Source organism: Sus scrofa, chromosome 5 (genome assembly GCF_000003025.6).
Source record: "Sus scrofa isolate TJ Tabasco breed Duroc chromosome 5, Sscrofa11.1, whole genome shotgun sequence".
Lineage (NCBI taxonomy): Eukaryota > Metazoa > Chordata > Mammalia > Artiodactyla > Suidae > Sus > Sus scrofa.
In genome coordinates this window covers 8,733,959-8,865,400 of record NC_010447.5, presented here as the reverse complement: position 1 = coordinate 8,865,400, position 131,442 = coordinate 8,733,959, and the positions used below count along the sequence as shown (strand labels likewise).

Below are 131,442 nucleotides of genomic sequence, written 5' to 3'. Positions count from 1 at the left end.
AACTTTCAGCCCTGCCCTCTGACTTCTGCAGAGGGGAGGGCCTGGAGATTGAGTTTGGTCACCAATGGCCAATGTAATGAAGCGCCCATTAAAAAATCCTAACCAAAGGGGTTCTGAGAGCGTCTATATTGGTGCTGGGAGGATGGCACGCCCAGAGAGGGCATGAAAGCACTGTACCCCTGTCCACACAGCTTCCTATTCATCTCTTCCATCTGGCTGTTCCTGAGATGTGTCCTTTTATTTATTGCTTATTTATTTATTTATTTTTGTCTTTTTGCCATTTCTTGGGCCACTCCCATGGCATATGGAAGTTCCCAGGCTAGGGGTCTAATCGGAGCTGTAGCCACCAGCCTACACCAGAGCCACAGCAACGCGGGATCTGAACTGCGTCTGTGACCTTTACCACAGCTCACAGCAACGCCAGATCCTTAGCCCACTGAGCAAGGCCAGGGATTGAACCTGCAACCTCATGGTTCCAAGTCAGATTCGTTAACCCCTGAGCCACGATGGGAACTCCGAGATGTGTCCTTTTATAATAAATAGGTCATAATAAGTAAAGCACTTTCTGGAGTTCTGTAAGACATTCTAGTAAATTATTAAACTTGAGAAGGAGGTCACGGGATCCTCTGAGTTATACCGAGTAGGTCAGAAATAGTATGTGAAGGGAGGGCAGTCTGTGGAACTGATCCCCTAACTCATGGGATCCGATGCTAACTCCAAGGACTACTGTCAGAACAGAATAGGGTTTGGCTGAGACACCAGCTGGTGTCAGAGAATTGGTTGCTGTGGGAAAACCCCATACACTTTTGGTGTCAGAAGTGGGAGTGGGAGTAGACGAATAGAAGAAAACAGTGTTTTTTCTTCTGGGGCCTGTGCTTTGCCAGGCACTTCGTATTATCTATTTCACTTCTTCAGCGCCTGTGGATGGAGGAGCTAAGCTGACCCCATTCTGTAGAGGAGGAGCTGAGCACCGTTAGGGGCATTGTGGGGCACAGCCTGAAGCACCACAGTACATCCACCTTCAAAACCCATGCCCTCAGCCACTTGGCTGCCTTTTGTTGAAATATTTTTATATACTTTTTGGGAATTCACATATCCTTCAAGACTGTTCTGTGCAACAAAAAATAAAATAAAATAAAATAAGGAGTCCCCGTCGTGGCGCAGTGGTTAACGAATCCGACTAGGAACCATGAGGTTGCGGGTTCGATCCCTGGCCTTGCTCAGTGGGTTAGCAATCCAGCGTTACCGTGAGCTGTGGTGTAGGTTGCAGAGGCGGCTCGGATCCAGCATTGCTGTGGCTCTGGCGTAGGCCTGTGGCTGCAGCTCCGATTAGACCCCTAGCCTGGGAACCTCCATATGCCGTGGGAGCAGCCCAAGAAATAGCAAAAAAAGACTGTTCTGTGCAAAAATTCCCCCAGCCCTGAATGTTTCTGGATCCACAAAGGCTTCAGCTTTGGTCACCCATTCATCCTGCTCTGAGCTCAGCCATCTCTGTTGTCTTCCCAAGCCCATCCCAATTACATGTCCTAGAAATGCTACTTCAAGCATTTGAGAGAGCTCTGACAAAACCAAAAGCCTGTTCCTCAAACTGTTTCCAAAGTCTGCAGGCTTTTCAAAAGTCACATCAGTTGGGTGGTGGCATCGGTTGAGCCCTAGCTGTCAACCTGGCAGACTCCCAGGGCCATCCTTGGCCCTCTTCCCCAATCACAATGGCTTCCCCCGTGAGCCCATCTGGTTTTGTGGCTTTATGGGTCCACTGTATGGTGACCACACCCAAGTGTACAATTTGTATCTCCAAGTGCCTTTACAGCAAGATACCTCAGCAGCATCTCCCGTTAACATACGCAAAGGCCAGCTCCTGATCTCCTCCCCAAAACAACACTGGATCCTTAACCCACTGAGCAAGGCCAGGGATTGAAACCGCATCCTCATGGATACTAGTCTGATTCATTTCCACTACATCACAATAGGAACTCCCAACTAAGCTTTTAAAACACAGGTCAGCTCATGGTCCTCTTCTGGTCAAAACTGTCCAGAAAGTTTTCCTGTCGTTCTCAGCGTAAAAGCCAGGTCTTTACAATGGCCCTCATGGCCCCATGGGATCTCATCCCATGTTCGGCCACTCTCCAGCCACACCAGTCCCCTCGCTGTTCCTAGGACACAGCTAGCACATTCCTGCCTAAGGGCCTTTGCACTTGCAGTTTCCTCTTCTCCCCTCCAAGTCTCTGCTCCATGGCGTCTTCTCAATGGGATCTTCCGTAGCCGAGCCTTAAAAAGCCACAACCCCCATCCTCTCTCTTTATTTTCCTCCACTGCACTGTTTTATCACTTAACATACAGTTGCTTATTTCTTTACTGTCTGGCTGTCCTCACTGAACGCACATCTCAGAAGGGCAGCGATTTTGTCCTTGCTCCCTCCCAAATACAAAAGCACCTGGCACAGAGTGGGCAGGTGCTTGAGAACTGTAGAGTTCCCGAATCCATCTTCCCACCAACCCTCCACTTTTCTCTGTTCACGTCTCAGAAAAAGGCACCACCAGTCTCCAGTCCTCCCCCAGGAGCATTATCCGAGATTTAGCCCTCTCTGCAGAAATTAAAGCCTCCGCTGGATCTTATTGACTCAATTTCCTAAATGTTTTTCAAACCTCCACTTCCCACCATCCCTTCTGCCGCTTCCTTGGTTCTGCCCTCCTACAACAGATGCCTGGAACGCACACAAGAATACACTGAGTTACTTTCAAAATACTTTGAATTTTGCAGTCTTATCCATCCTCAAGCTCTCCCAACCCGGGCCCCAGCCTGCCCCTCCTCTAGTGCTCCTGCCTCAGGAAACCCTCCACCCTCAGGAGTCATTCTCAACCGCTCTCTGTCAATATGCTGCCAGTCTATTTTACCTATTTGGATATTTCTGAAAACTGCCTGTGTCCTTTCTTCTTCATGGCCACCACTCAGTCCAGGCCACTACTCCATCCTTTTTTTTTTTTTTTTTTTTTTCTTTTTTGGCCACTTTGTGGCATATGGAGTTCCTGGGCCAAGGATTGGATCTAAGCCACAGCTGTAGCACACTGGATCTTTAACACGCTTTGCAGGCCAGGAATTGAATCTGTGTCCCAGCGCTCCCAAGATGCCACCGATCCTACTGGGCCAGAGCAGGAACTCCAGCCACTAGCCCATCTTATCTAGGTTTTCTTGACAGCCTCCTAGTCCTGGTGGCCCTGCCTGATGCCTGGCCTGGGGCGACCGTCTAAAAACACAAGCGTGATCGTGTGACTTGCTCATTCGAATGAAGCTCTAATCTTTAACATGCACCCTCCCTGACTTGCCAACTGCAGCTTCCTGCCACATTCGACTTCAGCCACTGCCCAACACCCTCCAACCCATCCCTTGGTCATGCGGTTCCCTAGGCCAGGACTGGCCTTCCTCCCTTCTCTGTCTGCGCAATTCCTTTCCCATCCTAGACCCAGCTTCAAGGTCAGCTCCCCTGTGACGTCTTCCCTGACCACCCCCTCCCACCACCCCCAGCCCTGTGTAACAACCATCTTCCCCAGGAGGGCTCACCCAGCCAGTCCCCAGGAGCAAGGTCACCTTGGCTATGACGCTAACAGGCCAAAAATCAATTTGGAGGCCCAAATGGCAAAGGCCTCGGTAAGCCCCTTCTGTAGACCTGGAATTATTCCCAGAATCCCAAGGTCAAATGGTAGATGCATATGGCATGAGACTCGGGGATGGGTCTGGGGAAGAGAAGGAGAAGACCCGAGAACCATCCTGTTCGGAGCAGAGTCTATGTTCTCGTGCTAACGGCTCTGAAGAGGCTACCTCATTTAATCGTCATGACATCCTGGGAGGTAGGGATTTCAAAAACAACCGGACTGGTGTGTAGGAGTTACGAAACGAAAGGTAGCATTTCCAAGCGGTGGGGGAAGGAAGAGACTATTTAATAAAAGGCTTTCCTATGAAATCGGCTACATAGATGGAAACAGTCAAGCTGGATCCCTTGCACGGCATGACAATTCCAAAAGGCGAAAACACAATCATGAAAGTGACTATTTATGTGAACTTGAGGTAGGGGAGGTCTTTCTCAACATAACACAGAAGGCAGAGACTAGAAAAAGTACTGAGACCTGACTAAGCAAAAATGTAAATGTTTACTACGTCAACAAAGTTAAAATGAAAATGGGAAACAGGAAAATACATCCAGCAGACAGAAATACAGGTTCATCGTCTTAACAGACAAGGCACGTGGGAAGGAAGAACAATGGGCCAGAGGTCAATGCTTCTAGTAATCATGGAAATATAAATTAGATCAAATTGAGATACCATGTTAGATCTGCCAAATGATCAAGTATTCATTTTAATCTAATGATAGTTTCATGAGGTGCCACGGGAGCATGCATCTTAAAACGGCTGATATCGAAAAAACACATGATATTAGAAACTGTCGTTCTAGGAATTCCCGTTGTGAACGAGACTAGGATCCATGAGGATGCATGTTTGATCCCTGACCTCGCTCAGGGGGTTAAGAATCCAGTGTTGCCGTGAGCCGTGGTGTAGGTGGTAGATACGCTTGGACCTGGCGTCTCTGTGGCTGTGGTGTAGGGCAGCAGCTGTAGCTCGGATTGGACCCCTAGCCTGGGAACTTCCATATGCCAAGGATGTGGCCCTAAAAAGCCAAAACTTTTTAAAAAAGAAAGCAAGAAAAAGAAAGTGTCCTTGTAAAGGTTGTCAACAGCTCTTGCATTCTAGGGCCGAAGAAGAAATCTGTTTACAGAGAAGACCCTCCCTTTGTTCTGGAGTCTTTGGGAAAGACCATTTCTTTGAGAATTCAAGCAGCTGTGAAGTGAGAGCCTCCTGCCGCTCTTGGGAAAGCCCAAAGCCAGCTGCTTTAGACTCGGGTGCTCAGTATTCTATTCAGTTATATAAGCTGGGTCTGCCTGTTAGAGAACATTTTTTCCCCTAACCTTGATTGTGGACTGTTCTAGGCAGGGCAGCGCAGGAGCAGGAGCTGTAGCAGGCTCTAGATGGGAGGCCAGGATTTCTTCTCCGCTGGGGAGGGTCTGGGGAAGTCTGCCCACTAGACAACAGGGGCCCAGTCAAGGGCACTCAGCGCCTGCACAGAGGCCGGTGGGGGCTAAGAAAAAGCAGCCAGGAGGCCCCCATGAAGAATCCCAGACTGTAGACTTCAGCAGCAGTGACCTCCAGTTTTTGTTTTTTGGTTTTTCTTTCTTTGGCTGCACCTGAGGCATATGGAAGTTCCCAGACTGGGGGTCACGTTGGAGCTGCAGCTGACAACCTACGCCACAGCCACAGCCATGGCAACGCGGGATCTGAGCCACATCTGTGACCTACATGCAGCTCGCAGCAACACCTTAACCCACTGAGCAAGGCCAGGGATCGAACCTGTGTCCTCGGAGAGACAGGGTTGGATTCTTACACCATTGAGCCACACCGGGAATTCTGCGACCTCCAGTTTAAATCTGCCTTTTGTTCTTCCCAAACCTGCAGTCGGCTTTTGTCAGGTTGGTGGTAGCTGTGTTTTAGGAATTCAGGGGAGGGTGGTAAACCCAGAGAAGCCATCCTGGGAGCTGAAGCCTGGAGATGCTACCAGATGGCAGGAGTTGACTCATTTCTGGGAAAAAAGGGCAGTTGTCCAGAAGGAGGAGGTGGCTGAGGTGACGAGTGGCAGCCAGGTCAGAGCAGGAAACAGGAAGCAGTTCTTGGAAGTCACCTCGTATAGCGGACCTTGGAAGGCTTGGTCACATGAGCTGACACTTAGGTGATTTTGATTCCAGTATTAAACAGCAGAGTGGCCCAGAAGATGCAGAATTCCAGGACTCCTGGCTGCAAGTTGGAGGCAGGGGAAGATACCCTTTTATAAGGGTATATAAGAGATTTCCCTTTATATGGAAACTCCAACAGAAAGCTGGAAGGCAACTTTGCAATTGCAGCAAAAATGTTAAAAATGTGCATACTCTGACCCAACAAAACCATTTCCTGGAGTTATCCTAAGATCAAGAAAGGTTACTGCACAACAGGGACCTGTGAACCTGAATGGGGAAGAAAACATGACACCTTTCTCTCCAGGGACCTCTCAATGAAAACTAGCACTTCCTTCACGTGCATAGGCAGCAAACCACAGTAGAAACAGCCACGCCTGCCGCTTTGCTGTCAACAGAAGAGCACAGGTCACAGAGCTCTTGAACCCTCCTCACCATTTCAAAGTTCCATCACTATTAGATCTTCCTACTTTTTGTTTTTCTTTTCTTTTCTTTTTTTCTTTTTACGGCCTCACCTGTGGCATATGGAAGTTCACAGGCTAGGGTTCGAATTGGAGTGCAGCTGCCAGTCTACACCACAACCACAGCAACACGAGATCTCTCTCTCTCTTTTTTTTTTTTTAGGGCTGCACCAGGGGCATATGGAGGTTCCCAGGGTGGGGTAGAATCGGAGCTATAGCTGCCAGTCTACACCACAGCCACAGCAACACAGGATCCGAACCACGTCTTTGACCTACATCACAGCTCACAGCACCGTCGGATCCTTAACCCATTGAGCGAGGCCAGGAATCAAACCCACAACTTCATGGTTCCTAGTCGGATTCATTTCCACCACGTCATGACAGGAACTCTTGTTTATTTCCTTTAATGAGTAATTAATTCTTAGGCAAAACCATAGTGACCAAAACACATAAAATTTTGATCTCAGAGTTCCCGTGGTGGCACTGTGGAAACGAACCCAACTAGGAAACATGAGGTTGTGGGTTCGATCCCTGGCCTTGCTCAGTGGCTTAAGGATCCGGCGTTGCCGTGAGCTGTGGTGTAGGTTGCAGACGTGGCTCGGATCTGGCGTTGCTGTGGCTCTGGTGTAGACCGGCAGCTGCAGCTCCCATTCGGGACCCTTAGTCTGGGAACCTCCATATGCTGCGAGTGCGGCCCTAAAAAGCAGAAAAAGAAAAAGAAAGAAAGAAAAGAAAAGAAACAATTGAGTCAGTGCTTTCACCGCTGTGGCCCGGGTTCAATCTCTGGTCTAGACGCTAAGGACACACGTTAAGCCACTGCACGCTGCAGACAAAAAAAAAAAAAAAAAAAAAAAAAGCAGTTGACACAATGCATAGAAAATTTAGCTCAGTTATCCCAGGTTGGGCACCTGCTCTGGGGAGCCTTTCGGATTTCCGCCTCTCCATCTTCCTTCCTCCCCGCTCCCACCCCGTCCAGCGTGACGGCGGTCCTTCTATGCCAAACCTGTGGTGTGTTTACTAATCACTGATTCATATTCACCTTTCTCTTCGTTTGCTTCTCAAGGATGGGGACTCCACACTCCTCACCTTTCAACCTCCAGCACCTGCCATAGCAGCGTTAAGGCCATATACAGAGTACTCGCTGAGTGCCCGACGCATGTGAAACTCTACTGTCTATACCCACTCTATCTCCCCAGCAGTCCTGAAAAAAGGCTACTAAAATCACTTCCTTTTAACCAATGAGGCAAAAGAAGCTCAGAGAGGTTAAGCAACTCCTCTAAAGTCACACAGTAAAGGGCTGAGCTGGTCCCTCTGGGGCAGAGTTGTGCATATTCTGTCGTTTCTAAGGGTGTGATGCACTGTAGGTGCCAGGTAAGTGTTTGTTCAATGACTGGCTGAATGGAGGGCCACAAGCTAGTAGAGCTCCAGCTAAAACTCTCTTTTTTTTTCTTTTTCTATAGCCTCCTGGATGCTCAGGAAAGATATCTTTTTTTTTTTTTCTTTCCTTTTTTGGCCTCCCACAGCATATGGAGTTCCTGGGCCAGGGATCAGATCTGAGTTGCAGTTGCAACCCACGCCACAGCTGGGTTCATTCTTTAACCCATGGTGCCAGGCAGACATCAAACCTGTGTGCTGGTGCCACAGAGACACCACCCATCCTATTGTGTCAAAGCAGGAACCCCAAGATATCTCTTCTTTGTCCATCTCTTGCCCATCTTCCAGCAAACTCCCTTTCCTTTGGGCTCTGGAGTGGGCAGCGGGGGCCTGGGGAGCTCAGGGAGGGGCCTGGGGAGCTGGAAAGGAAAGGCCTGGTCCCCAGGAGCCGCCAGGTGGGAAAACAGCCTGCCTGGCACAGGGGCAGCCTGGTGGCACCAGGCTGGATTCAGGAACGACCTGCTTCCCTTGGACCCCTCGGAAGCCGGGAGCCTCCGCAGACAGGGCAGGGGCAGGAGGGGAGGTCACGCCTGGGCCCCGGCAGTGCGTGGCCAGAGGAGAACCCCACACGGATCTCCTCCAGAGGGTTGAGCCACAGGAGAAATGGATTTTCACAAGACGGGATGTTGCCCGGGAGCTGGAACGGAGCCTAGAGAGGATCCCTTCCTGGTCGCCCTGCTGGGGGAGAGTGGGGGGGACACAGGGCACCGTCCTGCTGGAGGGGGTTTCCTCGTGTCGCGCTGGGCCATTTCCGGGGGGTTGGCAGGGACGCAAGGAAGTCAGAGGGGCCTGGGTTCACATCATGGCTGTGCCACATTCTCGCTGCCACTTGAAGCCCCTGGGCCTCAGTCGCCCTCTGTACTAACGGCACCCCCTTGCCTTTAAGGTTGGGACAGCTCTGCATATATCTCCCTGGTTGTGTGAGCCCACGACAGCCCTGTGAAGTGTTACAGCGTCACTTTAGAGAGGAATTCACACAGCGAGGAGACTAGGAAAGGGGTACAACGGGATGCGAGAAAGGCTGGTCATGGAGTTCCCGTCATGGCTCAGCAGTAACACACCTGACTAGGATCCGGGTTCGATCCTAGGCCTGGCTCAATGGGTTAAGGATCCGGCACTGCCATGAGCTGTGGTGTACACTGAAGATGTGGCTTGGATCCCACGTTGCTATGACTGTGATGTAGGCCAGCAGCTGTAGCTCCGATTGGACCCCTAGCTTGGGAACCTACATATGCCGTGGGTGCGGTGTAGCCAAAAAAAGAAAAAAAAAAAGAAAGGCTGGTCAGCACTTTTCCTGCTGAGCCTGTAGCTGCTTCTCCACCTACGACCTCAAACGTCTTTGCATGTTTAGCTGCTGCTAAGGATGAGCGCGCTTGCATCCGTTTCCTAGGGCTGCTCTAACAAAGTCCCACAAGCCGGGTGGCTCCAATAATAGAAGTGTGTCGTCTCACAGTTCCGGAGGCCAGAAGTTGAAGATCAACCCACTGCGCTACAGTGAGAACTCCCTGTTTTTAATTTTTTATTGTGAAAAATTGCAAAGCATGTACGAAAAAGGGAGAGAACAGCACCATGAAACCCCATATACCCATCACCTCAGATTACGCTCATTTTTGTCCCATTGGTTCTTTCTCCCCTCTTCTTTTTTTCTGTTTTCCCTTTTGCTAAGGTTGTGTAAAGCAAATTATTTCTCCCCTCTGTATTTCATGTGCTTCTCTAAGAAATTTAATGACTTGTCTTTTTTGTTTCTTGGGTGGTTTTTTTTTTAATTTTTAATTTAAAAAAATTTTTTTTTTTTAGAGCTGCACCGTTGGCATATGGAAGTTCCCCGGCTAGGGGTTGATCTGGAGCTGCAGCTGCTGGTCTACACCACAGCCACAGCGACGCCAGATCCAAACCACATCTGTGACCTACAGCACAGCTCACAGCATTACCGCTGAGCCACAACAGGAACTCCCTCAGTGAATAGTTTTTAATCACATGAACACTGTTGCAGAGCTGTATATAACAGCCCCCAACTGGAAACAAGCTTATTAGCTAACATTTGAAAATGAGGGGGTACCCAGTCAAAGGACTCTAAGGCATCCATTAAGATGATCAGTATAAGAGTTCCCTGGTGGCTCAGCAGGTTAAGGACCCAGCATTGTCACTGCTGTGATCAGATTCGATCCCTGGCCCGGGAACTTCTGCATGCTGCAGGTGTGGCCAAAACTTTTTTTAAAAAGATGATCAGTGTGAAGACCACACAGCCCTATGGCAAAACGCCTGTGACCAAGAAAAGCCCAGAAAGACAAAGCACACCCCCCAAGGTGGTCTCTCTGCACTCTCCTTTGATCAAGATTTTTGTCCGGGTTCCTGGCCAGAATGGAGAAGACAAAAAGGAAGGTGAGGATGAGGATAGTGGGATGTGGGCGAATATGCTTTTCTCCCTTCCAAACATTCCTCAGTGTCCTTACCGTCATCTTCCCAAGCTGTTATCTGCAAACAAGATGCTGCGGGGCTGCGTGAGGCTGAACAAAGGACTGATGGCATCTGTGGGCTCCGTGGGCAGCTGGCTAGAGGCACAGAGAGACTGGCTGCAGACCTTACGACAAAGGCTGGATCCAAGCTCCCGGCACAGCCTGTCTCAGTTCCCAGAAGGTGGCTGGCTCTATCTGTTCTTCTGCAGTCGGGGCTTTGGAAAGGCCACAGTGTGGTGGCATGGAGTTATCTGACATCCCAGGCCATGTGTGTGCTTTTTAGAGCATCAGATAGCCTGGCCCTTGTCTCCGCCAGGTGGCCTGCCCACCTTGGTGCCTGGAGCTTGATGCCTGGCTGTTTAAACAGACATCAAGGTCAGTGGTTGTGGTGTCTTTGTTCCACTGGCAGAAGCATGGCATGGACTGATTGCAAACCCTGACCCAGAGGGTTGTCCCGAGGAAAACAGGATCCACTTTACAGCTTGGTTCCCAGGCACCGCGTCCCCAGAAAAGAAGGGGGTGTGTCCACAGCAGAGGTCCTTGTATCCGCCCCACCCTTCGGAGCTCAGTGCCAGGCAGGCATTGTCTTCATTCTTCTCCCAAGTGCCACGCTGAGTCTTCCTACTCCCTAGAAAATCAGACCCACGGAATTGGGCAACGAGGACCCATCACAGTGCGTGGGTCAGGGGGCCAGGGACGGAAAGAGGCATGGGCTGGGGTGTCTGGAAGTCCCAGGTCCCAGTTCCAGCTGCCCTGTAAGTCACTTGGGGACCTTGGGACTGCCTGTCCTCTGGGTGCCTCATCTATCAATGTACCCATTCATCTCCCACTCTTCCCCCAGTTTGATGCCACACACATTCACTGAGCAGCTTCTCTGGGGCCTGTGAGGAGACCTAGGGCTGAACTGCCGCAGTTCCTGCCCTTGGAAAGGTCACTCCAAACAGTAACTATGGTTTTAAATGACCAAAAATGACTGAAGGGGAGTTCTCTTGTGGCTCAGCAGGTCAAGGATCTGGCATTGCCACTGCTGTGGCTTGATCCCTGGCCCAGGAAACTTCCGCGTGCTGTGGGTGCAGCGAGAAAAAAAATGACTGAGGGAGTGATTTTTTGTTTGTTTGTTTTTGTCTTTTTGCCTTTTTCTAGGGCCCCTCCCGTGGCACATGGAGGTTCCCAGGCTAGGGGTCTAATCGGAGCTATAGCCACCAGCCTACACCACAGCCACAGCAACGCGGGATCCGAGCCGCATCTGCAACCAACACCACAGCTCACGGCAACGCCAGATCCTTAACCCACTGAGCAAGGCCAGGGATTGAACCCGCAACCTCATGGTTCCCAGTCGGATTCGTTAACCACAGAGCCATGACGGGAACTCCCGGACTTTTTTTCTTACACATCTCAGAAGCACCTCAAACTCAACATGTCCAAATGGAAATTTCTCCCTATCCTCAAACCTAGCTGGTCTTGCTAGAAATCCAGAAGAATCTTTGGAGTTCCCTGGTGTCTCGGCAGGTTAAGGATCTAGTGTTGTCACAGATGTGGTGTGGGTTTGATCCCTGGTCTGGAAATTCCACATGTCGTGGCCAAAAAAAAAAAAAAAAAAGGAAATCTGGAAGAAACTTTGACACATCTCTTCCCGGCACCCTCCACAAGCAATCCATGATCACACCCTGACAATTTCATCTCCTAAATAAAACTCACCCACTGCCTAGATCTAGAACAAGAATCTCCTAATTGGTCTTCCTGTCCCTCCTCCAAGCCTCTTCTGAACACCAATTTTGTACACAGTAGTCAAAGGGATCTTTCTACCAACAGAATGATGTCAATAGCTTGCTCAGAAGTCAACTCTCCTTTGTCCTCCAGATGAATAGCCCAACTCCTGCCTGGGGCGGCAAGATCAGAGCCTGCCCTCTACCCCCTTCACCTCACTCTTTCCTCCATCTCTGTTCCAGCAGCAGGGCCTTCTGTGACACGCGGGCTTCCTGAACCCACCCTGCTCCCTTTCCTCGTGCCCTGTGCGCTAGCTGTCCCCTCCCGCTCTCCTTGAGGCCCGCTACCTGCCTACCACATCCATAAACTCTCTTCCTAGCAAGCAGCACCACTCGAGACGCCTTACCCATGTAAATGCTGTCCTCCCCAATTAAAATGTTAGCTTTTTGAGGGCCTGTCTGGTTTTGCTGCTTCACCCTAAAGGGCCAGACACAGTTACCCAATTAACATTTATTGAGTGAATACTAATTCGCCCTCCCTCGCTCCCATAGGGCTCACAAAGCACCCTAATCCAGGGCCTTAGGAGTCCCACCGGAAAGGAACCCTGGAGGAGGCGCTGAAAGATGGACGAGAGACAACACAGAAAACCTTTACCTACTGCAAAATAAAGGCTGGAAAAGCGCGCCTGCGCACTCGCCTTGCGACGGCCGCATCCCGCTTCGGCCTTGGGGTGGCGCTGGGCGCATGCTCCGTGGCAGCGCGGTCCTCCCGGCCGGCTCCGGGCCGCTCTAGCCGCCCTTCTCGCCTGCTCTGCGGGAGGCGGGCGCGCCAGCGGGGGTCCCTCCAAGATGGCGGCGCAGAGGAGGAGTCTGCTGCAGAGTGTGAGGAACCGACCCGCTCTTCGGGCTGGGGGTCGGGAGCCCGGGGCAGGGAGGGGGGAGCCTGTCGGGTGCAGGCGCAGCTCCCTCTCCGCCTTTGGGCCGCCTCTGCGTCTTTGGCGGGGTCTGGCCGCCATCCTTTCCTTTCCCGGGCCGGCCCCCTTCATTCCCAACCTGGGGCGCGTGTGGCCCCGCAAGGCCTGCGCGTGCGCGCTGCCTGCCGGTCCGTGGGGAGCTCGGATTCGCGGTGCGGCGGCCGGGAACGTCAAGGGCCCGACGAGGGTGGGAGCGCTTTGAGCCCGCAGGGACAGTGGCGCGCGACAGCCGAGGAAGCTGGGGGTAGCGAGGCAGCCCGGCTCGCTGAGCCGGTCGTGCGAGGATAATAATCAGCAGCAGCCACTTGGGTATCCCTTATTGAATCCCACGCTTTGTGCCAATACATTTTCATTTGTAAGTTTAATTTTCCCATCATCCCTTGAGATAGGTACGGTAATTCTTCCTGTTTTACACATGAGGAAACTGAGGCACAGAGAGGTGGTCATTTGCCCAAGGTCACGCAGCTGGTAAGTGGCAGAGCTAGGAAATCAGTGATTCTGATTCCAGAAACCTTCTTAACCTCTAGGCTTTAGAAAGGAGTGACTGGCAGCCTGGGTTCTGGTCCCGGCTCTAATTAGCTGTGCCTCCATTGGCCTCAGTTTCCTTATCCTTTAGGTAAGCAGGCAGTGGGAAGATTGTCCTGAAATTCATCCCTCTCCCTGGCCTGAATCCTCCTGGGTTTGTCACTGATGTCTTCCAGCCCCTGCATCCTTTTGACACATCTGCTCATAGATGCACACACACATGTTGGCACCATGGAAGTATTCTGACCAGCCAGGGCAGGTTGCAGGACCCTCCGGGCCCTTCTTAGATGTGGCGATCTGATGTTCTTTCCTGTGGACTTGTCTGCCTCTTTTACTGGAAAGTGAACTTGAAGAGAGGGACGTGTGATCTACAATGAATAGTGTCGCCAAGCATGTACCACACTGGTAGGTGCCAGGCATTCAGTAACTTCTTTGTAAAGGAATGAGTTAAGCATTTGAAGCAGATCCAGTGCTCAGCCTTGGCCTTACAGAGATGCAGCAGGCCTTGGCCTTCCTGCCCTTGGGGGTCTTAAAGCATCAGAACTGGAGGGAAAGGGGTGACCTTCGTGGCTGTATACTAATGAGAGGCTTTATGTGGGTTCCCGATGAAATTGCTCTTCCAGGACAGCAATTCCCAGCTTTCCCTGGTGGGGTTAGCTCTCTTCCCCTCCACTTCTCTGACTGCCCCTTTATTTTACTACTGCCTGGCAAGTCGGCCTTAAACTTGAGTGGGTTAGGTAGGTCTGGCCCTCTCTTCTGTAGAAGGGCAGGGGCCCTAACTAAGTGTCCATGGTGTAATAAATACTGGCCAGATGGTGGCAGATGCTGGATGTGGTAACTCTTGTGGGCTGACTCAGCGTACTGAGGAGAGTGGCTACCAGCTTCCCTCCCTTCTAGGTGTGATGGAGCCCAAGGGACTCAGGTTAGACAGAGGCAAGCTTTGCTAGCTCCTGACTGTGTTCCTGAGTGGTGTGGAATCTTTCAAAATTGGATAGTTAGCTTTAAGCACATAGCTCTGTGTGTGTGTGTGTGTGTGTGTGTGTGTGTGTGTGTGTCTGTCTGTCTGTCTGTCTTTTTAGGACCACACTTGCAGCATATGGAAGTTCCCAGGCTAGGGGTCAAATTGGAGCTGTAGCTGCCAGCCTCCGCCACAACCACAGCAACCCGGGATCCAAGCTGCATCTGCGACCTACACCACCGCTCACAGCAACGACAGATCCTTAACCCACTTGAGCAAGTCCAGGGATTGAACCTGAGTCCTCATGGATACTAGTTGGGTTTGTTACTGCTGAGCCACAACAGGAACTCCGAGCACATGGCATTTTGATGAAAGACGAAGGGATGGCAGGGGTGTCCACACCAGGCCCTTCCCACCCTAATGATGATCAAGACGTCCCTGCTCCCAGGATGTCCAAGTGTTCATGCGATGTGCTGGGCCTTGCTGACCTTCTCTCCACTGTCCTGAGTCAGGTGAGGGTATCTCAGACACCATCCTTCAGCCGGTAGCCGTGAGGGCTGCTGGTCCCTAGTTACTGGGCATGGGGATGCCAAGATACATAAGGCAGGTGACCACGCTCACTGCATTTGCGGTCCTGCTTGGGAGGAGGAGCTGTATATCACAGTACGATGTGTAAGACACTCTAGTGTCTCTGTGGAGGGGGGCTGCAGATGGCCTAACGGGACCATCAGTGGTCAGGGGAGGCTTGCAGGAAGGGCTGGGAATTTGCTGATGTGGTGCTGGGGGGAAATGCTGGGGCCAAGATGGCAGAGCACGTCATGGGATGCCATCCTGAGGCGTTTCAGCTCCTTCCCCAGACAGTGTGGTACCTTAAGAGGTCTTTTGAAGAAAAGGTGAGCTTTTGAAGCAGCTTCAAAAGAACATAGGCCCTTCAGAGCCTGAAAAAACAGCTCCCAGATGGCCTTGAGCAAGTCACTTAACATCCTTGAACCTTGGCCTATCTCTTCGCATTCCTAAACCTTGGTTTTCCCAACCAAGAGGACTCCCAGGAGTCGTGTTAGTATTCAGTGAACACGGGCTCCGCTCCAGCCATGCGTCCACCTTCAGTTCTGCTGGGAATGAACACCTGTGCTTCATTCCTCGGATGTCAGCCAGTGCTCTGGGTGGCAGGCACTGTGTAGGCACAGAGGACCCAGCCCTCGTGACGCTTACGTTCTAGTAAGGGACACAGGAAGCAGTGAGTGAGTACAGGTTGTAAATGGTATAATAATTCCTGGAACATACCATAGGTGGTGCTGCAAGGAGGAGTAGGCGGGAGTCACAGACAGGCTGGGGGGCAGCTGTTGTAGATGGAGTGGTGGGGGGTGACTGTTGAACCTTTTTTTTCCTCTTCAGGGCCAGGAAGTTCCCAGGCTAGGGGTTGAATCGGAACCCCTACACCACAGCCACAGTCACAGCAACGCGGGATCTGAGCCTCGTCTGCAACCTACACCACAGCTCTCGGCAACGCCGGATCCTTAACCCACTAAGTGAGGCCAGGGATCGAACCTGCGTCCTCATGGATCCTCGTCGGGTTTGTTACCACTGAGCCATGACAGGAACTCCCCGTTTAACATTTGGTGAGGTGAAGTGGGGTTATGAGCGGGAGGATTCTCCCTCTCAGAAAGGCTCACCTGTTCTGGGACCGTCACGGAGGCCAGTGCGGCTGGAGGGGAGTGCGCTGGGCAGTGTGGTAGCCGAGGTCCCAGGGAGCCTTGTGGATCCAGATGTACACTGTGGATTCTGGGCTAAGTGTGGTGTGGATTCTTGGGTGGATTTGAATAGGGCACCAAGTGACTGAGTTGTGACGGGAGAAAGGGCCTTCCGTCAGGAGGCCTTTGAGCGACGAGCTGCTTGGGACCTGCTGAGTGGCGCTCCCCGTTGTCCAGGCGTGGGACAGCAGCGGCTTGGCCAGAGTGCCGACAGCGGACTGGTGAGAAGTACGGGGTTCCGGCTGTGCCGAGGGAAGAGCTGATCTGATTCGCTGACGGATCAGGTGTGGGGCTTGTGACGGACGAAGGGTCCAGGAGAATGAGCTTTTGGTTGGAACCCCAGTGGTGCGGTTTCCTGAGGCAGGGAACGTCGGAGCACCCTGGGAGGCAGGGAGAATCAAGCGTTTGATTTTGCCCCACCTGTTACTGAATTATTTAAAAAGTCAACTTGCAATCACCGTTTTCCTCCCGAGCACTTGTATCTGGGAAGTCACAGGTTCTAGCCATATGTATTTTTTCTAATGTATATTCAAATAAACAGAGCCTTAAGTAAAACCCTCCTTAGATCGTCCTCTCCAGCCAGCTCATCTCACACGTCATCCGAGCGCGGTCCAGCTGCTCTCACACACAGCACGCGCCACAGTGACTCGTGGCCCCGTTAGGAATGCACCAGGGCATTTTGCGATGAAAACATAGAGCCGCTTTGATGGAAAGCCTGGGGAAAGAGGTGGGGGCCAGGAGTGGAGCGGGTCCCCGAGAAGTGAGGAAGGCAAAGGGGGGCATTCAGAAAGACGGAGACGGCAGGAGGCATTGGGGTGTTTGAAGCTTTTCGGAGAGAAAGAACTGCCACCCCCACCCCGAGCCGTCTTCCCGAGGGCATTATTCTCCCTTTCTGAGCTTCCTTTTTTCCTCTAAGGAATCCGGGTGCTTTTTGCCACAAAAACACTCAGCCTTTTCATACTATAATTTGATATTCAAGCTGTGGCCTGAACTTGGAATCATGCTTTTGTCCATTTCTGTGGCCCAGGAGTTTGCGATGAGTCTCTGCGGGGACTTTTATGGACTCTTTTTATGCAACGTGATCACACATGTACATGAGGTGCTCCTGCTTAAATACGTGTGCACAAGGCGTAACGCCCTTAATGGGTTAAGTTCAATTGAAGCGCTAGGGAAGTTTATACCCAAATATGAATTCGGAAAGCTCCCTCAGGCATTCAAGTCAAAATTAGGCTTTTTGAAACCGATTCCTTCTTGTGAGAGGTTAGCTTGTAACCCATCAAAGGGAAATCGGCCACGCTCACTATTGTAGGTGTTTACGTGGCTCTGTGACAAGGCTGTGCTGAGCCTGAGACACCCCCTCCTCGGCTTCTGGGGACTCCCATTCTGGGCGCTCAAGCCCCGCCTGTCCTGGTGCCTGGGGCCTGGCATCTGTGGGCGCGGGAGAAGGAACGTGTCACTGCGTGCAGAGCGGAGGGTGGGTGGTGCGTGTGACTAGAAAATACACGACCTTTCCCGAAAATGTTCAGCAGTGTGGAGGAGGGAAGCAAGCAGGTGGGCGGTCTAGTGGGTTTTAATAGCATCGGCAGTGCATGCTCGGGATGAATAATCCCTTGTGGAGGTGGAGAGCCGGCGGGGGGGGGGGAATACAACTGAATCTCACCCGGCCGCGGCGGCGGCGTGAGAATGATTTGGGGGCCGCTGCTGCAAGCAGGGCAGGCTGCATCCTCTCCCACGCGGGGAGCACCTCCTGGAATTCTCAGGCCACTTGCTCTTGAATGTTCGCGCTGCCATGGGGGCGGCAGGGCCGGCTGCTGAAGCAGCGCTCGTGAGTATCCGAGAAATGGCCCATGTCATTGGATCGAAAACACGACTGAGTATAAGGACGCATTATTTTATATACTGTAAAGAAAAAAGCGCACTGCTAATTAACCTGTCACACACCAACTTTGGAGATGTTGAGAAATGTTGAAAACACGCGTCTTCGAATCAGTTGAAGTAAGTAGCCAGTCAATACCAGGCGACAACCTGAGAGCTGCCACGAGGGCAAGTGGTTCATGGCCAGTAAGCAGGTGCCCAGTAGGTACGGTGAGGCTCAGGCATGGATTTCTCAGGCAGGGGCCCCGTGGCCTTGGGCGGTGTCTCCCGAGAGTCCGGGACCTGGACGTGAGGTGGTTGGTGTGTGATGCTATCAAACTCATCGTTCCATATGGAGATGATTTGCTTTATGGTTTTCTTTGAGACTTTCTGAAGATGTCAAGAGAGAGACTTGGTTTGACCTCTTATGCACCTAACACCTCTCTGATTCTTGCTCATCTCCCTTTTTTCAACGGAGAGAGCAGGGCTTCCGTGCAGAGGGCGGCAAGCAGACCGCCTTCAGCTAGAATTCAACAACCTCGTTTTGTTTTCCTTTTTATTACCTTTAAGATTTGGCAGGTAGTAATGGTTTTCCTGCTATAACACAGAAAAGTTTACATTCAGAATGAAATCATTCGGAGTTTCCTGGTGGCTCAGCCCGTTAAGGATTTGGCATCGTCAAGGCTGTGGCTCATTTTCATTCCTGTGGTTCAGGTTTGATCTCTGGCCCAAAAACTTCCACGTGCCGTGGGCACAGCCAAGAGGAAAAAAAAATTAAAGGAAAAGTGGAAGTTCCTTCTGTGGTGCAACAAGATCAGCAGTGTCCCTGGAGCTCTGGGACACAGGTTCAGAAGCCCAGCACTGTGCGTTAAGGATCCAGCATTGCAGTGTAGGTCACTGCTACGGCTTGGATCTGATCCCTGGCCTGGGAACTGTGTATGCTGTGGGGCAGCCAAAAAAGAAAAAGAAAAACTAAAGAAAGAAGAGGTGAGAGAATAAAGCAAAAACATGAAGTGGATAATGAGTTGGTGAGCGGGTGGTTGGAGTTTGGGAAACAAGGCCTCTGGCACCAGTTGGATTTGAGCAGCGGGCCTTTTGGGGGTGGACAGGACTCGGAAAGACGGACACAGGGAGGTCCTTAACCCACTATGGCAGGCTGGCGATCAAACCCGTGCCTCCACAGCAACCCAAGCTGCTACAGTTGGATTCTTTTTTTTTTTTTTTTTGTCTTTTTGCCATTTCCTTGGCCGCTCCTGTGGCATATGGAAGTTCCCAGGCTAGGGGTCTAATCGGAGCTATAGCTGCCAGCCTATACCACAGCCACAGCAGTGTGGGATCCAAGCCACATCTTCGACCTGCACCACAGCTCTTGGCAATGCCAGATCCTTAACCCGCTGAGCAAGGCCAGGGATCGAACATGTGTCCTCATGGATGCTAGTCAGATTCGTTTCCACTGAGCCATAGTGGAAACTCCCATAGATAGTTTCTTAATATGCTCTTTGGGTAATTTTTTTCCTTATTTCTTATCTGTTTAAATAGCAGGCCAGGTCAGGTTGGCTAGAAACTCAGTGTTTAAATAGCGCCAGTACGAAATAAGGAGAACTTTGATCATCAAGGTTCTTGTATTAACTGGTTGATTTGTTTTAAAACGTGTGCTTGTTTTTGTGACTGTACCTTTAGGGTCAGTAGTCTCGTCACTGGAGGCCCCAAAAATATGGCTTTTCAAATATCATAAATCTTGGGTGAAAGTATGACTTTCCTCCTGTGTTTGGTGTGGACACTTCCTGTCAGAAGTGGGTCAGCTTCCCGTGCTTTTTGTTCTGTTCACGGTTTTTTAGAAATCATTTGGAACGCTCTCTAGCAGGCTTTGTCTGTACAAGATAGACAGCTGAGTGAGCTCGTTAATCTGTCAAAGGGTGAGATTTGAAACCACGTCAACAGGCTGGAAGACTGAGATAAAAGCATCAAGGTATAATCCAGCAGATATAAATTTAGATTTTAAAAGATCCTCTACCAGAGTGTGGTTGTTGGGGATCAACTCAGGAGGACTTTAGAGGAAAAAGACTTCGTTATTTTAGTTGACAGGAAGGAGGACTTTTCACATGGAGGCTAGATGCCCATCTTTTCTTTAAGTATATGAAGGCTACAGAATTTTTTTTGTTTTTGGCTGGGCCCACGGCAGCATGTAGGAGTTCCCAGGCCAGGGTTCGACCCTGGGCTGCTGCAGTGACAGCGCTGGATCCTGTGCTGCTGCAAGGGAACGCCTAAAGGCTGTAGATTCTTCGGGTTGATTTTCCATCTTGCCCCCCTCCTGTCTTACCTGCGTTAGTTTATCATGCATTCTCTAGGGTTTCCAGGTACTGTCATGTCAACTGCAGATAGAGATGACGGTACTGCTTTCCCAGTCCTGTTGCTCTGCTTCTTTTCTCGTGTCTAATTGCATGTGCTGACAGCTCCAGTATCCTCGCCGTGTTCCTGATGCTAATGCCAGCGCCTCTCGTGCTTCCCCACTAGGGAAGATGCTGGGGTGAGGGCTGACTGAAGCATACTTAAAATGGCACGTAAGAAAATACCCATCTGCATTCCCGTCGTGGCTCAGTGATTAACAAATCCAACTAGGAACCATGAGGTTTCAGGTTCGATCCCTGGCCTTGCTCAGTGGGTTAAGGATCCGGCGTTGCCATGAGCTGTGTTGTAGGTTACAGATGTGGCTTGGATCCCACATTGCTGTGACTCTGGCATAGGTTGGTGACTATAGCTCCCATTCGACCCCTAGCCTGGGAACCTCCATATTCCACCGGAAGCGGCCCTAGAAAAGACCAAAAAAAAAAAGAGAGAGAGAAGATATCCATCAATTAACTGCTTTCTTAAGCGTTTTTATCAGGAGTGGACAGGCTGCCCTTAAAATAAAAGTAGTACTAGAGGCTTCACCCCTTGACCTAAACTGATTGCCAATGAATAAAACAGGGTATTTCCAAATTACTAGCTCAACATTGTGCAAATAAAATTTCAGGAAAAGCACTTAACATTGTAGAAGGATCCAGACACTAGGCATGAATACTCCTTGGAGAACAAGGTACTCGTTAAGTAGGTTGACCACTGGCAGGCAGACAGTTCTGGTTTGCGGGAGCTTGCCCTGCTCACGTCTGCCATCAGTCAGTGCGGCGTCAGCCCACTCCTGCCAGCAGCGTCGTGAGCGCCCATCGTGAATGCTTTTAATGAGTTGTTCCTCTGCCGTGACGCAGTGACTCGGCAAGTTCCTCGGTCATCCACTCGAGTTTGTTTCCTTCCTTGTGAAAGACTAACTTACCAGTCTTTTTCAGAGTCTGTGTCTCGGTGTTGAGGGGGCCCTTAAGTTGCTTGGGTGATATTTATTTTTTGCTGGAAAGTATGAATTTGTTGGGAAGATTTGAGTCCCTGGAAGCCTGCCTCTGTCCCTTGTGGGAGTTAGATAATGGCAGAGGAAGCACTGTGATTGCAGCATCGATGACACGTTTTGTGTTGTGGGCGACACATTTGTACTGTTCCTCTCATATTAGAGGATGAGTTCAGTCCACCTTAATCTCAGTTTTAATCACAGACAGGATTCTAGAAAGTATCAATGTCTTTTCCTCCCATGCTTTAACGCAGCTGTGGCATTTTGGGTTGCTTAATATTGGCTTTTTGGCCATCTTTTCAGGAGGACAGTGGACACTTCTCATTGGGGAGATGCTTTTGTGCTTCTGCTTAATCTTGTGCTTAATTTCACCCCAGTTGGAGGCAGGAGACGGATCCTAGAAAAAGGAGCTTCTTCGGGAAATTTGCTTGCCAGGTCGCCCAGACCTTTGTGAAGTCCTTGGTGCTGGAGGTATATTGATCAGATCTCAAACATAGGGATGGAGTTCCCGTCGTGGCTCAGCAGGGTAAAAATCCAACTAGTGTCCATGAAGCTGCGGATTCAATCCCTGGCCTTGCTCAGTAAGTTAAGGATCCAGCATTTCTGCCAGCTGTGGTGTAGGCTACAGACGAGGCTCAGATTCCGAGTTGCTGTGGCTATGGTGTAGGCTGGCAGCTGCAGCTCCTATTTGACCCCTAGCCCGGAAACTTCCATATACCACAGGTGTGGCCCTCAAAAGACAAAAAAAAAAAAAAAAAAAGAAAAAAGAAAATCGTGAACCATGGAAAATTTTAAAAATTATTAAATAGATTCCATCGAAACTAAAAGTTTTTCCTCTGCAAAAGACACGAGTAAGTGAATGAAATAGCAAGCTACAGGCTGGGGAAAATATTTGCAAGTCACATATGCAACAAAAGACTTTTATCCAAAATATGTAAAGAACTCTTCAAACTCAACAGTTAAGAAAGCAAACAGCCCAATTAAAACATGGGCATGAAACCGACACTTCACCAAAACGCCATCTGGGGATGGCAAATAAGCACATGAAGAGACGCTCAGCATCATTCTTAGCCCTGAGGGAAATGCGGGTTAAAGCCGTGAGGAGCTGCCACTGCACACTTCTTAGAGGTCTTTTTTTTTTTTTTAATTGCTTTTTTTAGGGCCATACCCACACCCATAGAGGTTCCCAGGCTAGGGTCGAATTGGAGCTGTAGCTGCCGGCCTACACCACAGCCACAGCAACACCAGATCCGCACTGAATCTGTGACTTACACCATAGCTCACGGCAATGTCAGATCCTTATTAACCCACTGAGCAAGGCCAGGGATTGAACCTGCATCTTCATGGATTCTAGTTGGGGTCGTTACTGCTGAGCCACAAAGGGAACTCCAATATAACCGTATTTCATACCAGTAAAATGTACACTTAAAAGTGGTTAGAGTTTTGTCCTGGGTATTAACCACAATAAAAAGAGGGGGAAAAGGGGTTACGTGCCGCATAATCTCATTTTGGGCCTTCTTGAAAAGACTGTAGGTCAGTGGTTGCCTGGAGTTAGCAGAGCCTGTGGCTCAGAGGGGACAGCATGACGGTGTGTTTCGGGATGACGGGCTGTTCTGTATCTTGATTGTGGCAGTAGTTACACAAATCTCTGCAAGTATTAAAATTCATAGACCTGCACATCAGAAAGGCAGTTTTACTGTATGTCAATTTAAAAATAAAAACAACCTCCCACACCCGGCTGAAGTTGCTCTAGGGTGCAAAGCACAAAACCAAAGCGCTAGAATAAATACAGCATAAAAGCAATTAAAATGAAAAAAAAAAAAGCCATAAAAGTCACTCCCTGTCAGTAAGTAAATAAACAAACGATGAAATTTGCCACAAGAGGTAACCACAGGTTTTCACATATCTGATTGCAAAAGCCTGTTGAAGTGGTTTTCACATCCTTTTTTGAAGACTGTCACTGCTAACTTCTAAGGAGTTGTGCACAGTATTCCTGCTTGTTTAATGTTTCAATAAAGCTTTCAGTCCAGGTTTTACCCTCCTTACGGTTGAACCTTGATTTTCCCCGTTGTTGTAGTTCGCTGTAGTTCAGCGTGTGGCACGAGAGAGTCTTTGTGAACCAGGCACAGGTCTCGGGTGAGGCCAGGTGTAGGGGAAGCTTTCAGGGCAAGGCAGTGGATCGAGCCCGGGCCTTGTGTCAGGGCTGTTTCTGGGGCTTAGAAACTGCAGGTGCTCAGAATGCACCCCGAGGAGATTGGGCAGGGGCCGGGACAGCCGTGTGTGTGTGTGTGTGTGTGTGTGTGTGTGTGTGTGTAGCTCCGTTGTGATTGTGTGTGTGAAGCTGCCGTGTGTGTGTGTGTGTGTGTGTGTGTGTGTGTGTGTGTGTAGCTCCGTTGTGATTGTGTGTGTGTGTGTGAAGCTCTGTTGTGATTATACTGAACAGCCTGCTTTGAGATCTTGGGGTAGAATGGGCATCAGAAAGGGGCAGGAAGGAGTCGGGGGCCAGGTGTAGGAGGGGCACACGAGAGGGCTGGCACCCAAGCCTGGAGAGGGGCTTCCCAAAAGAAGACTTCCTGGAGGAGGTGACTCCTGAGCCAGAGTCCCAAAGGACATGGAAAGTTGCTAGACAAGGACAAGGAGGGAAAGAGGGGGTGTGGACAGGGCACTGCAAGCGTGTGGTACTAGTGGAGGAGGAGGGCAGGTGGTAGAGGATTCTAGGGTGGCAAGGGGGCCAGGAAGAGTGACCGAGGCAAGCTTTAGTAAGTTGCTTTCTCAAGGTGGGGTCCTGGGCTGCGTGACTCACCCCCAGCCTGCAAAGCAGATGTCCTGAGCCCCGCAGGATCAGCCTTTCTGGAAATCTGTGGTTGTACCAGTGCCAAGGGATCAGAGTCAGAGCCACTGCACTGTGAGATGGGGAGCCAACGAAGAGTTTATACCAGGAGCGTCTCTCTCACTCGTGCTCCACGGTGGAGTGCTCACCTGGAGACACAACTGAGCCTTGCATTTGGGGACTCTGGTCGTTTTCAGGTTTCCTGGGGAAGAGTTTGCAGAGTAGCCATGGAGCCATGCAAACCTTTCTGCAAGTGTTTGTTCATACCCCCCCCTTGTCATCTTCCAGGAGGCAGTGGAACCCTGCGGGTGGTGCTCGGAGCCTGCCGGGTTTGGGTTGGGGAAGAAGACGCTGAAGTGGGGTCTGCTCTGGGCCAGACGGTAATGCATTGGGGTTTCCTGGTGTCCCTCCAGGAGCAGCAGCCGAGCTGGACGGATGACCTGCCGCTCTGCCACCTCTCTGGGGTTGGCTCAGCCTCCAACCGCAGCTATTCTGCTGATGGCAAGGGCACCGAGAGCCACCCACCGGAGGACAACTGGCTCAAGTTCAGGTGAGAGTGCCAGCAGTGCTCTCCTGGGCATCAGAAAGAGGTTTGCAAGCCAGAAAAAGCAGTTTTGTAGAGTCTTGCATGGGACTTGCTAGCGAGACGTGGCCCATGGGAGGTGTGTCTCCTGTCGCTGCCACGTCTAGACCTCAGACCGGCTGAGGGCCTGCTCTGGGGGGAGGGGGCAGTCCAGGAGGTCACGGCCAGAGTGAAATGATGGCCCAAGTGGGGGACCCACTGGGCCCCTGAAACCACTGCTGCCGCATCTTCTGTTTCCCCAGTTCCTTCCCCTCCCCACCCCCCTCCCCCTGGAACTGGCGTCGCTCTTCTGTGAGCCCCTGGTCTCAGGCTGCCACCCACCCTGTCCTTCTGTCAGGAGTGAGAACAACTGCTTCCTGTACGGGGTCTTCAACGGCTACGATGGCAACCGGGTGACCAACTTCGTGGCCCAGCGGCTGTCCGCGGAGCTCCTGCTGGGCCAGCTCAGCGCCGAGCACACTGAGGCCGACGTGCGGCGGGTGCTGCTGCAGGTACGGGTGCGAGGAGGCTGCCCGTGACCGGTTCCCTGACGGTGCAGTCGGCCCTGCAACCGTGGAGCGCCGGGTTAGCCCGGGCTTGGTCTCAAGGCCCTGCCGGCTCCTCGGCTCTGCAGAGGAAGCAGCTCTGGGAGGGCGCCCACGTCCCAGGGCGCAGGGCTGGGCAGCCAGCAGCGGTCCTGCCCCACGATGGGCTGGCGGGGCCCTGGAGGAGGGGCTCCCGGGGAGGGGGAGGGAGGGCGGTCACCTTGGACGGGGGGTGCCCGGGCTGGGCCTCCTCACTCATGGTTGGCTGGCGCCCGATGCCAGTTCCGCATGTTGCTCTTGTTTTGGACGTTTCCCTCCTGGCATCTCCACTTGGAAGCAGGTCCGGAAGCACTTAGCTGTAGACGAGAAGGGTGGATTCCTGTTCCTCGAAAACAGCGTGTCCGGCCATTTTCTTGCCTTGTCCCCGGTCTCAGGGCCCCGTGCCGGTGATTCCCAGCCAGTGCCCCTGGGGGTCCCTCAGGATGTGGCAGTGACACTAACTCTGAGCCACGCTCTGGGTGCCCAGGGCGGCTTCTCTCAGTCACCTGTGTCTCACAGATGAGGAGGCTGGGACTGCCCAGCCGGCAGGTGCAGAGCTGGCCATCACCCCGGGCGGCCTGACTCCAAGCCTGTGCGCTTACCTCTCTGCCGTCCCTGCCTCTCTGGTCACTCTGCAGTGCCACTGGGAAGGCAGCAGTGCCATGGGGCCACGTCGTTGTCAAACTTTGCAGGAGCAGCAGTGCCCAGCGCTGCCGTGTATGAATCCCTCACCACCTGATGGCCCGCAGTTGATACAGCTGTCGCTATTCATAGCGGGTGTTTCAGCATCAGGTGACAGCAGTGTTTGAACTGGCCTCTGCCCCCCGTCCTGTGCCCCCAGGCCTTCGACGTGGTGGAGAGGAGCTTCCTGGAGTCCATTGATGATGCCTTGGCCGAGAAAGCGAGCCTCCAGTCCCAGCTGCCTGAGGTAGCGTCCCCAGCCTGTGCCCCAGGAGGAGCAGGTCACGGCCTGGCTTTGCTCGGAGCAAGGACTCCCCTGCCGTGTCACTCCCAAGTCATTGACAACTAGGCCAGAACAGCAGGTGTCACGGGGACAGCTCCTGACTGGGGATGCGGATGGTATACCCTCCTTGGCCGGCTGTGAGCAGCCGTACTCTGAGGCTCCGCGTGGGCAGGGGGGTGAAAGATGGCCCTTCTAGGTCAGCCTGTGGCCTGGATCTGTCCACAGCCTCGCCACCTACCTGCTCATCGCACGTGACGGCGCCCTCAGGGCTGACGGGACCAGTTAGGTCCTGTGTGGCTTTCCTGGAAGGAGCCTGCCTGGAGCTGTGGCCAGCCTCCCTCCTGGCTGGGCCCCAGAAGCTCACTCTTCAGGGGAGCGGAGCTTGGGGAGGTGGCCGCCAAGGCCCCAGGCCTGCTCTGACCCCCGACGATGGCTTCTAGGGTGTTCCTCAGCACCAGCTGCCTCCCCAGTATCAGAAGATCCTTGAAAGACTCAAGACGTTGGAGCGGGAGGTTTCGGGAGGAGCCATGGCCGTCGTGGCAGTCCTTCTCAGCAACAGGCTCTACGTGGCCAATGTCGGTGAGCTGCCTCCCGTCCCGGGGCGGGGGCGTAGGGGGGAGGTCGGCAGCAGGCTCCCCGTGTCTTCTGGGCGGTCTGCTTCCCAGACACAAGACCCCAGGGTCCTGAGGCCATGGCGCGTTTCACGTTACACCACAGGACGTCTCCGTCCCGGTCCCGGGCCCAGTTCCAGGCCAGGGCGTTGGAAGTACCTGCTGAGAGGCGGGTCTTGGGGAGCTTCGTCCCCTCTCTGGGCTGCCTCAGCGACTTCCTCTGGTGCTTGAGGTTGCCTGGCTGTGGAAGACCCACGTGGCCTCCTCTAAAGGGCAGCAAGATAGGCTGAGGGGGGCTGGGGGCTGAGGCAGAGAAGAGGCCACATGGGGCCCTGAGAAGAAGGTACCCCCAGGGGGGACAGATTACTATAGGGACCCTGGAGACACCCCACTGTCAGGGTCCCTCTTCTTTCTTTAGGATCTCATTATGGACAAAACATAAAAATGTAAAAAAATAAGGAGTGAATAACATTTAATAGTCTCGCGTGCCCATCCCCCAGCCCCCCCATCATTCCTCCCTGCCAGTCTCATTCTGTCTACAGCCCTCTGTCCCGTGTGGCTGTGAAAAAACCCAGACGTTGCACGTGTTAGTGCGTCTCCTTAGACAACAGGTCTCTTGTTAAAATCATCCTCAGCCATCCTCGGATGACACTGGAAGGTTTCACCGAATCCATCCCTTAACACCATCCGCTCTCCCTGCCTGGTGATCGCTCCCGTGGTCTGAGCCTGTCCTCTGAGTTCATTTCAGGGATTTCCACGTGTGAGATGCCTGTCTTTCCCTCTTCTCGACGTGTCCTGTCTGCCCTGTGCTCTCAGTCTTTGCTCAGCTGCTCACATGCTGCTGCAGGTACGAACCGGGCGCTTTTATGCAAATCCACGGTGGATGGTCTGCAGGTGACGCAGCTGAACATGGACCACACCACCGAGAACGAGGATGAGCTCTTCCGGCTCTCGCAGCTGGGTGAGCGGGGCGAGGACGACGCAGGCCGGGGGGCGAGGGGGGGTGTCGACCCCACTGGCTCGCCCTTTGCCTTCTGCTGGTGGCCGTGGAGAGGGAGGCATGGAGTGGACGGGCTGTGACCTTGGGGCTTGGGACCAGCTTGCCAGGGGTTGAATCCCGGCTCTTGCCACTTCCTAGTTGGCGATTTGGGAACTTACTCGAGTTTTCTGTGCCTCAGTCACCCTTCTGTGTAATGACGATAACAGTAATGCTTACCCCAGGGTATCTCGAGGCTTGAAAGAGTTAAAACGTGTGAAATGCTGCCAAGAGTCCCTGGCACGTGGAGGCAGGCACTCACTGTTACTGGTGGGGACGGAGAGGCCAGAGGAGGCGTGGGGTTCTGGCCGCCGCACCACCCTGTCCCTCCCGGAAGCTTGGGCAGCAGAGGGAGCCGGGCTGAGCCGTGTCGGATCTGCTCTCACGTGGGGTGGGGGGTGGCTCTGAGCGAGGAGTGTTCTGATGGGGGTAGGGGCTTAGGGCCCTGGCGGACTTGGGGTGAGCCGCCCTCCAAGGCGCCCTGCTACACCCGCACTTCCTGTTCAGTGGGTCCTGTTGCCTTGTTTTTACTGATATGTCTGTAGCACCTTCTTTCTGAACAAAGGCTGCAGTTGTGTTGCTCTCCCTCTAGGTTTGGACGCAGGGAAGCTCAAGCAGGTGGGGGTCATCTGTGGGCAGGAGAGCACCAGGCGGATTGGGGATTACAAGGTCAAGTACGGCTACACTGACATCGACCTACTCAGGTAGGGGCTGGTCCAGCTGCCCCACGTGTGTTTGCAAGACCAGAGGGCCTGGGGCGGACACAGACGTTAGGCTCTAGGACAAAAGGTACAGTTGGAAGTTCAGAGCCCAAGGGGATGCTTTTGTCCTTCCAGAGAGGTTGGTGTGGGGCAGGCCCTGGACCCAGTGGGCCAAGGAGTTGGGGTCCTCTAGAGCTAGGCTGGCAAAAGGTCAAGTTGGGGCTCTGGGCCAAAGCCAAGGACAGCACCCAGAGTCACGGACCCAGCAAGAGAGGCCAGAGTTGGCATGAGCTGCCCGGTGTGAGCAGAGACGGACCAAAGGCCTCTTGGTCAGTGTTGTCATGGCTGGGCTGGGGCGGGGGTGCCAGATGAAGTGTCCTTCTGGGTGCCACCCAGTGCCACAGCAAGCGAGCCTTTCATCAAGCCTGCGCGCAGGTCTTTTCATCCATTCTCTTGTTCAGTCTTCCCTCGGGCCTATGAGGTAGGTGCCGCGCTTACCCGGAAGGGGTCTGCACGGGAGGAAGCTGACACATGCAGGCGTTGGGCCGCCTCCTGGTCTCGGGGTAATAGTGGACTGAGGCCAGACCTGAAGCCAGGCAGTCTGCATCGGAGCTTGTATGCTGAGCCCTGGCCACCCTGTGTGAGATCGCTGATTGGGAAAATGGGTGTGTGTGCACATGTGTGCACGTGTGTGTGTATTTGGTGGGGGCGCTCCGAGCCTAGTGTTCTGCACGTCACTTTGTGCTCACAGGGCCCGTTCCCCCATTCCTGCACAGCTACAATGCTGGCACAATACAATTCAGCATTCTTGGTAACAGTGGCCACACCTAACCCGCCCTGCCGATGGATTCTCAGGGTGTTTCCAGACTTGCTCTTTCAATTCCCACTGCTGGGACATCCTCTCTGTCCGGGCCCTGCGTGCGTGTGCGCATGTTGGAGCTTCCTGACATTGACTGGCTCTGACAGGGCGTCAGTAAATGAACCCTTTGCAGCTGGATTGGGGGCGGGGGGTGGGGGGCTGAGTCAGCTTGGAGGAGCCCAAGAGCAGTGTCTTGTGCCTTTTATTTTATTTTTTTTGTTTTGTTTTTTGCCTTTTCTAGGGCCGCATCAACAGCATGTGGAGGTTCCCAGGCTTGGGGTCTAATCAGAGCTGTAGCCTCCAGCCTTCCGCACAGCCACAGCAACATGGGATCCGAGCCGCATCTGTGACCTACACCACAGCTCTTGGCAACGCTGGATCCTTAACCCACTGAGTGAGGCCAGGGATCCAAACCCAAAACCTCATGGTTCCTAGTCGGATTTGTTAACCACTGAGCCACAATGGGAGCTCACGAGCAGTGCCTTTTAAAAGCGAATCCGGGAGTTTCCGTCATGGCTTGGCGGAAACGAATCTGATTAGTATCCATGAGGACACAGGTCCGATCCCTGGCCTTGCTCGGTGAGTTAAGGATCCGGCGAAAGCTGTGGTGTGGGTCACAGACGCGGCTTGGCGTGGCTGTGGCTGTGGTGTAGGCCGGCAGCTAGAGCTTGATTGGACCCGTAGCCTGGGAACCTCCATAAGCTGCGGGTGAGGCCCCTAAAAAGACAAAAAAGATAAAAATTTTAAATAATAAATAAAAGCGAACCCTTCCCTCTTTCCGTCCCACCCTCCCTCTGTCACCCCTGGCTCTGTGAACAAGCTCCATGGAGTGGGGCCAGGATTAGGCATTTGACCTTGGCCATTCTGAGCCCCACTGCCCACTGGCCCTCTCAGCTTTATTTTAGCAGCTGCTCTCAGAGAGGACAGGTCTGTTTTTCTGATTTTTTTTTCCTTCCTCTCTTCCTTTTCCTTTTATCAAGATGTGTTTTATTTTACATTCTGGGTGCATATTCTTCTCACCAGAATAAATGTCCCCAGGGGCTGTTCCAAACATAGCTCTCCCCTCCGCTCTCCTCCCGCAGCGCTGCCAAGTCCAAGCCGATCATCGCAGAGCCGGAAATCCACGGTGCACAGCCCCTGGACGGGGTGACCGGCTTCCTGGTGCTGATGTCCGAGGGGCTATACAAGGCCCTGGAGGCAGCCCACGGGCCTGGGCAGGCCAACCAGGTGAGCCAGGCCTGGGCGGAGCACGGCTGGCCCGTCTACAAGGTGTGGCACCCTCGGGGACTCAGCCAGCCCTCCTGTTCAGCTCCTAAGTGTCAGGGACCCAGAGCACTGCACCAGATATCTAATCTGCGCTCAAAGTTGGGGGAAGATAAAAACCAGAATTCCAAGAACACCCATCCCACCCAAAGCTCTGCTCGTCTGAGCTTGAAGCAGTATCAGTCCCCAGGGCCCTGAGCAAAGCCGACGGGAAGAGGTAAGAGAAGTGAATTTCCGTAGGGATGTGTGGCCTTGGACGCTGTCCCGGAAGGGCCCAGGCCGAGGAGGGAAGCCCAGAAGGGGTGCGGCCGGAGCGCAGCCTGGTACACACGGTCCCGGTGGAGGAGTTGCAAGGCCCGTCCAGGTTGTGCTCCACCGCATCCTTCACTTCCTTTTTGAGCGGCGGATACTTCACCAAAATAAAGATGCCGACAGCGTCCTTTGTGGGGTTGTGATGAGGGCCAGGCGTGGTAGACATAGGTTCTTAGCCAGTGGGAGCTGCTCAGTTTTCCTACACCTCGGATTGTCGTCAGACTGTCGTCACTCAAGCAGGACCTCAAGGCCGTCACTTCAGGGATGACCTTGAAAGGAAGCTGCCTTTACCTGACCTTGGCCGGCTGGGTTGGTCAGACAAGTTCAGGTTGTGTTTCTCCTTCCGTCTCTGATTCTGGCAGGACAGTAATCTTTCTGCTCTTTCCTAATTAAAAATAATAAGGGGGGGGGGAGTTCCTGTCGTGGCGCAGTGGTTAATGAATCCGACTAGGAACCATGAGGTTGCGGGTTCGGTCCCTGCCCTTGCTCAGTGGGTTAACGATCCGGCGTTGCCATGAGCTGTGGTGTAGGTTGCAGACACGGCTCGGATCCAGCGTTGCTGTGGCTCTGGCGTAGGCCGGTGGCTACAGCTCCGATTCAACCCCTAGCCTGGGAACCTCCATATGCCGCGGGAGCGGCCCAAGAAATAGCAACAACGACGACAAAAAATAATAATAATAATAATAATAATAAGGGGGGGAGTTTTCCCACTGTGGCTCAGCGGTAACTGGCTGAGCTGTGGTGTAGGTCGCAGATGAGGCTCAGATGGTGCCTGGCTGTGGCTGTGGCGGAGGCCGGCAGCTGCAGCTCTGTTTTCACCCCTAACCTGGGAACTTCCAGGCTCTAAAAAAACACGTAATAATAATAACGAAGGGAAAATAATGAAAGTAATGAAGGGAAGCCTTTTGTGCCTGACTCTTGTAATAAAAGATTTTTCACCTGTTTCATCTCGTTCCTTCCAGGAGCCATGTAGGAGGGAGGGGCAGGGGCTCGCTGCCTTGTCAGGTCGGGGAGCTTGGGGCACACAGAGCGAGCCTGAGTTGACGTCGCTGGTCAGCGACGGAGCTAAGTCCTTCCTGGGCTGCGCCTAGGTCATTTTCTGTCACCTGGCCCTGCCCTCCTACCTCCAGGAGACTCCGGCCAGTCATCGCGTTGAGGATTTTGTATTCTTTCTGACTGCCATAGCCCTCAACCTGTAGAAGTTCCCAGGCCAGGGATCGAACCTGCATCACAGCAGCGACATCACCCAGTCCTTAACCCACTGAGCCACAAGAGAACTCCCCGAGTTTTATATCTTAACACCAATGTGATTTTTTTCCCCTTTCTTTGGTTTTCATGATAGAACCATCCCAGGTTAGTTGGGTTCTCACATACACTGGGCAGGGGCTTCTCCAGAGCAGGGCCCCCGTCTTCATCCTGTAGCCTGGGTTTCTGACGGAGTCGGTGTATCATCTACCACCGTAAGTTTGTTCTAGGAAAGAAAGCTTAATGGTAACAATTTGTCCTGGGTTTTTCTTTTATTTTTATTTACTTATTTTTATCCCAGGGTTTTTGTTTTTCGTGGTCTCCAGAATGCCCTCACATCCAGTATGTTACTTAATCCTCATTATGATGCAGTAAAGTGGGTATTTCCCCCCCCCCATTTTGGGGGGGGGTTGTTTTTTTGTTTTGTTTTTTGTTTTTTTTTTGGTGTGGAAGCCAGAAATCAGATCACAAAGTCACACCTCTTCTAAAGAGAATGTTCCAGAAGAATTAATCCTGACTACTTTGAGAAGCTCGGATTGCAGGCTTGGCTGGTGGAACGTCCACCTGCTTGGCGGGTGGCCCCTGAGTGTCCTGGTTAGGCTGCGAAGTCGTGACCTACAGTCCCTGGGGCCCCTTGTCCCTCACCGGGTGTGTGTTCCCTGCCCCCAGGAGATCGCAGCCATGATCGACACAGAGTTTGCCAAGCAGACCTCCCTGGATGCCGTGGCCCAGGCCGTGGTGGACCGGGTGAAGCGGATCCACAGTGACACCTTCGCCAGCGGCGGGGAGCGTGCCAAGTTCTGCCCACGGCACGAGGACATGACCCTGCTGGTGCGGAACTTCGGCTACCCTCTGGGCGAGCTGAGCCAGCCCACGCCGGCCCCAGCCCCAGGTATGTGGCCTCGCGCACGGGAAGCTGCCCGAGGATGCCGTCCAGGGCTGGCCTGGGGCGGAGCGGCTGAGGCCGTGGGCCTTGCTGCCTGCGGTGGAGTCGAGTCCGGAGGCTTAGCTCGGAGCAGTTCCAGGCAGGGCCCTGACTCGAAGCTCCCTGAGCTGCACTGATTTTTCCCGTTCTGTCTGTGAAATGAGGACAGCACCACCTGCCCCAGCCTCCTCTGAAAGGCCTGAGTGCGTGAGAAGCATTTTGCAGCGCCACCGGCCACATGGCAGGGACCATGGCAGGTGCTGGCTCAGTGCCTGCTGTGTGCCTGGCCCCTCACCCACGTGTTTCCTCTTGTTGTCAACAGCCCTTTTACCAAGAGGGAAACTGAGGCCCTGGGGGGCAGAGACCTCATGAGCCTGGGCCTGTCGGGCCTGAGGGCGATGCTTTATCCCTGCCTTTTTGATTCTGAAGTCCTGTTGCCCAGGGAGCAAGGTGATTGTTCTTTTCTAATCCCTTCCGGAGCTGCTTCGAGGCAAGACCATCCATTCCTAGGGTACATTTCTTCTTCTTTTTGCAAACGAGCAAGCCTCGCACTCCAGCATCCACAGATGGGTTTGTTTTCCCATGGACACCGGGGTTACTGGAGTTTCTCTCGCTTGTTATTGCGACCATATTTTTGTTGGGCCAACCTCAACTAGGAGCGTACTTATCCGCCTGGATTCAAGCACCGTGGGAAGCCAGGCAGTAACCCTTTCATTGAGGCAGCTCAGCCCTTGTTTCTTTTCCTGCTTTGAGCACCAGCGCTGCATTGCTCTGAGGGGAGGCCCCTGCCTGGCCAAGAAGAGTCCCGGGGCAGGGGGCCAAGCTGGGGGCACCGAGCCGGTCACGCCTACCTTCTCAGGCCCTGGAGCAGCCCTGTCCCTGCCCCCTCCCCTCTGTGCACCCCTCGGCTGCTCCCTGGGACCCACCAGTCTCTTCCTCCCAAAGCCGCAGGAGGACGCGTGTACCCCGTGTCCGTGCCGTACTCGAGCACCCAGAGCACCAGCAAGACCAGCGTGACCCTGTCCCTCGTCATGCCCTCCCAGGGCCAGCTGGTCAACGGGGCCCACAGTGCTTCCACCCTGGACGAAGCCACGCCCACCCTCACCAAGTAAGCGCGCCCACCTCCCCCCCCTTCTCTGCTTGCTTCCTGGGGACAGCCCTTGGTACCTGGACGGCAGTGGCCACGGGCCATGTCCTTCGCTGGAGAAGTCAGGGTGGGATGGCCTGAGGTCGCGTCCCTCCCACCCCCAGCGCCGGCCCTGGGGAGGCCACCCCAGTGCTGGGGCAGGACTGCAGCTTCCGGCGTCTCCCTGAAGCTGGACTCCTGACGGCTGGAGGTGCGGCCGAGCAGGCGAGGGGGAGACCACAGGCGCGCCGACAGCCTGCTGCTTGACCGTTCCCGCAGGTCCCCCGTGGTAGCTCTCATGTGATGGCGAGTTCTCCTCCGCTCTTTTCTCCTCTCCCGTCTTGGAGCGTGTGACTCCGTGGCCTCCCTCGTGGCGTCCATGCTCATGGACGTTGTTGGGCCCGTGCTGGCTTGTGAGAGCCAGTGCTCTCTGACTAAAGTGTCAGGCGGGTTGTCTAGTTTCAGGCAGCAGGGGAGGGGTGGAGGCCGCAGGGGTCTGGGGCCTGGGGGTGGGGTAGGCAGGCCCCTCCTCCCTACAGACCTGCCTGACAGGTCTGGTGTCACCCCCACCCCACCTGCCACCCCAGAGGGCCCGGGATCTGTTTTCCACATTCCAGCCCTGCCAGGAAGAATGGGGTGCCACTCCCAGCCCACTCAGGATGTGGCCAATTGGAAGGGCCACCAGGAAGGGAGTGGCACGGTTTCCCTCTGCCTCGAAGGAGGCCTTTCCTTCTCCCTGCCCCCAGGCTGCTGCTGCCACCGCCGCCACCACCGCGGACTGGAGGGCCCGACTGGCAGCTGGGCGATGGGCATCTTAAGCATAGTAGGGGTGACTCCACCCTTACGGGGCTACCCAAAGGAGCCACCAGCTGTGTCCACAAAGGCAGGCCCTGGTAGCAGCTGTCCCAGGCCAGGAGGACCAGCCATTCTGAGTTTGCAGGATGGCGTGGCTGGAGCAGCGCTGGGAGTTTGCAGGATGGTGGGCTCGCGGGTAGTTTCCCGATGTTGATGTGCTCTGTGACGGAAGCGGGGGCTGCCCAGAGAGCTCTGGGCACACGAAGGGCCCGAGGGAGGGAGGGAGGCGGTTTTCTGGGAGGCGCCCTAGCCTGCTTGTGATCAGAGGGGTGCGGACTGGATGGACTCGGAGAGGCTGGGGTGGCCGACCTCTGGGGGCCGCATGTCCCATGTCCTGCACGGTAGGTACCACGGGCCACTTGAGCGCTGAGGCGAGTGGGCCATTTGATTTAATTCTGGTTGATTTAAACAGCCACGTACAGCTGAGGCTCAGAAGCACACTTTTCACCTGCCCAGGAGCCTTGGCCGGGCTGGCTCTCGCGGTCGCCTTTGTCAGAGCAGCCTGCGCCCTGAGAGGCTGGTGGAGGCAGGCGCCTGTGTGGCCCTTGACTGACTTGTCCCGTTGTGCCCCCAGCCAGAGCCCGACCCTGACCCTGCAGTCCACCAACACCCACACCCAGAGCAGCAGCTCCAGCTCCGACGGGGGCCTCTTTCGCTCCCGGCCCACCCACTCGCTCCCGCCCGGCGAGGATGGCCGCGTGGAGCCCTACGTGGACTTCGCGGAGTTCTACCGCCTGTGGAGCGTGGACCACGGCGAGCAGAGTGTGGCGACGGCGCCGTAGCCCGGCCGGGGCGCGCGGCCCACGCAGGACCTCGCCGGGGGGACGGGCCCACCTCTGGGCTGGACGGGCCCTTTCCGGCCCTTTGCCTGTGCTCGGGGGCTGGCGGCCGCCCGGTCCTCGTAGCTCTCAGCCCCCAGCCTTCCAAGCCGTGGAGAATATTCTCTGAACACGCCAGCGCAGGCCGACCCCTTGCCAGTGCGGCTGTGCGGAGGCTGGAAGCACTCCCCTGGGTGACCTCAGCCTGGACCAGCACCGTTTCTCAGAACGGGCACCGGTGCAGCTGCCCACGAACCCACCGAGTGAGCCGAACGTGAGGAGGTTCTCCTGTGACCCTGCATGCCACAGGCCCAGAGCCACTGCTTCCTCAGGGCCACCCCTGTCCTGCCACCACCTCCCCTGGAAGAGCTTGTGGCCACTGCTAGCGCCCCCCTCACCGCTGGGCAGTGGTTCTCTCCTTTCTTCTCCGGCCTCCAGAGCGGATCCCCAGTTGGTGTGTACACCTTCGGTGCTTGCCTGGACTCACGGGGCCTGGAATGGCTGCAGAGGGGCCAGGTCACATGGAAAGGAACTGGAGGGGACTGGCCCAAGGGGAGCCCTGGTCCTAGAGCCCCAGAGGGGGCAGGCAGGCCGGTGCAGGGCCAGCTTCCAAGGGGAGCCGCGGCCAGGGCAGAGGACAGGCAGATCTCAGCACAGGGCCCTTCCGCCCCCTCCACTACGAAGCCATCTCCATTGTATGGGTGAGAGGCTTTAAAATCAGTCACAAAGGCTTGGGGACAAAGGGGGTTCTTTTCCAAGGAAGTCTGTGATACTGTTTGGTCTCTAGAAATAGAATCACTTTTTTACCACAGCAGTAAAGAAATAATAAATGGCGGTATTATCCGTCATGGCGTTAACAGAGCTACTCGTGTCTCGTAACTCTTGGGGGGGCCCCAGGAGGGGCTGCCTCCCTGTCCTGCTCAGCAGCTGGGCAGTGGCCGCCTCAGCGCCCAAGGGGAGCGCTTCGGGTTGTCCTGCGTCCTCCCAGGTCCCTGCCCATCTGGAGAGGTTGACAGCCCTCCTGCTGCGGGCCAAGTCCTCCCGGCCCTGGGCGGTGGCAGGCGCTTCCTGACCGGGAGCCCGGTTCTTGGTGTGCAAGAAGCGGCGTGGCTCTTGGGCATCAGGTCACCAGGACACAGTCCTGCACCCTCACCGTGAGTGGGAGTTGAGAAGCTTCCTTGGCTTTGCCTTGGTTTGTTTGCGTGGAGGGCCTTCCATGAGTACAGGCTGCAGAGGGCCGCCTCCCGCTTCAGGAGACTACACCCTCACCCCTCTGACACTGTAAAGTCACATAGGCTCTGCCTGGGGCCCCGCATGTAGCAGGTGCTACTTGCCGCTTCCTCTGGGAACCCAGATGCCAGGGCCGTGGGTGCGGTTCTTGCCTCTTCTCAGGGAAGCCCAGAAGGGGCCGTCCGCCAGCTCCCTGACATTTCTCCCAACAAAGGCATCTTTCATGATTCTTCTCCCCGGGCCCCCTGCTTTGAAACCAAACAAGGACACAGATCACTGCCAATCCCGACGGCCCAGCATGAGCACGCGTTTTGTTCCCACGCAGAGGTGGTGTCAGCCCGGAGCAGAGATCGGCGTTTCCAGGAGCCTGGGCGGCCTCCCTGAGGACAAACGCAGCATCCTTTGAAGGAGGATTGATGCCACCAATTTCACGGACTCCATTCCTGCCTCTGAGACAGCCCTGCCTTCAGGCTGTGTGGACCAGCTGTCCCATCCAGCCCCTTCCTGCCCTGTTCTTCAGGTCACACTGGCGGGAGTGGGCCTCAGCCCCTGCCTGTTTCCATACTCTCCTGAAACTCGCTTCAGCAAAGCCTTCGTGTTGTCTGGACAGTGCTGAGCTCAAGAACCTCCATAGCTCCCTCCTCCTGGCACCTGCTGTGTTGGAGTCATTATGTTCTTGCTCGTTCCTCTCCCACCATTCCACCCCTCCACCCTCGACCCTCTCTGAGTGGCCTGGGATGAGGCCCTCAAACCCTGTTTCATCTCCAGATGAAGGTCTGCAGCTCAGCTTTTTGTCAAAACCAAAACCAAAACCCACAACTATCATTGAATGAGTTGTAATCATGAACAAGGCAGGTACCTGTGACATCTCACATAGTGGCTAACGAGGTGTCGTCAACCCCACCATAGAGGTAAGGGATCCAAGGCGCAGAGAAGCTAAGCCTAAGCTGGCTGTCCAAGGTCACACAGGACAGGAATCTGAAACTCCTGACCTTTTCTCTGTGCCCCACAAGGTTTCCTTAGGATTTTTTGTTTTCTTAGGACCACTCCTGCAGCATATGGAAGTTCCCAGGCTAGGGGTCGAATCAGAGCTGCAGCTGCCGGCCTCCACCACAGCCACAGCAACGCAGGATCCGAGCCGTGTCTGTGACTTAGGCTGCAACTTGCAGCAACACCAGATCCTTAACCCACTGAGTGAGGCCACAGATCAAATCCACATCCTCACAGATGCTAGTTTTTAACCTAACAAGCCGCAGCGAGAACTCCTCCTTATGATTTTCAAAGGCCTTTCCAAGAATGTGAGGGGGGATTTGAGAGCAATCCCTCGATGCTACTTTAAGCTGCTGGAACATCCTGCCTCTCCTGGTGCAGGAGGGAGACTTGCCCAAGGGCCCTCTGAGATCGGAGATCACACTGGATTTCTGTCACCTGGTCTGACACGTCCACTGGGATTGGGGGCAACAGAGGTCCCAAGCTTTGCCCACCATGGCGACCTGACCCTCAGCCGCAGACCAGGGAGGACGCAGCCGTGACCCCATCCTAGCAGAGCTCGTGTCTGGGGGGAGTAGCTTAAGATCTGGGGGCTCTGGAAGGCTGCCTGGGGAAAGCCGGGTTGCAGCGTGATGGAGAAGGAACCATCAGCTGGGCAAAGGAGGGAGCGAAGGCAGCAGCAGCAAGCCAGGGGCACAGGCCTGGGGTGTGGCGGCCCCGTGGGGGTGGCAGCGGTGGGCCTGAGGTGGCCGTGAGGGACAGGGCAACTTTTCTCATGAGTCCCGGAGGAGACTGCATATTTCTGCAAGGAGTGGGGTTGTGCTGACAGCAGGTGGCAGGAGGCTGGGATGAGAGTCAGGCAGGGGTGGGAGTGGGGGGCAGGGGGTGCTGGTGCCTGTCTTTCCCAAGAGGCCCCAACCCCTGAGGCTCTGGGTCGCACATAATGAGATCAGCCCTGCCTCTCGGGGACCAGCAGGGCCTCAGTTTCCTTTAGTGGGGTGGCCTGCAGTTGAGGGCCCTGTCCCAGCCTTCCTGAGCTGCCAAGCACGCCTGGGGTCTCAGAGCAGGAAGAAGATCCAAGAAGCGTTCCAAGACCCAGAAATGAAAGCGGAGGAATGTCCCCTCACCCTCTGCACTTGTCATCTCCCAGGCTTTGCCCGTCTGTGTCGTCTTCACTTCGGCTCTGCCCTTTTTTCTCCATGTACAGATGAAGCATGCTGAGCGCCAGCTGTGTGCAGCCCCGAGCAGGGCCTGTGGGTGGGAGGGGGAAGAGAGAGGAGGGAGTCGGTGACCCAGTTAAGGCTTCTGCCCTGGAACCAAGATACACCAGCACCTGGAGCTCCAGCCAGAATGGGCCCGAAGACCCGGGCTGAGTGAGAGACTCTTCTAGGGCTGAATATTTCTTTCCTTTTTTCTTTTTTTTTTTTTTTTGCTTTTTAGGGCTGCACCCACGGCACATGGACGTTCCCAGGCTAGGGGTTGAATTGGAGCTACAGCTGCCAGCCTACACCACAGCCACAGCAATGCGGGATCCAAGCTGCATCTACGAACTACACCACAGCTCATGGCAACGCCAGATCCTGAACCCACTGAGAGAGGCCAGGGATCGAACCCAAATCCTCATGGATGTTAGTTGGATTTGTTTCTGCTGCGCCGCAATGGGAACTCCCTGAGGCTGGAATGTTTCGGAAGGATGTGGGCTTCCTGACGACTTTGCTATAGATGGCAAACGAAACATGTGCCAAATTTCCTTCCCCTCCTAAAACCCCGTGAAGACTACAGAAAGGAATTGCTTTTCTTTTTCTTTTTGTTTTTTTGCAGCTACACTCATGGCTTATGGAAGTTCCCGGGCGGGGATCTAACTGAGCTGTGCTGGAGCTGTGGCAACACCAGATCCTTTAACCCACTGTGGCAGGCCGGGGATTGAACCTGTATGCTGCTATGGATCCCGTTGTGCTGTAGCAGGAACTCCCCATGCATGGTGAAGCTGGAAATTAAATAGAGTGTGGCTGACTTAAGGGACTCCTAAAAAGCCACATGCCAAAGGAGCAGGGTGGCACCTGAGCCACAGTGTAATTAACCCTCCAGAACCACCAAGGCCCCTCCCGAGCTGGCAGCCCCAAGGGGGGATAATGGGAGGGGGCGAAATAAGGAGCAGTCAGACTCCCAAGTCCCCTCCCAGAACTGCTAGGCAGTCACCCTGCCCAACCCGAGCAGGACACCAGTTATTTTCTGGCGACTGTAAACCAGGGGTCCCTGGCCTGTGGATGGAAACATCTTACTGAAAAGAGGGAGCCGAGAGCCTAGGGTCCCAGTGTTGTCCCACATCCTGCTCCAGCAGCAGCTGGGCGCATACCCTCCAGACAGGACACTGAAGGGTCCTCTCTGGAGAACTGGACCCTCCTATGAAAAAGTCCTAAAAAAAATCCTGACACGGGGGACCCAGCAAGTGCACCCGAAGCCTCCCTTAAGGAAGCTCAAGTGTCTGTCCTAACACACTCTAAGGAGGCAGTCAACTCCTCTTTTTTCCTTTCCTTTTACGGCTGCACCTGCTGCATATGGAAGTTCCCAGGCTAGGGGTTGAATTAGAGCTGCACCTTCTGGCCAACGCCACGGCCACAGCCATGGCCACATCAGAGCCGCATCTGCAACCTACGCAGCAGCTCATGGCAACACTGGATCCTTAACCCACTGAGTGAGGCCAGGGATCAAACCTGCATCCTCATGGTTTCTTGCCTTCTGAGCTACAGCAGGAACTCCACGGTTGACTCTTTGAGGATGTGTATCTAGGATTTCGGTAAATAAGTAGGGAAGTTTTTAAAAAGACAAACAGAACCAGCCGTTGACCCTATGACCCAGCAATTCCACTCCCAGAAAATGAAAACATGTCCACAAAGAATTTATACACAAATGTTCCAGCAGCATCACACCTAACAGCCAAGAGACAGGAACAACCCAAACATCCCTCAGTGGATGAGCGGGTAGACAAAGGATGATCTGTGCCTGCGATGGAATATTGTTCAGCCATAAAAGGAACAAAGCAACGATATTCTCTAAAATGGAACCTCGAAAACATGATGCCCAGTGAAAGAAGAGACACAAAAGGCCACATATGGCCTCATTCCTTTTTTTTTTTTTTTTTTTTTTTGTCTTTTTGCCATTTCTTGGGCTGCTCCCGAGGCATATGGAGGTTCCCAGGCTAGGGGTCGAATCGGAGCTGTAGCTGCCAGCCTATGCCAGAGCCACAGCAACATGGGATCCGAGCCACATCTGCGACCTACACCACAGCTCACGGCAACGCCAGATCCTCAAGCCACTGAGCAAGGCCAGGGATTGAACCCGCAACCTCATGGTTCCTAGTCGGATTCATTAACCACTGCGCCACGACGGGAACTCCATCTAATTCCATTTTTATGAAATGTCCAGAATAGGCAAATCCATAGAAATAGAAAGAAGATGAGTGGTTGCCGGAGGCTGGGGAAGGGGAGAATGGGAGTGCTTGCTCAGTAGATATAGGGTGTTTTCGGGGTGACTCCAAAGTCTGAAACTAGCAAGAGGTGGTGGTTGCAAGTGAATACACCCCGTGCCACTTAGAACTGTACCCTTTAACATGGTTAAGTGTGTGTTATGTGGACTTTACCTCAATTAAAAAACTAAAATAGGAGTTCCCGTCGTGGCTCAGCAGTTAAGGAACCTGACTAGCATCCATGAGGACAAGGGTTCGATCCTTGGCCTTGCTCAGTGGGTTAAGGATCTGGCATTGCCATGAGCTGTGGTGTAGGTCGCAGATGTGGCTCGGATCTTGAGTTGCTGTAGCTGTGGTGTAGGCCAGTGATTACAGCTCCGACTTGACTCCCAGCCTGGGAATCTCCATATGCCGCTGGTGTGGCCCTAAAAAGACAAAACAGACAAAAATAAAATAAAAAAATGAAGAGAACCAGCCAAGGCTTCCGAGCTCCAAGCTGGTCCTCTCGACTCTGAAAGCACCTGGATTAACCCCAAGTTTTATGTTCCCAACAGAGAGAGAATTCAAACCACAAACACCGTGCCAGATTCCCTAGTGGTCACACTCAAAAAGTGAAAGAAAGAAGTGACATTAATTTTCACACTCTATGTCTTTTAATTCCACAGAGGCAAAACGTTATCATTTCAACATGTAATCCGTATAAAACTTAGTAATGAGATTGCTCTTTTTAAATTTTATTTTTATTTATGTATTTATTTTTGTCTTTGTAGGGTCACACCGGAGGCACATGGAAGTTCCCAGGCTACGGGGTCAGTTTGGAGCTGCAGCTGCCGACCTACACCACAGCCACAGCAACTCCAGATCCAAGCCACCTCCGTGACCTACACCACAGCTCATGGCAACGCCTACTCATTGCTAGCCTACTGATCAAGGCCAGGAATCAAATCCACATCCTCATGGGTAGTAGTTGGGTTCATTACCGCTGAGCCACAGTGGGAACTCCCTGAGATTGCTCTTTCATGCCAGGCCTTTGAAACATGGGTGTCTTTACCCACACAGAGCACTTGATCCAGGGCTGGCCACGTTCCTGCACTTCAGAGCCACTCGTGGAGCGTTGGCACCCCACGGGACGGTGCAGCTCTGGAGAGTCTCAAACTGGAGTCTCAGGGTAATCTGCAGAGTATGAGAGTTTTATTTTCTTATTTTTATTCTTTTTTTGTTTTTAGGGCTGCACCTGCGGCATATGGAGGTTTCCAGGCAAGGGGCCTAATCGGAGCTACAGCCACCAGCCTACACCGCAGCCACAGCAACGCCAGATCTGAGCCTCATGGTTCCTAGTCGGATTCATTTCCTCTGCACCCCGATGGGAACTCCATGAGAGTTTTAAAATTTAGGGGGTTTTGAGTCTATGAATTAAAAACAAATTGGCCACAGTCTTAATTAGGGTCATCTGAACTGTCACCTAAAAATAAGTCCTGAATTAGACACAGAATCACCGTATGATCCAGCAATTCCATTCCAGGTCTACACACACCCAGGAGAAGAGAAAGCAGGGGCTCGAACAAATATTTGTACACCCGTGTTTGTAGAAGCATCATTCACAGCAACAGAAGGTCAGAATAAACCTTGGTTGGATGAAATGCCTGTCAAGGGGTGTACAGATTCACAAGAGGCATTATCTTCCTACGGTGATCTGAATTCATCACATTATTCAACCGTGAAAAGGAAAGAAATTCTGACACGTGCTACAACACGTGAACCCTGAGGACACTGCACGGAGAGAAATACGCCGTCCCCAAAAGACAAATGCTGTATGACCTACACTCACGTGACCTACTTAGAGGCATCCTGGAGACGGAAAGCGGAGTGGGGTTTGCTGAGGGCTAGGAAGTTCCAGCCCTTGACTCCACCGCCCTGACTCCAAGCCTCCTGGCCCCCCCAGCCTCCTTCCTTCGGAGCCCACGGAGAGGAGTGGAGGAGACGCCTCGAGAGAGTGGTTGGCCCGGGGCCCAGGGACTGAGAGTCAGGGAACACGACTGTGATTCTTTTTTATTACTCACTGGGCATTTCACCCAAGCGCTCTAAGCCCCTAGCACTGTGATCATCAGAAAAGCTCAAAATAGGAGTTCCCTTTGTGGCTCAGTGGTAATGAACCCAACTAGTATCCATGAGGATGTGGGTTCGATCCCTGGCCTTGCTCAGTGGGTGAAGGATCCGGCATTGTGGTGAGCTGTGGTATAGGTCACAGACGAAACTTGGATGTGGCGTGGCTGTGGCTGTGGCGAGGGCCAGCAGCTGCAGCTCCATTTCAAACCCTAGCCTGGGAAATTCCATATGAAAAAAGAAAAAAACAAAAGTCCTGCCACTCAGTGTGTTTGGATTTGTGTTGCCTGGGGCAGTTGAGAGCTTATAGTCACTGGTGGTTAATGAGAAAACATGCGGAGAGACAGTGCCCAGTGAGGACTGGCTGCCCAGACTGGGGGTGAACAGAGGTAGTGCAGGGAGCAGGGACAACCGCCCCCCACACTGCGGCCACCCCCTCTGGCCCCAGAACCGGCTCCTCCTTGAGCCCCTGGACCGTGGACCTTCTGTGCTAAGAGCTGGCAAGCTCCCTTCCTTCCTATTGTCAATTTCTATTTTTATCGGTTCTGCTAATATTCTTTTTATTTGTTTGTAAATTTGCTTTGCTTTTAATGTTGGAGGCAAACGTAAGCACAAGAGGTTTATACCCGGCTGGGTCTGTGCATGGTTAAGAAACACCGTAATAAAAATGTTTGAAGACCCCCCAGGGCCCACAAGAACATACATTTTTCTTTTTTTTTTTTTCAAACATACATTTTTTTTTTAAAGAGAGCTTTCACCGGTTGTCGCCTGGGTTGGGGCAATGCTGTGGTTTGGGTTCTGGATCTGCCTCCCTTGAAACAGTCATCTCTGTGTCCCCACAGCACAGAGCCAGCACCCAGGCCAGTATCAGAATTTTTCTGTGTGGAGTTCTTGTTGCAGCTCCGCAGCAACAAACCTGATTAGTATCCATGAGGATGCAGTTCGATCCCTGGCCTTCCTCGGTGGGTTAAGGATCCAGTGTTGCTGTGAGCTGTGGTGTAGGTCGCAGATGCAGCTCGCTCAGATCCCAAGTTGCTGTGGCTGTGGTGTAGGCCAGCAGCCATAGCTCCAATTCAGCCCCTAGACTGGGAACCTCCATATGCTGTAGGTGCAGCCCTGAGAAAAAGAAGACAAACTTGTTTCTGCGTGAGTGAGTGATAGAGGGAGTGAATAAATAGGGAGTTCCCGAGGTGGCTCAGTGGATTAAGAACCTCTCTAGTGTCCACGGGGATGTGGGTTCCATCCCTGGCCCCACTCAGTGGCTTAAGGGTCCAGTGATGCCGTTGCCACAAGATGCTGTGCAGATGGCAGACAAGGCTTGGATCTGGTGTCGCTGCAGCTCCTATTTGAGCCCTAGCTGGGAACCTTCCATAGGCTGAAGGTGCGGCCTAAAAGGAAAAACAAGGGGGGAGGGAACGAATAAATGGATGCAAGTGCAGAGGGAGGAACTCATTGAGGGAGGAGGCAGGTGGGGGAGCTGGAAGGCCGGGGTGGGGGGCATCCCAGGTCTTGAAGGGGGTGTTGGAGGAGTAGGAGATGAGGGTGGAGAGGGGCCCCTCTCAGAGTAAGGGTGGCAGGGGCACCAGCTGCCAGCCAGATGGTGTCAGGACTTGCAAACAAACCCCCCCGCTATGCCCTGGCATGTCACACCTGGGACCCAGCCTATGACAGGTAGGTGACCAAGGGGCCAGCCTTCCCCATCAGATACCCCACCACTCCCTCCTCCTCCCCATTCCCTGGGTGTTACCTAGTCTTGTGGGTCTCACGTGCTCTCTCAGCTCCAGCTCACCTGGCCCGCCCTCACCCCTTCCCCGCATCATCTTTGACCTGCCCTGCCAGGCAGGGACAGACTCGGCCCAGCAGGCATTAACTCCTTCTCTCGGTAAACAAGCACGGATCAGGAAAGCCCCATTGAGGAACAATGCAAAGGCCCTGCCCAGTGGGTGATAGAAAACAAACAAGGAAATGGTAAGCGTATCATAAGTCAGCCTAAGAGCCAGGAGGAAAACATGAGAATGCAGGGGAGAGGGCCTGTGATACGTCCTCTGGACCCCTAGGTAGGTCTCCTGCTGTGCTGTGGGGACACAGGGACGACGGTGCTTCCAGGGAGACAGACCCAGAAGCCAAACCCACAGCGTGAGCCCAACCCGATCAACGTGGGCAAACACTCTCTTAAAGAAAAAATATGTTCTCGTGGACCCTTGGGTGGTCTTCAGTCGTCTTTGTTATGGCGTTTCTTTTTTTTTTCTTTTTTTGTCTTTTTAGGGCCAGACCCGCGACCTATGGAGGTTCCCAGGCCAGAGGTTGGATTGGAACTGCAGCTGCTGGCCTATGCCACAGCCACAGCAATGCCAGATCTGAGCCTCATCATCAGCCAACACCACAGCTCATGGCAACTCCGGATCTTTAACCCACTGAGCAAGGCCAGGGATCGAACCTGTGTCCTCATGAATGCTAGTCAGATTCATTTCTGCTGAGCCACAACAGAAACTCCTTTTTATGATTTTCTCAATGATGCACAGACCCAGCCAGGTATACACCTCTTGTGCTGGGTCCTCCCGGCCTCCCCGGAGAAGGCTGCCATCATCCAGGTCCTGCTTCTGGTGGGTCTGGTAGAGCCGGTTGTGAGCTGCGAGTCTGCCCCTGGCCCAGCAGCCCCAATGAGTGCTCCAGCCACAGTGGTGGGCAAGCTGACTTGGTGTGGCCTCGGGAAAGGGGGGTTCGGGGAAGCCGACAAGCCCACTGCCACACAGCTTAGGAGGTGTGGCCCTGGGGCTGGGTCCAGGCCTGACCCCACTTAGCCATCACCTAATATGGCTGTGTGACCTTGGGCAGGCGAGATCCAGTCCTGGGCCTTAGCTTCTCCACTGCCAGCTGGTCGCGGGGTTGGTATGTGGGAGCAGCCCAGGACCAACAGAGCCCGGAAGCCTCCTGGGAGGCGGGAGGGGAGCAGCCTGGGCAGGAATGAACGACCCCAGCTCTCTTTATTTATTAATTTATGGAGTTCCCATCGTGGTGCAGTGGAAACAAATCCGACTAGGAACCATGAGGTTGCGGGTTTGATCCCTGGTCTCACCCAGTGGGTTGGGAATTCAGTGTTGCCATGCGCCGTGGTATTGGTCGCAGCTGCGGCTTGGGTCCTGCGTTGCTATGGCTGTGGTGTAGGCCGGCAGCTGTATCTCCGATTCGATCCCTAGCCTGGGAACCTCCATATGCCATGGGTGCGGCCCTAAAAAGACAAAAGACGAAAATAAATAAACAAGCATAAAAACTCCTTGCAGCATAAGGAGGTCCCCAGCCAGGGACCAGATCTAAGGGGCCATTGTGACCTAGGCGGCATCTGCGGCAACACCAGATCCTTTAACCCACTGTGCTGGGTCAGGAATTGAACCTACATCCTGGCGATCCAGAGACGCCGCCGATCCCATTGCACCACAGCGGAAACTCCCCCAACTCGATTTAGAAGCAGCCCATCTCCTGGCTCCAGGGCTGGAGACACTAGAATCTCGGGGTTGTTGGCCAACACAAGGGTAGGAGGCCTGGGAGTTCCCGTCGTGGCGCAGTGGTTAACGAATCCGACTAGGAACCATGAAGTTTCGGGTTCGATCCCTGGCCTCACTCAGTGGGTTAAGGATCTGGCGTTGCTGTGGCTGTGGTGTAGGCCAGGGGCTACAGCTCTGATTGGACCCCTAGCTTGGGAACCTCCATATGCCATGGGTGCAGCCCCACAAAAGACAAAAAAAAAAAAAAAAAAAAAAAAAGGGGTAGGAGGCCTGGCCAGCTCCCGGCTCCCTTCAGGTCCCCAGGTAACAGGTGTCCCCTCCTGCAGCCTCAGGGTCTGCTTTGTGCCCATCAGTGTCTCCTGGGCCCAAGGGCGGGTAGGCCTAGGAGGTGGAGGAAGCGCGCTGGGAAAGCAGGAGCTCTAAAGGTCCCCTGACAGCTCCGGGTTCCAGGCTGGCTCTGCACAGCCAGCTCTGGGCTTCTCCGCCTCTTTTGGCCTCGGTTTCTGCACCTAGAGAGGAAGGAAGGTGGTGGGAGCAGCAGATGACGAGCAAATGGTCCTATGCTGGGAAAGAGTATTTTCCAGCCACACCCAGGGCACGTGGGTTCCCAGGTCTGGGATGGAAAAAAGGCCACAGCTGTCACCAGGGCCACGCAGTGACCATGCTGGCTCCTTAACCCTCTAAGCCATGAGGGAACTCCTGGGAACGAGCGTTTTAAGCTGGCGAACCTCTTCGTGGCAAAGGAGCGAGGCTCACCCGAAATGGGGTCGGGGCGGGGAGCTGTCCTCCCTTCAGCCCCAGAGGAATCATGTCCCGGGTGCTGCAGCGACTGTGGTCAGGACGCTGGGGGCTGGGTGCCATTCCAAGCTCAGCGCCCCCCCACCCCGCTGTGTGACGTGGGCAGGTCACTCCCCTTCCCTGGGCCTCCGCTTCCTCTTTGAAGATAGCTGCAGGGCGGGGTGGGGCGGGATGTAGTCCCCAGGGGGCAGCCCCAGGCCCCAGCTGCTTTGCATCCCCTCCCACCCCTGCCCCGGGCAAGCGACCTGATCTGCTCAGGAGGCTGTGGCACCACCCCCCTTTCCTGTTCAGAGATGACCCATGAGATAAACTGGCAGGAGTGTGGGGACATGGCTTTCAGGAAGCAGCAGGCCTTGAGCAGCGCATGTGTCCAGGCCAAGAGCAAGGGGGGTGGGGGTGGGGAGGGCAGAGTTGGGCAGAGGGGGTCTGGGGGACAGACCCCTGCAGATAGACGGCCCCAGGGTGGTCTCGGCCACCCCAGGCTCCATCAGCCCAAGCAGCTCTGCTGGCTCCGGAGCAGGGAGGACACATCCCTTCCGCCAGACCCCCCACCCCGGCACAAGCCCCTTCTGTGTAGAAAGTGGTCCCACAGCTCCTGCCGGGTGGGCTGAGAGTCCCTGTTTCTGGCAGTTTCTCAGACAGGAGAACCGGAAACGGGCTGGGCTGGGCTGGTGGCCCAGGGGAGGAATGCGGTAGGCAGCCGGAGTGGGTGGGGGAACGCGTGGGCTGGGCCGCCACTCTCACTGTGTGGCCTGTGGACTCAAGGCCATCTCAGGGCCCTGGCAGCTCAGCCCTCCCACAGCCGGCCCCACAAGAGTGACCCCAGTGGGGGACACGGTTAGCAGGGGCTTGGAGGGACTGAGAGGTGTGGCTGTGGACAGCCTGTGCTGTCCCTCAAAAGATAGCCTCGGCTGGGGGCCCCCAGCTCATCTCTGTCTTTCCCCAGAGCAGGAAAGGACAGGGCTGGGGAGAAGGGACAGGAGCAGTGCCACAGGTCTGGGTGGCCGCGGGGAGTCACTTTGTCTTTCGGCCTCAACCTCCTCTTCTGCCACTTGGGGCTGCATGGTCTGCCTCACAGGATGGTTGAGACTCAGAAGCGGTGGCATCCCTGTGCAGACCTGGCACCCTGGAGGGCATCCTGGAGTCTTCAGGTCCCCGGAGGCTCCGGCCAACTCGCCTGACTCATTCCAGTAGAACTTTTTTTTTTAATTTATTTTTTATTTTTTTATTTTTTGCTTTTTAGGGCCACACTCGAAACATACGGAGGTTCCCTGGCTAGGGATCTAATTGGAGCTACAGCTGCCGGCCTACGCCACAGCCACAGCAATGCCAGATCCGAGCCACGTCTGTGACCTACACCACAGCTCACAGCAACACCAAATCCTTAACCCACTGAGCGAGGCCAGGGATCAAACCCGCTACCTCATGGTTCCTAGTCAGATTCGTTAACCACTGAGCCATGACCGGAACTCTACTAGTCAGGTTCTTAACCTGCTGAGCCATGATGGGAGCTCCAGCTGAAGAGTTTTTTTCATTAGAATTTTTGTGAGCACCTGAGCCTCTCCAAGTGCCAAATCCCTGGCCTTCAGGTAGCAGCTGGCAGGAAGGGTACACAGCAGCCAGAAACCTGCCCACAAAAGGAGGCTGCCCATACCCGAGGGATAGGCCCTCCGCCTGGGTCTGCACTAGTCAGGCCATGTCTGGAGAAGGGCAGGGGCAAGAGGGAGAGTGGCTGAGATGGAAAGCTCCAGAAACCCTGTCATAGGAGGAGCAGCTAAAGAATCTGGGAGAAGTGGTACGGGGACTCTGGCCAAATTTCTGAAGGACCGTGGCATCGACGAGGAAGCTGACTCACTCTGACCAGTTCCAGGTGGCAGCATCTAGGATTTCCAACAGCCAAAGCTATTCCACAGAAAAGAGCTGCGATGCACCAGAGAGTGAGGCCTGTGGGGCAGAGGACATGACCTTGAGGTGTGGGGCTCAGATGAGCCCCGTCCAGGCGGCCCCAGCAGCCTCAGGGTGCGCATGGGTCAGAGGTCCCTGCTGAGGCCCCTGCTTGCTGCTCGGCTCCCAGGAGGTGAGCCAGCCCCCGCCCTGTGGGCCTTTCTCTGTGGCCGACCCACAGAACAAGTATCATGGGTGAATTTTTCTCTTTGTCCACTCCCAGCTCTCAGCCTGGCTCCAGCCAGACTGCCAGGGCTCCCCTTGGCACCCCGTTATTTGCACTTCTGGTCATCAAAAGGACCAGAGGCCCTGCTGACCCAAAGGCCCTCTGAGGCCCATGGCTTCCAGGCTCCGATAAATGGAAACAGACTGGATCTTCCGAAGGTCACCTTCCAGGCCTAGGACAGGTGACTGACGGGCCGCAGGCAAGGTCTTGCTTGGCCCAGCAGCTGTGAGAAAGGAACTTCACTGATGGGACCCGGGAGCCAAAGCCGCCCACTGAGTGGGCCAGACTGAGCCAGCATCGTGGGCTTGTGTCCCCACCTCTGTTTATGGCGTTTCAAGGCACCTTTGCCAAATCAGGTGCTGGCGGTGTGGCTAAGAGTGTCAGTTGCAAGCAGGAGGGAGCTCTGGGAGGCCCGGGCCCCGTCCTGCCCTCCCGGTGGTGGTGGGGCCCGCGGGAATGTGGTCGTGCGAGTCTATGGGGAGTGCCCAGCAGGATTTGTGGCTGCACATGGGGTGTGTCTGAGTGTCTCTGTGGACAAAGGATTGATGTGTAAGTGTGAGTGTGTGGGAGCGTGTGAGTGTGACACGCGGGTGGGGGGTCTCTCCGTGGGTGAACCTACTATGTGCACGTGCCAAGTGTAGGCACACAGGTGTAGTTGTGTCCACTCCTCTCTCCTGGCATGACCCGGCCCCCAAGCCTTCCTCCTGGGCTGGCATCTGCTGCAGTGGGTGTGAACTGCTCAGCTGGTGACTCAGCCCAGTTCTGGGCGAGTGTGGGGTCCTGGGAGCATGTGAGGGTTCTCAGGCTGAATCACTCCCTCCGTGTCCCCTTCACACTTTCTGGCTCTAACTAGCCCCTTCCCTGTCCATCCTCAGCCTGGATGCCCTCTTCCCTCCTTTATTTATTTTACTTTATTTTTAATTTCAGGGCCACACCTGCAGCATATGGAAGTTCCCAGGCCAGGGGTCGAATCAGAGCTGCAGCTGCAGCCACAGCAACTAGGGATCCGAGCTGAGTCTGTGACCTACACCACAGCTCACGGCAACACTGGAGCCTTCACCCACTGCGCAAGGCCAGGGATTGAACTCAAGAAAAGAATGCAGGTGAAAGGGCAATTTGGAAGCTCACAGGATCCCCCAAGTGTGGAAGGGGCATGGAAGAACTGGGGGAGGGGACTCCAAAAGGGCAGGGGAGCCCACGAGTCCCCCAGCTGGGCCCCAACCCTTTGAGAATTCTACAACAGACATGGACCCTCTTCCAGAAAAACACGCAAGGGTAATGCACCTGTCCACACATGCCAGGGCGTTTTCACATCCACACCTGCATATACCCGCACCCGTGTTTACACATGGATGTACACACTCACGCAGGCCCACAAACAAGCACACCCAGCCACAGGGGATTTTAGAAGATTCCTGGACCCCCTAGCTTCCCTGGTAATGGACTCCAGTCTAACCCAGCCCCTTCAGCTGACCAGTGTGGAAACGGGCTTTGCAGAAAGGGACTTGTCCAAAGTCACCCAGGCAGAGAGGGCCTGACCAGTAGGATATGGCCCAGACAAGCCTGGAGTATCAGGCGACCCCTGCCTCGGGACTCTCTGTGCCCCAGAACTGAGCAGCGCACCAAAGAAAATCCCCGTCTCCTCCTTGCACCCAAAGAGCTCACAGAGAGGCCAGGATACCAGACAGGAAGTGCTCAGGCTCCTAGGAGGGCCTCAGGCACCTGTAGGGGTCCGTGAAGGTGGAAATTCAGGGGGAGGAAGGCAGAGGAGACACATGGCACTGCACCCTCGATGCTGGGATGGATGGAATAAATCTTTGGAGATGAGGCTGGGAAGGGCTCTGAAGGCAACATCCAGCAGCAGCAAAGGCCTTGAGGTGGGAACTCTCCAAACTGGGCATGAGCAAGGCCTCTGGGAGCCAGAAGTCAGAGTGGCCTTCAGGGGTAGGGGGTTTGTGGGTAGGGTCTTTTTTTTTTTTTTTTTTTTTTAATATAGTTGATTTACAATGTTGGGTTAGTTGGGTTGGGTCTTGAAGGGTGAGTAGGAGTTTTTCCAAAAAAGCTCTCTGAGCATGACTAATCATAAGCAGCCAGAAGTCAGAGTGGCCTTCAGGGGTAGGGGGTTTGTGGGTAGGGTCTTTTTTTTTTTTTTTTTTTTTTTAATATAGTTGATTTACAATGTTGGGTTAGTTGGGTTGGGTCTTGAAGGGTGAGTAGGAGTTTTTCCAAAAAAGCTCTCTGAGCATGACTAATCATAAGCATTTCAGAAGCTGCTTGCTGTGCGCCTTGGGGAGGGGATCAGTAATAAGGGAATGGATGGATGGATGGACGAATGAGTGGAGCACATGTGGGGGAAGGCGGGAGAGGATGCCAGGTCTGGTGACTCCATCTGGCAGGTGATGAGGTAGGAGGGGGATTAACATGCATCGAATACGTCAGCTGCCAGCCCACACGGGGTCAGGCAGCCACCTCATGCCCACTCTATAGATGAAGAAGCCAGAGCTTTGTGCCAGCTCATTCTGCTCGTGGCACCTCCAAGGCCCCTCCCCTCGAGGAGCCTTGGCAGGGATGCTGCTTGGCCCTCATCACGGCTCGGCTCAGGGGACTCACCACCTGGAGACCCAGGCCAAGCATGAGATGACCCAGGGAGGGCGGAATGTAGCTCCCGCGGGCCAGGCAGCAGCTGCCAAAAGGGATTAACAGACCCAGCGATTGTTTCCAGAGGCCAATGGGCCCCAGGTGAAAGGGGACAGCAGCTCGGTAAGGTGACACTCGCCTCGGGCTGGCTAATCTTGTATCTGGGCTTCTCTCAGCTCCAGGCTCCCACTGCTGCCTTGTCAGGTGGCCTGGCCCCAGAGGAGGGCGTGGAAAGGGAGGACCACCTGCAGAGCCTCTGCCTGCCCGGGATCCCCCTTGATGGTGTGGAGACAGGATGGGAAGTGAGCAAGGGGGGCGGAGGGGGTGGAGCCAGGGAGGGGGTGGAGCTGTCCAGGCTCCACTAATATCACTGTGATGACTGGGCAGGATTATCCCCATTTTCCTGGTGGGGAAATGGAGGCCAAGGACACTGAAATGACTAAATATGCAGTGGACCTGGATTAGAGCCCAGGCCTTTTTTTTTTTTTTTTTTTCTCCTCTTCTTTTTGCTTTTTAGGGCCGCACCCACGGCATATGGAGGTTCCCCTGCTAGGGGTCAAGTTGGAGCTACAGCTGCCGGCCTACACCACAGCCATAGCCATGTAGGATCCGAGCTGAGTCTGTGACCTACACCACAACTCACGGCAATGCTGGATCCTTAACCCACGGAGCGAGGCCAGGGATCGAACCCGCGACCTCATGGTTCCTAGTTAAATTCATTTCTGCTGCACCACAACAGGAACCCCTTTTTTCTTTTCTTTTTTTCTTTTTTGGCTGCCCCATGGCATGTGGAGTTCCCAGGCCCACAATCAGATCTGAGTTGAGTTTCAACCTAAGCTGCAGCTGCGGCAACAACCAGATCCTTTAGCCCACGGTGCCGGGTCGGGGATTGAACCTTTGTCCCAGGGCTCCCAAGATGCTGCAGATCCTATTGCCCCACAGCGGGAATTCCTAGACCCGAGGTCTTCATCACACAGCTTCTTGGCCTCCTGGGTGCCAGGTCTCTGTACACACTTGGAGGGGAAGAGACTATGGCCTCGGGAGTTGCCTCGGCAGCTCCCTTAGAGGTGGGCTCCGGCCTGCAGGGCCTATACTGGAAGGGTGGAGAGGGGTGGCCTGGTGTGCCCGGCTCTGCCAGGGGCAGGTACTATGTGACCAGGCAAGTGGGGCGGGTGGAAGGCTCTTGCCACACGCAGCCCCCAACATGCCACCAGAGAACCCTGAGTAGACAGAGGCTGACGCTGGTGTGGCCCCAACCAAGTCTGACGCCCCTGTGGCCTCCCCAGAAGCTTGAGACTCTGGGGGGTTTGGGAGAACAAGGACCCAAGTGGGAAGAGCACGGAGGATGAGAAAGCGGGGGGCCCTGGGGTCTCCCTGACCCCGCCAGCTCTGGGCCAGGCCGGCTAATACTGCTTTTTTTCCTCCACACAACCGCCCGCCCTGGGGGGTGTCTGCCTTTAAGCCCTGCTGCACTGGCTTAAGAGCACCCACGTATGGGTGGAGGAGCCCCAGTGAGGGTTGCAGGGTGACCACCCTGGGGACGCAGCTCTTCCAAGGGGCCATTTTCAGACAGGTCAAAAGGGTCAGTCACTGGTGTTTGTTTGTTTGTTTGTTTTCAGTTTGTTTTTGGATAAGTACTAAGCTTGCACAGCAGGAATTCATTCTTTTTTTTTTTTTTTTTTTTTTACCCCTGCAAATATTTATTGAGTACCTCCTGCACGCCCAGCCCTGTCCTCAGGGCTCAGGAGAAGGTGGTCCTGTAGCGAAGATACACTGCGTGGCAGACCCAGAGGAGAACGTCATGTGCAGGACCCACTTCACCCTCTGAGTGGCCCTAGCAAGGAGGCTCCCTTCTTCCCATTTTACAGACGAGGAAAATGAGGGTTGAGCCACTTACACAAAAACGCAGACGGAAGCCAGATCCCTCTGGTTCCTGAATCTGGTTTCACTGTGAGCAACGTAGCCTCCCCACAAGCCCCACCTCTCACTCCGCCCCACAAGCCTCCCCACAAGCCCCACAAGCCTCCCCACAAGCCCCACCTCTCACTCCACCAGGGTAGGGCCTGGGGGCTCAAGGACAGGCCACCATAAAGTGCAAGGGTTTTGTACCTTATTCAGGAAAAAAAAAAAAAAAAAAAAAAAGGAGTTCCTGTCCTGGTGCAGCGGAAACAAATCCAACTAGGAACCAGGAGGTTGCAGGTTCCATCCCTGGCCTCGCTCAGTGGGTTGGGGATCCGGCGTTGCCCTGAGCTGCAGTGTAGGTCGCAGATGCTGCTCGGATCTGGTGTTGCTGTGGCTGTGGTGTAGGCCAGCGGCTCCAGCTCAGATTCAACCCTTAGGCTGGGAACCTCCTTATGCCGCAGGTACGCCCCTAAAAAGACAAGAAGACAAAAAACAAACCAAAAGGGAGTTAAACTATAAGTGTAATGGATTGGTTTTTAGGTCACCATAAAATGGCTTCACATCAAATGAACTGCATCCAAAAAAAAAAAAAAAAAAAAAATGTCAAGGCAGGTAAAATTCTTACATACAGGGAATCTGTCTGGGTGGCCTAGGCTGGGGCTGGAAATCTTACTCCCCACTGGCCACCCTTCAGTAACTTTCAAATTTGCACTGTGCAGCTATTATCTATTCACCCAAATCAATTTAAAAATTTCAAAGGACAAAAAGGCATATTTGTGGCTCAGGCCTTGATCTGAACCTGCAGGGCTCATAATCTTGGGGGGAGCCAGAGCTTGTCAGGGACAGAAAGAGCACACACTAGAGGTGACAGGTGAATGCTAGGCACCCACCAGGAGCATCCTGGCAATGACAGTGGAGAATGAGAAAGCCCCACAAACCTGGGCTCGAGCCTTGGGCTTGTCACCCTACCTCCTTCCCTTTCCTGGGAGCTGTGAAAACTGAGGGATATGATATTTTGTGCTCCATCCAAGATTCAGACATGCCCAGAACAAATCTGTTGGGGGAAGCCACACCAGAAACAGTGCTTCTCTTATGGGCAGAGGGATGCTCTGATGTAGGAGTGGGAGGATGAGAGAGCAGACTCCCCTGGGGACATCGTGGGGTAGGGGGGCTAGGAAAGTGTCTCTGACAGGGCCCTTTCCAGACGGCAGGAATCTCCAGGCAGAGACACAGAGCTGGGCATGGAGAGGTGCAGGTGAGTGTGTGTGAGCAATAGTGAGGGTTCCATTGGTGTGAAAAAACAAAGGCAGAGAGTCTGCTAGGGAGGCAGGTCGGGAGGAAGAGGAAGCTGACATTTTGAGGGTAAAATAGATGGGATTTGGGAGGAGTGACAGAGTACCAGGAGCAGGTGGGTCATGGGGAGGCTACAAAGGGCAGTGCCCGCTAGGAAGAAGAATGGCCCACTCTCAGGGTCCATCGATAAAGTTTTATTAGAACTTAGCCATGCTCATTCCTCAACATAATACCTATGGTTGATTTTATGCTACAATGGCAGAGCTGAGTCATTGAGACAAGACCCCATGGGCAGCAAAGTCTAAACATTTGACTATCTGGCCCTTACAGACAATAGCTTGCCCACCTCTGGCTTAGAGGAAACTTTTGGGGAGAGAACAGTAGAGGGTGATGCTGGAAAAGGGGACGGATCCAGGTCACTAGGGCCTCCTTCTCTGCCCAAGCATCAAGCTTAAGCTGAGAGCAAGTAGAAGCCACCAAGGGTTCAGGGAGGTGGGGGACCTGCTCTAATGAATCTTGGAGAAGAGTCTCCCTGGCTGCTTAGAAAGAAAGGATTAAGGTGCGCCAAGGACACCTGGAGCGGGAGGCAGCTCCAAAGGCCCGTGTGACCACCCTTAAGAAGGTTCGCTAGCCTTGGGAGTTGCCCTGGTGGCTCAGTGGTTAACGAATCTAACTAGGAACCATGAGGTTGCGGGTTCCATCCCTGGCCCTGCTCAGTGGGTTAAGGATCCGGCGTTGCCGTGAGCTGTGGTGTAGGTCGCAGACGCGGCTCGGATCCCGCGTTGCTGTGGCTCTGGCGTAGGCCGGCGGCTACAGCTCCAACTGGACCCCTGGCCTGGGAACCTCCATGTGCCGCGGGAGCGGCCCTAGAAAAAGGCAAAAAAAGACAAAAAAAGGCAAAAAGCCAAAAAAAAAAAAAAAAAAAGGTTCGCTAGCCTTGAGGCATCTCCTGCCCTCCCACCACGCACCTTTGCGGCCGGTCTGCACCAGTGCCGCTGCATACCCAGGATGCCCTGCGCACGCGGGCGGAAGTGATTACTCGACGGGTTCCCCCCAGAGCGGAAGGAACCCCTGGAAGGGCGCGAAGCACGAGGAGGCCGCCTCGCAGATCCGAGCCAGAGCATGAGGGGCCAAGGTGTGAAGTACAGGGGGCTTGGAGAACCGCTGCTGGCTGAGTGGCAGTTGAGGAAGCTCTAGAGGTGGGTAGTGCCCTGGGCTCTCCAAGGGCACGGGAGCGAGTCAGGGGGCGGAGGGGAGTTGCCTCGTGGAGTCGGGGGGCCAGGCCTAGGAGAAAGGGCGCACGCACAGAATTGCTTTGGTCGTATGCATGATAGAGGGGGTCAGAGGACCACAGGTACATCCGCCATTCACCCAGACACACATAGACCCGTATAGACGCGCTAACAGGCCTGGCTCAAAGCTGGCATCACAATACAAGACCAGGCCTCTGCACACGGTCACAAATGCCATAAACACCGTCACAGCCACCCAGAGCCAGGTACGCACACAAAACAGGGCCTAAATTAGACTCTGTGCACACGGTCACAGATGAGTGCACACACTCACGGTCCAGGTACAGATGCAGGCACAGCCGCTGGGATCCACGCCCATGAACACACAGGAAAAGACCCGGGTACACGCTGCAGGTCACACAGACCCAGGCACACTGCGAAACGCAGGCACACACATCCATGCGCACACGGAACCGGACACGGGGACCCACGCACATGCCAGACAAACACACTCTCTGACCCGACCCGCCTCCCATCGCACACACACAACCGCACAGGACGCACCCGGCCGTGGGCTGGCGCACGCACGGTCACAGGCAGGGGCGCGCGCGCGCGCGCACGCACACACACACACAGACACAATTTGATCACACACGCGGGAGGCGCGGAACAGCGGCGACTGAGACTACGGTCAGAGGCGCCCCCGGCCCGGCGAGACGAGCGGAGCCCGGCTGGAGGCGGAGGGGAGGGGGCGCCGGTGGGGCGGGGCGGGGGCCGGAGCCGCCCGAGCCTGGCGGGAGCTGGCACCTCTGCGCGCGGCTCTCGGGCCTCGCCTCCGCACCCCCCGCGCGCCTCCCGTGGGGCCCTCCCTCGCGCTGGTCCGCTCGCCCGGCCCCCGCCGCGGCCCCGGGGTGCAGGCAGGCGGCCGCGCCTGGCCCGCGGGACGGGGTGGAGGGGGGCGGGGGGCGGGGATCGGGGCCGGGCCGGGGCCGCGCCGCCTGCGATGCCGGGCGCCCGCCGCAGCCGCTGCCGCCGGAGCCCGGGATGGGGCGAGAGGCTGCGGCGGAAGCCAGCATCTCCCCGCCGGGGGCCCCGGGGGCCGCGGAGCCGCCGCCGCCGCTGCTGCCGCCGCTGCTGAGACCTGGCGGGCGATGGGTGAGTTGACCCTGGCGAATTGGGGCCCCGCGCCGCAGCCCCTCCATCACCGCACTCCCGGCCCTCCGCCTCCATCTCCGCGCCTCCTCCCCCGAGCTCACGGCCGCCCCTAGTCACGGCTCCCACAGCCCCCTCCCTGAGCGTGACCTTTGGGGGCGGGGGCAGGAGCACTAGGGTGGGGGGTCGAGGTGGGGGGCCGAAGTGGGGAAGCGGATGCTGGGGCGGCTGCTCAGCGCTGGCGTCCCCTCCCCCAACCCGGCCGCTCTGCGGAGCTTTCCTTGGCCCTGGAGGGCAAAGCCTCATCCCCCGACCCCCAGTCCCCGGCCTGGGCGGGGGGCGACCCGGAGGCGCGAGGCTCGAGCCAGGCTTTGTGCGCTGCGCCCCCTGACAAACCTCCCGCGCGGCGCGGGGCTGGGGGTGGGAGGCCTCATCCGACCCCGGGCTGCGGTGGCGGAGGTGGCTGCGGAGGCCCAGGCGCAGTCAGGGTGCTGGGCGGGCGTGGAGGCCGGGACCAGGCAGAGGGGAGTGGGGAAAGAACCCCAACCCTTTCTGGCGGGGGAGGGCCCACTTTTTCCACTGTATTACCCAGGGTGGGGGAAGGAGCCTGATGGGGGGTGGGGGCGGCATAAATACCTGCAAACAGTGAGTTCTGGAACCAGGAGTGGTGAGGGGAGTGGCACCTGGATTGTGTTGTGGGGGGATGCCTAAGTTGGGGTGCCAAAGAAACAGCTAGTGGGACCTGAGGTGCGGTGACTCTTACAGCTTTGCCAGCCTTCCTAGAAGCCAGAGTGGGCCTTACCCCAGAGACATGGGTCCATGGTTTCCCAGCACTGCTGCTCTCCCCATCCCTAGAGCACTCCTCTTCCCTCCAGGGGCACCAGTCCAGATCTGCCTTGGTGGAGGAGTTGTGGGCACTGTCCCGGGCATTTACTAAAAATCCAGGCAATGGGCCAAGCCTGGGGATGGAAGGACGAGCAAGACGAGGGCCTCCCCAACCCCCCACCTGGAGGAGCTGGCAGTTCGGTGGGGCCATCAATGCTTCTGAGCTCTCAAGAGCTAGGCACAGGGGCCTAGGAAAGTTTGGAAAAGAGGCTGTCAGCCCAAGGGGGAACGAGAAGTTGCTTGAAGACATAAAAGGAAACTGAAAGGGTTTGCTTGGTAGAGAAAAGTGGGAAGGGCATTCTGGGCGAAGGGCGGGCATCAGAGATGTGAGTGCAGGGTGCGTGCTGAGAGCTGGAGGTGGGCTTGGTCAGGCACTGCCAGGGCCAGAATGCGAAGCCAGAGGAAGAGGGGAGCCAAGGCTGGAGGGAAGGGGGCCAGGTGGAGGCGAGATGGTAGGCCACACCAGGGAGCTGGCAGGAAGATAGTGGGCCAAGAGCTGACAGGGCTGGTATGGCGCCCCTGGCTCCACTGTGCGCCTCCTGAGGGTCCGCGTGGTGCCCCGGATGTGGTCAGGGTTGCAGGACCCACGTTGGTGATGCCATTTACTGTGGTGGTTGGAACACCTCAGGCTGGTCAGCTTTCTGAACCTCAGTTTCCACATCTGTTAAATGGGGAGAATCTGTCACAGGGTTGCGACGAGGACGGCAGGAGATGCTGCATTCAGGTACCCGGCACCCGAGAAGCACTTGGGAGGCCGGCTGCTGCGTTGGTGTTTTTACCTGTAAAACAGGGACATGGATTCCAGCTGGCGGGCCATGTCCCCTTCATGGGTGGCATTGAGGTCACGTGAGGGCTGGATGTGGCCAGGAGGTAGCCGAGGCCTGGGGGAACTGTGTGTTGGTGTCGTCCTTCTAGAAGGAGAGGGGAGTAGGGATGAGGAGTGACTGGGGGGGGCGGTCTGCACGGACAGCTTCCTGTTGCCCTCGTGGGCATCTACCGCCATGGCTGTCAGGGGACTCTGCTCCCCTAAGCCAAGGTCCCTTTGTTCCCCATACTGCATGGTGCACCCACTCCCGGTCAGCTCTAGTCTACCACATGGGGACCAGGGCTCCCTTCCAGAAGTTTCTTCAGATGGTCAGGCCAACAAACATGATGTACTCCTGTGAGGGGCACTGTGCCCAGCAGCCAGGTGGAGAGGACACAGGCTTTGCTCTCCGGAGGTTAGAATCTAGTTGGCAACCCTGGGCACCCATGGTCTACCTAACCTGTGCTGGCTGCTTGGGGTAGGGGCAGAGTCACAGTAACTGTGCCGGTGGCCCAGGTTCAGATGCCAATCCTGACACTTCTTACTGTGTGATGGTGGACTAGTGACTCAGCCTCTCTCTGCCTCAGTTTCTTTGTCTCTAAAATGGGGATGATGGGAGTTCCCGTCGTGGCACAGCAGAAACGAATCCGACTAGGAACCATGAGGGTGTGGGTTCGATCCCTGGCCTTGCTCAGTGGGTTAAGGATCTGGCGTTGCCATGAGCTGTGTAGGTCGAAGACCAGCTTGGATCCTGCGTTGCTGTGGCTGTGGCGTAGGCCAGCAGCTATAGCTTCGATTGGACCTCTAGCCTGGGAATCTCCATGTGCCATAGGTGTGTCCTGAGAAAGCAGAATAAATAAATAAATAAAATAAAACAGGGATGATGCAAAGTATTGCTATTTGAACTGCCTGGTTCACTTTCCAGTGAGTCTCCCCCATTTACGCTGCCCCCTCGGAGACTGCCTGGCCTGCCCCATGCTGTGCACTTCCCTGTGGACCTCCTGTCTGTCTGCGAGTCTCTGCTGCACTGAACCAGGACCTGAGCCCTAGGATGAGACACAAAATGAAAGCTTGTCGTTTGCCAGGACACTCTGGGTTTTATATCCATGTGCAACAAGCTGACTTGGCACACTGAAATTTCATTCTATTCCGCTGTATTTTTTTTTTTTTTTTTTTTTTTTTTTTGTAAAAGCAGTTAACTAGTCCCAGGAAAAATCTTTCAGTTATACACAGTTTTGTTTTTTGAAATGTCACAGCTCCATTAGTAATTTTGTCTTATTTTTCCAATTGATATAACAACTTTCAGAGCTCCTGTATTTGGAAACTTGGAAGGGCCCAGACTTTGAAGTAGTGTCCTGTTTTCACTGTTTTGTTGTGTTCTCAACTAAAGCTATATACAGCTTCTGGATTTAGCAAGCTTTATATAGCTTTAGTCCCCATGGGCAGGGGCCTGCCTTTCTGGACCCATGGCTTGGGCAGGGGCCGTGGCGTGCTGGTAGCTGGCTCTCTGATGAGTAGTTGGTGGCCAGTTTCCGTCATGTATATTTTCCTAGCAAGGCTGATATCGAGCTACCGACAGCTTAATCATCTCACAGTGGGAGTTGGTATAGCACCCAGGCATTCAGTAGGTGCTCAATAAATGACAATAGAACAAGGAGGAAAGGCCCCAGGTGCTCTTGGTCAGATAGACGTGGCAAGCTGCCTCATGATGCTCTAGCTGAGGAGGGCTTGCAGGGGGCGGCACTGACCAGGCTGAGGGTGGGGCGAGAGAGCACCCTGAGGAAGCACCCACAGGGAGGGAGGGCAGAGGAACTGCCCTGCCTCACTCCTCTCCAGCCTCTCCTCCCCTGGGCTCCCCACTCCCTTTTTTTTTTTTTTTTTTTTTTTGCTTTTTTTTAGGGCCCCACCTGCGGCCTATGGAGGTTCCCAGGCTAGGAGTCAATAGGAGCTGCAGCTGTCGGCCACAGCCACAGCCACATCCATGCCAGATCCGAGCCACATCTGCAACCTACACCACAGCTCATGGCAACGCCAGATCCTTAACCCACTGAGCGAGGCCAGGGATTGAACCCGCATCCTCATGGATACTAGTCGGGTTCTTTACTGCTGCGCCATGACAGGAACTCCATCCTATGGACTCCCCTTGACCTTGGCCTGGCCTTAGCACAGAATGGCTAAGCTGGACCCCAAGCTTTAGTCTGACAGAGCGCTGAGATGTGATCCAAACAGGCCCCAAACTTCAGACTCTGTTCTTTTGCATACACAGTTCTCTTTGCCTGATTGCCTGTTTATTCCCATCCCCCGAAATTCTGTCACTCATCAAAAGCCTTTTTATGTGCTGCCTCCTCCATGATGCCAGCGAACCCTCCACCCCCAATTACACAGACTTCTCTCCTTCTGCTGTCCTCCTGGCCTTCCAGTCCCTCACGGGTGCATACTGCCTGCCCATAAAAATATTAGTAGCTAGGAGTTCCCGTCGTGGCGCAGTGGTTAATGAATCCAACTAGGAACCATGAGGTTGCGGGTTCGATCCCTGGCCTCGCTCAGTGGGTTAAAGATCTGGCGGTTGCCATGAGCTGTGGTGTAGGTTGAAGACGCGGCTTGGATCCTGAGTTGCTGTGGCTCTGGCGTAGGCCGGCGGCTGCAGCTCCGATTCAGCCCCTAGCCTGGGAACCTCCATATGCCAAGGGAGCGGCCCTAGAAAAGGCAAAAGACAAAATATATATATATATATATATATGTATATATATATATATATATATTAGTAGCTAACATTTGTTGTGTCTCTACAGTACCCTGTGCAGAGGTGCCGTGTAAGCCCCTTTGCAAGCGGGAAAGTCGAGGGCACAGTGTCTTTTCAGTGCCAACCCATCCCCTGCATTTCAGCTCAAGCATGTGCGTCGTGGTCTCCCTGTTGCGGGCCCACAGAGTGCCACACTCGTTTCTTTAGCGTGTTTGTTGTGTGTTCCTGGTAGACGGTGAGCTCCACAGCCCTGCGGGAGCTCGAGGGAGCGAGTGCTTCTCAGCCTAGGGGGACGGCCCTGCTCTTCCACCCTTTCCTCCCCTTCTGCATCCCCGATGGGGGAGACTGGCCCTCCCGAGGGCAGCCTCACCTGCAGCAGGATGGTCACAGGGACCTTTTCCCCGGAAGGGGAAAGTGAGGCTTCAAGAGAGGGTGGGAACTTTCCAAGGGCTGGGAGCAGGTCTGGCAGCAGAAGGGTCGTGGACCACCCTTCTGCGGTCTAGAATGGGCAGACAAGAGGGCCCAGGATCCAGGAAGGTAGCAGGACCCGAAACTGCTTGTCCTTGCACTACCGAAATTCCCCTGTTGGCTCCCTTATTTTCATCTTTTCTGTAAAAGTAAAACTGGAACAATAGGAATCGTTCACATACCTAAATACGCTGTTGTTTTATGAATTTGAAGCTTATTTGGCAAAAGACTTTGGTTCCCACTAAAGTGGGACCCCTGGGAATGGGGTGGGGTACAGGCTGAAGGCCAGGGCAGAAAGCAGGGGTCTGTGCTCTGACACGGGGCCTCCTGAGGGCCTGCCCTGTGGGTGCCCTCTCTAGGCAGGCCAGGAACTTCCCAGAAGGAGCCGGCCAGACAGGGTCAGCGTGAGGAAGAGTGGCCAGGGGCAGCCTCAGATTCTGGTTGACAGAGACCCATGATGGAGGGCTTTCCAGGCTCTTTCCCCCAACCTTGACCTCTGAGTCATAATCTGCAGCTGTTTATGGAGCACTTACTATTGCTGGGCGCCGGGCCAAGCACTTTGTCTGCATTGTCTCAGAGACGCCTCCTACCTTCCCTCGAGGTGGGTACTATTATTATCCCATTGGGTAGTTTGAGGGGGCCTGGGGCCCAGGGCTGGAAGTGGCAGGACTGGGGTTATATCCAGCCAGGAGGACCCCAAAGCTTGATGGGGCTGCCTGTCTAGGGCCCCTCGGTCACCCAGAGGTGATGGATCTTGGAGGCCTGGACGCCCGAGACAGCTACCTCACCCGTGTCCTGACCTCCAGGCTGACCTCCTCAGGGCTCTGGTGCCACTTCCTTCCCACAGGCCTGGGACCCTGACCCAGGAAGGCCTGCTCAGCCTCACCTGGGCCAATAGGCCCCACCCCACTGCGCTGAGAGCAAGGGCTGGAAACCCAGTTTTGAAGATGCTGGAGTTCTTGGTGGCCTCGTGGGTTAAGGATCTGGCGTTGTTGCTGCTGTGGCTCGGGTCACTGATGTGGCATGGAACCCCTGGCCACATGGGTTCTGGCCTGGAACCCATTTCGATCCCTGGCCTGGAAATTGCATGCCAATGATGTGGCCCCCCAAAAAAAGAATAGGAAAAGGAAAGGCTGTCGTGGGGATTCAGAGGCCCGTGGACTCCGAGAACCACTCCCGGCCCCATGAATTCCCTGACCCCTTGCCCTCTGGGACCCAGTTCCCTGTGACTCAGCTCCTTCCCCCTTTTCTTCCCCCACTTTTTTTCGCCACCTTGCATCATATGGAATTCCCGGGCCAGGGATCAGATCCGAGCAGCTGTGGCAACATTGGATCCTTAACCTTAACCCACTGTGCGGGGCTGGGGATCAAACCTGTGTCTCAGCACGGCAGAGATGCTGCCTATCCTGTTGCATCACAGTGAGAACTCCATCAGCCCCCTCCTTTGCTCTCATCCTCTGCTCCCAGCTTCCCTCCCCCCTCCCCCTCCCCCAGTTCTGCACACACCATTGCTTCCCCCCACCCCCAACTGCTTGTATCCGGGCACCTGCTGCTGCTGCCTCCCCTGGGAAACAGGTCCTGGGCTGGCTGTGGACCCCCTGAGCTTGCCTAGTATTCTGGGCAGATCCGTCGTGGCTGTCCTCCCTTGTCACTGAGGGCCCGGCACACGGTCTGGGTGAATGGTGGTGGCCGGGGAAGGGGAGCCTGGGAGAACTGCCCATTAAGTGGGGAAGACTGGCTCTTGGGCTGGGCACACAGGCACTCTCGGGGGGCGGGGGGCACTATGCCTCATGCAGAGAGGCCCTTGAGAAATATTTCTCAAGTATTTGTTGAATGGAAATTTTGAGACGGAAGGTGAGGGTCCCTTCCGGAAACAAGGCAAATGGGCTGATTTAGGAGAAGACTTGAGAAGCTGCCTTTCCGACCATCGCCCAGCACTGCGAATGTTCCTGGTCGCTGCGCCATTTAGGGCCCGGGTGGGAGGGCGGTGCCTGATTTCATTGCATTTCTTTTGGGGGAGAGGGGTGGCTTAAACAACAAACAGTTATTTCTTACAGTTGTGGGATTTCATTTCAAACATCTCAGGGGCGATGCCCCAGCTCCCCGACCCAGACTAGAAATCCAGGTGCCGGCTTTCTCCTCAGGCCGTTTCTGGTGCTGCCCTTCCTTCTGTCCAGCCCTTCCCGCCCCTCCTGACTCATCGTTTAAGCCTCCTCCAGGAAGCCACGCCTCCCCTCTACCCCCCTGTGAGACTGATCCTCTTCCCAGGGATGTCTGTCTGTCCATCCCCCTGGGACGAGAACCTTGCACCAGGCAGGTCTGTGGAGGGCCTGGCGGGATGCCGGGGGAGAGCATAGGGAAGGTGGGATGGGGGGCTGGGGGGAGGTCACCAGGGCCAGCAGTGGGGCTTGCTCTGCCGTCCCCTGTGTCTGGGTGGGACAGGAGGGAATTGTGGGAAAGACCAAGGGGCCTCCCGATGTGGCTTCTGGAAGCCACTGTAGGGTACAACCCAGCCAGGTGGCTGTCACTTCAGCCCAGAGAGGGGGCCCTACTGGGGAGCCCTGAGGCCACGTGGCCTGCTGAACCTGCCCATTTCACGAGGGAACATCGAGTCCCAGGGCACTCAGGACTGACCAGACCTTTGTGGTCTGTGGCAGGAGAGCCCAGGACTATGGGGCTGCACCCTATCTCGACTCCCTGTCCCAAGCTGGAGCACTTCTCAGTGGGGCCCAGGTCAGGTCTGGGAGTGGATGAGAACGAGGCAGGGAGAGCAGAGTCCCCAGGGCTCAGGTCTGCCCTCTGATCTTCCGATGTGGGTAATAAAGCTCCTTAGAAAAAGTGTGAGTTGCCCCACAGCTGGCAGGAAATCCATGTTGATGGTTCATTCCAGCAAAAAAAAAAAAAAAAAAAAAAAAAAAGTGTGCAGGAAAAAAGTCTAAAATGTTAGCCCAGGGGGTGGCGGGATGGTGAGTGCTGTGGTCCTGGTTCCTTGACTGTGATTTCCAGATTTCCTAGAATGTATGAGAAACCTTTACAACCAGAAAGATGAAGTTATACTGAAAAGAGAGAGGTAAGAAAAGGTGCCCTGAGAACAGCCAGCCTAGGAGTGCCCGATGGGGCTCAGTGGAAACGAATCTGACTAATATCCATGAGGACACAGGTTCTATCCCTGGTCTCGATCATGGGTTAAGGATCCGGCATTGCCATGAGCCACGGTGTGGCTTGGATCCCACGTTGCTGAGACTGGGGCGTAGGCCAGTGGCTATAGCTCTGATTCGACCCCTAGCCTGGGAACCTCCATATGCTGCAGGTGCGGCCCTAAAACAAACAAACAAACAAAAAAACAAAAAAGAAAGAAAAGAAAAAGAACAGCCAGCTCTCCATTTGTTTGGTTCTAGGCTCACTGGGCGGCCTCCAGAGGGTCTCAAGGTGGGACTTGCCAGGCCCCCAGGCACATCCCCAGAACAGGTGCCCCTGTGGCAGACCGCTTGTGTTTCTCTCGTTCCTGGAAATTGAGTCAGTGAGAATCTAGGCCTGAGGCTACTGGGATGTAGCGCCCCAAGAATTCCACCCAAACCTCTGACCACCTTCCTATGCACCTGTCTGACTTTTTCCTCTCTTCCCCCACGCACCCCACATCTCAGCCTGGGGACTGTTGCTGTGCTGGGCCCTATACCTGGAGAGCCAGCCCACTCCACCCTGGGTGCCTCCATCCACCCAAGAAGCCATTCCTGCCCCTTCCAGCCAGAGGTGGCCCCAGGGCTACGGGCTCCCCCGAAGCCTGCCCCGAATGCCCTGTGGGTGTGCGCTGCTGTTGACTGCCTTTCCAGCAGTCCTCCTGCCAGCACTGCTCGAGTTCCGCTGTGGTAATAGTATCCCTCGTCACAGCTGAGCCCTCATTCGGGGGACACAATCTCTGTCTCCCCCACGGCCCCTGACTCTGTCCCCGGTACAGAGCACTCATTCATTCATTCAGCACTTAATCACCGAGTGCCTGCTGTGTGCCAGGGCTGGGCTAGGGGCCAGGGCGCAGACCTGCTGGCTGCAGGGGGGATCGTGTCTGTGTTTGGGGACGTACGTTTTGCACACATCCTGGGTGTGCGCGCACAGCACGAGCACCTCTGTCATCTGAGTGTGTGTCCCTTAGGCTGTGCCTGTGTGTAGTCTTGCCAGCCTTGAGCATGCTGATTCATTCAGCAAGTGGCTGTTGAGCACCTTCCAAGGAAGTGCCAGGTCATGACCCTGAAGGTGAGTGTCCCAGGGTCTTTGCCCTTGGGAAGTGTCCATCTTGTGTGGCCTTCGCAGTGCCGATTGGCAGGGATGGGGGCCAGCGGAGGTGGGGTGGTCAGGTTGGCATCCTGGAGAGTTGGGGAGAAGGGTTGGGGAGTCTTCCTGCCCTGCTGTGAGTGCGCTCTCTGATCCCCCCATGGCCCTGGGACCCAAGCTGGCACTCCTTGCTGGTCTCACTGCGCTCAAGTCCCCGGAAGGCTGGTGGGGCTGGAGCTTGGGGTCGCCGCTGTGAGTGCTGCTGCTGCTTCTGGGAGCAGAATACAGTGCTCTGAAGAGGAAGCCTGTTGGCTGGAGAGCCCAGCCTACATTCCTTTCTACAAGAGGAGAGCCTGGGGACCAGATCCCAAAACACAGCACCTAGAAAGTAGAACGCCTCCATTCAGACCAGAGAAGCTGGAATACGGAATTCCGAGTGGGGAAATGGAGCAGCAACCCTAGAGTGCTGCCTCCTGGAACGTGGAAGGTGGATGCTGGCCGGCGCTGGAAGATCAAATTCATACCCCCAGGGCTCAGAGGTCCAGAGTGGGAAGCTGAGGCCCAGAGAGGATGGGGAGGTCCTGTGTCTTGGTGGGCAGCAGTGGGCACGTGTGTGGTCGCTGCCGAGCCGGGCCCTTCCGTGGCCTGCCGGTACCTGACCTTGGGCAAAACCTGGCCCTGCTGTACGTCTTTCCTCGTCTGTGAAGTGGGCTTGTGAAGATGAGATGAAGCACATCCCTAGGAATGCTGCTCTTGGTGCCCAGGGTCTCCGGGGAGGTTAGTGGCTGAGACCAGGACCCCCCACCTGTAACGACTTCCTAATCTGTGCTGGTTCTGTCGCTGCTGTTTCATTCCCTCTCTCCTGCTGCACAGGCTGTGGGAAGTTTGAGCACTTGCGGGCCTGTTCCAGAACGCTCTCTGGATCCAGCAGGCGGGAAGGACTAAGGAATTAAAAGCAGCAATAGATTGGTGGCTCCCATGAAATTAAGGAGCAGGGGCCCGGCGCCTGCAGCACTGGGTGACGGCGAAGACTTTCTGAGAGTCCCTGGTGGGGACATTAGGTCCTGACCCAAGGGAGCTGTGGCCCTTCCTAGACAGGGGTGGACAGGGAGGAATCAGGGAGGGAAGAAAGCAAAGTCCTATTGTTCAGTGTCACGGAGGCTCACCAGGTGCCCAGAGCCACGAGCCAGCCAGCTATGCACCTGCTCCGTCAGGACCGCTCCCAGCAGGAGCTTAAGTGTGGCGCTCAGGTTTCCAGGTCGCAGGAGCTGCAGGCTCTGGGCCCGGGCGCAGCCCCAAACCCCTCGGAGGACCCAGCAGGCGGGTGTTAGCGGCGCCCTTTATGCCTCCACAGACAGGCCTGGGAGACAGTAGGAGTTTTGCTTGGGGTCTCAGAGCTCTGAGTGGCAGAGCCAGGGTTCAAGCCCATTTCCCCCTCAGCAGTGGTTCGTGGAGCACCTACTGTGTGCCAGGCATGGTGCTGGGCACTCAGCACGCAGCATGAACGGCACAGTGGCGAGGATCCTAACCTGCTTGAAGCTGTGGCTTCATTTTCCATCTTCCTTCCCGTGCCTCCCCCGGCCCGGCCGCCAGCCGTCCTGTTGCTCGGGCGCTCTGAAGGCTGGGGCCGTTTCCTGGGTCGCACTTCACCCTGTCGACCTGTGGAAGGGCCGCTTAGGACTCACATAGCTGAGTCACTTCGCTGGGACACGCAGAGCCCGAGGCCCTACTGCTGGCAGTTCCCAGCCACAGACCAGGCCTGAGAGCCCCGCGGCCTTGACCTAGAGGTGCAGGTGTGGGCCTGTGGGGAGGGGCTCTCGGGCACCAGGTCTGATTTACGTCGTCCCCCTCGAAGGACCCCGGAGAGGGTTACTCCAGACAGAAAGAGTGAATGCCTTGCCAGGGGTGGACTTGGACGTGGGGCCAGGCGGTAGAGGCGCTGTTTGGGGGTCTCTCTGAGCCCCCAACTTCTCATCCGTGGCCAGCCTCTGCTCCCGCCCCCAGAGAGCCCCTCAGGCCTGCCTCCTCCCACCTCCTCCCCCCCCAGGGGTGGTGCAGGTGAATGGCTGGGTTCTCTGCCGGCCAGATTCGGATTCAGACCCAGGTCTCCCAGTCCTCCCCCACCCCTGGCCCCCACTTTGGCTGGGACACGGGGTCCTCTCAGTGGAGAGTGGACTTCCGAGGTCCGCATGTCCCCTCTACTTCCCACTGGAATGCCCTGCAGTCCCTTGGGAGGCAGGGCACAGTTCATGGTGACTTCCGCTACCTGGAGAGGGAGCAGGGCGAGGCCCCAAGCGGAGCTGGGCTGGTGGTTTACTGAGCATGGAGCACGGACAGGCCCCTCCCTTGGGAGCCAGAAACCCCGCTGCTCCCACCTCCTCAGCACCTGGCTCTGGGGAGTGGCATCTGCAGGGTGGGGCTGCCTCCCTCTGCGGCTCGGTTTGTACCTGTGTGAGGACGCTGGGGCCCCGTGAAGGGAGGCCACCCAGCTAAGAAGAGGTGGAGCCAGGAAACCAGCCCCAGTGGAGGGCAGAGGTGGGTAAAGGTTAGGAAGCCTGGCGCAGCAGCTCAGACAGGACACTGCCTTACCTGGCAGGCCACCCCAGGACCCAAGGTAGGTACCATGTCAGGAGAGAGGGCTGGGCCTGGTGTGGGGGGCAGGGAGGAGCCAGGCACAGACCAAGGCAGGGTAGGTGGCGGGGAGCGGGAGGCCCCAGGGTCAGGGTCCCTCGGGCTCTGAACCTGTTTCCTCAGCGGTGATAGCGATGGGGGCTGATGTCAGCGTAGAAAGGGGCTAATGACAGAGCGAAAGGCGTTCCGCTGTGGCACAAGGGGATCGAGGACATCTCTGGAGCTCTAGGACACAGGTTCAGTCTCCAGCCTGGCACAGTGGGTTAAAGAATGTGGTGCTAAAGCAGCTGGGGCGTAGCTCACAATTGCAGCTCAGATCTGATCCCTGGTCCGGGAGCCCCAGATGCCGAGGGGCAGCCATAAAAGAAAGAAAAAAAAGAGAGCTCAGGCACGTAGTGCATCTGCCAGAAGGGTTGGGATAGGTCTCAGGTGGGCCAGGGGTTACAGGTTGGTGAGGGGTAGCCGTGGGCGTGGGGATTTGAGTGTCCCCAGGCCATGGGGCCAGGCTCAGCTGGCGAACTGCAAGCAAAGAGAAACCACTGAGTGGTAGGTGCAGTTGGTGTGGGACCCTCCCTCCCTGTCTCTGAGTTCCGGGCCAGCAGGGCTTGGGGCAGAAATCATGGGGAAAGTGGGGGTATAAGTTGAAGAGAGGGGTGGACTTCCTGGTGGCACAGTGGGTGAAGGATCGAGCGTTGTCAGTGCTGTGTTTCGGGTTGCAGCTGTGGCTCAGGTTCGATCCCTGGCTCCGGGGAACTCACATGTGCCACGGACACGGCCCCCCGCCAAAAAGGTAAATTGAGGCCAGCTTAAAGAGATGAGGGACTGCAGTTTGGGACAAGCCACAAGCAAACTGCGGCAAGCTGCAAGCGAGTCTCTTGGGAGTTGGGGCAGGTTGTATTTAGGGACAGGGAATGAATGGAGAGGAGAGAGTTCTGTCAGCCTGTTAAAATCGGAAGCCAACAGAGACCAGCCTTGAAAACCTTGAGCAGACAGAATCCATCTGTCACACAGACAAAGCTCAGTCCCGCCTGCTTTGCGAGATCAGCTCCCCCGCCCCCATCTTCCATGCTGCCGCTGGCAGAACTTTCCAAGGTGGTTGATAGAGAGGCAACCTTTGATCCACCTCCCAATCCGAGAAAATTCCAACACTATTAGTTTTCTGTTCATCAGGCATTTACAGAACATCAAGGGTTTTTGTTTGTTTGTTTGTTTTTGTTTTTGTTTTTTAAGGGCTGCACCTGTGACATATAGATGTTCCCAGGCTAAGGGTCGAATTGGAGCTGCCACTGGCAGCCTACACCACAGCCACAGCAATTCAGAATCTTGGGATCTGAGCCACGTCTGCAGCCTACACCACAGCTCATGGAAATGCCAGCTCCTTAACCCACTGAGCCAGGCCAGGTATCGAACCCGCAAACTCATGCAAACTAGTTAGTTCCTAAATCTGCAGAGTGAGCTGTAAGGGGAACTCCCAGAAAATCAAGTCTTATATTTCCTAAGTTTTGTGTCTCTGAGAATGCATGTATGAGAATCTCCAGTTTACATGCTCTGGTTCTTGCTTAGATTGAAAATCTTTCACAGTTGCCTTGGGAATTGCTGACCCAAGAGGCTGCTGACCAGTATGGGGGGCCCAGGCTTCTGGTCACCCCTGAGAGGCTGCACATGCCCCACACCAGACCCTGGGCCCTGGCTTTGTGGCCATTGCCCTGGGGATTCTCAGCGCACAGGTTTCTGTGCCCTTGGCCCTGCCCCTCAGCTTCACACGGGCCCCTCCCCCAGGCTTGGCTCTGCTCCTGCCCTTCCTCCTCCCAGGACTTTGCCCAGGTCCTGACTTCAGCCCCCTCTCTGCCCCAGGATCCATCCCTCCTCCCATTCCTTCAGTCGCCTAATGTTCAGCAGGTGCTCCCCACCATGGCCCAGGTGCCTGGCTGGGTGCCTCAGGCTGCCTCCTTGCCCCCTCGCCCCCTCGGTCCCTTGTCGAAGCGCCTCGGGTGTCCACTGTGCATGCTCTCCCCTTGGCTCCTCCACTACTCCTGCGGGGCTGGTGCAGTGGGCCTGGCTCCCTGCCTCTTCTCCACAGCCTGTCTAAAGCCCTGTGCAGCCAGGGCAGGAGCCACTAGCTCACCTGGCTATTAAAGCTGATATTTAAATTATTAATTCATTCCTCAGTGGCCCCTGTCCGCTTCGAGTGTTGAGTAGCCGCGTGTGGCCAGTGGCTGGTTCCAAGCTGACAGGTTGCTTCACTCAGAGCCCTCAGTGGCCTGGGGCTGAGGCTAGTGTCTCCTCCTCCCACCCCCCTGGGAGGCTCTGGGTCTCAGCCCTGGAGAGCAGTGGGTTTGCACAGGTGAGCAGAGGAATGCACTGCAAGTTGCTTTACTCTCTAAGCCTCATCTGTAAAACTGGAATAATACGAATTATCTGTGAAGATGGCTGTGACAGTTAAGAAGAGGTGACCCGCACACCCCCAGCTGACAGCTGGCACATATTTTAGTGGATGATAAGCGGTGACCATTGTGTTAATGTAAATAAGGCAAGCCGGAGGCAGCTCTCACGGCAGGGTGACAACAGCTGCGAACCTCTGTGCTGGACGGTGGGAGCCACTGCAGCCTTCCTTCTGAGCACAGCCACCCATTGGCTGCCGCTGAGGATGACTGTTTAGCCTCCATTGCAGTCCAGTAGGACCTTCTGGGATGGTGGGAATGTTCTGTCTTCATTGCCCAGGAGCTTCCGGAGGCCAGAAGCTGATGATCTGGGCGGGCCAGTGACTGGTGGGAAAGGGAGAGGAGGCCCCAGGGAGCCGAGGCGGGTCCTAGCCTTGGAACCAAGGCACATGCTAGCCACTCTGGGAATGTTCTCAAGCAGCTGGGATCAGGCAGATGTGGGAGGGGTTTGGAGGAAGGAGAGAGGCCAGGGCGCCAAGGGGCTGGTTGTGGAGTAGGGGAGGTGGTGGGCTTTGCCATGGAAAGGGCTCCCTGTCGTGGCGCAGTGGTTAATGAATCCGACTAGGAACCATGAGGTTGTGGGTTCGGTCCCCGCCCTTGCTCAGTGGGTTAATGATCCGGCGTTGCCGTGAGCTGTGGTGTAGGTCGCCGACGCGGCTCGGATCCTGCGTTGCTGTGGCTCTGGCGTAGGCTGGCGGCTACAGCTCCGATCAGACCCCCTAGCCTGGGAACCTCCATATGCCGCGGGAGCGGCCCAAGAAATAGCAAAAAGACAAAATAAAAAGAAAGGGCTCCCAAGCTTGGGCATTGGACTGAGCTTCCAGCCAGGCCCCCGCCCTGGAGTCAGGCCAGCAGAGAGTGAGGCCCAGATCCTTACACCCAGGGACATGACCCAGGTGCCCCGTCTGCCGCCCAGTGTAACTCCGCCTCGCCTCTCTGGGTCTGGGTTTCATTATCTGTGTGTGGGGAGAGCGGCAGCTGCCCCCCTTTCCCCACTCCATGGTGAACATTTTTCCAGGACCTTCTGGTCACCTGGGCAGATGGAGTCCTTGGCTAAGGGCTGGCCCCCTTGAGCTGATTCCCTTTCTCTGAGGAGCCCCCCAGGAGCACAATTCCTGGGGACTGAGGGTCATGGTACACCAGACCCTCCCTCAGCCAAGCCATTTGTGTTTAGCCTGGGGCAGGACTCCCAGATCCGCAGCCCCACTGGGCTCCAGGTCTACCTGCGGGGAGGTGTAGGGTGCTTGGGGAATCTTGATTTCCATCTGCTTCATTCCCACAAGCCCTGCGTGGCTGAGCGAGTAGCTTAATCTCTTGAAGCCTCCATTTCTTCATCTGCAAAATGGAGACACATGTACCTTCCTTCTGGGTTGGCCCCATGAGTCAGCTTCTGATTTTTCTCCAGCCCTTGCATCTGGCTCATGGCAGGTCTTGGTAAATGTCCGCCAGCAGCTGATGATGCGCTGGCTGTAGAGTGACCGCTGTGTGTAGACTTGTCCTTTGTGGAGTCTGTTTGATGGATATGAACTGAAGGAATGAATAAAATAATGAGAGATGAAGGAATAAAAACAGCATCAGCTGTTTCTCACGCCTTGCCGGACCTCTGGAATCCATCACATTCTGTATCCACCTCCTCTGCCCGTATTTCCATGAGGGATCATGGAACCTCATGTTGGAACGATCCTTATTTAGTTCTGGAGTCGAGGGGGATGTGGCTGCTGTCCTCTCATCCCTGAAACGCTGATTGGCTCTGCTGGGAAAGAACCTGGAAGTAGCAGCGAAGCTCCAGGGAGTCTTATTTAAGCCAATAGGAAGAAGAATTTCCAGCAGTCCAAGTGGCCTGGGGTGGGCAGCACTAAGAATTGGATAAGCAGAGGCCAGATAGGCACTTGGCAGGGGCACTGGCCTGAGATCAAGGTTTGGACAGTTTTTTTGTTTTTGTTTTTATTTTTATTTTTTTGTCTTTTTGCCATTTCTTGGCGCTCCCACGGCATATGGAGGTTCCCAGGCTAGGGATTGAATCGGAGCTGCAGCTGCTGGCCTTGCCAGAGCCACAGCAACACGAGATCTGAGCCAGTCTGCTACCTACACCACAGCTCATGGTAACGCCAGATCCTTAACCCACTGAGCAAGGCTAGCGTTTCTAGTCGGATTCGTTAACCACTGAGCCATGACGGGAACTCCTAGACAGTATTCTTATTCCAGTGTCCTTCAAACCTCGGGAGAGTCTGGCCCTCCATGGGGCTTCAGATTTCCCAGTTCTGGCCTAAATTCTGAAAGCTAGATGAGTTGCAGAGATTGCTTGCAGGGTGATGGGTGACAGTCAGTAGTAAGCAGCCCCCCAGGTGGCCCTGTCCTTTAACAATGCTGGCCAGGCAAGGCCTGACATATTTAGTCAGTTGTCTGCATTTGGTCATTTGGCAGGAAACCCAACTGGAAGGAAAGAAACAGGCATTTTTAGAGCAGTTACAAAGTGCCAGGGTCCACCCAAGATGCTTTGACACTGTGGCTCATCCACGTCTCCCACAGGACTGCAGGGAGAGGGTATCTTCTATATCTGAGGGGACTGAGGCTCAGAGAGGGCAAGTAACTTGCCTAAGGGCACACAGCTAGGAGGTTACAGCTCCGGGATTCAAATCGAATCCTCCCGACTCCCAGCAACAGAGGCCGGTGTTTACCGAGCACCAAGTGTGTGCTTAGGTGCAGGTGCTGGTCCTTTGCAAGGATTCATTCATTTGATTCATGAGATAGGAACTGCCATACCTCCATTTTATGGAGGAGGGAACTCGCCAAAGTCAGAGGCAGTGTTCAGATTCAACATCGTAACCACTGGCTGCACCGTGTGTCAGAGCTGCTGGGCACGGCAGAGTTTGCAGCAGCGATGCACCTCTTGCCTCCCTCGTGGAGCTGGGCAGCGTACTTGGGTAACATGGGGCGGGGCTGGGGCCAGGTGCAAGGCAGACTCCGGTTCAAAGTCACGATGGCCTTTGAAGCAGGTGGAGAGGTAGTGAGGGTCCCCCTGGAGGGCCTCTTGGGTCGGGGGTTGTAGGTGGGTCTGTTCCTGCCAGGAGCTAAGGCTGAGGCCGGGCTGTGTGACCTCTAAGATTTCTCCCATGGATATTCTGAGGGTGCTCGAGCAACTACTCGGTGTCAGACCTGCTCACTGCTGGACACAGATGACAGCTGGCCTCTCATCCCAGTTGGAAGGGTTGAGTGTCCCTTGGCTCCTGCAGAGCTGAGGACCCCCGGGGTCAGGTGTTGTGAGGCAGATGGGGAAGGGGGCCAGAGGGTGGCAGGCAGGAGAAGTGGCTCTTACGAAAGGAGCTGCTGAACCATGGAGGAGGCTGGTCAGGGCCAGGGTAAGGCCATCCAGGGGCACGCCAGGGCCGAGCTAGGACCCTGGTCAGCGCATGTGAGCTCAGGACCACGGAGAGCTCCACAGGAGCCGGCTACACCCTGGTGGCAGCTATCAGGTTTGTCTGCATCCGGAAGGCCGCTGCCCGCCTGGCTAGCCCCAGAGTCACAGCCTGTGACCTCCAGGGAGCATCTGTCTTCTCTCTGGGAAGGAGCCCCCACCGGACTCAGCCAACGCCCAGACCCCAAGGCTGTACCTGGGTCGTGGGGTTTGGCTCATCTGTTTCTTTCTCTCGCCTCCTAAGCGTATCAAGCAGAGCCCAAGGAAGGAGGTCACAGGAGAAGTGAGAGAGGGAGGGGAGGAAGAAAGTCTGCCCAGCTGGAGCCTTTGTGGCATGGCCGTGGCTACGAGTCAGTACAGAACGAGGGGCCCAGGGAGGGCTGGTCCTGCCACCATGCTGGGTCAGGGTCAGCCTCTGGCTTCTGTGATGATCTGGCTACCTGGAAGCCCCCATCACCTTCATGCAGGAGATCCAGGCCACTGGCTCTGGGTGCAAATCACAGAGTGTGTGTTGGGGGGTGCCTACGGGCTGGGGATTCTTCTAGGGAGGCTCCCAGGGAGACTCATAGTTCCTTCCTCCTTTCCCTGGAGCCCCAGGAAGCAGGGCACCATTTCCCAGCCACTCCCCCGTCAGGCTCAGGTTCTGCCAGACTCCACTTATGCCTGTGAGCCCCCACTCTGATCCTCGCTGCTCTTAAACAAGACAGTGCCCACCAGGGCCCAGGCCCTGCCGAGGGCTTGGCGCCAAGCCTTTGCACCAGCTGCGCCCCTCCACCCACCTGAAGGCCCTCTGCTTCCAGGCAGGAGAGTGACAGTAGTGGTTAAGAGCTAAAGCTTATTGGGCACTTCTATGTGCTAGGCACTTTCCTTGGATTGTTACCGAGCCCCCATTTGCTAGATGAGAAAAAGGAGGCAACTTCTTAACTTGCCCAAGGCCGCAGAGATAGCAAATGGCAGAGCCAGGATTGGAACTGGGTATCCGGTTCTCAAGTCTGTGTGTGTGCAAGTGACAGTGAGCCTGTGGAGGTGGCTCTTGTTGAGCACCTGCCATTCCAGCTCTATGCCCTGGGAGCTCACGTCCACCTGGGACATGAACAGCCCAGGAGACGGGCTCCGAGTGAGGAGCGCTGGGAACGGGACGGGGTGGGGGCTGTGGAATGGTCTCCCCAATGAGGTGTTCTCTTTTGAAGTGCGCCGGGCAGTGCTTAGAGAGAGGACCCTGTAGAATCAGAGCTGCCTCCCGCTCCAGCTCTGCCATGTAGCATCTCCACAGCAGCTGCGCTGGGTGGCCTCCCCCACCCCCGGCAAGGGCTGTCCATCCTTCAGGTCCGGGGGCCATCCACTCCCCCGCTCACAGCTGGATCATGGGCAGATGCAGCAGAATCAGCTTCCTGCACCATTTCCTCTTGTCTAGACCGTACAGCGGGCTCCTCGCTGCTCTCCCTGCCCTGCCTTTGAGGTGACCGTCTGCTCCCCGCAGAGCAGCCCAAGTGAGCTTGTTCCGCCCTAGTCTCTGCTCAGAATCCTCCTGTGAAAGCCACACTTCCAGCATCGGCCCCAGGCCCTGTGCGATCTTGCCCATCCGCCTCCCTCCCCTCTGCCCTCCTGTGGTTTCTCCTGGGCGCTGGCTGTTCTGCCCGGAACCTGCTGCCCCCGCAGCCCCACCTCTCAGCGAGGCCTGCCCTGGCCCCTCCCATCACTGATGACCACGCCCTCCTGTCCTTTACCGTTGCTCTTGCTCCAGGGCGGGACTTTTCTGATGTGCCCTGTGATTGGACTCATTTTGGTTGCCATGGTCCCTTGCCCGGCTCCCCCCGCACCTGCTCCTCAGGGTGGGGTTTGGGGGCTGGGGATGGATGGGGGTTCTGGTAGGCCTTGTCTCCTGTGCTCCCAGGGCCAGAGCAGTGCCTGGCACCCAGCAGGCTCTTGATAAGCGGTTGCTGAGTGAATGGAGGAGATGGGCCAGGTGACACCCTGCGAGGGGTTGTGTGGGTTGGGTGCAGTGGTGGCTGTTCCATCCCCTGGCTTGTCTTCCCTGGTCACCGGGAGATGCTCAGTGGGGCCCTTATCACCCCGCTTGGGTTGAACCTGACATATGGAGGGCCCCGGGGCAGCTTTGCCACTGAATGATCTGTTGGTCCCACCGAATGGAGTCTGACCCTTACTAATTGTGTGTCACTGAGCAAGTCATATCATCTGTCTGGCCTCAGTCTCCTCATCTGTAAAAGGGGAATGACAGTGGTACCTGCTTCGTGTGGGGAGGATTCAGTGAGAACAGGCTCTAACGAGCTCAGGACAGCAGCTGGCCTCTGCGTGTCAGCCATCATCACCTGTGGTTACCCCTGATGGTTCTGATGAAGTTTTATCACAGAAGTAGAAATGCTGGAGCTGGGACCTAATTGGGTTCCACGGCTTTAGTCCCCAGCTGGGACAGCTGCCCAGGGAGGGCTACGGTCCCAGCTGCAAGGAGGAGAGGTTGGCTTGGGAATGGAACTTAGGTTCGAGTTCTGACTCAGTCACCTTCTTATGTCCTTTGGGGAAAGGACATCGCCATCATTCTGCATCTCAAATTCCCTGTCTGTCAAAATGGGGCGGACAGCATCCTCAGGCTCCCCCCCTCCCGGGGGGGGTGAGACTCAGATGAGACCCCGAGTGCCAGTGCTTATTTATTTATTCACTTTATTTATATACCAGGCAGTCTTTAAACGTGTGTCTGATGACACAACATCGTAAATCAGCTATACTTTTATTTTATTTATTTATTTATTTGTTTTTGGTCTTTTGAGGGCCACACTGTGGCATATAGAGGTTCCCAGGCTAGGGGTCAAATCGGGAGCTGTAGCTGCTGGCCTGCACCACAGCCATAGCAAGGCCAGATCCGAGCCGTGTCTGTGACCTACACCGCAGCTCGTGGCAACGCCAGATCCTTAACCCACTGAGCGAGCAGGGATCAAACCTGCAACCTCATGGTTCCTAGTCGGAGTCGTTTCTGCTGCGCCCTGACGGAACTCCTATACTTTAATTTTAAAAAGTTTTTAGGGGTTCCCGTCATGGCTCAGTGGAAACAAATCTGACTAGTATCCATGAGGATGCAGGTTTGATCCCTGGCCTTGTTCATTGGGTCAGTGAGCTGTGGTGTAGGTTGCAGATGCAGCTGAGATATGATGTGGCTGTGGCGGTGGTGTAGGCCAGCAGCTGCAGCTCCCGATTTGACCCCTAGCCTGGGAACCTCCATATGCCAAGGGTGTAGACCTAAAAAGACCAAAAAAAATGTTTTTTAAACGTAATTGAAGGACTTAACAAAAATACTTGAAGTTAAGATAAAAAGGAATCAGGGCAAGAAGAGGAAGAGTTGAAAAAACAGGCAGCGGTAAGAGAAGGTGTCCCGGAAAACTTGGCCTGAGAGGCGCTGACTTGTCTTTGAGTCTCCTGGCAGCCGGAGTGGTGAGAGAGACATGCCCGGCTCCGGGATTCCTGGCAGCAAGACTGTTGAGCCTTATCACATGGCCCCAGCAGTTAGGAGGGGGATCCCGGGCCCTGGTGAGTCTGCCTGTGAAGGGCACAGCTGGCCAGCTGTAACTAGATCCTGAAAACCAGCCTGGCCAGGGAGCCATGGGACCGCGGGGTCAGGGTGACCCCAGCAGGGCCAGAGGGGGCCCTTTGCTCTAAGCAGGGCGTATACTTGCCTCCCTGAGTGTCTCTCACCTTCCTAAGGCCTTCGTTCACTGCTGCCAGGGGATTCAGGCTGAGCAGCAGCTCCCACCCTGCCCGCCCACCTCACAGCCATTTCAGGCCAACAAGGGCTGGGACTGGGGGTCCCACAGAGACAGGCCCCAAGTGGGGAAAACAGTCTGCCTTGCAAGGTCTCGAAAGCCCGCCGGGGGGCCCCTCTGGAGGCTTCTGCAGTTGGCCGTGTTGCCTTGTGCCTGCTCCTTGCTGCAGCAAGAGCTCTTATCTGCCTGCCTCTGTTGAGCCGCAGCCCATTGGTTGCCCCTCCACTCACCCTGCTGGCCTGGCCCGCCCAGTCTCACTTTGCCAGAGCGGGGCTGGAATCCACTCTCGGGCAAGGAGACTGGCAGACCCCTTCCGAGTGTTGCCAAGGAGCAGCCCTCCCTCCAGCCTTCCCCAAAGCCAATGGCGATAAGTCACACCTGCCCCAGGGCAGCTGACATTTAGCAGAGGTCAGGCCCACCCTCGATTGTCCTGCCTCCTACAGTCAGCTGTGCCAGCCACCTGCTGGCAGGCTCTGGGGGGTCAGCAGTTAAACTGGAGGAGATGGGAGGTCTGGGACCTGACAGCACAAGTCCTACCTAGCCTGGAGACTGGCACTGCGACTGCCCCTCACTAGCCTGCTCAGGACGCCTACCGAGGTGAGGCCGGGACGGGCGGGCCTCCTCTACAGAATCAAAGGGTTGGAGGAGAGGATCTTTCAGGTTTGTTGTACGGAGTTCCCCGGTGGTCACTGCTGTGGCTCAGGTCTCTGCCGTGTGCAGTTTCGATCCCCGGCTTGGGAACTTCTGTCTGCCATGGGTGCAGCTGAACAAACCCGTTGGGTCTAGCTCAAACATTTCATGATGTTGTAGCTTATGACCATGTGGCTTGGAGAAAAGTTATGTTGGAGTCTTCCAGCCTCAAGCTCTAAAAGTTCACCCCAGCATCTCTACCCGTTTCACAGATCCCGGTCTCAGCCCCTCCTGTGACTTGGTAGGTCGCCCCAACCAAGTCACTGGTCCCACTCCGCCAAATGGGGATAACCTTGTGGCCGGCCCGCCTACCTTCCTGGACTGTGTGGTTAGAGCTGAAAGTACTCTCTTGCTGCACAGGTTCATTCATGAGATAAAGGCACATGCTAAGAAAATGGTGGCATTCAGTTCAGGTAATGTCCCCGTTTCAGTTTCCTAGCCAGGGCCTGTATGGTGATGTAGGGTGTGAATATTGGGGGAGCCTGGTCGAGGGGTGTTAAGGAACCCTCTGTACTATGTCTGCAACTTCTGATAAGCTACGAGTATTCTAAAATAGGAAGTTTATTTAAATTGCAAAAACCAGGAGTTCCTGCCATGGAGCAGTGGGTTGAGAATCTGACTGGTAGGGGCTGGGGTCACCACGGAAGTGCAGGTTCCATCCCCAGCCCGGCTCAGTGGGTTTGAGGATCTGGGGTTGCTGCAGCTGTGGCGTAGGTGGCAGCTGGGACTCACATTCAGTCCCTGGCCTGGGGACTTCTATATGCTGCCAGCACGGCCACACAAAATTTTTTTTAATTGTAAAAAATAATATGCAAGGCTTCCGTTCCACAGCCACAACCTAACTGATCAGTCCGACTGTGTAAACGAACAGAGGATGTTTATATCACGACCCCTCATGAACACGGAATGATTCATTCCAAATGATCATGGAATGTTATGTGAGGGTTTTTTTGTTTTTGGGGTTTTTTAGGACTGTACTGCATTTGGAGCATATGGACGTTCCCAGGCTACGGGTCAAACTGGAGCTGCAGCTGCCAGCCTATGCCACAGCCGCAGCAATGCCAGATCTGAGCCAAGTTGGTGACCTAAACTGCAGCTTGCAGCAACGCCACATCCTTAACCACTGAACGAGACCAGGGCTCAAACCCACATCCTCATGGATACTAGTTGGGTTTTTACCTGCTGACCCACAACGGGAACTCGGTTATGTGAGATTTTAAAGGAAATTGTAGGTTTGATTCTACTGATATGAAAATCTCTTTAATCTATTGGGGGTTTTTTTTGTTTGCTTTTGTTCATTTGGGGGTTTTTTGGCCACACCTGTGACATTCGGAAGTTCCCAGGCCAGGGATGGAAACTGTGCCACAGCAGTGACCCAAGCCACAGCAGTGACAATGCCAGACCTTAACCTGTTAGGCCACCAGGGAACTCTGGCTTTAATCTAGTGTGTGTTTGTGTTTTAATCTACTGTTGACGGGGGAAAAAAACCACTTGACTGGGCGTAGTGTCCAATATGATATTTATGTAGAACTGAGAAGAGAAAAGTTGCATTTAAAACCAGTGCTATCCCGTCGCAGTGTAACGATCGACTAGACCATGAGGTTGCAGTTCGTCCTGCCTTCATTACTCCCTGGCATGGGAGTATGAAGCGGGATACGTTTTACTTAATTTTGTTCCTTTAGGGGATAGAATAAAACAAACAAAGTGTTCCCTTGAGGAGTTCCCTTGTGGCACACTGGGTTAAGTATAAGGTGTTGTCACTACTGTAACTCGAGTTTGATCCCTGGCCCAGGAACTTCCACGTGTCATGAGTGCGGCCAAGAAAAAAAAAAAAAAAGTGTTCCCTTGAGACCTGTTAATTTTGCCAGTGAAAAAAGTTTGTCGGAGTTCCCATCATGGCTGTGGTGCAGTGGAAACAAATCCGACTAGGAACCATGACGTTGCAGGTTCGATCCCTGGCCTCGCTCAGTTGGTTAAGGATCCGGCGTCAATATAGCCACACACACACACACACAAAAAGATAAGAGACACGATTTTTTAAAAAGATAAAGAGATCAGGATAGATGGACAGACAGAATGAGAAAGCACTCCTGGTGGTGCTGGGAAGGGCCCCCAGTCAGCAGCCTGCAGCCCACTGTCCCTCTCCCTTGGGGCCTGGAAGCCCAGGGGGCAGGTTTTGCACTGCGGGGTTGAGCGTTTCCCAGGATGCATTTTGTTCCTGGAGTAAAGCCTAGCAATGCAGCTGGTCCAGGCAGGGAGGGGCGGGCCAGATGGAGGGCAGCGTGGACAAGGGTGGGGGGTGCTGTGTGCTGACCTGGTGCTCTCCCAGGGGAGGACTTGTGGGAGCAGGGGGCGTCCTCAGCTGCCAGGGGTTTCCTTGGTGCGGGGTTTCCAGGGGTATTTGGCACAGTGAGTTGGGCTCAGACCCGGCTCCTGGAGAAGTCCCCTGGAGGTGACTTCATGCAGGGGCGCCAGGTTCGGGCCAGGACATTCACAAACACGGTGGCAGCAAAGGCCTCTCCATTCCCTTCCTTAGGAGAAAAGCCTCGGGCTCCGCTCGCCCAGGTCTGCGGACCCGCAGGCTTCCAGAGCCTTGACCAGTTGCTCTCTCCCTCTTTGCTGCAGGATGAAGATGAGACGCTACAAGCTCTTTCTCATGTTCTGCATGGCCGGCCTGTGCCTCATCTCCTTCCTGCACTTCTTTAAAACCCTGTCCTATGTCACCTTCCCCAGGGAACTGGCCTCCCTCAGCCCTAACCTCGTGTCCAGCTTCTTCTGGAACAATGCCCCGGTTACACCCCAGGCCAGCCCCGAGCCAGGTAGCCCAGACCTGCTGCGAACCCCTCTCTATTCCCACTCGCCCCTGCTCCAGCCGCTGTCCCCGAGCAAGGCCACGGAGGAACTCCACCGTATGGACTTTGCGATGCCGGAGGACACCGCGGAGTATTTCGTGCGCACCAAAGCGGGGGGCGTCTGCTTCAAGCCAGGTACCAAGACGCTGGAGAAGCCCCCATCCGGGCGGCCAGAGGAGAAGGCGGAGGTGGGCGACGGCTCGTCCGCGCGGGGCCCGGCCCGGCACCTGCTGAGCACGCGGGAGCGGCCGGGGGCCCGCAGCGCGCGGCGCAAGTGGGTGGAGTGCGTGTGCCTCCCGGGCTGGCACGGGCCGAGCTGCGGTGTGCCCACAGTGGTGCAGTACTCCAACCTGCCCACCAAGGAGCGCCTGGTGCCCCGGGAGGTGCCGCGGCGGATCATCAACGCCATCAACATCAACCACGAGTTCGACCTGCTGGACGTGCGCTTCCACGAGCTGGGCGACGTGGTGGACGCCTTCGTGGTGTGTGAGTCCAACTTCACGGCCTACGGGGAGCCGCGGCCGCTCAAGTTCCGCGAGATGCTGACCAACGGCACCTTCGAGTACATCCGGCACAAGGTGCTCTACGTCTTCCTGGACCACTTCCCGCTGGGCGGGCGGCAGGACGGCTGGATCGCCGACGACTACCTGCGCACCTTCCTGACGCAGGACGGCGTGTCGCGGCTGCGCAACCTGCGGCCCGACGACGTCTTCATCATCAACGACGCCGACGAGATCCCCGCGCGCGACGGCGTGCTCTTCCTCAAGCTCTACGACGGCTGGACGGAGCCCTTCGCCTTCCACATGCGCAAGTCGCTGTACGGCTTCTTCTGGAAGCAGCCGGGCACCCTGGAGGTGGTGTCGGGCTGCACGGTGGACATGCTGCAGACGGTGTACGGGCTGGACGGCATCCGCCTGCGCCGCCGCCAGTACTACACCATGCCCAACTTCCGCCAGTACGAGAACCGCACGGGCCACATCCTGGTACAGTGGTCGCTGGGCAGCCCCCTGCACTTCGCCGGCTGGCACTGCTCCTGGTGCTTCACGCCCGAGGGCATCTACTTCAAGCTCGTGTCTGCCCAGAACGGCGACTTCCCCCGCTGGGGTGACTACGAGGACAAGCGGGACCTCAATTACATCCGGAGCTTGATCCGCACGGGGGGCTGGTTCGACGGCACGCAGCAGGAGTACCCGCCCGCGGACCCCAGCGAGCACATGTATGCCCCTAAGTACCTGCTCAAGAACTACGACCAGTTCCGCTACCTGCTGGACAACCCCTACCAGGAGCCCAAGAGCACAGCGGACGGTGGGAGGCGGAACAAGGGTCCCCAGGGAAGGCCGCCCGCCAGAGACAAATTGGACGTGGTCGAAGGCTAAGGCTGCATGATCTCATAGGGCCAGTGGCAGGGGTGGGTGCCGCTGCCGCTCCTGCTACCTTCCCACCTCCTTCTGCCTTCTGGCTGGTTCTTAAGAGGACCAAGAGTGGATGGGTGGGCATGTCTTTCCTGTTCAAGCCCTTGTGAATCCAGGGTCAGGCTTTGAGCTCAGAAAACATCCTTCCTCGTCAGGAGAGGAGAGCAGGACCTGCTGCCCGTCGAGAGCACTGTGGCCAGGAGGTGCCCGGAGAGCATGCATGGTGGTCACGGCCAGGGGGTGGTGCCGGGTGGGGAAGGGCGCCTGCGGAACTCCCTCGGGCTGCCAGGTGGGAGCCGCAGTCCCCCCAGGGAGAAGCCCATCCTTTGGCCTCCTGGGTCTTTGTACCCACAGTGGGAAAAGGGGGGATGCCAGGAGATGCAGGGCTCTGTGAATAGATGCACTTGAGCCCAAGAGGAAGAAGGGACCGCAGGGTGGGAGGGGATGAAAAATGGCATCCAGCTGGGAGGGAGCGCCGATGGATGCTTTGCAGGGTCCTGAGGAGAGCTGGGCGGGCGGTGGGAGAGCTCCACCACCTGCCCTCCAGGACACACTGTACGGTGGCCCTGTGCTCCCCAGCCCCTCCGGATCTGACACAGGCGTGGGGCCTGGGGACATCTGGGAAGTCTTCCTTTTGGTTCCAGACCTGCCCTTGACATTCCTTCCGTTTTATACCTCCATCTTGTGCCACCCACCCCCCACCCCCCAGTCCTGGCAAGGCCAGGTGTCCAGCTCTCAGAATGGGACGGGACCATCAGCCAACCTCGTAGGTCAGACCCGGGGGGAGGAGCCTCCCCCTCCCCATCACCCCTTCCCACTGGAACCCACAGTGCCAGCTCTCCACCGTCACAGGTGGAGTCACCCAAGTGCCCCTCCTTGGGGCTGCCTCGGGGCCAGGAAGGAGCCACAAGCCTGCCCTCGGCCCAAGAGGGACAGTAAGGCCAGTCCTGTGTCACCTCATTCCTTCGTTGCCTCATGGGGGAGGGGGATGTATTTGCTAGAGTAGATTCTAAACCGCTGTAATTAAGAGACCCCAAAATACAGTGAGTGAAGGAAGGCCGAAGCCTGTTTCTAACTCCCCCCCCGGGGAGGGAGACGGCCTGGCTCTAGCAGGCAGCTCTGCTGTCTGCCCTTTGTCACACCTTCCAATTCCAGACAGAGGGGTTGCTGCAGCGCCCACCGTCATGTGTGCGTCCACGCCTGGGGGACTCAGAATAGACATGGGGAGGGCACACCCTTTCTGGTAAGAGCATGAGCTAGAGGTGGCACAGTCACTTCTGATGGCATCTCACTGGCCAGGACTTAGTCACATGGCTGCTAGTAGCTGCAAGGGAAGCTGGGAAGAGTAGTTTTCGGCTGGGCTGCCCCGTTCATTTCTTAAAGGAAGGAGAAGGGGATGGGTGTGGGGACGAGGAGCATGGCTGGCAGAGGGGGAGGACAGAGGGTAGAATGAGTGCTTCCGCCGCCTCACTGGCCACCCAGGGCCCGGGTGTGGTGAGAGCCTGCAGTTGTGGGCAGGATGAACACCCCCTCCCCCAAGCCCCCTCAGGCGTTTACCCAGTAATGCCAGGACGCAGAGCCTACCTGTGGAATGGTGCCCGTTTGTGCGCGTGTGTGTGTATTTATGGGCATGGGTGCATGCTTGGTGTGTACTTGTACGTGTCTACGTCGGTGTGTCCCTGTACATAGATGCTTGTGTGTGGAGGTGAGAGCAGGGCCCAGGCCGCCCCTTTCCGGGGACCTGGAGCCTGTGGCCACACCTCCTGCAACTCCCCAAAACGACTGAGGCTGACAGCCACTTGGGGAGCCTGGAAAGCAAGGCGAAAGGGGACGTGGGGGCCATCTGTCTGTCTGTCTTTCAGTCCACGGAATAAGAAGCCGCCTGGCCTGAGGGCTGTACAGCTGCAAGCCCGCTACCTCTCTGCCCCCTTCTCCAGGCTGGCCGGGGGGCCCTGGCCTCCGGTCCACTGGCTCAGGGGCAGGAGAAGGAATTGGGGAGGAGCTTAGAGCCACCTGGCCCCACCTCCCCTCTCAGACCCCAGAGGGCCAGGCACGTTCATGGTCACCGCCAAGTGGAGGCCTGGCCACGGAGCGGAGGGGACAGCTGGCAGAGGGGTGGGGGGCCAAGGCATGGGGTTGAAGAATTTCACTTTTACTCACATCATACACTGGGAATTTCGGGGGCAGGGGAACCCTGGGCCACTCCCCCAGTATTAAAGGGAAGCCAAACTGTGAATGTGACCGCCAGCGCACTGCTGGCCCTGTCACCAGAGCCAGCTTTCTTCCCCGGGGAACCACTGGCCCGATGGCCTCCAGCCTCAAGGAGGCCCGGCCCGCCTTCGGGTCACGCTGGTTCCCACGGGCAGGCGTGGGAGAGCTTTGGGGGCAAAGGTGACCGTCGGGGTGGGGAAACACAACTTGCCCGAGCAGCAGGCAGGGCCCTGGGAAACGTGTAAGTTAAGGACACCAGTAATAACAATAGTATTATTTTTTTTGTAAGGGAAAAATCAATATGTACATTCTGAAATCATTTTCTCTGTAAATGGTTGGATTTCATTTCACCCTTAAAGGGATGTTTAAAGGAAAAGATAATATTAATAATAAAAGCAGCTACAAAGTCTGAAGGGTGTGCTTGCACGGCCGGTTTGGGGGTGCACTGGGCCAGGAAGGGGTGCGAAGGGGTGGCTCTGGGCTTGCTGAGTCAGTGGGGTGTGAGCTGGGGAGGAGAAGGGGGGCCATTCTGAGCATGTGTCTTCCTGTACAGTTCCTGTACAGTTCCCCCACCCCCAGCCCGACCGAGGCAGGCAGCGTCTGGGCCTGGAAAGGGAGGGTCCTTCGAGAAGCAGCCTGGCCTGGCCATGCCCACTCCCCTGAGGTGGGGGGGTGCCCCTGGGGGATCTAGATGAAGACTTCGACCTTGGTGCCAGCGCCACGGGTGAGAGGGGAGCGATTCTCCCCCAGCTGTGCTCTCCGTGGCCTTCCTCCTACACCTGCCAGGGTCCTGAGGCCACACAGCCACTTGGTGGCAGAACAGGTGAATTCCCAGCCCCTGTCCTGTCACCAGCCCCCTGGGACAGGCCAGGGCAGCAGCCTCTAGGATTGGTCATCTCCCCCACGTGATGGTGCCCAGGCCGTGGAATGTGGGGACTTCTGGAGGCTTTCTCTAGGCCCTGCGGATCCTGGCATGTCCTGGGGAGGGGAGCCTCAGGGTATTTTCGAAGCAGACTCTCAGAGATGGTGAGACACTTTGAACCCTGCCTCAGTCTCTCATGAGGTGGGCTGTGTAGCCTCTGTGTTTAGGTGGGAGACTGGGGACAAGGAGCGGCAGCCGTGTAGGTGGCCAGAGCAGGGGCTAAGGCGCCAGGCACTTTACCTGCATACCTCTGTCTCCTGGACTCCCGGCCACACCCCCAAAGTCCAGGAGGACTGAGCAAGAGCAGAGGACATGGAGATGCCACGTCTGTCTGGGAGAGAGCAACGGTGACCAGTCACCACTAAGACCCCACCTACCACCCTTAACTTAATTCCCGTCTGGTTTGTTTGTTTTTTTTTTTTGTCTTTTTTGCTATTTCTTTGGGCCGCTCCTGCGGCATATGGAGGTTCCCAGGCTAGGGGTCGAATCGGAGCTGTAGCCACCAGCCTACGCCAGAGCCACAGCAACGCAGGATCCGAGCCGCGTCTTCTGCAACCTACACCACAGCTCACGGCAACACCGGATCGTTAACCCACTGAGCAAGGGCAGGGACCGAACCCGCAACCTCGTGGTTCCTAGTCGGATTCGTTAACCACTGCGCCACGACGGGAACTCCTTAATTCCTGTCGGGAACGAAGCCTCATCATCGTAGATATTTACAGACATTATTTAGTAAATGCCTATTTTGTGCCAGACTCTGGGCTGATAAAGCTCCCTCCCCATCATTTCCATTTTACAGACGTGCAAAGTGAGGCCTTAGCCATATTAAATGTGGCAGCGAATGGCAGAGTCAGAGTTTGCCTAACACCAGAAGCTGACCTCTTCTTAGCCGCCAAACTGCGTCCTCCGTCAGTGTCCCCTGGGGGAGGAGGGGAAGGTGGGAGAAGAGGAAGCCGACTGGGCGGCGAGGATGGCGGAGATGCCAGCGCTAACATTCAGACGTCATCCAGGCTCCTGACTGAGCCAGGTACAGCGCTGGGACACGGGACGCTGAGAGACGACAGTCCCAGTTCTCAGGAGGACCACAGACAGGTAAGCAGGACCTCAGGATGGTGAGGTGAGGGTAGCACAGAGTCCCCAGAGCCCAGGAAACTGGCGTCGCCGTGAGCGGCAGGTACAACAGTCCCTCACCTGGCCGTCCGGGGAGGTGGGGCGGTGACAGGCTCCCTGACCTTAGGAGGGGTCGCATGTTCTCTTCCGGGCTCAGTCTCCTCTCTACCAAAATGGCCCGGAGAAAGCTTTACCGCATGCAGAGGCTAAAATGAAATAAAGGGAAATGCTTTGTAACCTGTTAGACTCCATCTGGATTGAAGAGAAAAGAGCAAAAGTGTGACTGCCGTCACACAGTCAACACCAATCATTAAAACCCCAGCTCACTTTGCAAGTTGGGGCCTTGGTTGTGAAGCCCCCCAAATCCTGAAAGCCGGTCATCCTGGAGTCCATTGGAAGCCCCCACCCATGTACCCTCAATCATGAACCATCCACAGAGCTCTGGTTAAACCTCAAAGGAGGGAGAGGCCTTGCCCAGGGCCAGCCCTCTGGCCAGCATCCTTGGCCCCTCACCTGCTATTCCAGTGAATTCCCAGGGAGAATTAGTTATAGCGAAAAACTCACTCTTTCAAATTAATAAAGTCTTTTAATGTTTTTTTTTTTACTCTATTGCTTATTTATTGCTGCAACACAAACCACCCTGAAATTTCATAGATAAAACATTTTATTTGCTCACAGTTCTGCAGTTCAGGCTGGGCTCAGCTGAACGGTTCTTCTGCCCAGCAGTGGGCGGGCAGCTGCTGCAGGGACAAGCCCACCTGCTCAGACCTAACCTGTATTGTTAGCACAGACCAATGACCCTGTCTGCCAGTCAGCAGTCACATGCACAGAGAGGACTGCCCCGACCTCACACACCCCCTGGGAAGAGGTTCTGAGAAGGACCCCACCTCGCCTTTTGCCACCAAAAAGGCCTGGCCTGACTAATCCCAAGGAAGCATCACATAAACCCAAATGGAGGACCAACCTGCAAAAAAAGCTGGCTTTTTTTTTTTTTTTTTTTTTTTTTTTGGTCTTTTTAGGCCGCTCCTGAGGCATAGGAGGTTCCCAGGCTAGGGGTTGAATTGGAGCTGCAGCCGCTGGCCTATGCCAGGAGCCATAGCAACGCGCCATCCAAGCCGCATCTGCAAAGCTACACCATAACTCACGGCAACACTGGATCCTTAACCTGCTGATCGAGGCCAGGGATCGAAACTGCGTCTTCATGGATACTAACCAGGTTCATTAACCACTGAGCCACGACGGGAATTCCTAAAAGCAGGCCTTTTATATATGCCCCTCCTGCCTGCAATCCTGTCCTGCAGCATCTGCAAGAAAAGCCCAAGAGTTCCCGTCATGGCTCAGTGGTTAATGAATCTGACCAGGAACCATGAGGTTGCGGGTTCGATCCCTGGCCTTGCTCAGAGGGTTAAGGATCTGGCGTTGCCGTAAGCTGTGGTGTGTCGGTCGCAGATTCAGCTTGGAGCCTACATTGCTGTGGCTGTGGTGTAGGCCAGCAGCTGTTGTAGCTATGATTTGACCCCTAGCCTGGGAACTTCCATTGCCTTGGATGCAGCCCTAAAAAGCAAAAAAATTAAAATAAAAAAAAAAAAAAAGAAGAGAAGAAAAGAAACATCAACCCAAACCAGTAAAGTAGGGGAGGGACTTACTGGTTTGCTAGCAGTAAAGTTCAGTGATGGTAAAGGCATCAGATACAGCTTAAGGTGGAGCTCAGTGTCACATTGTCACCTAGCTCTCTGTGTGGCTCAGCTCAGCTCTGCCTCTCAACTTGTGTTGTCCTTATCCTCAGATGGGTTTACTCCTCATACCTGCAAGATGGCTGTCGCAGCTCCAGTCCTCACACCATCTCATCTTGTAAACTCAGTATAGAAGAAATTGAGCAGCATTCCTGTTGTGGCTCAGTGGTAACGAACCTGACTAGTATCTATGAGGATTCGGGTTTGAGTCCCTGGCCTCACTCAGGAAGCTGAGGATCTGGCATTGCTGTGAGCTGTGGCATGGGTTACAGATGCGGTTTGGATCCTGAGTTGCTGGGGCTGTGGTGTATGCCTGCAGCTGAAGCTCCAAATTGACCCCTAGCCTGGGAACTTCCATATGCGGTAGGGTACAGCCCTAAAAGGAAGAAGAAGAAGAAGGACGAGGAAGAGGAAGAAGGAGAAGAAGAAAAAGAAATAAAGCTCCTTCCCCTAAAAGTCCTGGGCCTGGCTCGCACTGACTTCGATGAGGTCGTGTGATCATGCTTTGCCTACTGAGACTGGAATGGGGGCTGGAATACACCGGCTTAGATCAACCAGAGCCCATTCTATATTGGCTGAAAAGGAGTGGGGAGCTGTCACCATTGGTACAATCTCAACCGCCTGCATCACGTCTTTCACCTGCCCTTGGTCAACTCCCTCTCCTGGATCATCCGTGAAAGGAGAGCCTTCCTAGGACAGACTTCCTGCGTGGTGTGAGGATGCCCAGAGCTTGGAACCCATCCTGGAGCACTGAGTTATTGTCATCACTCTGCAAGGCTAAGCCAATTGGATCTACCACCTGGTCAAGGCAACTGCTTCAGGGTTGGACAAGTGGCCCAGTTCAGATCAGTGATAGAGAAGAAATTGCTGGAAGCTCCTAGAAAAGAAGGTCTTCTCTCTTCTCCAAGCATAACAGGAAAGGAACCCCCCTCCAAGACCAGAAAAAAAAGGCAGGGGTGTGTGTGGAGCATGCAGCTCATAGCCCTGGCTGCTGTATGGAGCCTCAGCAGACACCCTCAGCGACGATTTCTTTCAGCCCGTAAATTCCTTTTTATTAAAGACACTCGGAGGACTTCCCGTTGTGGCTCATGGGGGACAAACCCAATTAGTATCCATGAGGATAAGGGTTCGATCCCTGGCCCTGCTCGGTGGGTTAAGGAGCTGGTGTTGCCCTGAGCTGCAGTGTAAGTTGCAGACATGGCTCAGATCCGGTGTTGCTGTGGCTGTGGTGTAGGCTGGCAGCGGCAGCTCTGATTCGACCCATAGCCTGGGAACTTCCATATGCCATGAGTGTGGCCCTAAGGAAAAAAAAAAAAAAAAAAAAGGCTTTGGTTGGGCTTTCTGCTACTCACAACCAAAATCAGTGGAACTCATCTCATGAAACCCATCGCCCCTCTGTGAGTGCGTATGCACGATTCTCTCTGGCCAGGACCTTCTGCCTCCATTTTGACCCTAACCGGCTCACTTTTCAGGCTCCATCCTGGTGACAGGTGCTCCACACCTGGATTGGGTGCTGATCTTCTGGGCTCCCACTGTGTCTGAGGGTCTTCAGCATCGCCCTTTCCGCATGGTCTTCGAATAGCCTACTTTTGGGTCTGTCTCCTCTAAGGAGTTCCTGGCACAACTCAGTAGCTATCAGTGGAATGAATGCCTGAACTGAACACCAGTCAACAGTGGAGGCGTCAGGATTTGAACCCAGGACTCTCTCCAATGCTGTCTGACACCCCACTTCCTTGACATCCTGTTCCCTGATCCCCCAGCTCTGCCAACCTGAGGGCTGTGGCTCTGTCACACAACCCCACCTGTCCATCTGAGAGCACGTATTCTGTGGCCCAAACTTCCTTCTTTGCAGACCCTTGCCTGCAGCTGTCCCCAGTTCTCTGCCCAGCCTAGCCCGGATGCACCAGTTCTACTGAATATCACACTGGATCTGTCTCTGCAGTGTAGTTAGAACCTCTGGCCCATCCTGCCAGGCTGCCCTTTTTTTTTTTTTTTTTTTTGCCTTTTCTAGGGCTGTCCCGAGGCATATGGAGATTCCCAGGCTAGGGGTCTAATCGGAGCCATAGCCACCAGCCTATGCCAGAGCCATAGCAAGGCGGGATCCGAGCCATGTCTGCAACCTACACCACAGCTCACAACAACGCCGATCCCCAACCGACTGAGCAAGGCCAGGGACCGAACCCGCAACCTCATGGTTCCTAGTTGGATTCATTAACCACTGCGCCACAACAGCAACTCCTAGGCTGCCTTTCTGCAAAGCCAGCGTGCCTTACCCCAGGCCCCCATCAGGAAGCTCTGCTTTGTAGAGGCTCGCGCCAGACAAAGCCACGCCCTCATCCAGACAACTGTCTATCAAGGAGACAAAAATGACAATGTCCTTGATCTCTCTCCCTGTCCCTTTTCCTTCCAGGAATGGGACTTCTAGACTTTCCACTGCTTGGTGCTACAAGCTCTGGTCAAGGCTTGTGGGGTGGGGTGGGGGTGGAAAAGACAAGACATGCTTGAGATTTTTAGGAGGCAGAGAATTTCTTAATTTAGCTGCTTCAGTTGATGTGACCACTTCCTGGGGCAGACGGCTCTGTCGAGGGCACTCAATCTATAGAACTTTCACAGAGTCCCCTTGATCTCTAGCACTGGAAGCACTCTGGCCACCGCGCTCAGGAGGCAGTTTTGTTCTTGCAAATCTCATTCGGCTCTCAGGAAGCGCCTCGGCTAATGCCGTTAGGCATTAATGCCGTCAGGCACGTGACCTGCTCTGCAAAGGGGAGTCCTCTGGTCTGACGCCAGCTGGTCCCACTGCCATACCCCGGCCACTACCTGCCTTTCAACTTAACCCTCCACTCCCCGACTGCTGTGTGACAGGTCCCGAGGAAGGTACAGAAATAAATGGTCAAGACACATTTTCTGCCTTCTAGGAGTTCACCATCGATTGGGCAGAGACCAGAGTGTCCTGACCTCAGCACTACCGACTTGGTGGGCTAGCTATTCCTTGGGTCGCTGGCCTGTGCACAGCAGCATCCCTGAACTCTGCCCGCTGGACGCCAGTAGAATCCACTCCCCCAAGAGTGACAACGAACCCATCTCCAGCCATCGCTAATTGTCCCAGGAGTCCCCGGCCGCCGAGCATCTATGGCGCCAGGCACTTGGCATATATTACTTCCCGAAATCTGAGTGGTATTTGAGGGGTTTCCTCCCACTTTCCAGCCTGTGAAATTGGCGGTGGGAGCCTAGGATTTAAGGAAACAAAGGGTAAAAATTGCTCCGAGGCACACAGCTCCCAGTGTGGATTTCGGGCAAAGGCTCCACCAGCCTTCTCGTGCTGCAGCGCTGCCCCCTGGCGGGAGAGCCTGGCACATGCGTAAGGCAGCAAGGACTCCCCGCTGCTTTCCTTCCTCTTTTTCCTTCTCAAGGGACGCCCGCAGGAGGTGAGGCAGATTCTTCAAGCACAGGCCACTGGATGGAAAAGCAAATGTATTAGAATCGTGGAAAATTATAATGATAAAAGAAAACCGGAGTTCCCATCTCTGCTCAGCAGTAAGCAAACTCGATTAGTATCCATGAGGAAGCAGGTTCGATCCCTGGCCTTGCTCCGTGGGTTAAGGATCCGGGTGTTGCTGTGAGCTGTGGTGTAGGTCACAGATTCGACTCCCATCCTGCGTTGCTATGGTTGTGGCCTAGGCCCGCGGCTACAGCTCCCATTCGACCCCTACCCTGGAAACCTCCATATGCCGCAGATGGGGCCCTAAAAAGACAAAAAGACAAAAAAAGAAAGAAAACCAATTTTAGAAAATAACACACAATGATGAAGGCAATGCTGGGGTGAGGGCAGAGGAGTCTTTGGTCCTTTGTCCAGAAGGGGTGCGTCCTTTTCTCCTCTTTTACAGAGGAAATGATGTTTCCAGAACTCGCATGGGCCGTGTTGGGGCTCTGAGGAGGAACACTAAGGCAACACACCTCTGGAGCATTTGTCTTGTCTACACGGCAGGGCTGGGCCTCGCCTTCGGGTCCCCAGCATGCTGCCCAGGGCCGTGTTCCCTAAGTCCTCGCTGGATTGTGCCACCCCGACGGCACAGCTACTCCCGCTTCCTTGGGCAATCCATCTCCCAGGCCTCTAACTTGCCTTGGTGATGGTGGTGAGAGTGGTAGATGGCATATCTGTGGCACAGGCGTGTCCCCAAACGGTTGGAGACCCCACCCTCGGGCAAACCAGGACAGTCACCCTGCTTGGTCAGAGTTCGCCCATCCCCACCCACCTCGCTGAGGATGGAGCGCCCCCCACCCCGCCCCACCCCTGCTGTGTCAACGGAGCGGAGCGCTTTGCCGAGGGAGTCAACACACCCTTAGTCCAGGGACAGTTCCGGGTTCTGCCCCGCTGATCCAATAAGAGGGGTCTCAGGCCTGCTTCCTGTTGTCTGCTCTTCTGGCCAGCAGATGGTTTTTTTTTTTTTTTTCTCCTCTGACCACCTGCTGTGAAAAGAGCATGAGAATGGCTTCCCCGTCATGAGCCCTGTTTGATTTTCAGCCTGTGGGATTGCGACACCCCAGAGTGAGACACCCTAAGAAGGAAAGGCTGTCTTGCCAGCATGAGGGCATTAGTGGGTCAAGTTCTAAGACTCAGAGGACCAAGAACCTGTGAAAACATCACAGCTCATCATCTAAATCACACTCCGGATCCCTCCTAGCTCTGTTCAACCCCTGAAACGTTTCTTGTCTTAATTACTGGCTTCGCCATACACCCCAGACCTTGACCTAGAAATGCAGAAATCATTCCAAGCTCTTCATTCTCCCTCTTCCAGTCTCCCCTACCAGGCCATTCCCCACACAGGGCCGCTTCCAGCCCATGCAGGCTTTTCTGCAAAATTGGAAAGGGCATCTCTTTCTCAAGATAGTTTACTTCCACCGATTGAAAAATGGCCATAAGGCACGGATTTCATTAGAATAAGACAACGCACTACCTTCTGCCAAAGAAATGTCATAAGAAACATACAACTCTATAAGGTCTAAGATGTGAAAAGGGGCTTCTTGGATGTGGCATCCTTGTGCAGTGTGTAACCTGAACAACCACACCCAGCAGCCCTGCTTCTACATTCTAGAACTAATTCTATTACGACCCCTTCCCAACTGAAAAATTGTCTATAGCTTCCCTCATCATATGTCAAAGTTCCTGATATAACTGCAGGGAGTCCCCGCCACCCTATCATGCTGGCTTGTCCCATCTCCTTGGACCTGAGTAGACACCTGACTCAAATCCACCTGCACTGGGCAGCGCTGCCCATGACATGGCTTAGTTGGAAGAGGTGAGCTGGGCCACTCAGAGGAAGCTTGTTGGAAAGGGCGCAGATGGAGCAGATGCAGAAAGAAGCAGCCACAAGAGGTCAGCCTCCAGGGACAGGTTCTGGTGGGTCCTTAGGACAAACTCGACCTGAGCTGTCCTGAGTGGGGCTCTGACCTGTGAACTGAAAGTCACCATATCAGAGCTGTGACTTGGGGAGGGCACCCTGACCCTGAAGATGGCAAATTTGAAGTTGTCTCAATATTCTGAAGACCTGGAGATGGGGGGTCCTCAAATGCACACAAGAATCTAATATATGACAAAAGGTGGCATTGGGGGAAAAAAGAATTATTTCATAAATATCTGACAGCCCTTTAGAAAAAAGATTCAGGAGTTCCCTTCGGGGCTCAGTGGTTAATGAACCCGACTAAGATCCATAAGGATGCGGGTTCGCTCCCTGGCCTTGCTCAGTGGGTTGAGGATCCAGCGTTGCCGTGAGCTGTGGTATAGGTCACAGATGCGGCTCGAATCTGGCTGGCGTTGCTGTGGCTGTGGTGTAGCCTGGCAGCTGTAGCTCCGACTGGACCCCTAGCCTGGGAAATTCCATATGCTGTGGGTGGGAAGAGGAGCAGCTGGACTCTGGGCTCTGAGCCCACACATCTACCGCTCCTGGCCCCCTATTCCTGCTGCCGCAAAGGGAGGTATTCGGTGACGAGCCACCATCCCCTCCACCCGTCTCAACACCCCTTGGCACAACGTGGGCCACAAGAATTTCACAGGGCAATGGCGGAAACTCACGCCTGTCCAGGGACGTCAGGTTTTAGTCTGGTGAATACAGAACCGATGACATCTGATGGCAGCAAACCCCACTGGGGGGAGTTGGCTCTCAGTGATTTCTGGGTCCCTCCCTGCTGCTCTCATTCCGGAGCCTCAGAGCCAGTGTCTCCATCAGCCTGGGCAGTAAGAGCATCTTTTACTCCACCCTGGATCCCCGGGAGGGCTGGGGAAGGTCCGTGGGCTGGACCGAGCCTTCTGTCTTGTCGTCCCTTAGCAATTTCCCTCTGTTTCAGAGTAGCAGGCACTTCAGAGGGTCTCAGTGTTAGAGGGCATCCCCCTGGGCAAAGCAGAGGGAATGATCAGGGTTCTGCCCTCTCTGTCTTCTTACGGAAGCCTGGGGCCACCCTGTGCGCCTCCTCTCTTGGCAGGTAAAGGGCACCTGGTGCTCTCACACTCCCCTGAGGTTCCTCTGTGACATCACTCCCCCGAGGGCTTATTCTCGCTTGCATTTTCAGCTCCTCTCCCTCTACTGGTTCCGTCCCTCCTCTCCAGGAGGCAGAAGAAGCACCAACCAAGTCCAAGCCCAACCCAATCTGCTGTCTTCCCCTCAAACTGTCCTCTCATCTTGCTCTTCCCCTTCTCAGAAAGTCACTGTCTCAGAGTTCCCTCTGTGGCCCAGGGAGTTAAGGACCTGACATGCTGTCTAGGGGATGCAGGTTTGCTCCCTAGCCTTGCACTTTGGGTTAAGGGTCTGCTGTTGCTGCAGCGTTGATTGAGACGGCAGCTGGGATCTGCATGGCTGTGGCTGTGGTGTAGGTGGGCAGCTGTAGCTCCAATTCGACCCCTAGACTGGGAATTTGCATATCCTGCAGGTGTGCTGTGAAAAGAGAAAAAAACCATCACTGTCTCTCTTTCTGCTTCCCGTGTACTCTTCAGCCCATAGGCCTCTGCTCCCTCCTCTTGCTGCTCCAGTCAGGGTCCAGCTCATAGTTGGGGGAGAAGGACACCCATGGCCTCTGTGACTGCCTCCTCCTCCCCCAAGCCTGTCAGAAGACACCCTTGACTTCTGATTCGTCCTCTCCAGCAGCATCCTTTGCTTCCTCCACCTTTGGAATTGGTGTTCTAGGCCTGCCCCTCTTTGTCCTCTTCCTCCACCCTTGTTGCCAGTGACTTTCTCTCGCCCGTGGATGGTTCGGAGCTCCAGACCTGAGTTCAGATCCTAATCCTGCCGCTTAGGGCTCTTCCAGATCCCATCTCCTTTGATGTAACTGGGACACCGACAGTCTTATGCTCACAGGACTCTGATGGGGGTTGGGGGCTGGCGCATCCAAGGGGCAGCACAGGGAGGGCTCAGTAACTGTTCACTCTTTTTTTTTTTTTTTGCTTTTTAGGGCCACACTCACAGCATATGGAGGTTCCTAGGCCAAGGGTCGAATGGGAGCAACAGCTGCTGGCCTATGCCACAGCTGCAGAAACGAGGGATCCAAGCTGCATCTGTGACGTACACCATAGCTCACGCAGCGCTGGATCCTTAACCTCCTGAGTGAGACCAGGGTTGAACCCACAACCTCATGGTTTCTAATCGGATTCGTTTCTGCTGCGCCACAATGGGAACTCCAGTAACTGTTCACTCTTACTGTCCACTGATGACTCCCTCAAGGTGATAGCACAGTGGCCTGGGGACTGACCTCCCGCAAGTCTCAGTAAACCAGGTAGAGCCCTGAGATGCCAGCACCATGGAGGTCTGTGGGTGCCGGATGCCTGCCTCACGCCAACCCCCTCCGCCCCATCACCATGGGAGTGTTGCCGAAACTCAGCCTCCAAGAGTTTCAGCATTTCATAATTTTTCAAGTATTTCATAATTTTTCATCAAGTATTTCATTGATTGAATGCTTCATCAAGTAGTTCTTCCATTTGTTGGGGATTTTAGTTCTGCAGAAAGGCTCAAAGATATTGTTATGAGAGTTTCCATTGTGGCTCAATAGTTAATGAACCCAGCTAGTATACATGAGGACGCAGGTTCGATCCTTGGCCCTGCTCAGTGGGTTAAGATCCGGCGTTGCCATGAACTGCGGTGTAGGTTGCAGACGCGGCTCGGATCTTGCATTGCTGTGGCTATAGCTCTGATTGGACCCCTAGCCTGGGAACCTCCATATGCCTTGGTTGTGGCCCTAAAAAAACAAATAGACACACACACACACACACACACACACACACAAAGATATTGTTATGAATATTCCTTAAAGAGGAACCAGGACCTGCCCCCACGCTGCGCGGCTCCTCCCAGGTCTCTGCATCCCCTCCCTTCCCTGACTAGCAAATGCCCTTTGGAACTCAGGGAAGGTCATGGAGGCTGAGGCTTATTCCTGAAAAGCAAGAAATGAAGACACAGGAAGGCTCGTGTGCCCAGGAGCCCTGCAGGGCCCTGTTGGGGGTCCTGTAACCAACTAGCTTGGAGCCAGGCTGGGGGGCAGGGAGGGGGCTTGGGAGTCTGGAAGTAAATCAAAGACCTTGAAGAGGAAGAAGCGTCTTGGGGAGGAATACCTGCCCTGGTGCCGTGGGTCAAGAATCTGACAGCGATGGCTCAGATTGCCGTGGTGGTGTGGGTTGATCCCCAGCCCTGCAATGTGGGTTAAAGGATCCAGGCGCTGCAGCTTGGATTCAATCCCCGGCCTGGAACTTCCATTAAAAGAAAGAAAAAGTCTAGGGGAGTTGATCTGAAGGGCAGAGCCCCAAGGGACCTTTCTTCTTCCTTCCTAAAAATAATGTTCTACGGAACAGGAGGGTCAGGAGAGATTTAAAAAGGTCCCCTGGTCTTCCAGCTGGAAATGTCACCAATTAGATTTATTTGGGTCACAACATTAGTTCTTTAAAGAGCAAAGTAGGGCAGCCTGGAAGAGTGGAAAGAACACAGGACAGGCCTGGGTTCAGAGCAAGCTTCTCGCTGCCTGGCTCAGTGTCTTTTTTTTTTTTTTTTTGGTCTTTTTGCCTTTTCTAGGGCTGCTTCCCAAGGCATATGGAGGTTCCCAGGCTAGGGGTCGAATCGGAGCTGTAGCCACCAGCCAGAGCCACAGCAATGTGGGATCCGAGCCGAGCTGCGTCTGCGACCTACACCACAGCTCGAGGCAACATCGGATCCTTAACCCACTGAGCAAGGCCAGGGATCGAACCTGAAACCTCATGGTTCCCAGTCGGATTCGTTAACCACTGAGCCACAACGGGAACTCCCTGGCTCAGTGTCTTAGAGAAATGCTGAACTCCGTCTTGGTTTTCCTCCTCAGGATCATCATGCTGACCAGACAGGGATGTTGGGATGAGACCTAAAACGACATTTGTAAAGTACTCAGCTCTGTGTCTGGCATGCAACAGGCGCTTAATAAAGGCAGCTGTATGGGACACAGGATGTTAATTCAGGTAGTTAGTGTAGGAGCATGGGCTCCATACATTCTTGGATATGGATGTTGATTAACCTTTGTGGCTTAAGGCCTCCAGGGAGCAAAGCCCCCACAGGCCTTGTTTTATTATAGGAAATGGGCTCTCCCCACAGGCTTTGTTTATTGGCGAGTCTCTAGCCCACTCAAGGATAAAAAGAAATGAGAAGAATGGTGATTGATCTAAGGAAAGAAAAGGACAAGGAAACCACAAAATTTACAAACTTACACAGGACATTTCCACCCCTAAGACCCCCTATTGGACAAGGACGGATACAGGCAGTGGAGCAAGGCCAATGGAGAAAAACCACATCGTTCTGGACCCCACGTTGGGGCCCCTCCCCACTTTTAAGAGATAAAAATCCCTCTAGGACAATAAAGAAGGGGGCTCTTTCCCCCGCCCAGCAGCCCTGGGAGCTATTTTCTTTTCTTTAATAAAGACTTTGCTTGCTTGCTGCCTGTGTGTTCACTGAGATCATTCTTTGACGGCCGTGAACCAGAATCCGGATTCCAGTATCATCTTCCCAGAATCAGAAGGGCTGGTGCCATCTCAGTGTGTTTCCTTCACACCAAGCCAGCTCTGGGAAGAATGATGCCTAAAATCCCAGGTGTCACAGGCAACTATTACTCCTGAATCTGGAGCCTCTTCAAGGCCCCCATCTGGACCTCTCCCTTTCCTACCAGGGGTTCCAGGGGTTCACAGTATCCCCAGGATGGATGGGGCCCCTTATGTCATGGGAAGTCTTCCTTCACCAAAGTGAACTTAGGCACCTGGAAAACTGCCTTCTTTTCGCAGTTTGAAGAGCCTGGAAGATGCTCCAAGATAGGCTGGTGGGTGGTGAGGGGGGCAGCAGAGCAATGGCTCAGGCAGGACCTAGAGACTGTGGTTGGCTCTTCAGTCGCACCCCCACATCAGGAGATTCTGTGGTTCTACCACTTAATACTTCCTGGATCTGACCACTCCCCTCCACATGGCTACCTCCTGGCCTGAGCCTCTGTTCTCTCTCCCCTGGGGCTTGGCAACCTCTTGCCCAGTCTCTCTGCTCTAGCCCTGGCACCGTTCTGTTTGTCTCAAGCCAGACCGATCCTGTGAAAATAGAAGTCAGGGGCCCTTTTCGTGGAGACGGTACCAAAACTAAGGAAGAAGCACCTGCCCTCTTGTTGCAGGAAGGGGGACACCTTCCAGGGGCTGAGCATGGGCTCTTTCCTAATGCTCAGAAATGAAGTGGTCAGGAGTTCCTGTTGTGGGGCAGCGGAAACAAATCTAAGAACCATGGGGTTGTGGGTTCGATCCCTGGACTCGCTCAGTGGGTTAAGGATCCAGCATTGCTGTGAGCTGTGGTGTAGGTTGTAGATGCAGCTCGAATCCCGCATGCTGTGGCTCTGGCGTAGACCGGCAGCAACAGCTCCAATTAGACCCCTGGCCTGGGAACCTCCATATGCCGAGGGAGCGGCCCAAAGAAATAGCAAAAGGACAAAAAAAAAAAAAAAAAGAAGAAGCATAGTTGTGTTCATTGTGGAGGTCAAGGCGACCAACACATGTGTCAGACAGGCTGGGAAGATGCTTTTATGACATCGCATAGCCAAGGCCAACACCCTGATGGGGTCTGATGAAGAGAAGAAGGTATATGTTTAACTGGCCCCTGCCTGTGATGCTTTGGGTGGTGCCAAAAAAATTGGGATCATCTAAACTGAGTCCAGCTGGCTAATTTGAAATATAATTTTTTCACCATAAACAAATGGTCAGGTCGTGTTCCTCCTTAGCTCCAAATCTTCTGGTGGCTCCAGCCTCAGCATAGTCTCCCCTCCCCTGCCCCGAAAAGGACCTGCAGTCCTGCGTCTTCCCCAGTTCTTGCTCACTCACTCTACTCCCCTGGCACTGGTCCCCTCTCTTCTGCTCCTAGGACAGCTGAGCCTAAGGGCCCACCTGAGGGCCAACACCTGGAATGCTCCTCCCTCAGGTCCTACTCCAGGTTCCCTTATCAGACAGGCCTTCTGGCAACACTCCACATAAAAAGGCAACTCCTTTCCCTTCATCCTCTCATCCAGTAAGTTTCTCAAGTTTCTCCCGGTTCTTATCACCTCCTCTGACATCAGCCTCCACCAGAATCTGAGGACTTGATGTATTCTCTGCAGTGCCAGTGGCAGTGCTTGCAAAACAAGGATTTATGCAAGAATGAATGGAAGGGTGGGCAATTGTCCTGCCAGATGCCTTTTAATCCACACAAAAGCTGGGAGGGGTTAGGAAACTTGCCAGAGGGCAGGCAGCTGTCCTTAAGTGGTGGAACTGGGACTGGAACTGGAGCTGTCTGGGCTTGATTCCAAAGCCTGCCTGTTCCCCTCCCCTCCTAGACTATCCTTCCTCAGCCGGACACTGAACTAGGCTCTGGGGGGAAGGGGGTTTAGGGATTCCGTAAGGACATGGCTCCTGCCCTTAAATCTGGTGAGACAGAAACTAAAAAAACAGTGCCTAGCAAATAACAGGCGCCAATAACACGTTTTGTTAACTTAAGGAGTGAAGCCCTAGGTGGTCAGCAGACATTTCCGTGGAGCCCAAAGGAGACATTAATGTTGGATGAGAAAGGGGGCGGGAAAAGACTTCAACAGGGGACAGTTGAGGTGGTCCTTGAAAGGTAGGTCTTTGCCAGGGGAGCGGGAACGGCATGGAGGGTTGAAAAGAAGGCAATCTGAGAAAATGGAAGAGCTGTGAAAGCCACGATAGGGAATACTGTTAGTGTTAAAAGTCCCCCAGGAGCCCTCATGGTTCCAGCTCGAGATGGGCAGACAGTGCTGGGGCCTGGCCAGACCCCCCGGACAGACCACGGTGCTGGCAGCAGGGTGGGTGACTACCCCGCCCAGCTGCCTCCCCCAGCTTTCCCTGGCTCTGTTCCGCGGGACGACGACGCCTGGGACCGCCGCGTAGGCGAGGCCCTCAGCAGGCCGGACCCTCTGTGTTGTCACGTACGGAGGCGGGACTCAAGCTTGTGGGCGGAGCCGAGCTAGGGGGCGTGGCCCGACGTGGCTCTGGCCCCGCCCCGAGAGAGGCCTAGGCGGGGGAAACCGGAAGTCCTCCCGCCTCCCCCTGCCTCCAGGCTCTCTTCGATCCCTCCCCTCAGCTCCGTGCGCAAGGTCGTGTCCCGGAAGTGAAGGGGCCATGTTGGCGGGTGACCCCAGGAGAGGTACCGGGCGAGAGGCGAGACTCGAGGAGTGGTAGCGCGCGCGCGGCCCGCAGGTAAGTGAGGGGAGGAGTGAGGGCCAGGGCTGGGGGCTCGCCGCCTTTCCTCTCAGGGCCGCGGCCGGTGCTCCCTATCCGGCCCTGGCTACCGACCTGGCCGCCGGGGGTCTGGCCCTAGCCTGCCGGGCTTTCCCCCTGAGGCCTCTCGTTGGCCCCGCCCCAGCCTCCGGAGCCCTCCCGGGGGGGCCTGAGCCGGCCTGCCCCAGCCTCGGGGTCTTCCCTCTTCGGCTCGGTGCGAAGGCGGGGTCGGGGAAGAAACTGGGGACCCGCCGGGGCCCAGCCGCCCACTCGCCGCTCGACCTTGTAGTAACAGCTCTGGCGTGACAGTCGCTTCCTACTTCATAAAGCACTTTTCCTGTTGATTTCTGGACTTATCTCCTGCTGCGGGAGACCCTTAAGGGGGGCTGAGGGGTGCTCTTCTGCAGTTGAGGAAAAAGGGACGGGGATGGCTGCTAGCACTAGGCCGGAGGCTGATGGCTAGCTGGTTTGGGGCCCAAAGTCCAGACGTTTTTACCAAATGTTTCCCCCACTCCTTCTCGTTTCTGTATTTCAGAAACAAGGGTCATCATCATTTTTTTCCACAGAAGGACGTTTTGAGGGTTCCCTCTTTAGTATGTGCCAGGCCCTGTGCTGGGAAAGTTTGTAGAACACCTAGAAGTGCTGTGCACTTGGTAAGCTCCTAGCCAATGGTAGTAGCTGTCATTACAGAGGCAGGCAGAATTGGGGACACGCGTGCACCCCCTCTTTACAGCTGTGTGCCTGTGGGCAAGTTACTTCCCTCTGGGAGCATCAGTTTTCTCTACTTAAAATGGGGATACCGATGACACTGGTGGTGTGTTAGAACGGGATGAGTTGTCACGTGGGACCTGCTTAGCCCTCGCATGATATCTAGTAAACAGTAAGTGTTAAAGCTTGACGTGAACCCGGACCAGTTTGTAAGTTCCTCAACTTACATGTGATAAGGGATGACAAAGCACTTTACAAATGATAACCCCCTGCTGTTGTGTAAGGACTGACTGTGACAGTTTATGTGTAGCTCCATTGAATACAGATGAGAGTAGGTAACCCTAATAATAGCTGTCCCTGATAGACTGCTTAGTAGATGCCAAATGCTGTTCTAACCACATTCACATACATTCACTCATTTCATCCTCTTACCGGCCATGTGGAAAATACAATTTTAATCCTCCTTTTACACATAAGGAACTAAGGTAAGTACAGAGAGGTGAAGGAACTTGCCAAAGGTCATCGGCTCATAAGTGGTGGTGCTAGGATTCAGTTATGACTGAGAGCCCTTAGCTTCAACCCACCTAGACGCCCCCTTAGGGTAAGGTTCTATTGCAGGTGCTTTGCGAACAATATCTCAGGCAATTGTTAAAATAACCCTTTGTGATAAGTACTATATAGCAACATATAAACCTAGATAGCATTATCAATGTTTTTGCAAACGAGGAACCTGATGCTCGTTATGTACTTTGCTGGAAGTCATGTACTTTGCTCGAAGTCGTGGCAAGTAAGTGGCATAGCCAAGAGCCAAGCCCTGGTCTTTCTGCATAACCTGTAGTTTCCCAGGAGCAGGGTCAGCAGGCTAGGATCTGGTCCCATCCCTGCCACCAAGTCATAGCGTGACCTTGGCAGGGTGAGGTGGGGTGTCTCTGAGACCGAGAGGAAGAACTGCTGTATCAGTCTCTGTGGGCCCTTCTGTCATGAATTCTGATTCTAGGCTTCTGTTCCTTCCCTTTCGCTTACAGCCTGACGCCCAGCCCCTGTCAGTCCCCCATGGCCTCATGGAGCCGAGAGGCGGTGCTGAGTCTCTACCGGGCTCTGCTGCGCCAGGGCCGGCAGCTTCGCTACACTGATCGAGACTTCTACCTTGCCTCCATCCGCCGAGAGTTCCGGAAAAATCAGAAGCTAGAGGACCCTGAGGCCCGGGAGAGGCAGCTGGAAAAGGGCCTGATCTTCCTCCACAGCAAACTGGGAGGGCTTGTTTAGGAGTTTCCCTCTTCCCTTCCCATCCTAATTCCAGGGAAAGAGGACAAAGGTGCCTTCCATAGACTCGCTGCCTCTCCCCACCTCCACCTCCCAGATGCAGTAAGAAGCCTCAGGTAGGTAGGCTGATAGGTTTCATTTTTTCTGATGCAGGGAACCAAGAGAGGGACTTTTAATGACCAGAGTCCTTTAGTCATAAATCAGTGGCTGACATACAAACATAGTAACAGAAGTATGTTCTCTTATTGAGAAGAAAACATGCCCTGAGTTTCAAGCCCCACTGGGATACCATTTTGTTTTCCAGAACGTTTACATATGAAAATGCTAGGAAAGGCATTTGTTAAAACCATTAGAGCTCAGTTCCAGGTTGGCTCATTCTTCAGTGGATTCAGCTCTCTTGTGGGCAAGGTTGTGTTCTTCCAGACACGACTGTATTCTGTTACAGCAGACTCTAAAGCCAGCAGAGTGTGTAGACCTCAGAGGGTGGTGCCTGGGTTCAGATCCTGGCACTGCTGCTAACAACTGTGGGATTTAAGGCAGATCACTGAACTTGTATAGGCCTTCGTTTCTTCATTTGTAAAATGATAATAGTACCCACCTCTTCAGCTTATTTCAAGAATTAAATGAGACAGGGTACTCAGCACTTGGAATGGTTCTTGGCCAGTGGTATGTTAGCTCTGTGTGCTTCCAAGGCCAGTGTCACCAGGAAGTCTCACTGTACCTAATGGTTATATTTAATTCAGCAGCTTGCCCACAGGGCCTTCTCTGGCCCTAGCATTCTGGTAGGCTGTGAGGTAGAGGGGACTGATGGGGCCCCTCCAGGGGCTCAGTCTAATGTGGAGATCAGTGGGAAGTAATCCCAGTGTGAGCAGCTCTGTACTGGAGGTCGGGTAGAACTTGGAGATGAGGACAGAACTGTGCCTTGGGGGAGGGTGGTGATGGAGGAAACACAGGTGGCTATAGGAGGGAGGACATTGAGGTCCGTCTCAAATAAGAAATAGAAGCTGGCTGGGCAGACAGGCAGGAATAAGCAGAGGTGTGGTCTGGAAACTTAAGTCTGGTGCACTTGGAAGGCAGGTGGCCAGAATTGAAGCTGGCCTGGTCTGGGAGGACATCGAATCCTCCGTTGAGGTGGTGATATCTGGTAGTGGGGGACCATTGCAGCTCTGTACTTGGGGCCCCTGTAAAGTACTCCCCAGCACTGGGAACTCTAGGTTCAGCTCTTGGCTGCACAACTTACTGACATGGTGACCTTGGGCCAGTGAACCTAAGCTCTGCCTTAGTTTCTTCATCTGTAAATTGGAGATAACAACATGACTGACCTCATGGGGTGGTTGTGAGAATTAAAGGGATTAGTAGGTTTTAAATGCCCAACACATGGTACACATTCAACATATGTTAGCTCTTATGTGTACTCAAGCCAGATAATGTTTAAGTCATATGACTTTTTCCAGTAAAATAAATTGGAATTTTCATAGTTCTGTGCTGTCATCCTGGGAAGCTATAGGGCCTCCATTACTCATCACCCCCACAGTATTGGGGTGATGAACATTCCTAGTCCCATTTCTTTATTTAGGGAGACAGGTTAAACAACCCATCTGAAATGTTAGCAGAGTTCACATTCTCCATCAGTGCTGCTCACCAGGCAGTGTTCCACTTTTTTTTTTTTTTTTTTTTGCTTTTTAGGGCCACACCTGAGGCATATGGAGGTCCCAGGCCTTGGTGAAATGGGAGCTACAACCTCTGTCCTACACTACAGCCACATCAACCCAGGATCTGAGTCGCGTCTGCAACCTACACCACAGTTCACGGCAGCCCCAGATCCTTAACCCACTGAGCGAGGCCAGGGATTGAACCGGCAACCTCGTGGTTCCTAGTCGGATTCATTTTCGCTGCGCCATGACAAGAACTCCCACTTTTTTTTTTTTAATTTAAATATCTTAACCATTTGTAAGTGTACAATTCGGTAGTGTTAGGAATATTCATATTGTTATATTCCAGCAGATCTCCAGAACTTTTTCATCTTGTAAAATGGAAGCTAAAGCCCTTAAACAATAGGGTGCCTTCTTAATTGCACTGAGGGGTCCTTGCAGGTGGAGGGCCCAGCTCCACCAGGCTCTGGGCTAGTGCTGCAGAGCCTGAGTGGAGGGGGTACTGTGGACAGGTAGTTTCCCCTGGAACAGATTGAGTTTGGTTGTAGAAAAGGAGCTTTACTCTCCCTGTGGGAGCTTGTGGATGCTGTCTTCTTCCAGGTCACCAGGTCTTCGTGGGCCCCTGGTCCTTGGATGGGGCAGGGAGTGATTTGCACCAGAGTAGGAAAACCCATTTCCCAAGCCCACTCACCTTCATGGTTTTGGTCTCAAGCCCAGCATAGCCTCAGTGTGTTTTAGAGACCATCCTGGCTCCGTCCCAGGAGGTAGAACGTAACTCACAGGATGGTCTGGAGTGCTGACTGCCTCCTGGAAGGTGAGCCTTTGTCCTGTGGCTGGCAATCTTAAAAGACTTAAGGACAGCCCACACCTGTAGAGGCCTTTTACAGTTTCTAAAGCGTTCCCATGCAGCCTGCTAGCAGACGTGCTTTCCTCATGACCTCCCTGTGATTTAGGCCACGCAGCTATCATCATCCCTCTACCTCACTGAGGGTGCAGGGACTCATTTGAGGTCACCCAGCTAATTAGTCAGGGCTCAAAGGCAAGTACTCAGCCTCCAGATTTCTGACTCTAAAACCCGGGCTCTTCTCTATTATGCCACCTCCCTGCCTCGATCTCACCAGTTAGCCGAGAGGCCAAGAACTAGATGGCCCAGAGAGGCTCCTTCCAGCTTCTGCCCAGGCGGATGTGCCTGCCTTGTTTTGTTGTGTCACATCCAAGGGTCCTTTAGAGAGTGGTTCTCCCCCCTGGGAAAAACTGCGGCAAGGTCTTTTATTTTATTTTAATTTTTTTTTTTGTCTTTTTGCCATTTCTGGGGCTGCACTTGTGGCATATGGAGGTCCCAGGCTAGGGGCTAGGGATTGAATTGGAGTTGTAGCCACCGGCCTACACCACAGCCACAGCACCTTGGGCTCCGAGCTTCGTCTGCGACCTACACCACAGCTCACGGCAACGCCATGTCCTTAACCCACTGAGCAAGGCCAGGGATCGAACCCGCGACCTCATGGTTCCTAGTCGGATTTGTTAACCACTGAGCGAACCACGACGGGAACTCCAAGGTCTTTTGTTTTAAAAGACATGAGACTGAGGTCAGTATTCTGTACGGCGACTCTAGTGTTCACCTTGGTCTGGACGCGATTACTCTGCCTCAGGTGGGTCTGTCCCATCTCTGTCTCAGTGGCCACTGGAGGGAGGACAACTAGAATTCTTGCCCGACTTCACCTGTAAATAAATACAAAGTTTAACTCTTTTCAGCCTTGTTTGCTCTGCATTTGAAGTGGGAATATATTTAATTTGGCCAAGTAGTCTCTCATTATGTCCCTAAACCTGAAGCTCCTGTTGGCTAAAAGATGGAGAGAAGAAAAGTGCCACTAAGGTTGTGAACCTTAGCCGGGAAAAAATAATTTTGAACTTGACAGTGACCCTCAGTTAACTCAATTGCTGGAATAAGTTGAGTGAGAAATGTTTCTTGTTAAGGGGGGAGGTACAGGCGAGAGGCCTGAGATGTGAAGCTAGCCGGTGACCTCGTCTCTCTGTCCTCCCCTTCTGCTGTACTGGGTGTAGTGGTGAATGGTAAACAACTGTTTTTCCCATGTAGTTCCTGGTGCACAGCACGGGGAGGGTAGAGAGGAGAGGTGGTGCTGAGAGCAGTGTTCAGATCTGAGCCACTTTGTGATCGTTTATCTGGGTCGGGCCCAGGGTTCTAACTTGATGGGAAATGGGCTTAGGTGGGAACTAGAGGAACTTGAGTTAGGATGACTCCATTGTTGCCAGGGAGCAAAGGTGTGCTGGCCTCGCCCCAGCCCTCTGGGAAGCCCTGAGCCCTCTAGGAAGCCGGCTCTTCTGCCTTGTGCCCTGAACTCCTTGTAGGTGAGCACATTTTAGCTCATTTTCCTGGTGCGCTTGAGCAGGCGGACTTTTGTTTGTTTGTTTTCCAGTTAGCAGCCGAGTCTGCAGTGATGACTGGGTTTATTCTCGGTCCCTCTCATAGTGCTAGTCTCACTTGAGCCCCCTGTACGCTGTCCCTAAGACACAAAGCATCTGCCAAGTGAGACTGTCCACAGAGAATTCTTTTTGTCTTTGGACCTTTCTCACACATGGACTTGTAGCTATGTCTCCATGGGCAGGGTATTTGGTGCATGTTATTATCACTGCCATAGTAATAATAATGACAAATACTAATATTGTCTATCATTATTATTTTTGTAGAAAGTAGAATAGGATCAGTTTTTTTTTTTTTTTTTTTGTCTTTGTCTATTGTCTTTTTAGGGCCGCACTTATGGCACATGGAGGTTCCCAGGCTAGGGGTCGAATCGGAGCTGCAGCTGCCAGCCTGCGCCATAGCCACAGCAATGCCAGATCTGATCCGTGTCTGTGACCTACACCACAGCTCACGGCAATACCCGATCCTTAAACTGCTGAGTGAGGCTGTGGATCCTGGTTGGGTTCGTTAACCACTGAGCCACAAAGGGAAATCCAGGAACGGTTTGATTGAGGTAAGGGTATACATGATGCAGTAGGAAAATTGTTGTCCTAGGAGTTAAGAGTTTTTGCATGTGGCTGTTACTCCTTTTCTCTGGGGCCTCTGGCGCGTCACTTCTGTGTGTATGAAGTGATAGATGGGATTAGATGAGTCTCCTCTAATTACATTAGACCTTCTCAGGTCTAACCTTCAGAAGCAGTGGTTACGATGTTGGGAAGGGGTCTGTACTGCGTGGTGGGGAGTTCCTGCTCTGGTGCAGCGGGATGGGTGGTGTCCCCTGAGCACTGGGATACAAGTGTGATCTTGGGCCCGACACAGCGGGTTAAGGATCTGGTGTTGCCACAAGCTACTGTGTAAGTCTCAACTGTGGCTTGGAACTGATCCCTGGCCTGGGAACTCCATATGCCTCGGGGTAGACAGAAAAAAAGATAATAAGTGTATTTCACGGTGGGGTACTTCACTCTAATACAAGAAAAAGCTGGTGATGAGTTTGGTGCCCTCTGTAATCTCAATAGATTGGTGCAGAGGTTCTCCCACACCTGGCATGATCATTCCCCCCCTTGCCTCCAGATAACGTATGTCAGGGCCATGATACTCCCTTTCTGACCCTAGAGCATGGAGGTGCTAGAGGCAGGAGGATTTGGTTACTGGAACTCACAGAGTACCCTGAACTTGTTGGGGACGGGCCTCCTGGGGGAGGGGGCAGGAGGGCTGGTCGAGGTCCCCCATGGTGATGGCGTGTTCTGCCTTCATCCTCAGGTGAGCAATGGCAGGCGCTGGTGAGCGCAAAAGCAAGAAGGATGACAATGGCATCGGCACGGCCATTGATTTTGTCCTCTCCAATGCCCGGCTGGTGCTGGGGGTGGGTGGAGCAGCCATGCTGGGCATTGCTACACTGGCGGTTAAGCGGGTAAGTACACTCAGCCAGGGCCAGGGACTGCCGAGTGGCGCTGACCTAGAATAAGACTTTGATGCTGCTGACGGGAATGTAATGTGATTTGGCATTATTAGAGGTGACCTTAAGAAAATTCGGCAAATCTACATGTAGGACTTTGCTCTAAAGAACTTGTAGGTACAAATAAAGAAGTTTATCCTACTGAGTAAAAAACCAAAATACCCTTCCTTGGCGATCTTATTTAAAACAGCAGCACCCCCAACATGCATGCATTTCCTATTTCCCATTCCTGCGCTACTTTTCGTAACGTCTATAGCTGCATACTGTGACTTGTTCACTGTGTGTTGCCTGTATTCCTTTACTAGACTGAAAACTCCATGAGGGCAGGGATTGGCTCTCTTTGGTTTACTGCTTTATTCTTTGTACCTAGAACAATGCCTGCACCGCCATTCAGTGATGTATTTGTTAAATAAATGAATCAGTATTCAACACTATGGTACATTAATAAGGTGCAAGATTCATAGTCAGCAATTACACCATAATGGTCAACATTGATTCTTTTTTTTTTTAAGAGCCACATCTGCAGCATATAGAGGTTCCCAGGCCATGGGGGCAAATAGACCTACAGCTGCTGGCCTATACCGCAGCCACAGCAACTTGGAATCTGAGCTGAGTCTGTAGTCTGTGCCTTGGCTTGTGGCAGTGCCGGATTCTTAAGCTACTGATGGAGGCCAGGGATCAAACCCACGTCCTCATGGATACGTGGCTTGTAACCCGCTGAGCCACAATGGGAGCTCCAACACTGATTCATTAATAAATGATGTGGGGGCAGTGATAAAAATGATCAGTGGACAAAATCCGGTTTCGGAGGTGTATATACAGAGAAGGACCCTCATCACATAAATGTCTGTTTCCAGAAAGAAGTATACAGAATATGAACAGTTACCTTGGAGTTATGATAGTATGGGTACATCTGTGTCTTATTTATATCATTTAGTATTTCTTGAGATTTTCTGTGTGGAGCAGAGAATTCCATAATCTAGAAGAAGATGAGGTTATTCAAAAATAGTTGAACTCATTAAGGCAAAGCTGCTGGGAAGGAGGGAAACAGGAAGAGAACCGCGTGCTGAGCCCTCTCTGCTCTTTCAGATGTATGACAGGGCGATCAGCGCCCCTACCAGCCCCACGCGCCTGAGCCATTCTGGGAAAAGGAGCTGGGAAGAACCAAACTGGATGGGCTCCCCACGTCTGCTCAACAAGGACATGAAGACAGGCCTGAGCAGGTCCCTGCAGACCCTCCCCACAGGCTCCTCGGCCTTTGACACAGGTGAGGAAGGCCGCTACCCCTTCTGGGACCTGGCTCGGGGCTCTGAGTCCCACTCCTGCCTTCCACACCGTTCTCAAGGACATGGGCCAGGCACCAGGCTAGGCCTTTGTGCCCAGCCCTTGCCCTCTCCGGGCCTGAGGCAGCTGTGGCCTGAGCAAGCCCAGGAAGAGCTCACGTGCCTCTCTCTCTTGCCTTGGCAGATACGTTCTGCCCGCCCCGGCCCAAGCCATTGGCCAGGAAGGGCCAGGTAGACTTGAAGAAGTCACGACTCCGCATGTCCCTGCAGGAGAAACTTCTCACTTACTACCGGAACCGGGCAGCCATTCCTGCTGGCGAGCAGGCTCGGGCCAAGCAAGCTGCTGTGGACATATGTGCTGAGCTCCGGAGCTTCCTGCGGGCCAAGCTGCCTGACATGCCTCTTCGGGACATGTACCTGAGTGGCAGCCTCTATGACGACTTGCAGGTAAGGGGGTTCTCATGAAGGGTTGGGTTGGATAGGGACCAGGACGCTTCTCAGTTGTGCTGTCGGTACAGAAGATCAGTGTCCTCGGCCTGCCAGAGGGACTGGGCTTAGCCGCTTCTGAATTGCGCACACTGGTAGCATTTGGAGAGCCCTGCCTTTACCCTTTCTGGTTTTTCAGTCACACACACAGCTTCGAGGGACTTCTGCCTGCAGTCTTGTCCCGTGTCTCCTCTCTAGTTTTCCCTCTTCTCAGGCCTTCAAGGCACAGGGGATGTCACATGTACTTCTCTTTTAGTTTTTGTTTTTGTTTTTTGTCTTTTTTGGGCCAAACCCACGGCATATGGAAGTTCCCAGGCTCGGGGTCGAATCAGAGCTGCAACTGTGGGTCTACACTACAGCCACAACAACGTCAGATCTGAGCCATGTCTGCGACCTACACCACAGCTCAGAGCAATGCCAGATCCTTAACCCATTGAGTGAGGCCAGGAATCGAACCTGAGTCCTCATGGATACTAGTTGGCTTTGTTACCGCTGGGCCACGACAGGAGCTCCGTCTCGTGTTCTTCTGTGTCAAGACAGTGTGGCTCGTGGAATGAGCCTGGGCTCTAGTGTCTGACACAGCTGGGTTTAAATCCTCACTCTGAATTGATATGGTCACATGGAAGAATTTAGTTTCCTTTATTGAACACAAGTTGCTGGGACCTGTGTTTGGGGACGCTTGTCTCTTGAGCAGGTGAAATCCCTCAAAACCTTTTAAATTCTGCTCCCCAGGTGGTGACAGCCGACCACATCCAACTCATTGTGCCCCTTGTGCTGGAGCAGAACCTGTGGTCCTGTGTCCCCGGAGAGGACACCATCATGAACGTCCCTGGCTTCTTCCTAGTTCGCCGTGAGAACCCAGAGTATTTTCCTCGTGGTAGCAGTTACTGGGACCGCTGTGTGGTTGGGGGCTACCTCTCTCCCAAGACAGTGGCAGACACATTTGAGAAGGTAGTGGCTGGCTCCATCAACTGGCCAGCCATCGGGTCCCTCTTGGACTATGTGATTCGACCAGCGCCACCCCCAGGGGCCCTGACTCTGGAGGTGCAGTATGAGCGTGACAAGCATCTCGTCATTGACTTCCTGCCATCAGTGACCCTTGGTGACACTGTCTTGGTGGCCAAACCACACCGGCTAGCCCAGTACGACAACCTGTGGCGGCTGAGCCTGCGTCCTGCCGAGACGGCGCGCCTGCGGGCTCTGGACCAGGCCGACTCGGGCTGTCGCTCTCTGTGCCTCAAGATCCTCAAGGCCATATGCAAGTCCACTCCGGCTCTGGGCCACCTCACTGCCAGCCAGCTCACCAGCGTCATCCTCCACCTGGCCCAGGAGGAGGCTGACTGGTCTCCAGACATGCTGGCCGACCGATTCCTGCAGGCCTTGAGGGGACTCATCAGCTACCTAGAGGCCGGAGTTCTGCCCAGTGCCCTAAACCCCAAGGTGAACTTATTTGCAGAGCTCACCCCTGAAGAAGTAGACGAATTGGGATACACTCTCTATTGCTCATTGTCTGAGCCAGAGGTGCTGCTGCAGACCTAGGGCAGGTGGAGGCCAAAGTGGGTGTCAGGGGGTCAGGCCCTGGGTTCTCCGTTAGAAACACTCAGCTACATCGTTGGTGCCTCACAGGGTCCCTCGGTGCCTCCTGTCTTACTGGTCATCGCCCTGGTCATTTCATGCTGGTTAGAATGTCATCTCTTCTCTTTTCTCACAACCCTTTCTATTTTTGTTACCAAACCTGTGCTCCCTCCTCCTCCCCTCCCCCTCCTCCTCCAGGTTCATTTTCTTGAATGAATTGAGAAGGTGGAGCCTGGCCTGAGCTGCCGAGACCACTTGGTGTTGGCCTTTTGGCCCAGGTCTGCCCCTCTCCGGTGTCCTCTCTGTCTTTTCCTCCTGTTTGTACCTTCTGTTTTGCTCTTTTCCTGAGCACATCCGCCTAATCAAGATGTTGCCTTTTAGTTGACTGTCCCTGAAGTTGTGATTGCCTGTTTCAAACTGAACTCTGCAGAGAGTGTTCAGACAGTATTTAGGGTTTCTAGGGGTAAAGCTGGTGGAAAAGCTGGCCTTTGACCCAGGTTCCTGGAAAAGAAGCCCATTCCCCCCACCTCTTGACCAACTTATGTCCGTTAGTGCTGAGACGTTCTCCTGGGAACACTGTTGTTGGCGCCCACGGGCGTGAGGGCTCAGGACGAGCTGAGGTAAAGTTCTCGAGATCGTGTCTCTCCGAGGCCATCCGCAAGAGCGCCGAGCGGGAGAAGGGCCTGGAGAGGGTCTGTGTGCCTCATGTCTGCGCCTCATCTGGCTGGTGCCGCCCAGCACCGGGTGGGTGACAAAGACCGGGAGGGAAGGGGCTGTTGCTTGCCCCCTTCTTGCCTTATTGCCAATAGGGACGAGGCCTTCAAGGACGCAGTCAGTGCTAGAGGTTGACAGGCCGCTGAACACTGGGGCTCAGTGACCTTGTTTCTCCCCTGTCAGGCCCTGCCTTTCTAGGATGTCGCCTTAGAGCAAGAACAGGCCCAACAGCAGCCCTTCGCTCCCCAGTGAGAGGGGTGTTTGCTGAACTCCGCAGGCACCGCCAGAGGCCAGAGGGCAGGCAGGCACGCGCGGTCCTCCTCCCCGGCCTGCCGCTCGCCCAGCACCTGGGGAGATCCGCGCCCTCTAGGAAGAGGGCACAAGGCTGTGACAGGGAGGTGGGTCCTTCCTGCATTCCTTCTTGTTTCCCGCTGCTAAAATTGCACTATTTATTGCAATGTAAAAAGTATCCTGGGGGTGGGGAGGAGTGTTTAATACACATTGTCAGTACATCTTGTTTTGTGTTCTCTTTTTTTGTTTGTCTGTGGCAAGAGGCTGATGATAATTCTGTTTCCGATCTGCCCATCCAGTATTTTGTTCTCCTGTCAAGTCTTATTTTTCTTCTTACTACCTCTCCATCAGTGAGATTCTGGTGAAGCTCTCTGCTGCTGTCACATTCCTTCACAATGGCAGTGACATGAAATGATTCTTTAAATAGCACTGAAACCTCAGCTACCCTTTGGATTGAGGGTAGAGATTCTGGTCCCCTTTTTTGTCCTGGATTAGGAGGTCGGGAGCTAGGGTTAACCTTGGCTGTATCTGGAGCATCTTCCTGCCTCTTCTCTCACATATACCTAAAGCTTCCCTAAAATGGTTCAGACATTTCATGTGTATGAAGACATTGAGAGAGAATGAAAACTATAAAGGCCAGAACCCTGAGTGAGAGTCTCCCTCCTGGCTGTACAGTCTATGCTGGGACCTGGCCTGGGTGATGAATGCAGAGGGTGTGGGGTAGAGATGGCTCCAATGCACCCATCCGATGTCATGAGGAGGGAGGGAGAGGGGAGGGCTGAAAGTGTTGGAAAAGCATGGGTTATGTTGCATTGAGAAAGGATTTGGTTTTCCCAATGTGAGTATTATAAAACCTCTAATTTTCCCAAGCTGGTGTCTCTGACCAAATTCTATTACAACATTGGAAGGAGAGTTTAAAAAGAGAGGTTTTTTTTTTTTTTTTTTTTTTGGTCTTTTTTCTTTTTCTAGGGCTGCTTCCTGTGGCATATGGAGGTTCCCAGGCTAGGGGTCTAATCAGAGCTGTAGACCCAGGCCTGTGCCAGAGCCACGGCAACTCGGGATCCCAGCTGCGTCTGGGATCTACACCACAGTTCACGGCAATGCCGGATCCTTAACCCACTGATCAAGGCCCAGGGATCAAACCCTCAACCTCACGGTCCCTAGTCAGATTTGTTAACCACTGCGCCACTACGGGAACTCCCCTTAAAGACTAAATCCCAAATTATCAAAGGCAGGTGTAATTGTGATTTGAGCTTATCTCCTCTCTTAAAGAGCTTCTTTCTGATGGCAGCTCTGTCTCCTGCCTATGTTTCACAAAACCAAAACTCATAACTTTGCCATTTCATAAGCAGGAACCTCCTAGGAGTCCTCAGAACGAGAAGCAGTGGGGTCAGCTCTGGTCCTGAGGGGTTTGCCGTCTGAGATGGACCAGTCTCATCATAGTACACGGAGGACAGTCAAGTGCTTCAAGATTCACTTTTTTTAATCTTTGGGGGAAGATGTGGGGCCTTTCCCCACCTTTCTGCCTTCCCACTCAGTAACTCCCACCTTTGCCTGAAGTAATAGCATCTGCTCCTACTTCTCCCTCTGGAAATTTTTTGCACCATCTAGGTTAGAAAACCACATAGCCTAATGCTTAAAAAATACTCATATCAAAAACCTAATCAATTTCAAAGTGTATTTTGGTTTTCTCTGTTGCCCATTCCTGAAACATGAGTTCAGGACAACAGTATTTTTCTTTATACACTTGGTTGTGACTTTTTTTTTTTTCTTCAAATAAAGGAATAATTGAAGTTCATGGTGGGAAAAGTTGTGTTGTGAAGCCTGCAGTCTCCAGGGCTCAGCCCCTCATGGGCCTCCTGTTCACACTCCACAGATGAGCTGGTTTTGCTCCCTTGCGCTCTATTCAGGTTGAGAGCTCAGATGGTTTTGACGAATCAGCTTCAGGATCAGAAGGCCCCGCAGAGGCCCCAGGAGGGTTGTGGAAGTAGGGAATCCCCTGTATCCCGATTGCTGCCAGTTGTGGCACATCTGAGACTGTGGCCCTGGCTGAGAACTTCTGTCCTCACAGGATGTGTTAGAACTCTGCCCCTTGTGCTGAAGCTCAAGGCCAAAGAGAATGGTAAGAAACACTTCAGACTAGAGCTGTGAGAAGTAGCCCTCTGAAATTTTTTTTGTCTTTGGGTGGAGGGCAGGCCCATAGCCTGCAGAAGTTCCCAGGCCAGGCCCAGGATCAAACCTGCACAGCAGCAGTGAGCTGAGCCACAGCTGTGACAACGCCAGATCCTTAACCTGCTGAGCCTCCAGATGCTGCTGATTCTAGGTGGCCAAATAACAAGAGATGTGGGGTCTGGAGTTAACTGCATGCAGCTTGTTTACCTTTTCCTTCTGATCGCCTCATAATCTGTATTTTCTTGGCCCCTGCAACCAAGTCCACAACCTGCCTCCCAGTCACTAATCTGCCCTTCAGTGAGCAGTTGATGTGTTTAGCTGATAGATTTGGAATCAGTCATCAGTCTTCCTTGTTTTGTCCATATAGAAGCAGCTTAGCCCCAAGACCCAGAAAACTACTATCCTTTTTCTCCTTGAGGGAGGAAATAAAGCTGGGGGACACGTTGCCCTTCCACAACCTGGAAAGAAAAGAAACGTCTCCTTTCCAACAGCTTTGACTCGTGTGTGTGGTGGGAAATAGTTTCCTACGTGAGTGGTACTGGTGCATCAGAGTGCTTGCTTGGGGTCTCCATAATAGAACGGATGGGGTTATTCCACTCCTACGGTGTCCAATTGGGGCAGTGTTACTTTACTTCTTAAGCATCTGCATGGACATCCATCAAGAGGCACTGACAAGTCTCCCATACAGCAGAGAGGAGGACATGCCCCGTGGCTCCTTAATGACACCTTTGGAAGACTTGGGTAGTGGCTCGGGGGTAGTGGCTCGGGATTCTTACTGTCTTTGCACCAAAAGACCAGATGCCTTGTACATGTTTCCAGAGAATTGAGATTCCCCAAGGGGAAAGAAAAACCATACCTAGTATCCAGTATGCTTTCCTAGACCAGCTGTTTATAGTTGTTGATTTCATCTCAGTAAATAACAGTCCTCTGAGGGAGCAGGATATGATGGGGATGGGAGGTGGGTTAGAAGACCTGCGTTCTAGTCACAGGAGTAATGGCAACCATTTATCCAGCACTTACCAGGTACCAGGCGCACGGCTCAGTGCTGTGAATATATTATCTTAACTTCATTCTAAGGATGAGGATACCCATCATTAGCCTCGTTTTACAGATCAGGAAACGAAGACTCAGTGGGGGTAAGTCACTTAACCAGAATGTCTCCACTAATAAATGGGAAAGCCAAGATTTTTTGGAATTGGCCCTTAAATCTGTCATAACTCCTACCCCATACTGCCCACACCAGGCAAGACATGTCATGCCTTTAGTCATCAGCTTACCACTGTAAAGAAATGGTTGGGCTAGACTGACTCAAATCAATGAATGGTTAGTTGTTATGTAGGAAGTGCCTGACCAATTTTTGACCTCACTGTCCTCATAGAAATAATATTTGTAGGGCCCACTGAAATGAAGGGGAGTGGAAACTCAAGGTTTCCCTACAGGGCCTGATTGGAGGACTGGAAGATGGTGAAAGAGCTTTCTCCTAGCTCTTGACAGTTCCCCAGTAGAGAGGGCAAGTTACTGGCCCTAACCTGGACTGTGGCCTCCAAACACACAAATTCCCCTAAGTGGGCAGGTCTGATCAAGCACCCAGGCAGTAGGACTTGCTGGGAAGTGGTTATGCCGCGGAGTTACAGAGTTGGTAAATAATTGAAACTACCCTAGAGTGAGAAAGAGCAGCTAAATAAAATACCTCATTTTTAGGGGAAGTGAAACTACATAAACTGAAAGAAGTTCCCCTGTCATAGGTTTCATTCTTTAACATAAAAGGAAACTTGTATTTTAGCAGAATGGATATGTAAAAATACAATTGTTTAGACCACAGGATTATGGATTTCCTCCACTCGACTCGCCTCTACAGAGTTGAGTCAGGACGCAGAGCAGGCCTTTGATGGTAGGTGGATCTCAGCTGAGGTCATCAGTCTCCCCTTCCAGTTACTGAAGGGTTCACACGTCCTCAGTATTCTGCAAGTGTGTGCAAGTGAAAACAGACGAAATAACATTTACTCTTGACTAGTTTCACATTCGGGCCTAAACCCGGTCCCTAGTTCGGAGCTTCTCCAAGGGCGGCAGGAAAGGACCACGAGGATTCGGACCTAACGCCACTATTTGGATCTGGGCCAGGGCTGCCCGGGGCAATCAAGGCCAGCTGGGTGGGCGGGGCTGAGGGAGCCTTTGCAGAGCGGCGCTACGGCGAGCAGGACGCCGGGGCCCGGCGGCGGGAACCTCACCCACCTTCCCGCGCAGATCAGGGGCTCCCTCGCTGAACAACCCGCCCGCCTCGGAGCCTGAGCCAATAGAAACTCGATGTATATATGACTCACCATGCCTAACCAATCATTTCGACGCGCGCTCTCCGCCAGTAGCTCGCGCGATAACCAGGAGACCTCGTACTTCACAATAAAAGCCCTTCTTGGGGTGAAAGACTCGTCTCCGCCTCTCGGGCTAGCACCGGAAGTAGCTGTGCAAGATCCTTCCGCGCATCCCGGCAGCGGACGGTGGTGATCCTTAGATCTCAAAAGCCTTGTAAAGTAGTGCGCCCTTTTTTGAGGCTGTAAATAAAAGTAACTCATTTGGTCCTCACAGTTTCGCCCTCGACATAAAAGTCAGAGACTGGAAATGGTAGGGGCGTCGGTTAAATGAAAGCGCGTGGGTGGGAGGCGCTGGTCACGTGACCTAGGCGGAAGAATATTCTCTGTGATGCGTCCCACAGAGGCAGAGTCTATAAAGGACCCGCGCTCGGCGAACCGCCGCCATTTCTTTTCCTCTCCGCTGTAGATGTAGTCCTTTTCTGCGAGTGGGCGCTTTTCTTCCTCCGCTCCCGCAGGGTCCGCGGCCGCCATGGCGTATTAGAGGCAGCAGTGCCTGCGGCAGCATTGGCCTTTGCAGCGGCGGCAGCAGCACCAGGCTCTGCAGCGGCACCCCCCAGCGGCTTAAGCCATGGCGTAAGTACCGGGGCCCGACGCTCTGGGCCGTGTCCCCCCGGGTCGGTGAAGGGTTCTTGTCTGATGCTGGGGCGCGGTCCGGCGGCGTCGCGGAGGGGGAAGCGGTTTTACGAGCGCCCGGGACGCGTGGCCGCTGATGGGGTGACGCCGAAGCGCCAGCGCCCCTGGGTCGAGAGGCCGCTGCGCTGTTCGGGCGTGGGGCGAAGTCCTCGGTACCTCCGGCCCCGGCCGGGGGGCCGGGGCTCCCCCTGGGGCTCCACGAAACGTGGCAGCAGCCAAGATGGCGGCGGGGCAGGGCGGCGGCCGCGGCGTGAGTCACGGGCGGGCGTGGGCGGGGCCGGACTCGGCCGGGAGGACCGGGCGCCTTCCTCTGGTGGCGGGTCGGGGAACGGCCGGGCGTCCATCTTGCGCCGCCAGGCGGACGCGGGGAAGGTTGGCAGCCGGGGCCAGCGGCCCCCAAGTCTCAACAACCACACGGGGTCGGGATTTGGCCGTCCTGCCCCGGGGGTGGAGAGGCGAAAGGCTCAGACCAGCTGTTCTCTAATGGGGCTTGGTTTCTGGTTCCTGTTAAGGCTTCTCACGGCATTCAGCAGCAGCGTTGCTGTAACCGACAAAGACACCTTCGAATTAAGCACATTCCTCGATTCCATCAAAACTCCGCAACATGGCCGAGATGAGCTTCCTGAGCAGCGAGGTGTTGGTGGGGGACTTGATGTCCCCCTTCGACCCGTCGGGTTTGGGGGCTGAAGAGAGCTTAGGGCTCTTAGACGAATATCTGGAGGTGGCCAAGCACTTCAAACCTCATGGGTTCTCCGGCGACAAAGCTAAGGCGGGCTCCTCCGAATGGCTGGCTGTGGATGGGTTGGTCAGTGCCTCAGACAACAGCAAGGGTGAGTGGGCTTTTCCCTGCCGGTGGGGTCTGGTGATAAAGCCTTGCTGCCGCGTGCATCTGACTCTGGGTTCCGTCCCTCTTAAATCTCTTGCAGAGGATGCTTTCTCCGGGACAGACTGGATGGTGGAGAAAATGGATCTGAAGGAGTTCGACTTCGATGCCCTGTTGGGTATAGATGACCTGGAAACCATGCCAGATGAGCTTTTGGCCACGTTGGATGACACATGTGATCTCTTTGACCCCCCACTCCAGGAGCCCCCGCAGATAGTGAACCCAATTGGCCATCTCCCAGAAAGTTTACCAACAACTGACCAGGTTGCCCCCTTTACGTTCTTGCAAACTCTTCCCCTTTCCCCAGGGGCCCTGTCTTCCACTCCAGATAATTCCTTTAGTTTAGAGATACAGGGTGAAGTGGAAATCTCGGAAGGAGATAGGAAGCCAGACTCCACTACTTACATTACCTTGATTCCTCAATGCATAAAGGAAGAGGATGCCCCCTCAGATAATGACAGTGGCATCTGTATGAGCCCTGACTCCTATCTGGGCTCTCCCCAGCACAGTCCCTCCACCTCCAGGGCCTCTCCAAGTAGGAGCTTGCTCTCTCCCGGGGCCCCTTGTGGTTCTGTCCGGCCCAAACCCTATGATCCTCCTGGAGAGAAGGTGGTAGCAGCAAAAGTAAAGGGTGAGAAACTAGATAAGAAGCTGAAGAAGATGGAGCAGAACAAGACAGCAGCCACTCGGTACCGCCAGAAGAAGAGGGCAGAGCAGGAGGCCCTCACTGGCGAATGTAAAGAGCTGGAAAAGAAGAACGAAGCTCTGAAAGAGAAGGCAGATTCCTTGGCCAAGGAGATTCAGTATCTCAAAGATCTGATAGAAGAGGTCCGCAAGGCACGGGGAAGAAACGCGCCCCCTAGCTGCCGGGCAGGGGTGTGCATGTGCTTGTACATAGGCTAGGGCTTTAGCTGTGTGTTGCAATAAATTATTTTGTAGTGAACGTACTGCTGATGACTGATTTCTTCAGATAAATGTTCCAGTCAATCCCCCCTGGAGCCACTTTTCTCACCAGGGTCAGAAGTAAAGTGCAAACGCTCCGTAATTCCCTCTGCCTCAACTCAGCAGACAATGGGGTGGGGGGGCAGGAGGAGGGGGTGTGGTGAGTTGAGAGCAGCCCTGGAAGTGACCTGCCCTCTTTGATGAGGCTCATGCCAGTCATTCATTGCCAATCTGGGTGACCCACTCTGGCTTAGAAGGAAGCCCTTTTGGGTTGCTGTGAGGGGCAGTGCAGGTGAGGGTGTCTGAAGCCAGAGTATGTGTGCATGCCTCTCCACAGGTCCCTGCAGCCAAGTCCTCCCCAGACCCAAAAGACGGGAGGCAGGGGCCTCTGCCGTTCACTTCCTGTGCCCCAGTGAGCTCACCTGGCCTCAGCTTCAGCACTTGCTGTTTTGCAAGGGTTTCCCGTTGGTTCCTCAACTCCTGCAAGGTTCCAGTGTCACTCCCAAGGCCATCCAAAGTGACTGCTGGTGTTCCGCCCCTCACCTTTCCCGCTCATTTGCCCCCCCATGGTCCTTTCTCCAGTTGACGTGTATACATGTTTATTTCCTGCTCTGACACCCAGTTTTGCAGTCACTTCGTGCCCTGATCTCCAAGACCTGCAGCAGTGCCTGAGGAAGAAATTGCAGCTTTATAACCATTTCCTGAGCGTTCCGAGGCACGGCTATGAATGTATGTTTACTGGAGTGAGACCCAGCCCCCTGCACGTGGAGCCCTGTGGGCTGATAAAGGGCAGAGGCGGGCTGGGTCTTACCGCTGGTGGCGGGGGTGGAGGTGGGGGTGCTCCTGGTCCATCGCCAGGCCCCTGCTGCCTTTCTGAGGACGCAGGTCTTGGAGGTCGGGAAATAGCCTTCATGTCTCTGCAAAGATTCATGCGCATCCACTGTGTGCTAGACCCTTTTGAGGGCTGGGGATTCAGTGGTGAGAACACACATCTCTGCTGTCCTTTCTGCGAGGGAGACGGCCAGTGAACAGACCTGACGGGACAGCAGGAGGGAGGACCTGCTCAGGACGCACTTTCGGGCCGGGAGGAGAGGCCTGGGGTGGAGCGTGTGAACTGAGCGTCAGCTGAGTGACTTGGGGAGCCTCGGGGGCGGGAGGGACAAGCTGGCTTCTGCTCGAGAAGCCTCGCTCTGGCGGGGCTCAGCGTGGGCAGCAGAGGCCAGCTGAGCCGGTCAGTCAGCGGGCTTGGAATCGGGGTGTGAGAAAGGAGACGGATGCCAGAAAAAGCAGAAGGCTGGAGCTTCCGTTTCCTGAGACGACCGGGGCGGGGGGGGGTTTGCGGTTTCCAGGGCAGGATCAGGGTTTTCATGTCAATTCCGGTGCTGGCAGAAGGTGCACCAGTCCTGCCCAGGTACAGGTGGGGATGGCAAGTAGCCCAGGGTGGGGGAGGCAGGTGGAGCGTCAGCTCCAGAGTCAGGGCTGTCCGTCCAAGGCTGGGAGGTTATGACAGGCTGCCTGGAGCAAAGGGTGCCTGTGCTGGGGTTTTTTCCCTCCTTTGGCTGCACCCAAGGCACACAGAAATTCCTGGGCCAGGGATCGAACGGGTGCAACCTCTGTAAACAGCCACCGCCACCAGAGACTCCCTGAGCTGGGCTTTGAAGGCTGGGGAGAGTTACGGATGTAGAGCATGGGGAGAGCGCCCCAAGAAAGCCAGCCGGACCGGCTCAGAGGTGGGAAGGAGTGGGCACAGTCCCGCCCATCCCGCCACGAGGGCTCCAGGCCCCAGCCCTGCTAGGGGAGGACGCCTGATGAGGACCCACCCAGCTTCCACTTCAGCCTGAGTTTAGCCTTTTGTCCACACTGCCTCCCCTCAGGCCTACAGAGCAGACCTGTCACTGGGCGTCCGTCAAGTCCCACTGCAGGCAAGTGGCAGTCCTGCCCCGCTCCCGCTCGGGGTCTCAGCCAGCCCGTCCACTCACGGAGGCCCAGTTGAGTGTGGATGACTCAAGCAGCCCCTTCATCCCTGTGGAAGACACAGGAAGCCTTGGTTGGGGTTCTGTCAGCTCGGCCAGCTTTGCTCAGCCTGGTGCACATGTCAGCTGCCCCGAACCCCCCGAGACACCGGTGCCTCCAGGTGCTCTCCATCGACGCAGGTGGGAAGGCCTCTTACTCCAGGTCTGAACAGTTAGGGCACTCGAGACAGCTGTTTTCAGAGTTCCCGTTATGGCTCAGTGGGTTAAGAGCCCAATTAGTATCCATTAGAATGTGAGCTCAATACCTGGCCCTGCTCAGTGGGTTAAGGACCTGTGTCTGTGGTGTAGGCAGCAGCCGTAGCACCAATTCACCCCCTAGGCTGGGAACCTCCATATGCCGCGGGGGCGGGGGTGAAAGACCGCTGTTTTCCTGCTCTGTGTACACCTCCTGCTCCACTCACGAGACCATCCAGTCCTCTTAATTACAAGGCTTAACTAGCCCTGGTAACTGTGGAGCCCCCTGATGCAAGCACTCCTGTAACAGTGGTGAGGAGTGCTGCCCCGCCCCGGCTCACTGGTTGCCACGCATGGTGGGCTGTCACCCCAGGACCCTTTGTGTCTCTGTCACTGCCTCTGGCTCTGTCTTGGGTTTCGAGGCTGGGCAGCTACAGGGCTTGCAGGCCTGTGGGGTGTAGCCCAGCAGGCTCTTTTAGCCCTGGCCTCAATGTGGCAACGGAGTGGCCTCTTGCCTGGTTCCTGTCCCTTCCTTTCCCAGCAGACCTGTCCGTCCCCAGGTCCTGGAGCTCAGGGTCAGCAGTCCCTGCCGGACAGTGCCAGCACCCGCCTCCCGACCACCTGCACCCTACTGTCCAGGGTTCAAGTCCCACCCGACCTACAGGACCAGACTCTTGGGCGAGCGCTAACACTATGCACGAGAAGGGGGCACGAACACACACCCAAGCAGTGTCCCTGACACAAATGGGACATAAGACTTACTGGACACTCACAAGCAGAGGAGCAGAAGCCCTGCTCTCCCCCTCCCCCAGGAGGCAGGCCCCTCCCTCTAGGCCTGGGGAGGGGACAGGAACCTGATCGTGATTGTTGTAACAGCCACAGAAGGGCCCTGGTCAGCCCAGTCTCTGAAGCAAACTCCCAGGGAGCGAGAGAGCGAGCCTCTGAGCCTGCAGCTTGCTAAGCTAATTAAAAGGGGATGGGAACATGTCTCCAAGGACACCTGAGTGTCTCTCCCCACTGGGGTCATTGCAGCTCAGCAGGGGAGGGCATGGAGGGCCCGGGAAACCTCGGCCTTCCCCGGCCTGGAACAAGCCCTTCTGCCCACCTGACCTCCCGGTCTGCGACCTACTCCGACACCTGCAGACAGGCCCTGCTCCACCTCTGCCTCAGGGAACCCTCCTGTCCCCACTTAGGATGGAAAGGAGGGCACCCCGAGATCTCTCCTCTGGCCCAAAAGAACCCGTGGCAGGTCGCTCCCCAGCCACAGGGGCCCTTCCGAAGTCCTTTACCAGAAAACGTCCTGAGGAGCCCTCTAAGGTGCGGGGTGGGGGATGGAGCTGCCCCAAGGCACCCAGGGCCTTGTCTCCACGAGGCCCCAAGCCCTCCACAGGAGGGACTCCTGGGCTTCCCGGCCCTGTGGTCAATGCCACACTCGAGTCCAATTGGGCAGCAGCACCTAGCCACTCCCTGGTGTGTCTGTCCCGCACACCTGCCGGACAGTCCAGCCTCTGCCTTTTCGTGGTGCAGCTCCGGGCCCAGCACCACCTTTCTGCTCAGCACACACCCGCTGTGAAACCCCATTTCTAGAGGTCGCCTTCTGAGTCGCCCCACGAGCCCCACCTCACGTGACAGAGCTAAGAGGGGAAACAAGAGGCCCTTGACCCCTCTGCCCCCACTCCTGGTGCTTAGAGGGCACGCTACTCCCCGCCTGGACGTTGGCGTCCACATCCCTGGCACAAAGCCTCTGGCAGCTGTGGGCGCTATTTTTGCCTCAAGAGCTACCATCTCAGCTGTGGCTGCCACCCCCATGGGAGGTGGCCTGAGGGGAGGTGGTGCCTGCACGGGGCTGGAAGACTTCGGACCTGGACTCTCAGAACCGATCTGGGTGGCAGGGGTGGGGTGGGGTGGGGAGGGAGGGAAGGCTCCTTGGCACCAGGGGCGCAGGAGACACCCTGTAGGTCAGGGCAGCGCTCACAGCCGCTGGGCCACATTTATTAGAAACTGGAAGCCCATCTAGCCCGCCTCCTGGCAGAGGTGTGGTCCCTGGGGGCCCAGGGACGGGCCCTCCACGGCAAACAGCCCAGAGGCCCTCCTTGGGCCAAAGCAAACAGAACAGTCAGGAATGTTCCTTCCCAGCAAGGAGGTGACCCTCCGGAGCAACGTTGGGATGTGGGCACAGGTCCAGGCCAGCTCCAGCCCTGCCGCTCCCGCCTCCCCTGCAGGCCCTGAGCCGCAGAGGCTGTGGTGAGGGGAGAAAGGCGGGCCCTCTGGGAGCCTAGCTGCCGAAATACTCCTGCTGGAACTTCTGGAAGTCTTCCTCGGTGAACACCGTGCCCTCGGCCTTCTTCTTCTTCTTCTTTTTGGTTACAGGCCGGTCACAGGCCTTGCGGCCCCGGTTCTGACGCACAATCTGCGGGCGTGTGGGAGTCAGGAGCCCCGGCTGATGACTCTGGCACGAGAGGGACTCCCAGCCACTCGGAGCCACATGACCTGGCACAGCTGACTAAGGGCTGCCCTTCCACCGCCCCGGGAGGCAGGGCACACTGCTTCCACTTAGAGGGGCCAGCCACAGCCCAAGGAGTCGCAGGGAGTAAGGCCAGGCCCAGCCTCCCCCTTCCCCCACTCTGCTCCCGGCCCTTGGGGCGAGGCTCACCCCAACACAAGTGTCTCCAGCTCTTAGGAGCCTGGAGGGTGGCCCAACCTCCACCCGTGCTTAGGGCCAAGGTGGGCAGGGCTGAGATGCCCGCAGATTCCAGGAACAGCCTCAGCTCACCCCCAGCTTCCTTCGCTCTGACCAACCTGCCTGGTGACGGATTCAGACACTGTGCTTCTTGCGCTGGTCATAAACCTCAGGTTCACTCCAAGGTAACCTTGGTGCTCTCGCTTCTGGAACTCGGCTGTGAATGGTGGGCAGGGTGGCATCAATTCAGATTCACTCCTTGGGAGGCCTCTTGTCCCCTCCTGACATCTCCCAGCTTACCCCTTACGCCCACAGCCCCACCAAAGGCCCCATCGTCTCTCTTCTAGGTCACTGTGACAGCCCGGCCTCCTCCGTCAAAAGCACACTCCACACAGATCCTGCCCAAACCCCCGTGGTGCCAGCTGCTCAAGTGACTTATTCAGCACACATGCCCTGGGCCCTCTCTGTGTCAGGCACTGTTCTAGGTGCAAGAGCAGGAAACAGAACCGACAAAAACTTCTGCCCTTGTGGAACTGACATTCTGTGGGAAGAGAGATGGTAAACAAGGCAAACGATTTTTTAAGGGTGATCGTTTCACGGAGAAAAACACAACAGCAAACGGCAGTGAGGGGTTGAGGGGTGCCGGGGGGAGGGCGGCAGTTCCCAACAGGAAGGTACAAGAAGGCCTCACTGAGACGAAATCCGCCCAAGGACTGGAGGGAGAGCGTGACACTGTGGGGAAGAGCATTCTGGGTAGAGGGAACAGCCTGGGCAAAACCTCTGAAGCAGAAGTGTGACGAATGTGCTGGAAGAACAGAAAATGGCGGGGGTGGGGAGGGGAGAGCCCTAGGATTCGAACCTGGAGCGGACAGAGCCGTGGGGCCTCAGCAGGCACTGTGAGAACTCAGGCTCTCACCGAGGCGGACGGGAGCCCCTGGAGGGTGTGGGGCAGAGAAGAGACAGGTCTGCCCGAGGATTTTCCAGGAGTGCTTTGGCACTGTGGTGAGACAAGATTACTGGGGGTGGGGGTGGAAGGCAGGGGCCTGGGTAGGAGGTTTTTCCACAATCCAGGCAATAAACACTGCAGCTCAGACCAAGGTGGCAGCCACTGAGGCCGGGAGTCCCCTCACGCATCGCTTCGGTGCCATGACAGGGCGGCGGGACGACGATGGCTGGGATGGAGAAGTGACCCGGCACACCACGTGCTCCTGCTCCACGCCAGCAGCCAGCATCGCTGTTGCTCAGACGGATCTCACTTCCTTGCCTCCACTTTGGCTCATGTTGTGTTTCCTCCTTAGAACCCATAGTTCTTTGTAACAAATACCTGAACACTTTCTATGCGCCCTGGGGATTCAAAGATACCCTAGGAGCTGATGAAATCCTGCCACAAGTCAAAACACCCTACCATCCAGTCCACACCTGCCCCTCTTAAGTCTGTACAGTGGCACCACATTGCCCAAGATGCTCTCCTAGAAACAGGGCTCCATTCCCGCTGGATCTCCTTCCCCCTCCATCCTCACAGCCAGTTCACTGAGGCCATCAAGGCTCCCTCTTCACTGCATCAGCCACCTGCACAATTCTGTTATCTCTGCACCACCACCACCACCCAGGCCACAGCACCTCCTAGTTGAATGACGTAGGTGAGAGCAGGGCTCTGGAAACACACTGCCTGGTTTCTACCTGTACCATCTGGGCAGGTGCCTGTTTCTGCACCTGTACAATGGGGTAATAACAGCACCGACGGCACAGGGTTGCTGTGAGAGATGAAATCAGTGAATATTTGTACGAGACTTAGAAAAGCACCGGGCGCAAGGAGTTTTAATTTTTATTAAATGCTCCGTCTCTGACCCTCGTTCACTGTACGTTGCCTTTAACCAGGTTTCTTTTAAATTTTCAAAGGCAACGAATTTCTTTCGGACTTTGTAGATGCCATTCTCCTGGATTACTCCTCCCCTAGCTCACTCTTATACTTCAGGTCTGGGCTTAAATGTTGCTTCCTTAGAAAAGCCTGATTTGGCCCTGAAGTCCTTCTCAAAGCACGAAAGTCTTACTGCACAGACTTCATCACCGCAACTATATGCTGATTTTGAAACTCTATGATGCTTCTCTCCCCGTTTGAGGGCTGAGACGGTGATGTGTTCACCTCCGCGTTCCTAGGGCCCCGTCCTGCGCCCGTCGCACAGGTGTTCTAGAAATGTCTGGGGAACCTTTCAAGCCCTGACTCAAGTGCCCCCTCCTCCAGGGCACAGGCCCCTATCCCAGGAGCAGCACGTCCCGTCCCGTCCACTCCCAAACTCACCCAGCGCCGACTTGGGAACCTTTCCCTTGGCCGAGTTCCGCAGTTTCTGGGCCTGGGTCGCCTTTGCCTTCCGGGTCCGTTTCTTTGGAGCCTGGCTAGGCTTAGTCTGGCCTGGCGCGGCCTCGGGGGCTGTAACGGGCACAGAGAAAGGCACGGACCCGGGTCGGAGGGCGCTCAGGGCTCCCATCCCACCGAGGCTAAGCCCGGCCTGGATCGTTCCGCACCCCGCAAGCTCCATCCCCAGTCCCTCCCACCTTCCCTCCTCACCTTCGGGAACCCCCAAAAGCTCCAAGCCCCGCCGCAGCAAGGCCGCCGACATAATTGCACTTAGCCCCGCCCACACGCCTCAAGTACTTCCGCCCTGGACACCCCTGTTTTCTCGGCGGAAACCAGAGCGAGAACAGAAGGTTCCGCAGAGGAAGTGCGTTAGGACGCATGCGTTATACTTACCACTGGGCGGGAAGGGGGCGGGATATGGAGGTGGGGCCAACACACGAAGGACACATTTGTCGTCCAATCCCAATCCAACCAACCCTTTGCGAGCCAGGCCACACCTTCTCCAGGAAGCCGTCTACCCCTAGCCCAGCCCAGCAGAGTTTGGTAGGTTAAGCCTCTCGGTTCTGGCTGCTCCGTCAAGGGCGAGGCCGGGGGCAGGGCGGAGTGGTAATATTCTCAATTTTTATGAAAAAGGAGAATGCATTTTTTGAAGTATTTTTAAATGCAATTCAACCAGAGCAACGTATCGCACAGATAGAGTTCGCCTTAACGGCTGTCTTCTTTAAACCGGACATTAAAGGCATTTTCAAGAATGCAAAACATATAAGTGTTTTCCCACTATTTTGTTGTTTTGTAAAATACAGTTGATTTCATTAAAATATGTCACTTAGGGAATTTCCGTTGTGGCTCAGCGGTAATGAACCCGGATAGTATCCATGAGGACGCGGGTTTGATCCCTGGCTTCGCTCAGTGGATTAAGGATCCAGCATTGCCAGTGAAATGCGGTGTAGGCTGAAGACGCCACCTGGATCTGGCATTGCTGTGGCTGTGGTGTAGGCGGGCGACTACAGCTTTGATTGACCCCTAGCCTGGGAATTTCCATCTGCCCCGCGTGCGGCCCTAAAGAGACCCCCCCCCCAAAAAAAAACCCCAAAACAAAACAAAACAAAATTCTCTTATATTAATAAGTAGGCTTGTCATATTAAACCAATTAATAAATATTTTATAAATTCTCTGTTTTAGTTTCTTACATGGTAACTGTCGTTATGTATTTACACATAAAATAGCTCTTTGGGATTCTGAATTTTTCTAAGCATAAAGAAGTTCTTATACCAAATAATTTGAGAACGTCTGGCTTAGAAGTTCTTGCTGTGTGGAGGAATCCTGTCTGGTTCCCTGCTCCATCTGCAGATCCTGGCCTAGTACCTGGCATGCAGAAGACAATAAATGAGTGAGGAATGAGGACGAACCACTGAATTCATTGTACAAACATGTTCTGAGGGCCTCTTGCATACCTGACACTGTCGAGTGTAGGTCACAGAGATGACTCAGTTGGTCCTTTTTTTTTTTTAGGGCTGAGCCTGTGGCACATGGAGGTTCCCAGGCTAGAGGTCAAATCGGAGCTGTAGCTGCCAGTCTATGCCACAGCCACAGCAATGCCAGATCTGAGCCGTGTCTGTGACCCACAACACAGCTCATGGCAACGTCGGATCCTTAACCCACTGAGGGAGGCCAGGGAATGAACCTGTGTCCTCATGGATGCTAGTCAGAGTTGTTTCCACTGAATCACCCCGGGAATTCCCATGTATTTTTTATTGACTCTTTCCC

General features: G+C 54.7%; 5 protein-coding genes and 2 long non-coding RNA genes across 12 annotated transcripts; 4 read left to right on the top strand and 3 right to left on the bottom strand.

The window, feature by feature from the left end:
• On the top strand, nt 12,587-38,038 carry TAB1 (TGF-beta activated kinase 1 (MAP3K7) binding protein 1). 3 transcript variants are annotated; one of them, XM_021090929.1, is made up of 11 exons: nt 12,587-12,713; nt 24,513-24,649; nt 25,020-25,173; nt 26,087-26,173; nt 26,650-26,788; nt 27,668-27,781; nt 28,449-28,560; nt 30,499-30,643; nt 32,906-33,128; nt 34,107-34,269; nt 37,516-38,038. In XM_021090929.1, the coding sequence occupies exons 1-11, from the start codon at nt 12,681-12,683 to the stop codon at nt 38,021-38,023; spliced, it is 1,815 nt and encodes a 604-aa protein (XP_020946588.1). In that variant the 5' UTR covers nt 12,587-12,680; the 3' UTR covers nt 38,024-38,038.
• LOC110260641 lies at nt 31,285-35,710 on the bottom strand. Its single transcript, XR_002343890.1, has 3 exons — nt 34,329-35,710; nt 32,366-32,462; nt 31,285-31,376 (listed from the first exon to the last, which is right to left on the bottom strand). It is a non-coding gene; the product is annotated as an uncharacterized LOC110260641 (long non-coding RNA).
• MGAT3 (mannosyl (beta-1,4-)-glycoprotein beta-1,4-N-acetylglucosaminyltransferase) lies at nt 58,257-87,437 on the top strand. 2 transcript variants are annotated; one of them, XM_021091473.1, is made up of 2 exons: nt 58,257-58,439; nt 83,179-87,437. In XM_021091473.1, the coding sequence occupies exon 2, from the start codon at nt 83,180-83,182 to the stop codon at nt 84,779-84,781; it is 1,602 nt and encodes a 533-aa protein (XP_020947132.1). In that variant the 5' UTR covers nt 58,257-58,439; nt 83,179; the 3' UTR covers nt 84,782-87,437. The 2 variants fall into 2 exon arrangements, with proteins under 2 accessions (XP_020947132.1, XP_013852965.2); XM_013997511.2 differs by lacking the exon at nt 58,257-58,439 and adding an exon at nt 66,531-70,217.
• On the bottom strand, nt 88,659-91,024 carry LOC110260838. Its single transcript, XR_002344369.1, has 2 exons — nt 90,866-91,024; nt 88,659-89,266 (listed from the first exon to the last, which is right to left on the bottom strand). It is a non-coding gene; the product is annotated as an uncharacterized LOC110260838 (long non-coding RNA).
• On the top strand, nt 103,314-117,230 carry MIEF1 (mitochondrial elongation factor 1). 2 transcript variants are annotated; one of them, XM_001929366.6, is made up of 6 exons: nt 103,314-103,505; nt 105,260-105,613; nt 110,889-111,039; nt 112,174-112,351; nt 112,552-112,814; nt 113,586-117,230. In XM_001929366.6, exons 3-6 carry the CDS (start codon nt 110,896-110,898, stop codon nt 114,390-114,392), a joined length of 1,392 nt encoding a protein of 463 aa, XP_001929401.3. In that variant the 5' UTR covers nt 103,314-103,505; nt 105,260-105,613; nt 110,889-110,895; the 3' UTR covers nt 114,393-117,230. The 2 variants fall into 2 exon arrangements, with proteins under 2 accessions (XP_001929401.3, XP_013852962.1); XM_013997508.2 differs by lacking the exon at nt 105,260-105,613 and having other exon boundaries at nt 103,352-103,505.
• Nucleotides 119,649-122,437, top strand: ATF4 (activating transcription factor 4). Of its 2 annotated transcripts, NM_001123078.1 has the most exon segments (4): nt 120,365-120,547; nt 121,120-121,437; nt 121,534-122,333; nt 122,336-122,431. In NM_001123078.1, coding segments are annotated over 3 exon segments (1,044 nt in total). In that variant the 5' UTR covers nt 120,365-120,547; nt 121,120-121,211; the 3' UTR covers nt 122,354-122,431.
• RPS19BP1 (ribosomal protein S19 binding protein 1) lies at nt 126,593-130,038 on the bottom strand. Its single transcript, XM_003126008.4, has 4 exons — nt 129,886-130,038; nt 129,619-129,747; nt 127,439-127,536; nt 126,593-127,049 (listed from the first exon to the last, which is right to left on the bottom strand). Exons 1-4 carry the CDS (start codon nt 129,935-129,937, stop codon nt 126,915-126,917), a joined length of 414 nt encoding a protein of 137 aa, XP_003126056.1. The 5' UTR covers nt 129,938-130,038; the 3' UTR covers nt 126,593-126,914.

Coding starts and splice junctions, on each gene's coding strand:
- RPS19BP1 (XM_003126008.4), bottom strand. CDS start 129,937: ATGTCGGCGGCCTTGCTGCGGCGGGGCTTGGAGCTTTTGGGGGTTCCC. Junction 129,748..129,885: donor GCTTTTGGGGGTTCCCGAAG/GTGAGGAGGGAA, acceptor TGCCCGTTACAG/CCCCCGAGGCCGCGCCAGGC. Junction 127,050..127,438: donor CTGAATCCGTCACCAGGCAG/GTTGGTCAGAGC, acceptor ACACGCCCGCAG/ATTGTGCGTCAGAACCGGGG.
- ATF4 (XM_021090887.1), top strand. CDS start 121,212: ATGGCCGAGATGAGCTTCCTGAGCAGCGAGGTGTTGGTGGGGGACTTG. Junction 121,438..121,533: donor TGCCTCAGACAACAGCAAGG/GTGAGTGGGCTT, acceptor AATCTCTTGCAG/AGGATGCTTTCTCCGGGACA.
- MGAT3 (XM_021091473.1), top strand. CDS start 83,180: ATGAAGATGAGACGCTACAAGCTCTTTCTCATGTTCTGCATGGCCGGC.
- TAB1 (XM_021090929.1), top strand. CDS start 12,681: ATGGCGGCGCAGAGGAGGAGTCTGCTGCAGAGT. Junction 26,174..26,649: donor TCCAGTCCCAGCTGCCTGAG/GTAGCGTCCCCA, acceptor GATGGCTTCTAG/GGTGTTCCTCAGCACCAGCT. Junction 28,561..30,498: donor ACTGACATCGACCTACTCAG/GTAGGGGCTGGT, acceptor CTCCTCCCGCAG/CGCTGCCAAGTCCAAGCCGA.
- MIEF1 (XM_001929366.6), top strand. CDS start 110,896: ATGGCAGGCGCTGGTGAGCGCAAAAGCAAGAAGGATGACAATGGCATC. Junction 111,040..112,173: donor CTACACTGGCGGTTAAGCGG/GTAAGTACACTC, acceptor CTGCTCTTTCAG/ATGTATGACAGGGCGATCAG. Junction 112,352..112,551: donor CTCCTCGGCCTTTGACACAG/GTGAGGAAGGCC, acceptor TTGCCTTGGCAG/ATACGTTCTGCCCGCCCCGG.